The sequence below is a fragment of the Eumetopias jubatus genome, unplaced genomic scaffold, assembly GCF_037043125.1.
Source record: "Eumetopias jubatus isolate StellerSeaLion01/CBP00866 unplaced genomic scaffold, mEumJub1_p1.0 scaffold_1, whole genome shotgun sequence".
Classification (NCBI taxonomy): Eukaryota; Metazoa; Chordata; class Mammalia; order Carnivora; family Otariidae; genus Eumetopias; species Eumetopias jubatus.
Window position 1 is genome coordinate 79,246,209 of NW_028274807.1, and position 133,104 is coordinate 79,379,312.

The window sequence follows — 133,104 nt, forward strand, 5'->3', positions numbered from 1 at the left end:
AACTGTGTCGCGGCAGAAAAGTCTGTGAGACGCCCCAGGGCCACCAATGATGTCCACAGTACGGTACAGGGTCTGCACATTCGTGCCTAAAAAGAGAGCCGGCTTCCTGAAGCCCTCCGGGGACAGCGGGTACAGAAGAAGCGCACGCCGCCCTGCCCCCCCACGTATGGGAGCAGCCGCAGACCCCTCCCCGCCCACGTTCGCTGAGCATGCCGGGTCCGCCGCCCCAGCCGCTCCTCCGCGTCTGTCGCGCTCAATCTCCCTTGTCCCGCGGCCTCCGGTCGGAGGAATGCACGACAACAGGTGGAACTCTATTTACACTTCCGTAGTCATTCTCGCTCCAGTCGAGGTGTCCCTAAAGCCCGTCTCACCTGTGCAAATAAAACGGCGTACGAGTTAGCGGCTCAGTGGACCAGGAGCGCGCGCGACGGGCCGGAAGTGACGCGCGCCGTGCTCGCGTATTCCCGCCCTGCCCTTCGCCCGCCGCTCGGTGGCGGGAACTGGGGCAACCGTGCCGACGGCGGCGAGTGTAAGTGTCACCGGGTGTGGCGGCTCGGGGCTTCCTAGGCCTGGTAGTCTCACACCTGGGAACGGAGCTAGGACTTTGCGACCACCCCGCCCTTTCCCTATCCCGGAAGCCCCAGGGACGAGCCGGCGGCGTCCACCCTCCGGAGACGAGAGGGTGAAAGGCCCAAGCAGTGCCCGGGAGTACGGGGAGCTTGGGATAACAGGTGACCAGCCCGAGAAATTGTGAGGGTAGCCTTCGTTTTCCTCAGCTCCTGCGCCCTTAACGCCCCTGCTATGTCTTCCCCTTCCGTGCTGGTTCGCGCAGTGGTAGCTCCGTACAGCATCTTTCAGAGCCCTGCTTTGGGCTGTAGTACTGTTTAGTAATTACTGCATCTGGCAGGGATGGAGTAATCCAGTAACGTTCAAAAGCTTGGCTGTTTACAGTTATTAGCCCTTCATTTACTGAGTATCCAAATGCCAAGCACAGAAGTACTTGTACACAGAAGTATGCTTTTTCTGTGTGTGTTTTTTTTATTAAAGTGAGGTCTAATTAACATACAGTATTAGTTTCAGGTGTACAACAGTGATTAGACGTTTGTGAAATTATGAGTATATACCCTATGCTGTACATTACATTCCATGACTTATTTATTTTATAACTGGAAGTTTGTACTTCTTAACCCCTTTCCTCCTTTTTGCCCTCTCCCTTCTGACAAGCACTAGTCTGTTCTCTGTATCTACGAGTCTGGGTTTTTGTTTGTTTTGTTTTTTAGATTCCACATGTAAGTGAAATCATGCCGTGTTTGTCTTTCTGACTTCCTCTTTTAGTATAATACTTGCAGGGTCCATCCATTTTGCCACAAAGGCAAGATTTTATTCTTTTTTACGGCTGAGTATTACATGTGTGTATCACATCTTTATCCATTCATCCATTGATGAACACTTAGATTGTTTCCATAATTTGGCTGTTGTAAATAGTGCTGCATTGAACATAGGGGTGCATATATCTTTTTGAATTAGTGATTTTAGGTTTGTTTGGTTTTTTTTTTTCTGGATAGATACCCAATACTGGAATTGCTGGATCATACAGTAGCTCCAATGTTAACATTTTGAGGAAACTCCATTTTGAGGAAACTGTTCATCATACTGTCTGCACCAGTTTACATTCCCACCAACAGAGCATGTGGGCTTTCACAATTCTTTTATTTAACTTTTATTTATTCTTTTATTAACTGCCTTACTGAATAGGCCTTAACTCCTTTTATAGCAGGGGAAGCTGAGTCTTATAAATGGTAATTCAGTCACCAAATATTATGGAGCATCTGTCGTGCACCAGTTACTGCTTTAGGCACTGGGGAAAAGCAGTGAAAAAAGTAGAATTGCCACTGATGCTGGGGATTTTCAGGCAAGCTAATGTTGCTTTTCTGTCCTTAAAACAGCTTTCTGCTGCCTAGAAGAAAGTTTACCTGAATGTTAATAGTAGTTATCTTCTGGGTAAGATTTTGTATGACTTTTTAAAACAACTCATACTTTTCTGCTTCGTTTTGATTTCTTCAGATGAGCATGTTATTAGCAAAAGAGTGGTTTCCATTTTAACAGCACAGTCCCCGGCCCAACCCTCCCCACAAAACAGGCTCTGAAGGCAGCCATTGTCTCTACCAGTAAAACAGGCCCTCAAGTGGAGCTCTAGGCCCAGGAAAAGAAATGAAAGTTCTCATTTGTGGTCCCAGCACTCCTCATTGCTAAGTCCATTCCAGGGTCTGAACTAGAGCTAGGTCCATGACTGGAATGGAAGAGACTAGATGCCCATGCACAGTTTGGCCACTAATGACATCATATTTGTCAAAAAGTGAGGAACTCTTCAAATTTTTTCAGTCATAAGATTTATCTTTGATCTGTAACTCTCACTATAAATAGATTCTAAGTTCCTTAAGCACTTTGGCCTCTTTGATTGTCCCTGTAGCTCTCAGCATGACACATTTAGGGGATGCTAGGTCATGAGGTGGTGTCCTTTATTTAGTAAGTAATTATTGGAGTGTTTTGCACAAGGTTAAGTGTGCTAGGTGTGCTTTCCCACTTTCTTGTAATGATTTCAAAAGAACTTTTCTGTTTTGCTTCTGGTCAGGGTGAAGTAACCATGCAGGCTTTTCTAAAAGGCACATCTGTCAGTACTAAACCGTCACTGAAGGATCGAGGAGTAGCTGCCACAGCTGGAAGCAGTGGAGAGAACAAGAAAACCAAACCTGTTCCATGGGTGGAAAAATAGTAAGAATGCTTATATTTTTCTTGACGTGGTTAGTAAATTACTTCTCTAACCATTTTAGTCACTTTGTTGTTGTTGTTGTTGTTACTCAGGAGGGGGATGATTTGCTTTGTTTAGATGTCCTTGAAAAGCACCCAAATATGTAAGTCCTAGAACCTTGCAACTGAAGGTACCTTCAAATGATCTAGTTTAATTGTTTTATAGATGAACTAAGGTCTTTCCTATAACTCAGGTCTATGGTTTTAGGGATTGAGATACAGCAAGAGAAAACAGAATTTCTAGAATGTGGCCATAAGCTCTTGGTCAGGAGTTCTACATAAATCCAAATAATCTGTTCCCGAGCCTTTCATTGCGGATAGGTGGAAATCATTGAGTTTTTGCTTATACATTTTTGGCAAAAACAACACTTGAAGTGGCACTTAAATTTCAATCAGCTAAGTGATATTATGACAAGTAGTTGTAACCCCTGGTGTAGGCTCAATTATTATCAAAAGTTTGCAGATTACTTACAGGTCAAATAAGACCCTCATATGTTTTGTTTGGCACTAACAGTGATTTTTAAAATGGGAAATTTCACATAAAAATCTGGATTTTTAATTAAAAAAATAAAGTATACAAAGGGAAAAAATCTAGCTTTTCAGCTTCTCAAGAGATTAGGCAGAACTAGATGTAGGTTCTCATTTGACAATAGTTAGTTGGACCTGAGTACTGCTTCTCATTCTGGAAAGGTCATATCATATGTTCCTCAGTTCACCATAGTTCCTTCTGTTTTCTCTTGCCTTATACTCTGCCTTCTTTTACTCTTGTTTTCTCCCTGGCCCCTGCAGGTATTTGAATATGAAACTCTAGCTTATAACTTATGCTGGTTTCCCTAGAAAACATTATCTGACCTAAAATTCCTACCTGGCATTGACCTGATTAATTAGAAGTGTATAAATCAGGGGCGCCTGAGTGGCTCAGTTGGTTAAGCGACTGCCTTCGGCTCAGGTCATGATCCTGGAGTCCCGGGATTGAGTCCCACATCGGGCTCCCTGCTCGGTGGGGCGTCTGCTTCTCCCTCTGACCGTCTTCCCTCTCGTGCTCTCTGTCTCTCATTCTCTTTCTCTCTCTCAAATAAATAAAATCTTTAAAAAAAATTATAAATCAAAGAAGGGCTAGCTAATTAAGCACAATGCCTAATCTTAGGGTTAGGAGTATAACTTTGTTCCAGCTTCTCTTAAAATCACCAGTTAATGATGTAAGATGAAAATTATATGTTATTATACTTCATCTTGGTTAAACTTGTTATTTAGTTAGCTCTCAATCAAGTGACTGGTTAGGTGTTTTTTGTGCAGTTAGGTGATGGATGAAATTGGTAATTGGTAATATAGTTAATTGGTCAATTAACTATATTAACCAAAATAGTTGCCTATCCTGAGGTTATTAAATAGTCCTTCATTTTCAGCGTAAGTGCATGATCTTGTCAAAATATATTACTTTCTGGGTAAGTGTTCACTTTAAATTTTTAACCAGTTGACATTTGTGGTGTAATAAGATCTTTTTGCTTAATTTTTGTAAGCATTATAGATGTAAACTGCATCTATAAAGGGAAAAATGACTTCACTCCTTCAGTATGTATGAGCTTAAAGTAAATACAAGTGGGGTTTCCACCTACTTCTAATTATGAAAGTTTCCCATTTTATTACCAATATATGAGTATTATCATTGATATTTTAGCAAAAGGAACACTTAAGACATTTCTGTGCCTACTATAATATACTAAATAATCTCTTTGGGTTTTTTTCCAGTCGTCCAAAATGTGTGGATGAAGTTGCTTTCCAGGAAGAAGTAGTTGCAGTGCTGAAAAAGTCTTTAGAAGGAGCTGATGTGAGTAGCAGATGATATTTCATGTCATTGGGAGATTTAAGATTTAAATTTTTTTAAAATTAAGATTTAATTGTTTTCATTCTTTTCCTTCCTTTTATAACCTCCTGCCCCCCCTTAAATACTAGCTGTATATTAGTTCAAATATTTATTGAGCATCTCCTATCTTATGGCATTGTTATGTAGTACTTAAGTAGAGACCACTGAACTAGACACACTGGGTCCCTTTTCTTGTGAGCTTTGATTTTGGTGGGGAGACAACAGAGAATAAACGTGGAAGCCAAATAAATAAGAGAATAATAGATAATAATATGCATTATAAAGAAGAGTCAGAGATTCTTTGAAAGTAATTGCTCACCTAATGTTAGGATTTGGTTTGAACTACAATACAAAAAATGAGTATTTAATTCTGCTTATAGCATTGTGGCTTCTGCTGTCCATATGTGGGATAAAAAAAATTCTTCAATGACTTGCATTTTAGATGATTCAGAGACAAGATAAGCCCATAGGAAGAATTAGCAGTTTAAAATTGTGTATGATGAAGTGCTTTAAGAGCTTAGTGAAAGAAGGGGAAAAGTTGCAGATGAAAGTGGGGTGTGGTTTTTGCTTTATTCCCCAGGAAGATTTGCTTCCTTTCTTTCAACCTGGCTACTTTTAGAATTAGAGTTTCTTTTGGCTTTTGCTGCCATTATTCACTTCCTGGAATTACACTATAATAGTATATATTTTGAAAGAAGTTATATTTATCAAACTATTTAAAATCTTTTTCTTTGCCAATTTTTGTTTTGATTTGATCCAAATACCTTTACCTTTTAATTTTATAATATACAGTTTTAATTGTATAGTAATAATTACACAGATTGCAGGACAAGATATATTTTAATTGGCCGTATTCTCAACCCTTGAGGCAAATGTAGTGGGATTATGACCCAGTTCTTGACTTTATACCATCTATCTTACAAGGCTGAATTAAGAACTTTCTCTTTTAAAACACTTATTTAATATCTTATGTTTTTTTTCAGACTAAGTTTTGTAAAACTTAAAGATGAAGTAATTTTTAAAATTCTACAGAGTAAAGAAAAATAATTCATTTTTTCATTTACTCTACTATATGTGCTGCCAAAGCAACACTCTCTCATGTACATTGAAAGATTTTAAAGTAGAATTATAGGTTTTAAAGTAGAATTACAGTAGATGATTTTCAGAAATCAATTTTAAGAAATATTCGGCATACAGTTCTTGAGTATACCATATATATCACTGTTATATAATGTAAGGTTTAATAATTTTACCATGTTTTAAGGAACTTAAGTTATTGTATGTGATAGTTACGTGGATGAATTATTACAAATATTGAGGTATGCATGAATCAAAATAATAAAGATGAAAAAACCTAGGAATTTTTTAAAATATAATTCACATACCCAAATTGACTAGCCCAAAGCTACCAGAAGGAAGGAAATAATAAAGATTAGAGTGGAAATAAGTGAAATAGAGACTAAGAAGAAACAATAGAAAAGATCATTGAAACCAAGAGCTGCTTCTTTGAGGGGCGCCGGGGTGGCTCAGTTGGTTAAGCTCAGTCGGTTAAGCATCTGCCTTCAGCTCAGGTCATGATACCTGGGCCCTGGGATCGAGCTTCACATCGGCCTCTGCATCGGGCTCCTGGTTCAGCGAGGAGCTTGCTTCTCCTCCTCCCCACCTCCCCACTCATGCTGTCTCTCGCTCACTCAAATAAATAAAATATTAAAAAAAAAAAAGAGCTGGTTCTTTGAAAAGATAAACAAAATTGACAGACCTTTAGCCAGACTCCTCAAGAAAAAGAGAGGACTCAAAATCAGAAATGAAGGAAGAGAAATAGCAAATGACACCACAGAAATACAGAGAATTATAAGAATATTATGGAAAAGCATATACCAACAAATTGGACAACCTAGAAGAAATGGATAAATATTCCTAGAAACTTACAATCTTTCAAAACTGAATCAGGAAGAAACAGAAAATTTGAATAGACCGATTACTAGTAATGAAATTGAATTGGTAATCAAAAAATTCCCAGCAGACAAAAGCTCAGGACCAGATGGCTTCACAAGTGAATTCAACTAAACATTTAAAGAAGAGTTAATACCTATTCTTCTCAAGCTATTCCAAAAAATAGAAGAGGAAGGAAAACTTCCAAATTCATTTCATGAGGCCAACATTACCTTGATACCAAAACCAGTCAAAAAGCTTAGGAGGTTCTTTGGTGTTTGTTTTTAAGTAGCACAACTCATATCTTAAGCTGTATGCTACCAATGTAATAGTCTTCAGTTAATATATTTATCTGTACATTGGCTTATTGTACACATGTTGAGTACTATACAAGATGCTGAGAATACAGATATGAATAAATAAGGTTCTTGACCTTAAGCTTACCATCTAGTGAGGTAGACATATTTTAAAATTAAACCAAAACACTAAATAAAGAACAGTAATTGTAAACTATTGTATATAAATAATTGCAAGTTGAATTAAGTGCAACAAAGACTTGATGAGAGAGTAACAGAGGAGTTCCACTTTAGATTGGGTGGTCAGGGAAGGCTTCTGACTTGTAATGTAGTAGAAGTTGGCAAAGCAGGAAAAAAGCAGTCAGACCCTAGCTAGGGGACGGGATAGGCCATAAGTGCTTAGTTGTTGGAATTCATTGTAAATTGGAGCCTGGAAAGGTGAGCAGGTCATGGACGTTCATAAATACAGGTTGGTTTTTGTTCGTCTGGTTTTGTTTTTCTAGGTGGAGTATGAAGCCAGTGAACAGTTTTAAGTAGCAAGCAGAGGGGCATCTGATTTGGGTGAAGAATGGATGGGAAGGTAGAGGGTTAGGCAAGAATGGAAGCAAATAAACTGCTGTCTAGTTTCCTATGTGCAGTGATTTCTGTACGTGAAAGGACATACTGAAGAGTGCAGTTTTATGACAGAGCTCATTAGAATTTAGTACATTTATCAGTCTGTACCACAGATTAGTTGCCTGCTTGATAGGAGCCAAGCCGGTGAGATTTAAGGTATAAAAGAAGATAATTAGTGATTTAGTCTTACCCTTTCTTCCTCTAATTAATTCTCCCTGGCATATGTGGGCATCCCTACAGGGTATATAATCATGGAGTAGAGTACTGCCAGGCACTTAGTAAACTTTTTTTCCCCACCCCTACTCTTGGAACATCAGCTCATCCAGAGCCCTGATAAGTCTTTTTCATTCCTTTTTCCTTTGTATTAGCCAAATTGAAGGTCTCCTTTGGTCTGTTTCCCCCTTGAAGCAATGGACATCTTTATAAAATATAAAATCTTTCTTATATAAAATCTGCCCAATCCTGAGCAGAGGGGTGGGATAGGGAACTGACAGGAGCCTGAGATTCCCTTCAGAAAAAAGAGGTTTCGAGGCGCCTGGCTGGCTTAATCGGTGGAGCTTTGCACTCCTGATCTCAGGGTTATGAGTTCAAGTCCCACATTGGATATAGAGATTACTTAAAAATAAAATCTTTTTTAAAAAGAAAGGTATCTAATTCCTGCTCTGAAAACTCACGTAGGTATATTGGGTATAAAACAGTAATAAATATTGATTCAGCCTAACATATTAGACATTTGGGGGGAAAGTATAGTATTATGTGAAAAAGCAGGATTCACAACTACTAATAGTGTGATACTGGTTATATTAAGAAATATTTGTATTCAGATATGTGCCTTATTAGGGAAGTTGTTGCACTGTTCCATAGACATTTTTAGTCATCATTTTCATCTATTTGTACCAGAATACAATTTTTAAAAAATAAAATTTAACTTCTACAGCTCCCTAATCTCTTGTTTTATGGGCCACCTGGAACTGGAAAAACATCCACCATTTTGGCAGCAGCTAGGGAGCTTTTTGGGTAAGTTGAAATCTCTCTTTTTTTAAAGACTTGACACCAGAAATCTCTGCTTTTCTTTAACTAAAAATTTGTATTTTGTTTCTTTGTAAGGTTATTATTTCTGTATTTTTTATTAATTCAGTGGGCCCGTTTCCAGTTCCTCCCCTCCAATAAATAAGCTTGCCTGCATCTTTTGTAATCTTCATTCTGAACCTTATTCAAATGTTTGATGTACTACAACATAGGAAGCCTCATGATTTTTGTCGTCACTAACTTTTTCATTTTGATTTTGGAGCCCAAAGGACCCATCCTGTCTTTATTCATGCCAATACTTTCATCACTATCTTAACGGTGGTTGTGTTCACACATCTGTGTCTCGTGCTAATGACCTCACACCACTCCTTCTAGAGTTCTTTCTTGCTCTGGCCTTGGAGTGGCTAGGCCAGCTCCTTGACCTGAAGTATCTTGAGTGTGAGCAGAATATGTAGTAGTTGATGCAGAATTCCAGGTATACCAGAAGACCTCTGTTAGCCACTTTCTTAGGTTCTTCTTCCAGGATTGACTGTCTTGGCTTACCAACCATTGTAGATGAGCTTTTTACCTAGAGTTAAAAGATATATATCGGCCCAGGTATGATATCCCTAAAACATGCACCAATAGCAAAGTCTGTTTTAATCACTTCTCAGCCTTTTGGCTAAGATCTAGTGTACCAAAGGCTATCTTGAATTTATCCAGAACTTTTATATCAGGCATATGGTCAAAGGATACATCTGAAATCCTACATGTGAAAATAATCAGATGCCTCTGAAACCACCAAATATGTACAGATAATTAGTTATGTTGAAATGTGAAGAAAAAAGGGGAAGGTGCTGTGAACCTAATATTTTATTTGATAGCAATTTTTGTTTCTCAAGGAAATTATAAAAGGGCTTTTTTGATTATTCCACAACTTAGATCCAACCTGATGAACCAGCCTTAGCAATGTAGTCATAATGAAACCCAAGTAGTTTATTAATACTTTTTGAGAGTAGGTCAGTCCAGATTATATAATTTTAAAATATCCTGTTAAAAATAATGTTTGTCCTTTAAAATTAACTTTAATTATGAATTCCACATTTCATAGTATATGTAGTTTTAAAATGGAAAATATATGCACAGAACTTTATGAATGTGCCCATAGAAAAATGCTTAGGTTATCATGCTGTTTAGGAAAACTAAAGACAAAACTAAGTCCCAATTCTTGTTTTTTTAATTAAAAAATAAATACATGTATAATAAAGTAGAGGAAAGTTTTCAAAAACAAAGACTTGGCAGGGTGTGCCAGTTATTTTAATTTTCTTTTGATTTCTCAGACGACCCTATGGTGAGCTATTTTTAATAATTTTTTTTTAAACTCAAAAAACCTGTTCATATTTTAATCCAGTAATAGTCCTTATAGCAAGCTACCCTATGGAAATAATTGAAAATATGCTCTGTTGGAGCATTATTTAAAATTGTACTATATTTAAAGCTAAATATCTAACAATAGAAGAATAAGTAAATGATGGTACAATCATAGGATAGAATGTCATATAGTTATTAAAATGGTATTTACGGTGGTTCTGATGACATGGCAAGATGTTTATGATATAATCTTAAGTGGAAAATTGATTTAAAATTTTATTATGCGATACCATCTACATGTTTTTTTAAACTGCATGTCTCTACAAAATAAATAGAAAAGTGATTGCATGCCTTCTATCTAGTACTTACTAGGTGGATTTTAAACTACTACAGAATGTGCAATTGTTAAAATGTGGCTTAAACCTCAGTTACTTATATGCTCTGTTATTTTTCATATTTGTTTCATTTTGACATAGGCCTGAACTTTTTCGATTAAGAGTTCTTGAGTTAAATGCATCCGATGAACGTGGAATACAAGTAGTTAGAGAAAAAGTGAAGAATTTTGCTCAATTAACTGTGTCAGGAAGTCGTTCAGAGTAAGTAAAGCTCACTTTTCCTTCTTTATACCATGTCATTGCATTTGTTTAAAATACGTTTCTGCCAAATGTCCAACTCCTTTTTCATGTTAGATCGTATATTTATTTTATTTTATTTTTTTAAGTAATCTCTACAAGCAACATGGGGCTCAAACTTACAACCCCAAGATTAAGAGCTGCTTGTTCTACTGACTGAGCCAGCCAGATGTCCTTTTATCTAAATTATTTAAACCCAGAAATGACCTTTCCATTATAATACCTAATTTTAAATTGTTTAGCTGTCAAGGGTTTTGAACTTATGTTTTGTCTAAGGAGTATTTATTAATCAAATTTGGTAGTTTGGTGGTACACTGCTAGTAAAATATCCTGATTTTTGTTATTGTGTTATAAAAAAAAGTTCTGTCAGGTATCTTAAGCTTCAGTGTATATTTCCTAATTAGGGTGACCATATAAGTTATTGTCCAAACTGAGACACTTTTAGAGTAAAAGAGGAAGTATTATTAATAATTTAAATAGGACTGCTCTGAGTTAAACAAGGATGTTTAGTCAGCTACTTATAGTCTTATGTGGCACAGTTCTAAGATTAAATTTTTTGGAACCTGGTATATATTTAAATTCATATCAGAGCACACTTAAGAATTTGTAGAAAGTGAATGACTGATTTTTGATATCTACCTTGGATTGACAATGCATATAAATCCTATATTTGATAAGGGACTTGGATCAAGAATATATAAAGAACTCGTACATTTTAGTAATCAAGAGAAAACCCAATTTAAAAGGCGAGCTGATACACCTTACACCAAAGAAGATACAGTAGTCCCCCTTTAACTGTGGTTTCAGTCAGTTTCCATGGTTTCACTTGCCTACACTCAGCTGAAGTCCAGAGCAAATGATTCACCTTCTGACATAATCATCAGAAGGTCATTAGTAAGTAACCTAACATACATCACAGTGCCTATGTCATACTTCACTTTGTCTCATCACATAGGCATTTTACCATCTCACATCACAAGAAGGGGGAGTACAGTTCAATAAGATATTCTGAGAGAGACCACAGTTGCATAACTTCTGTTACACTATATTGTTAAAATTGTTTTCTTTCATTGTTATATTGTAATGATGTTATTGTTGTTAATCTCTTACTGTGCCTGATTTATAAATCGAACTTTTTCATAGGTATGTGTGTATAGGAAAAACACAGCATATATATATTTATATACTGTTTGATACTGTCCAGGGCTTCAGGCATCTGCTGGGGTCTTAGAACACATTCCCTGTGGATAAGGGGGGACTACTATACAAAAGGCCCCTAAAGACATGAAAACATGCTCATCAACATCATTAGCCATAGGGAAATGCAAATCGAAACCATGATAAGATACCACTTTTTGCATACTAGGATAGCTCTTAGCAAAAAGACAACATATTGGCAAGAATGTGGAGAAATTGGAATCCTTATACTTCACTGGTTGGAATGTAAAATGGTTACAGACATTTTGAAAATAGTTTGGCAGGTCCTCTAAAAATTAAACATAGAGTTACCAGATAACCCACTAATTCCAGTCCTAGGTGTATACCCATAAGAAACGAAAAAATAGGTCTATTCAAAACATGTTAAAAAATGTTCGTTAGCAGTATTAGTCATAGTAGTCAAAACGTGGGAACAACCCAACTATCCATCAACCTATGAATGAACGAATAAAATGTGGTATATCCCTTTGCCATATTATTTAGCGATGAAAAGGAAAGAAGTAATGACATACTACAACATGGATGAACCTTGAAAGCATGCTAAGTGAAAGAAACCAATCACAAAAGACAATGTATTAATCCATTTATATGAAATGTGCAGAATAGATCGGTAGAGACAAAGTAGAGATCCAAGATTGCCTACAGCTGGGAGAACTGGAAGGCGTGATGGGCATGGGGTTTCTTTTTGGGATGATGAGAGTTTTCTAAAATTAGATTTTGGTGACAGTATATGAATTATAACTCCCTGTTTCTCTGAATCAGTGGGAAGCCATGTCCTCCTTTTAAGATTGTGATTCTGGATGAGGCAGATTCTATGACCTCAGCTGCTCAGGCAGCTTTACGACGTACCATGGAGAAGGAGTCTAAAACCACGCGATTCTGTCTCATCTGTAACTATGTCAGTCGGTATGTATATTGTCCTGAAGATAGATGGTAGGCAGCCTTGTTTTGATAACTCCAGTTAGGGAGAGAAAAAAATGTAAATGTTTCAAGGCTACAATAATTTCTCCTCCATCAAGTCTTGATTTGTTCTTGATAAAAATGAGTTCTTTGGGGGAAAATCTTTAGATACTGACTTTTTTTTTCCCCCCGATATTTTACAGAATAATTGAACCTCTGACGTCTAGATGTTCTAAATTCCGATTCAAACCACTGTCAGATAAAATTCAACAGCAGCGATTACTAGACATTGCTGATAAAGAACATGTGAGAATTAGCAATGAGGTAATTACTAATTATTACAAATACTGTTATTACAAATTCCTTTGACGAATTCCTAAGAGGTCCCAAAAGCATCAAATGTGGTGCTTTAATTTCTGATGCCTTCAGGCAAAGTTAAGCTAAAAGAGCAACACTTGGAATGTCTAGGTTCAGCCTTCTTGTTACTATTATAAGTCTATTACCAATATTTCAGAGAGCCAGAACTGGGGCAGATTTCAAACACATAGTGCAAATTCGCCGATAACAAATCTCTGCATAATAAGATTTTAGTGTCCTAATATTTCACTTGAGGAGTGAATTTTGTGATGAAATTTTGGTGAAAGAGGATATGTAGGCCTTATCATTTTAACAGAATTTAACCGTACTTGAATCGTCTTTATGTATTCAAGAAAATAGGATTAGAAATACGGAACATTTCTTTGTCTCTGCAGATTTCTTTCAAAGACAAGAGATCTCTAGCCTTCCACTGGACTGATGCTATCTCCATGAATTTTGTCATTACAGGACTGATAACATTCCCTTAAAACCAAAAATGTTTTTCTCCAACCAGCTCTAGGCTAAAACAGCATTTTTTCACTTTTCTTTATTAAAGTCAAAGTCTTCATTGGCCATCACAGGTTAAAAATTTTTTTTTCTCTTTTCAGGGAATAGCTTATCTTGTTAAAGTGTCAGAAGGAGATTTAAGAAAAGCCATTACATTTCTTCAAAGTGCTACCCGATTAACAGGTGGAAAGGAGATCACAGAGAAGGTGATCACAGACATTGCTGGGGTAAGAACATGAGATAATTTTTAAAATTTTGGTTGGGCTTGGGGCTCATAGAAAATTTTCATCTAACAAATGTATTCAGAATGTTTATTATGTGCTGGTTTAATCCATTTAGGCAGCTTTAACAAAATACTGTAAGCTGAGTGGCTTATAAACAAATTTCACAGTTCAGGAGGCTGGGCAGTCCAAGGTCAAGATACCTGTATTGAGTATCTGGTGAGGACCAACTTCTTAGTACATAGACTCCTAAGGGTTCATGGACTCAGCTGTATCCTTTCTGGCAGAAAGAGCTTTTATAAGGGTACTAATCCCTTTCATGGGGATTCTGCTCTCATACCTAATCAACTTCCCAAAGTTCTCACCTTAATTTCACAGTAGGGATTTTTAACATGAAACCTGAGGAACACATTTAGTCTATAGCATGTGCTACGTAACTATGCTAGAAACTGTTATATGGAAATAACCTGGAAGCATCACAACACTTCAGTGATATGGCAGTTAAGAGAGATTTAACAGATATCCCTGTTCTTACAAATCTGACAAAGGGTCATATATAAAAGGGCAATATCCCACTTGGAGAAATCATTTGTCAGGGTTCATCTCTACTAGTATGTTAAGTACTACTTTTAAGACTTCGCTCCTAAGATATTTTTCATACCGTTATGAAATTGGTAGCATTAGTCCCCTTTAATTTTCTGGGTATTATAAGCTTTGTAAAAGCAATCTCACTAGTGACATCTTTACTAGGAAAGGGGGCATCTCCCTTTAAATTCCCTTTTTAAACTAGTTGATAATGTTAGCCACTGATGAGGAAGTTAGAACCACTTGGGTCTGAGCCACTGGGGAGAATTTTTAGCTGCTCACCCACTGACCAGTTCAGTTGTTCTTGTCCCATCGTGGCCCAAGCCTGAAACTATCAGAAGCAAAGAAAAATCTGTATACTTCAGGGGCATTAAAAATTTTTTTAAAAGCAAAATGCATCACTATTACCTAATCAGGGTTAGGTTATGGTTACCTGAAAAAGCTTATTTCAGTAGCTTTCTGAAGCTCCATGATAGGAGCATGAGGCTCTTCCCAAGTTCTCTTCCTTTGCATTCTCTCAAACTTTAGGTAATGCCAGCTGAGACTATTGATGGAATATTTGCTGCGTGTCAGAGTGGCTCTTTTGATAAACTAGAAGCTGTGGTAAAAGTAAGTCACTTTACAGGTAACTTTGGGGAAGGAAAAAATAATGGTCCTACCAAATTCAACTGTTTCTGTTGCAGGACTTAATTGATGAGGGCCATGCAGCAACTCAGCTTGTTAATCAATTTCATGATGTGGTTGTAGAAAATGATAACCTTTCTGATAAACAGAAATCCATTATCACAGAAAAACTTGCTGTAAGTAGGCCCTTCACGTTTCAGCAAAATGTGTTAAATACAACTCAATGGCAAATTTTCCTAACTTTTAGTTTTTTTATAGGAAGTAGATAAATGCTTAGCAGATGGTGCTGATGAACATCTACAACTCATCAGCCTCTGTGCGACGGTGATGCAGCAGTTAACTCAGAATTGCTGAAAGGATCATTTTTGTAAGATACAATTTTGTAAGCTACAAGTTTAAGTATGATCTGATAAAAATAAAATGACCAAAGCACCTTTAAAGTGAATATACAATTTATTTAACATTCAAACTTCATTAAGACATGTGCAATATGGCAATTTTACTGGGATTTAACCCTACCTAGGATATGATTGCTTGCTGGGGCTTAGCAACAGGGTCCAGTTCACACTTAGCACTAATTAAATACTTTATTGAATAAATACAATACCAAACAAAATGCATTCAAATGCTAAAAAAAAAATCAATTTTAAAGGCCTTTCTATTCAGGCTAATGACAAACACAATAAAGGCAGATATGCTAGTTTAACATAATTGGCTGATTTTATACAGCACTTATATCTTTTAGTCCACAAGTATATTATTAAATGATAGAGAACATCTAATACAACCATTTCTACAGAACTAGGAAATAAATTTCTAAGAAAGAAAGATTTTACAGACCCCATCTTTTATACCCAACCCCAACAGTCTAACTCTAAAGAGGATAAAGCCAATGCCTTTCCTCACAAGAGCTCACGACTAAAGTCGCTTTGCTATCAAAATCTGTATTTCTGATCCGTTATGAGCATTGAGACAAGATTCAAATATTCCCAAAGAAAGAAGCACAATGCACGTTGTGATCGCCTATTCAGCAACAGCGAGCACTGCATTCAAAACTATCTCATCCCAGGAATTAAATAAGGTCAGCCACATTCATTGGCATTTCCTCCACTGTAGTATTGTAGAAAGTCTCAATGTCACGAAGAATCCTCTTGTCTTCTTCAGTAACAAAGTTTATAGCCACACCTTTCCTCCCAAATCGACCCCCTCTGCCAATTCTGTGTAAGAAAAAGAAATCAGAGCAATTAGAATGTTACTTCTCCAGTATGAATGAACTACTGAACATGATGATCCACTTGTTAACCATCAGCTGCTGTTTACTTAATAGGGTTATAGTTCGTGCTTCTAATTGGAGCGCACTAGCTGCTAATCAATATCTAGAGAAAAAAATCTTCCTTTGCAGTTAGTGCCAAAAGGATTCAAGGCTTGTCTGGCTGCAAAATGAGATTTTATCAGGTGTCTTGAGCATTACTTTTAAAGCAGATGACAGTATTGTGTTTGGGGTAATGAAATTAAAGCCCATACCAAAGTGGGCCAGCCAAGAGCAGATGTCAGCCTGGGACAGATGTAAACACCAGGGATAAAACAAAAAGAACAGTTATGTAAATCCATTTCGACGCACCTCTGGAACTGTAAACTGTAAATACAAATGCTGCAAGGTTAACTATTGTCTAAAACTTACAACTTTTTCCAGTGGGAAAACAAGTATTTGGTATGGTGACCCAAACTTATCACTGCTTTTTTTGCTCAGTTTCACACGTTGTAACTCAAAATTAACTCAAACGTGTTTACCTCCAGAACAGCTTTCTACCTTCCTGATAGAAACCAGACAACACAAACCGCCTAAGAGACTAACGTACAAAAATGCCTTGGCTGGAACAACTTAAAAATATCAAATAATCATGACAAAAGAAAAACAAATATAAATACCGACTCGCTCTTTATTCAAACAGTGTGCGGTTTCGCTTATGATTCCACGTCCTAAATTACGTCAACGCCGTTTCTGAGCGCCATCTCGTCATCAACTGCTGCTATCGACTCCTGTATTTTTTAAAAAGTCTTTTTTTACATCATATAACAAAGTACAGTTCAATTTACTTAGGGATAAAGCCACTATAACTAAACCAGGGTCTGCTCAAATTGCTACCAGACAACACCAAGAAAATCCCAACTACAGAGGAATCACCAAAAAAGCAAGCACATGGACACAAGAACTTCACTAAAAACTCAAAAATAAGCTAAGACCAACAGATCTAAACCACCTGATCTGTATGTAGTAAGTCCACAATTTGGGCAACATTTACAACTGTTTTCCCACTGTAGTTGACCAATCTTCCCAAGTACAATTTTAGTTACATCTTACCAAGTTACTAAGTCTTTCTGCTTTCCTGATACGAAGTTACCTTTCAAACAAATCAATCCGTAGAAAAGCCACACATGAATTCATTTTGCCAATACAGTAACGGCCAAAATGCCACCTACTCACCTGTGAATATAGTTTTCACGATTGGTAGGTAGATCATAGTTTATAACCAATGACACTTGTTGCACATCAATCCCACGAGCCTGAAACACAATGGTACAGTGTTCAAATTCTAATTTAAAGAGCTAGACAGCTATGTAATGTAGGCCACAAAATAGTAGTGAACTATGGTAAGTGGTATAGCCCACTGTGGAGTGTGGTCTTTTCTTTACTCTCCCAAAGAGCCCAAACTGGTAAAGGTTATCAAAAAACCTTCCCCCCAAAACAAACTTTTGGTAGATTAAAAAGAACAGTGAGAGACTTACCAACAAGTCAGTAGTGATCAAAACACGGCTTGACCCTGATCGGAATTCCCTCATGATAACATCTCTTTCCTTCTGGTCCATGTCACCATGCTGCAAATTAACAAACCTTAATTCAAGAATCACCAGTCAAATCAACTATTTAATTTTACTGACATGTATGAGACCAAGCGTCCCTGGCTGCTGCAGGGGTATAGCAGACAGGTATAGTTAAGAAACAACTTTATTTTGAGCAGGGGGAACGACAACACAGCACTTAACAGCTATATTGTAGTCTAAATCCTGCTTTAATGAAAATACACTTATCACTACTAGAACACCTCTTACCAGAGCAGAAACTGTGAAGTCCCTGGCATGCATTTTCTCAGTGAGCCAGTCCACCTTGCGCCTTGTATTGAGAAAAATAACAGCCTGAGTAATCGTCAGTGTCTCGTACAAGTCACAAAGTGTATCCAACTTCCATTCCTACAATTTTTCAAAGTTAACAGTTATTAAAATCTAGTTTCCAATTCAGGTTCGTTAGAAATTCATTCTGTTAAGCCTATCCAAGACATATTGCACCAAATCTTAAGACAAAGGACACTGGACATTAAGAAAGAGGTCCACCCCAGTCTTTACAATCTAGTGCAGTTACTTTTCTTCTTGTGTGTACTCTGCTAGCATTATTACAAAAACTAAGGCAATCCTAGTTTCTGCAATTTTAGCACAGTGCTTATACAAGAAGGCTAAAAAATGAATTACATCTTAATTGTTAAGTAATTAAATTACCTCTCTTTCAACATTAATATAAAACTGTTTGATTCCTTCAAGGGTCAATTCTTCCTTTTTCACCAGAATTCGAATTGGATCTCTCATGAATTTTTTGGTCACTTCCAACACATCAGTTGGCATTGTGGCAGAAAGCAACACAACCTTAAAAAGACAACGATTATATGGTCACACAAATAGCACAACTTTCACAATACTCAAACTGAGACCTAGTGTCTTTGTCTCACTATAATTGCTTTAAGCAGGGGGAAGGACAAATCCATCAGTACACCTGCATTAAACCTAAGCCCCAACCTACTATAGGACAGGGAGTAAAATTAAACTCACCTGAATACTCGTATTTAATTTTTGGAAAATCTCATAGATTTGATCCTTAAACCCTCGGCTCAACATTTCATCTGCTTCATCCAAAACAAACATCTTGATCCATTTTGGAGCTGACAAAGAAAGTCGTACACACTATCAGCTCTAGATGCGCAGAGATACTATTTAAGTAACAAATTATACTCTCATTGGACAGCAATACTTACAAAGATATCTTCTGTTTAACATATCAAATACTCTCCCTGGTGTACCAACAACAATGTGTGGTGCTTCAGCCTGCAGTTTTTGCATTTCATTCCGAACATTGGTTCCACCAATGCAGGCATGACAAGTTGCTCCCATATAGTCTCCAAGTGCCAGAATTACCTTTTGGATCTAAAAGCCAAAACCTTAATTATTATCCAGTAGAATTATAGGCTCTGTGCCTAAACTTCCAAAGCATATGGCAAATATCTGGTCTGCAAATAGCTTCTATGCATGCACAATACTTAACTATTTCCAAGCTTAAAATGCAGACTGATCTAACTGCTTCATGATAAAATGCCTGTAACATGTCTTCCTTGTGCCTTGTCAAACTTGGGATCCTGTTGCCCCAGATACCAGCTAGGTTAATTAAATGGTTTTAGTTAAATCATTTCCTACATTGCTTTTCATTGTGTAGGAAGGTGTAAATAGTGGAACTCTGCAATTATATCTAGGACAACTTGTTGATACTTCAGTTTTTCCCAAAGTACTGAACCTTATGTCCTCTTGACCTTAATAAAACCTAGTTTTATTAGCAAGGTTTTACTTCAAAGCCAATATAGCAGTGAGCTTTGAAAACATAGCATGCAACAGATGCATCACAAACTACTGAGACAGTCAAATGATAACATGTCACTGCAGTTTTCATGTTGCACAACTGCATTCAAACTTAAAAATGGGACAGATCTAGTCCACCCTGAAAAGCTTTGGTTTCTCAAATCTGTTAGACAACCCTGCAAACCGTACCTGCACACCCAATTCCTATTTTTAACTTTCAACAAAAACTCCCTGCATGCATGGACAATTAAAAAGGAAGGCTCTTACTGATAGGACCAATTTATACTAAGTTTTAAATTCTTCACAGTTGTGAAACCTGAAACCTATGCAACACGCAAGCAGTTTTTTTGAACTACACTATCAATACCTGTTGAGCCAGTTCTCTGGTGGGGGCCAATACTAGTGCTTGGGTCTCCTTGAACTCAATCTCCAACTGTTGCAGGATGGAAATAGCAAATGTGGCTGTCTTGCCAGTACCTGACTGAGCTTGAGCAATCACATCATACCCTAAAAAAAGTAGGATACATATTTACCGATCCCACATCAAACCGCCACTTCTAGTTCACACCATGTATTCCGTTTGGAACATTAATTATGCCCAAATAATCAAGTGATCAGCAATGAGTATTCTCTTCATTTCAGGTCAGTCCCGAAAGATGATTGCCATCATTTCACTTTAAGGAATACAAACAGGTGCTAGTCCCCCAGAAGTTATTTTCCCTTTTATGGTCCAGGTCTTTCTAGAACAGTTAATCCATTTTTAAAAAGTACTAACTAGTTCTTTTACCTTTAATACAAGGAATAATAGCTCTCTGTTGAATAGCTGAAGGCTTCTCAAAACCGTAAGCATAGATGCCCCGAAGAAGAGACTCCTTTAAATTCATATCGTCAAAGTTATCAACAATCTCATTCCAGTTGCTCTGTAAATTACATGTAAAAGAGACAATAAATGGGATGAACAAGCTCACCTTTCCAACGTTTCAAAATCAACCACCATTTCTTACCTCGATGACACCATCAGGGTCCATTCCCTCTGGGCCTCCATGTTCTCTGCTGACAAAAATACTGCAGTTAGAGAACATCCCTTTCCCCTGCCATCCTTAACTACACATTAAGGGAGAGCCCTATTATACAGCCGGTTTCATCTGGCCACCCTCCCCTGCACGTGTACACCCCCAAGGCAGTAAAAGAAGCTGGCGGTGCAGGGTACGGAATGTTTTGTGCGCGCCTGCCCAAAAGCCGGCAACAGGGGACGCCCAGGAAAGGCCCCACGGACGCCGGCCCTTCCCCCAGGCCGGAGCGCCAGGCGCTCCCGTCTCGGCGGCAGACCGTCTCGCGAGAGCTCCACGCGCTGAGCTCCGCCCCTTACACTGCGCAAGCCGGGGTGATTGACGCGGGCTGAGGCCTGGCGAGAGCGATGCCAACGGTTCGCAGGAACCCCGTTGCCGGCGCGGTCCCATCCGCCTTGTGGCCTTGGCGAGCGGGCGCCGCTGTCACCCTACCCCCACCCCACCTAAAGTCGAGCACTGCAACTCGCGCCTTCCGCCGTAAATAAAGCTTCGGGCCCCGTTGCACTGTCTCGACTGCTGCCTGCGCCACCGCTTTAACTGTACCTCCTCCGTACGGGCAGGAGAAGCGGCCGGGATTTCAAAGCGTCTTCAGGAGAAAAAAAAAAAAAAAAAAACCCTCCAACCACTCTGTTTTTGTACCCTTGCCTCCCCGCAATCCAGGCCTTACCCATCATGGAAGCTTCTCGAAGGGCAGAGGCGTGCTAAACCCCAAGGAAACGCCTATGAACCCAGAGCTCCCTGCCTCCACGCCGTCCATTACCATCTCCGCCGGTGTCATATGACCTTCACCACACAACACCACCGCCGAGAAAGCGCCATACCTGTTATAATCCGCGGAGCCACCAGACATGATCCGAAGACCCACTCAGCGCCCGACTGGAAAGACAGCGGTACCGCGCCACCCGTTTTTTATAGGCTCGCGGCCGGAACCCGTTTTCTGCGGAGGAATTTTCTCGTCGCTCTTCGGTCATCCACCAAATTGTAATCCTGGGGTCCTTAGCTCGGAAAATATCCTAAGCGAGTGGGTGGGAAAATCCAAATTTGGTTATTTCTCGATCTTACAGGGCCGCTGGAAATCCCAGGGCCTTGGGGGAAGGTTGGGACTCTTTGCCTTGCGGCGGAAGAATATTGCAGCAAGCGGTGGCCAAACCGCGCTCCCCCCCCCCCCCCGCCCCGCTCCTACGGGGTTTCCGCGTCCCTGAAACAGAGGCAGCCGGGGGAGCCGAGCGGGACCGGGAGGCGGAAGCCTGGGGCGGCTGCATCCTGGGCAGCCGCCGCTTCCCCGCGGGCCGTTGGGGCCCAGCTCGCCGTCCGCCGCCGGCGCTCGGAGCCCGCGGCGGAGGCACGGCCGCGCTCTGCACTGGGTGGAAAATGGGGCTATTCCGCCGGCTCCCACCGCTGTTTAATTCGACGGTAAAGAGCTGCGTGGCCTTTAGCTGAGCGTTTAACATCTATTCAGATCTTAAAAGTGTGAAACTTCCTGCTAGGGAAAATGTCGGCCACCCAGCATGTCCCAGGAAATCCGGTGCGCCGTAGTACATTGTGCCAAGCGAGGAAAAAATGTGTAGTGTCCTTTGCAAATGTCTCTGGCGTAGCCAACTCTGTTCTCATGTTGCCTCTGGTCTGCTCTCGCTCTCTTTTTAAAATAATACTAATAATTTTTACGTGTGGGGAATGCCCGAAATCGTTGTGAACTTTTGCAAACGGTTAACAGCTACGGAGTTATTTTCCTTGTAATGCTGGAATTTAAATGGACGCTTCCGGCAGATACAGCTCCATGCCCCTTTGGGACTAGATAGATTGTGATTCTGGTCTATACTGCTCATTTTTTTCCCAAAAGGCTTTGAACTTTAATTGCTTAATACCTAATGCATGTTGATTTAATGGAAATTGAGAGCAATATAACCCTTGCTGCTTAAATAAACGGCACGATTCTTTAAGCCCCAGAGGTTTTCAACTGTAGCTCTGACCCAGGCCTGGGTTAGGCCCAATGCATTTAGTCATTTAACTTTAAAATACTACCCACACTGCAAGATATTATCAGGGAAACATTTTCTCATTAATTCAGACGGCCACCTAAAACTTGACATAATTTTTTAATCTGTATATGATAGTTGATTCTAAATACATTTTCTTCAAAAAATGTATTTGAAAATTATTATTGTGCCAGGAAGTCTGACAAAAACTAATACCAAGATGACAAAGTAGACGTGGGTCTCATTTTAGTGATGCTGCTCCTTATCCCTCCCCCTGTAATAATGTTCAAATTCAGATTTGAGATAATGCCAGATATTTTCTGAGAATGGAGGTCAAAGATCCTTATTGTCTCATCTAAAACCTATAACAACTCTCCTGGGATCTGAGAAACGGAAGGAAATACTAAATCAGAAAAATGACTAACCATTTAGTCTCACTGGAGTCTTTAGGGTGAAACCAATCAATCACAGGGTGAAATCAATCAACAATTAACACCTAATTGTTGACTTTTTTTTTTTAGGTTTAGCACTACTGTTACATGCTGTGGAGGATTTCCAGAATCTCTTAAAAGGAAGTAAACAAGGGCTAAATTCTTGTTTAGATCACAGTTGCTGAAGGGGTTTCAAGGTAAAAAAGCTTCCTAATAAAAAATCCAGAGTCAAAATCCAAACCCACAGTGCCTGCAACCCTACAATGTAATTTTTTTTTTTTTTTTTTGAGAGAGAGAGGTGGAGAGAGAGCACAAGCAGGGGGAGGGGCAGAGGGAGAGGCAGGCTCCCCGCTGAACAGGGAGCCCAATGTGGGGCTCGAACCCAGGACTCTGGGATCATGACCTGAGCCGCAGGCAGACGCTTAATCGACTGAGCCACCCAGGTGCCCCTCTACAATGTATTTCTAATGAATGCTATGTTTACCACATTTGCATGTGCTTACTAAACACTATTAGGTAATAAATGAGTTAAAGATCTACACACATTAACAAAGTTTGCTATCAACAGAGAGCGTATTCTTTTATGGTTAAGATAAACTTTCTACTTTCCTGAGATCTAAAATTAGAGCCTTCTCAAAGACAACTGCTTCTTTGCTAACCTGGATCACTGAGGCCATTTATACTCTTCAATAGCCTCAGCTGACAATTCTAAACCTAGCTAGCATTGTAAGCCATTGTTCACCAGAGGAATCAAGGAATTAGTACAGATTTATCAGTACAACAACAAAATTTTAAAAACAGTAGGCTTTATGTTGATAGTGATGGCTTCTTATAGTAAGTACCATGTATTCTTTTGAGATTCTTACATTATTTCAAGTCCATCAGTTGATCTTAAGTGATAGTTATGCGTTTAAAGCAGTGTCTAAAAAGCTACTGACATAGGCGCCTGGGTGGCTCACATGGTTAAGCGTCTGCCTTCGGCTCAGGTCACGATCCCAGAGTCCTGGAATCGAGTCCCGCATCGGGCTCCCTGCTACTTGGGAGCCTGCTTCTCCCTCTGCCTCTCTCTCTCTCTCTCTCTCTCTCTCTCTCATGAATAAATAAAATCTTTAAGAAAATAAAAATAAAAAGCTATTGACATGCAAATGTTTGTTCAGGTATGTATTTTGGATCTTTAACTCATGTATTACTTATTAATGTCATTTATTATTTAGTAAACACAATATAATACATGCTTGTCCCTACATCTGTCATAAGTGTTTAAGAAGAATTGCCTTGAGCTGGACAGGGACAGTAGTGCCACTCACCTCTTTATTCAGTTGCTGGAGGAAATTCGAGGCTAGCTTCTGCCTGAATGTAGGCGGTATCCACTGAAGCAATGTGAAGGGCAGCACTCACCGACACATTCTTCACAATAACTTTGAAAACCATTTGCATAAAGATAAGTAAAGTTTAAGAGAGTTAAAGGAAATGGAGAAAACTGAGGAGGACCACAGAAGGGACTGTGGAAGCTACATAAGGACTGGGTTTAAATCTGTAAACCCAATGTTCTTAAATTCTATTATGTAACCAAGATATGGAGGGTTTTTTTTTTTTTTTAGCTCTACCTTCATGAAGACTAAAATAAAAATACATTATTGTACTTCAAATCAGTACATCTAACACTGTAGTATGCATACAAATCAATGGGAAGTTCTACTTGAAATGTAGATACAAGTGGACTCTGCCCTCCCACCAAGATTCAGGAGATTGGATCTGAGGTGGGCCCGCTTTTTATTTCGAAAAATTCAAAACCTAAGGAAGAGTTGCAAGAAGAAAGTGATGAACACCAAATCTTTGTCACAGTTATCAGTTGTTAACAGTTTAGTACATTTGTTCTTTCTCAGTTTTATGACTTTTTTCTGAGCTTTCTGCAAATCACAGACATAGGAGTGATACTTGACTCCTAATACTTGGCACAACATCCTAAAAATATCATTATATCTCAAGTGTACTATTAAAATAATATCTTCAAAACTATCCATATTCAACATTTCTCAAATGTCCCAATAATGTACTTTATAGCCTTAAAAATAAAGTCTAGGACCCAATCAAGGGTTGCACATTATATTTAGTGAGCCTGCTGTGTCTTTAGTCTCTTTTAATCTAGAACAATACCCCCTGTTGGAGAAGGGATTTTCTCATTAGAAAGTCTATTACATATATATGTATAAGGTGTATATGTGTATGAGGTGTGTGCTTGCATTTCTTGTGATCCCGTTAATCTGGTTTGGTTGTTTTTCCTTTCTTCTAGGACATTCACATTTTTGAAGATTCTAGACCAGTTTGGTTTCATTTCTTTGTTTTAGAATGTCCCACATTTTGAATTTGTCTGATTGTTCCCTCAGCACTAGGTTCAATGTCAACTTTTTTTAAAGATTTTATTTATTTATTTGACAGAGAGAGACACAGCGAGAGAGGGAACACACGCAGGGGGAGTGGGAGAGGGAGAAGCAGGCTTCCCGCGGAGCAGGGAGCCCGATGCGGGGCTCGATCCCAGGACTCCGGGACCATGACCTGAGCCGAAGGCAGACGCTTAACGACTGAGCCACCCAGGCGCCCCCACTGTCAACATTTTTGACAAGAATATTACATTTAGGTGGCGAAGCATCCTCTTTAAGCCATCATATCAGGAGGCACATGGTGTTAGATTTTCCATTACCCCCACGTGATTGTGATTCAGGTTAATCTACAGACAACATTTTGAAGAACACCTGCTTGTAAAACCTTGTGAAATTGTGTGTTTTATTTGAAGTCATGAAACTTTGCCAGAATTCTATGTGACCAGCTCTAATCCTTTATTGGGAGTGCTAAAACTATCAACAATAAACAGATAACTACTATGGTATGTAGCATGGTGCTGGGTCCTTGCAGACATCAAGAAAATGAAAAAGGCACAATTCCCACTTTGGATCTGATAGAGAAAGGAAAAGAAGCACATAAAAATGAGAACATTTCTCAATCAGGTGATCAAAGATCAGAAAATTTGACAATACTCAATGGAAAAACACCTATTCTTCTGATGGTGGGCGGTTTAAATTAGTGTAACATTTTTGAGTATATTTTGACAATATGATGACTTAAAATGCACATGTTCTTTGACCCAACAATTCCAGTTAGGAAATTTATCCTATGCATATAATAGCACAAGAACCCGGAACTCTGCCCTTCCCTGTCTTTTGCCTCTTTCCCCATTGTCCACCCCCACCCCCTCAAAGAATGAGAACATCGATTCCTGGGCACCTGGGTGGCTCAATCGGTTAAGCATCTGCCTTCAGCTCAGGTCATGATCCTGGGTTCCTGGGAATGGGCCCCATGTCCACTCCCTGCTCAGTGGGGAGCCTGCTTCTCCCTCTGCCTCGGAAGTTCCCCCTGCTTGTGCTCTCTGACTCTCTCAAATAAATAAATAAAATCTTAAAAAGAAAAGAACATCTATTCCTTTTGTCATTATTTTAATAGCAAAAAAAACACACACACAAAAAAAAAACCAAAACCCTAGAAACAACCTACATGTCTATCAAAAAGAGACTGATTAATAAAGTATATGCCATGCATGTTACTTAACCATTAAAAACAATGATTTTCACTTCTAGGAAGATGGCATAGACACACTTTGCCCTATTTCTCCTGCAGAGTACAACTAAAACCCCTGGACATTATGTATAAAGCAGACACGAGAAGACTGAGAGGTAGAGGAGAAGGCAGGCTGGCTAGAAACCTTGAGATGGACATATGAGTTCTTTGGGTTTTGCTCTTCCCTCATATGTCCCGGAACGGAACTGAAGAAGGCAGCAACCCAGGAAAGCTAATAGACACAGACCAAAAAAAGCTCTGACAGCCTTGTCTGGGTGGTCTGAATGTGGCCGAGCGTGGCCTCAGGCTGTGGCTGAGTCTGTGGCTGAGACCCGGACCGCACCGCACGAAATGCTGCACACGTGCTGGGCTACCCATGGGACCCTAGGCGGGTTACGGGGCCCTGAGTCCAGTGGGGGCTGAGCAATCCCCGAGGCACTGCCTGGGCCCTGGAATTGCCCGAGCTCTGGGGTCCCTACAAAAGCAGCCGCCGGGCCCACGTGGTTCTGGGTGGCAAACAGGTACTTGGGGTCCTAACACCTGTTTGGCTGTCGGCTACCTTGAGGGCGCCGGGGTCATTGTGTCTTCCCGGGCTGAGGAGGTGAGTGGTTGTGTGCCAGGCAAGCTCTGCTGGTACAAAACTGACATCAGGGCGCTCTGCTCCTCTGGCCTTCATTTTTCTTCCTCATGGAAAAATTCCTTTTTGTTGAGCTGCAGTAAAAGCTGGTGCTTCTCTTCCTGGCAGGCCAAATGCTTCTCTGGCAACGTTCAAATTCGTTCCTTGGTTTTCTCTGGTAACATTCTCTCCTGCAGCTCCTTTTTCTTCCTCTCCTCCTGCTCTTCCCTCGTCTTCTGTCCTAGCATCCTGTCCATCTCCTGCCATGTGTGCTCCCCCACTACAGGATGGGATAGGGCAGCCCCTTGCCCGTGGCGGTGGAGAGCTGGGGGCACTCCGGGACGTGGCTGTGGTGCTGGGCGCCCAGCTTTCTCACTGAGCGCCAGACTTGGGATGGGGCTGCAGCGGGGCAGGCGTTCCAGGAGGATGGTCCCCCGCCCGGGTGGAAGCCCAGCCCCCTGACTACTGTCCCCCGGGGCATTGTGGACAGCCCTCTATCTAGCAGCCAAGGCTCAACCTCATGCAAGGAAAAACCTTGGCTCTCTGAAATACTCTGTTAAAGGGATGAAAAGACAAGCTACAGCATGGGAGAAAATATTTGCAAACCACCTATCTGACAAAGTACAGTAGTCCCTTGAACAACACGGGTTTGAATTGTATGAGTCCACTTATACGCAGATTTTTTTCAATATAGTACAGTACTGTAAAATGTATTTTCGCTTCCCTATGACTTTCTTTTTTTTAAGATTTTATTTATTTGAGTGGGGGAGAGAGAGAGAGGGAGGGAGAGAGAGAGCATGAGTGGGGGGAGGAACAGAGGGAGAAGAAGAGGGAGATGCTGAGTGCAGAGCCCACCATGGGGCTCGATCCCAGGACCCTAAGATCATGACCTGAGCCGAAGTCAGATGTTTAACCGACTGAGCCCCCCAGTCGCCCCTCCTTATGACTTTCTGAATAACATTTTCTTTTTCCTAGCTTACCTTATAAGAACACAGTATATAATATATATAACATACAAATTGACTATTTTTGTCAATGTGTGTCTAGTGACTATATTTTTTAAAGTTTATTATTTTTTTAAGTTTTTAAAGTTGACTGTTTTTTAAAGTTTATTATTATTTCTTTTTTAGTAATCTCTACACCCAATGTGGGCCTCACACTCATGACCCCGAGATCAAGAATCACATGCTCTTCTCACTGAGCCAGCCAGACACCCTGTTAATGGACTATTCATGTCATTGGTAAGGCTTCTGGTCCACAGTAGGCTATTAGTAGTTACGGTTTGGGGGCAGTCGAAATTTATGTATGGATTTTTGACTGCATGGGGGATCAGTGCCCCTAACTCCTGCGTTATTCAAAGGTCAACTGTACTAGGGAAGCTTGGGTGGCTCAGTTGGTTAAGCATTCAACTCTTGGTTTTGGCTCAGGTCATGATCTCAGGGTCAGAGATGGAGCCCCATGTTGGGCTCCATGCTGGGCGTGGACCCTGCTTAGGATTCTGTCTCTTCCTCTCCCATGCCCCTGCCCCCTCTAAAAAAAAGAAAGAAACCAAACTACAATGAGGTATCACACACATCTAATAGAATTGGCTAAAATAAAAAACAGTGACAATACCAAATTCTGGCAAGGATGCAGAGAAACTGCACCTCTCCTACATTGCTGGTGGGAATGTAAAATGGTACAGCTCCTCTGGAAAACAGTTTGGCAGTTTCTTACAAAACTAAATGTGTAACTATCATATGATGCAGCAACTGTTACTCCTAGACACGTACCAGAGAGAAATGAAGACTTATGTTCACACAAAGTCTTGTGCATGAATGATCATAGCAGCTTTATTTACAATAGTCAAAAGCTGGAAACAATTCACATGTCTTTCAGCTGGGGAACAGTTAAGTTGCACCACATCTAGCCATGGAATACTACTCAGTTGTAAAAAAGAAGGATCTATTCATCGATACACACACAACCTGTATGAATCTCTAGACTATTGGACTGAGTGAAAAAACCCAATGTCAAAATGTTACATACTCTGTGATTCCATTTAGATCACATTCTTGAACAGAGAAAATTACAGAAATGGAGAGTAGGTTAGTAGTTGCAGAGGGGTAAAGAGTGGGCAGGAGAGAAGTGGGTGTGGCTATGAAAGGGCCACGGGAGAGATCCTTGTGGTGACAGAAGTAGTCATATCTTGACTGCATCATTGTCAGCATCCTGGTTGCGATACTGTTCCGTAGTTTTCCAAGATGTTCCTTACCGTCGGGGGAAACTGGGGCAAGAGTACATGTGTTATTTCTTACAACTGCATGTGAATCTACAATGATCTCAAAATAAAATTAAAAGTTTAATTAAAAAATAAAGAGAATAATTGCTAAATGTATCCTGGTATTCTGGGTTAGATACTGGTATGATAAAATGACAGTGGAAAAGAACAAAATGAGGTCACTAGATCTGTGTGCACCAGTTTGGAAAGATGTTCAAAATGTACTGTAAATGGAAAAGGCTCGTTGAAGAACATTATATTTAGCAAGATCCTATTTGTGTTAAAAATGGATAGATATATGCAGAGTTTTATGCAGAGAACCATGCTATCTTAGTCTGTTTGGGCTGCCATAACAAAGTACCATAGCCTGGGGGGCTTAGACAACAGAAATTTATTTCTCACAGTTCTGGAGACTAGAAGTCCAAGATCAAGGTGCCAGCAGGGTCCATGTCTAATGAGAGCTCTCTCCTTGGGTGGCAGATGGCAGCCTTCTCACTGGGTCCTCACTTGGCGTTCCCTAGGTGCATTTGGGCAGAGAAAGAGAGAGGAAACAAGCTCTCTGGCATCTTATCTATAATTATTTCAATAAAACTTTCTCAGAAGGAAACTGATTCCCTCTAGAGGAAGTACATAAATGAGAGAAGAAAATTTTTATTTTTTACTTGACATGCTGTTGTTCACTTTATTTTTTGCACCATTGGCATATATTACATCTATAATTTTTAAAACAGTAATTACAATATGATATGGACTGACCTGTGCTTCTCCAAGTTCATATGTTGAAGCCCTAACCCCTAGTGTGACTAGATTAGGAGATAGGGCCTTTAAAGAGGTAATTACGTTAAATGAGGTCATAAAGGGGGGCTCTTCTCTGAAAGAACTGGTGTCTTTGTGAGAAGAGGAAGACACTGAGGGTGTGCATGCACAGATGGAAGGCCATGTGCACACACAGAGAAGGCATCTGTCTGCAAGACAAGGAGAGAGGCCTCTGAGAAACCAGACCTGTAGACCCCTTGATCTTGTACATCCAGCCTCTTGAACGGTGGGAAAATAAATTTGTGTTTGTTTAAGCTGCCCGGTCTGTAGCATCTGACCATGGGAGCACTAGCGGACTGATGCATGTCATTCTTCAGGTTCAAGAAGACCCAGCCGTGTCTTGCTTAATATAAAAGATGTGTAGGGCATGATTTTTTTAAAAAAATATAGAAGCGCATTTCCTTTACCAATGAACTAATAATAGGCCTGCTTAGAAATAATTTGTTATGTGATTTAATTTGTCAGAGTTGGGCCACTTTCTCTATTCCTTTTATCTCTTAAAATTTACTTACCCTCTTAGGGTCAGCTCAAAAGCCTCCTCTTCCTGATTACCCTTAAAATGAAGTGATTTCCTTCCTTGGACTCCCATAGTCAGTAGGCGGTACCCCCCCTTAGGACAGTCATCATGTTCCAGCTTATAGGTAGTGTATGTGTCTCATCTCTTCTAACCAGTCAGTAACCGCCCTGAGAGGAGGGACTGTGTCTTACTCATCTTTGCATCTCCCACAACAGGAAGGCCAATGTTTTGATGCTTGCATGAGTTTCTACTGCTCTTGTAACTCATTACTATGAACTTAATGGCTTAAACCAACAAGAAATTTATTATGTTTTAGTTCCAGAACTCAGGAAATTGAAATAAGTCTCACAAGGCTAAAATCAAGGGGTCAGCAGAGCTGTGCTCCTTTGGGAGGCCCTGGGAAGAATCTGTTCCTTGTGTTTTCCAGCCTTCAGAGGCTGCCCACCTTCCTTGGCTCCTGGCCACATCAGTCTGGTTTGGGGATTAAGATGTGGACATCTTTGAGGGGAGGGGGCATTAATTTGCCTGCTACAACAGCCAATCAACTTGTGGAATAGTGTATAAAATAAGTACTGAGGGGAGACAGTAAACAAATCATTAGAACAGAAAAGAGTTGATCCAAAAAAGCTTCTAAGAAGTTGTGAATTTTGATTCAAAAATGGCAAAATGATTTTTTTGCTTCTTTGATTCGTAGACCAAACCGATTAGAAGAAGAATTTTTCATTGCTAGCAGTAATTCCTACACATATAGTAAGCACTCAACTATTTTTTTAATGAATGAATGAATAACTAGAGGAATGAATAGTAGGACTCATAGATGGAGGACTGTTCTCTGTTTCCTACAGTGATTTTTAATGTTGATACTCTGATTTCTTTTAGAGGGTATATTACTCCTTGTAATGTTACAAGGAGTAATATGAGTACTATCCACATTCAAAAGGACACACCCTGATGTTCCCTCCAGCTTCTATGCCAATTTTTATCCCCTGGACTTGTAAGGTCTTCATTTATTTGTTGAAATGGTGATAATTTACATACAAGTAAATTTATGTAAATAAATTAACATACAGGCTTTCAACAAGGAGCTGTTTTAAACTGTCTAGACTGTAAAACAAATTGCAGTTCTACTTGCAATTTCATAATCTTACTTTTTAATGGTACAACTAACACTTTAAAAACAATAAAGGACATTTAAAAAGTAAAATTTCTCCTCACGGTACTACATTAGGGGACAAAGCTTAGTGCAGCCGAACATTTCCTTCTGTTTGGTGCCCCGTTTGTTGCTCTGGTCCGGTCACTTCTGTCAATGTTATTTGTATGGGGAATCTGCCCAAAGTGGAGGCTGGGTCTGGAGCGCACAGGCTGGGGGGTGGTGGTCCTCAGATCCAGTCCTTACCTCTACATCTGGGGTGCACTAGATGTAGAAGTGAAGCAGGAAGGCATTTACAGATCTTGTTGCCTTGGTATAAATCCAGCCATTCAATTATTCAGGTTTCATGATTTTTGCCATACTTGAGTACCATCTGAGTACCATTATCTACCTGATATTTTTACAAGTTCACTGGCATTTACTTCACTGGAGTAAAATCGTAGGTTTAATTTGTTGCATTTTTCTAATACTGATTAAAATAATTACATAACTATCAAAATAAATGCATGTCAATACACTCCATCTGAGGATTTCTGACTCTTTGGGGATACACTGCTACAGACAGACTTCAGGCCTACTAAAATCTGTAGTCCTTGGCCAGACTATGGCAGAGGCCAATTAGATCTTTGTTTCCAGAGTTGAATTCTGAATGAGAAGCCTGCTCAAGTCTGTGACTAGCCAGATAAATATTAATTGTCAGTTGTTTTTGGTGAAAATTATTTTTGATTATATCAATAAAACTTGGGCAAAAAAAGCAAAACAAAACAAAAACCTTCTAGAACTGCCATTCTGCTATCTTCCTGACTCCCATTTAAAGGCTGAGGCAAAACATAACTAGCTGGCACTCTCTGAGACTATCTCTGTTTGGGAAGGTCTTCCTTTTTTTAAAGTAATCTCTACACCCTACGTGGGGCTCAAACCCACAACCCCGAGATCAAGAGTTGCACACTCCACCAACTGAGCCAGCCAGGTGCCCCTTGGGAAGGTCTTCTAGTCCTCCCTGAAGAGAGAAGATAGTCAAAGGGTAGTGCCCCCTTGCTGAAGGCTTTAATTTTTATTTTCCTTTAACATTTTTTGGAAAAGTAACTTTAAAATTTTACACTTACACTTGATCTCAATTTTAAAAATCGCATAGGTTATAATGTCATTTAATAAGCTTTGGAGTGGGGCACTTGGCTGGCTCAGTTGGAAGAGCATGTGACTTTTTTTTTAAATTTTATTTATTTATTTGAGAGAGAGAGACAGAGATAGCAAGAGAGAGCACAGTGGAGGGGGGGAAGGGAGAAGCAGGCCCCCCACTGAGCAGGGAGCCCGATGAGGGACTCCATTCCAGGACTCTGGGATAATGACCTGACCTGAAGGCAGAAACTTATTAGACTGAGACACCCCGGCGCCCCATGCATGTGACTCTTGATCTTGGGGTTATGAGTTCCAGCCCAACGTGGGGTATAGAGATTACTCAAATAAATAAAAAAACTTTAATAATAATAATAATAAGCAGCTCTGGGGCAAGCAACCTATTATGACCTGTTATGACACTGATCTATTATGTCAAATACTTGAAATTTTCAGAGTACCAGGCTGGTCTTTATCCTCCACAATAAGTTAAGAAATCAGGGATCAAGAATATGTATAATCCAGGGGCACCTGGGTGGTTCAGTCGGTTAAGTGTCCGACTCTTGATTTTTGGCTCAGGTCATGATCTCAGTGTGTGAAACTGAGCCCCACGTTGGATTCCGTGCTGGATATGGAGCTTGCTTAAGATTCTCTCTCTCCCTCTGCCTCTGCACCTCCCCTCCTTCAAAAAAAATTTATTTATATATATATATATAGTCTCCAATATATATATGTATATATATATATATATATATTGCCAGATTGTACATATGTGTATATATGTACAATCCAGCAATCCGGTAATCTCAGGAATAAGGGGACCAGATGGGTGGAGAAAAGGACTTATTTAATTGTAATGTATAAGGCTCTATCTCTAAAGGTCAACAAGAAATACCAAAAATTTTCCTGGATGTCCAATGCTGCTCACATATGTTTCCTTCACTCATTCATAGTTTGATATCCTGTCTATTGCAAAGCAAATACAGCTTTGCAGTGTTTCTTTAATATACAGAATATGTTTGCAGTAGAAAATGGAATTGATTCACTTAAATTGGAGTTGAACTTTGATATCTTTGATTTAACATAATCAATTTTTCTACATAACCTGATGTCTCTTCTGTTAGTCAATTAGGAAACCTCAGATCCTGTGTCTAGCTGTCTTCTTGTTGGCTGTGCAAGTGAAAGAAAATAGTGATTCTAATAAATGTACATCTAAACATACCCTAAAACCCGGACCCTGGACCAGGTGAGGCTGTGGTAACCTCAGCTGGCAAAACTGCCTCCAGAGGCAAAGGAGATGCTCTGGATGGACCCCCTGACAAACCAAAAGAAGTGAAAGGCAACCTGCTGATCCTTTGGGTACCTTCGGCGGGAATCTTCACGTCTTCCCTGCCTGTCTCTAGTTTGGGGTTAGTTGCTGAATTTGTTGGACTCACTGAAGTAGAAAATGAATGGAGCATCTTTCAAATGAACTAAATGTGGTTCCCAGGTTAAAAAGTAGAGGCACGGAGTGCATTCGTATATGAGTTTAGATTAATCAGATCAGAGGCTTTCTGATAAGACAGAGGTATGCCCGTGGGACAGTGAGAATCACTCTCAGTGGGGTACGGATTGAAGCATAATGACTAAATTCTCTTTTGGGGAGCCTATTTTCCAACTTCGGTGGCCTTCCTTCTTTGCAGGACCCTGATTCCTGGAGGTAAAAACTGTGGAGGGGGTTGGATGGTACAGAGAGATTAAATGATTTATCTTGAAATGATTGCATAGGAATGCTCTGCTCAGTGGAGGGAGATGACCAATTCCTTAGGTCAACAAGTATGAACTGAGTTCTCAAAGTTTCCCAGGGAACTCTGAATAATTCAGTTCATGGATCTAGGTAGATGTTTTAGGCCCCTAGAGGCATCAACAGCCCCACCTTTGCTCCATCCTGACCTCTGCCTCTGAGAGGGGCTTTTTGTCTCTATATATTACAGTCTTGATTTTGGGTTCAAGTTGGAAGATGCCAAGAGCTAACTAACATAAGGGTAAAAAGTCTGGTTAAAAAGACTTAAACACTCAAGAAAATTGGAAACGAGACAACAGCCCACAAAGCTTCTTAAATTGGAAAGCAAAAGGGGAAATGATGACAAAATTAACAGATGGGAGAAAGCTTAGTCCTAAATGGGGAGTGGGGGAAGCCAAGACCAACCCAGTTATGCTGCAGAACAGCTGAAAGCCTCAGGAATTGGAAGCATCAGGTTCCTTTGGACATGGGATGTGAGACTAAAACACAAACACGGGTTGAAAAATCCTTTGCAAAAGCGGTTAGAAACCACCAGCGTAGAGAGGAGCAAGCACATTTTTGTGCTGGGGTGCCTCCAGACAGTTGAACTGCAGTGGGGTCCAGCAAGGACCAGCTCTCTGCCTGCCCTGGATTAGAACCCTGGGGCTGCAGAGAAAACTCAGGAGTAGAAATGGACAAAGTGACCCATCAGGATGAAATTACTAGAAACCTCCAGGAAGTAAAGGAGGAAAAAGAAACCTAGGGATCAGGAAGGGCCATGGGCCCATTACTGAAACCTTAGAGGGATTAGGAAATCCAGAGTTTCCTACAAGAACGGGAACTCCTGGAACGTGAAGAAGGGAGGAAGGAGAATCATGTCTGGTCAACAGCAATTGGCCAGGGTCTCAAGCACAGGGCCTGAAGAAAAATGGCAACAATGTCTCCAGATGCTCATCAATTTGCAGGATTTACTTTCTGCTCTTCCCGAGGCCAACCAGAGACCAAAGAGCAAACCTGGTCCCGTCCTTATGAAGAGACCCTTCGCAGGATCCTGGGGTACAAACTAGAGGACAACAGCTTCTCAGGTCCTTCTTATGCACATACGGCTGACCTCTCACCTCCTGAGCCCAACCCCAGGCCTGCACCATTCGTATTCCACATGTGATCTACCTGGAGGGTCCTCAGGTACCCGAATGCAAGCCCTGGGACATGCAAACTCCAAAGTCAAGTACGTTCCTCTTTCCTGCCTGTCTCCTAGCAGGCCCAGCGCCCAACAGGTGTCAGCCTCTTCTGACTGATTTAGATCCTGAACTTAAAGAAAATTAGAACCTGAATCCCATCTCTTTCCTTTCCTAGCCCAATGCAATGAGAATAAATGTGACATTAAATGAAGACAAAAGAAAAGGACTTCAGGAATTCCTCCCCTGCCCCATATAGTTAGGCAACTTTCCCTCCTTCGCGCTGACTAGTCTAGACGTTTATTCTCCAAATATACTGAAGTAGTGTTTCCAGATTGAGGGTCCTCATGAAGGTACACTAGAAATTTGGTGTTTAATGCAGAGAACTGTGGTGTTACTGTCTTGTACTGTTAGACTTGGGGAAGGGCCAAGTTCATACTGAAAAGTCTACCTGTTACCCCACAGAGAGGGTTTTCCTATGCCATCGGGATTCATTTCTCTGTTCTCTTTGCAGCCACATCACCAGACATGGCCCAGGCCTACCACAGGCATATGGGGGACAACCTATTCTGTTACTGTTGGAACCAAATCCAGAGTTCAGTTTGGGTCATATGAAGTTTGATATTCAAGTAGGGATGTTGACTAGGCGGTTATATAGTATACATGAGTCTGGGGACCCAGGGGTGGGTGCAGAAGAAATCAGGTCATAAGATCTCAAGTTGACAGTCATTAGCATGTATATGACATTTAAAATCCCTGGACTGAATAGAATCAGTGAGGGAGTGATGTCAAATTATAAGAGACTAGGTGGCAGACTGAGTCCAGAGGCACTCAACATTGAAAGGTCAGCAAAAGAGCCAGAGTCCACAAAGAAGTCTGAGGAAAGGCCAGTGAAGTAAGTGACAAGCCAAGGGAATACAGGGTTTCAAGGAAGTCATGTGCAATTGTTCAAACGCTAATGAAAGATGAGTCTGTGATTCAGAACTGACCACTGGTTAGCAAGATGAGTGCTACTGGTAAGGTTGACCAGGGCAGTTTCAGTGGTGGGGATAGGAGTTTGATTTGTGTAGATTAAAGAGATGATGGGGAGTTAAGATTCCACAGGTAGTGAGCTGACAAGATCTCAAAATCTCCCTACAATAACTCCCAGAAATGCTAGATAAATTATAACAAAGACTTGTAAATTCGTAGATGAACTTGCAAGGAAGAAGGGATGTTATAGATACCCACAATGAAGAAGGAGGTGAAAATGGGACCAGTAAGCATACAAGCTGACTCCACAGCTACCTAAGGGTTTAACTGGTTTAGGAACTGGGGGGCTTCATTTTTAAAACATTACTTTTTTATTTTGGAATAATGTGGGGTTTGCAGAGAAGTTGCAAAGATAGTACACAGAGTTCCTGTACATGCCCCTCACCCCGTTTCCCTCATTGTTAACATCTTGGAGTCCAGCTCCTCAGAGGGGTTTGGAGTTTGAATTTCTTCTACCAATGAACTCTGCCAAACCCCAAAGTGAGAACTTAACATAAGAATGTGTCCCAGTGTGGTGACATCTCAAGACTCCTGGCAGAATCAGCAGAGAATGGATCTGCCAGGACTCTTTTTTCACCCAGGGCACAATGGGTTCTCTGGGCAAGAAGCAAGCATGGTTACAGAGGGGCTCCTAGACAAAACAGGGACACATATGGAAACAAGGCACCACGCATGAGAGTCAGTCCTTACACCAAGCGGTGGGATTCAGTGGCCATGAATGCCAGATGACAGAAAGGCTATTTGAATGAGAACCTGAAATAAGAACATTTAAAATGACTAAGATCTACAAGACTTGAATCCCTAAGAAAAGAATGAGACACGGGGAGGGGGAGGTGTGGGGAGGGAGAGCAATTCAGAAGGGGCTGGTGGGTGGAGACCAGAGCTCCTCCTTTCTCTAGGTCTTTGCTCTTTGTCTCCCCTTCGTGCCCCTCCCTTCCTTCTTTCTTTTAATCACCATCAAAACGGGAGAAGAGCCCCAAATCCTTTTCTAGCTTAATAAAGAAAATTCACAGGTATTTATAGCTTTCATTAAAAAAGAGACAATCATTTAGATATTATTATCAGACCGGTAACTTGCTAAGAATGACAGCCAGCAAGAAATCAAACTTTAGAGGCTAAAAGTAGCTTATACAAGACATGGCAATAGTCTCTCTCTGAACTACTGTAGTTCCAACTCACTATACAGTTGTTCAGCCCCTAATTCCCGGGGAGTCAATGTTGGGCATCTGTACAGGTCCCAGGTCTCAGGGGACTATATAATTTGACAACTTCCGTCTGCTTACAAATTCGATCCTTCGCGCATTCAGTGTTCTGAAACACCTCTGAAGATGCTCTGATGTGAAGGGCTTGCAAGTGTCACTTCCACTGGGACATCTCCATCCTTTGTGTCCCACTGAGGCCTGGGTTTATGTCAGTGAGGTCGCCGTCACAAATTCCTCTAGCTGCGTACCTGGATTCTAGAGTCTGGCAGCTTTATCGACATTCCCCGTCAAATAACTTCTTTTTTTTTTTTTTTTTTTTAGATTTTATTTATTTATTTGAGAGAGAGAGAGAGAATGAGAGAGAAAGCACATGAGATGGGGGGAGGGTCAGAGGGAGAAGCAGACTCCCTGCTGAGCAGGGAGCCCGATGCGGGACTCGATCCAGGCACTCCAGGATCATGACCTGAGCCGAAGGGAGTTGCTTAACCAACTGAGCCACCCAGGCGCCCCCCCCCCCCGTCAAATAACTTCTAATCACATCCAATTTATCTTCTAGCAGTATCACTTCTCCTTTCGTTGCTGCACTTTCATTTTTGTTGGACAGTTCTCTTTCCATTACCCATTTTTGTAAAATGTCCTGTGGGTTTATTACTGGGAGACACAGTGTCTACTGTGTTGTTGTGTCCAGATTGGATGGGGGCCACGAAATATGGGGCGACCCGATCGGGTGGAAGTCAGCAGTGGAGCAGTGAAAGGATTCACCCAGGGCAGAACAAAGGAGAGAGAAATTTCTTGAATACACTGCAACGGAGGGGAGTTGGGGAGCAAAGGAGAGACTGTGAATAGGCGAGGGTGGGGTGGGGGTGATGTAGTTAAGTGGGGAGGGTGAGGAGGTATCGGAATGTGTGGAATTTTCCTTTTTTGGTCTGGGTGTAAGTAACCCATTGGTCAGCTAGGGTTTATGGATATTTTGCGGTGGGTCACCTAGCCAGCCTGTTTGTATTCTGCCAGGGGGCTGGGGGTCACTGTGGGCCCTTCTACCTTAGTCAGGTTTCCATTGTTCAAGTTAGTTGGCTAAAAACATCCTCTACAGCATCTACATGCCTGGCAGACTGTGTGAACTGAATAACAGACGCACACTGACGACTCATCAACACACTTTGAAAGAAGAGATGTGATTGGCCACTAATCAGGATGCACATCTGTTGTTTCCCTAGTGTTTCCAGGACTGTGAAATTTGTACTATGTAACTACTCACAGGTAATATACTGTGGTAACTGAAATTTACACTGCATTGTTGGGGGACTGGTCTTCATTTAACTACCAAAATTTGTGGCTATCAGAACCAGGCCACGTAAGGATTGCCAGTGTTCATTTCCTGTCCAAAAAATGATCAAAGTGGTTTCCGGCAGAAAAGGTTATCAAGATAGAAGTTCTACATTAATTACTTTGTAGTCTTTGGAATCAATTCACTCAGGTCAAAAGGTGGCTAAGGTCCAACCTTGGTGCACAGGAAGGTGAGTCAGTACTTACAAGAGAGAAAGTACAAGGGCACCTGGCTGGCTCAGTCTATACAGCATGGGACTCTTGATCTCGGGGTCATGAGCTTGAACCCCCACTGGGGATGGAGATTACTTAAAAAAAATACAATAAAGTTTGACTTAAAAAAAGAGAGAGAGAGAAACAAAGTACATACAATCGAATTCCTGAGAAACACGTTTGAGGCAAGACCCTTCTGTTAACGGTCAGGCCGAATGTCCCATTGGGATTTTCTTTATTAGTTCCTTCTTTCCTTCCCTCCTCTCCCTTCTCTCCCTTTAATCATCAAAACAATTCTTTTAATCAGATTCTTAAAGTTTCACCTTCAGCATCACCCATGGCTTGCTCCAACACAGATTGCTGGATATTTCCATTTCTAACACGTGCCCAGGTGATCTGACTTGCTGGTCTGAGGACCACACTGGGAGAACTACTGCTTTTGATGGTAGACTCAGGAATGGAATTGAAATTTTTTCAATTAACTGGATAATTAACAAAATATTTGACTAGTAAATCATTGTGGTCAAGTGATGAAACAGATAAACAGCTCCCTCAGGCCATAGTTTAGGCAATCCGTTAAGACAAATCCTCAATTCTCTAGCATCCTGCTTTTTCCATTACAGATACAAATGTGCCTTCTCATACATATGAAAATTTAAAAATCTTCAGGATACAATCTAGCTATTTTGAACATTTGCAAAAATATATGTGACAAAAAGTTAAGAACTGAAGACAAAAACAAAACCAAAAAACACAAACTTTTGCTGTAAACAGAAAGAAACAATATGTTCATGTTCCTACTAATGGCTTGCTTTTTGAATCAAGTGGATTTTGAAACATCATTTAAAAGCCCACAGGAAATCGGAATAATGTGATAGTGTAGTTAATAGTATTATATTATGTATTATAGTATCTTATGTCTACTATTGTATTATACTATACAATGTTAATTTCTTAGTTTCGATAATTGTACTGTGATTAGATAAGATGTTAACCTTAGGGGAAGCTGGGTGAAAGGTGGTATGCAAGAACCATTTTATTTTTGTAACTCTTCTGTCAGTCTAAAATCAGGTCACAATTTTAAAAGTTTGGAAAAGCTCATTGGAAGAAGAGAACTCTGATGTATGAATACTTACACATTAAAAAAAGTTTGTATCTATGAAAAACTACCTGGGTTTCTTCATTTGTCTCTACAGAATAGTTCAGTTGCCACGTTCTTTCTACTTCACACAATCTTAGGCTACTTTCTGAGAGTCTGAATGGACTTTACTGGGACGCCAACTGAACTTTGGGGGAGGTGTAGGAAACGCATACTGCAGAAGTTTTTTGAAATCAGTAACATCTCACGATTATCTTCCTCTTCTAAAAATTTTTATTTTTATTTTGTAAATAGGTAACATATCTATAAGATTTAAAGTTTAGAGGTGCCTGGGTGGTTCAGTTGCTTAAGCGTCTGACTCTTGATTTTGGCTCAGGTCATGGTCTCAGGGTCATGAGATCAAGCCCTGTGTGGGGTTCCACACTGAGCGTGGAATCTACTTGAAATTCTCTCTCTCCCTCTGCCCCTCCTCCTGCTCACATGTGCACTGTCTCTAAATAAATAAATAAAATCTTTAAAAAAAGATTTAAAGTTTAAAAGATACAAGAGTATATACAGTGAAGAGTCACCTCATTCTTGTCTCACTGTCACCTAATTATTCTCTTCAGATTCAGCCAATGATATTAATTCCTTCTGTATCCTTTAGATATATATGTTAATGCATAAGTAAGGAAATCATGTCTAATTTACAGAAAATGAGAGATACTTTACTTTTCTGAATCTCTCTCTCTCTCTCTCTTTTTGCTTAATGTATTTGGAGATATCATTTCCATATGAGTACATGATCTCGATCCATCCTTAGGTCTGCATTGCATTATTCTACAGTATGGTTACACAGTTCATTTCACCGATCCCCTTCAATGGACATTTAGACATTTCCCATCTTTTGCTATTACACACAACATTGCCGTAAACAGCTTTGTACCATCATCATTTGCACATGAGCAGATAGATCCTTAAGAAGAGCAGTTCAAGGGTGAGGTATGTGAAATTTAGAAGAGGGTTATTTTATTATATGCACTTTTGGATAAGCAAAAATACACACTGTACAAAATGTAAAGGAAAAGGGTAAGTGGTTAAAAAGAAGTCTTTCTCATACCCCTTTCCTCTCCAGCTGCTCTCCCCAGAGGTAACCACTGCTACTTGCTTCTTTGCTATGAAGAGTATTTCTGGCCATTTGAATCCAGTTTTTCCAAGATCCTTGGCCAGTGAGTGGGATGTCCTATAAGTGCCCAAAGCTTCTGAATTTGGTGTCAAATTGTAGAAATGGATAATATAGGAAAAAGTAGCCTGAAGAGACTGCACAGTTGATAAAAATAATAGAAAAGGTGACCAAAAATTTTAAATGGATATTTTATAACAGCCAGACAGAGGTTAACAGTGGGAAAAAAAATTCCTTCAGCAGTGAAGAACCTCTGCTGTTTTTATACTTGTGTATAATCATGAAGTACTCAAAAACATCACAGGGATCAGGATAAATATTGGCACACTTGTGAAAAGTGCGAGTATACATCCAGAGCTGTGACAATTTTTGCCACCATGTCGGAACATAATTTAGGCAAAGAATTTTACCTGCTTCACGTTGACAACAGATGACATATCCAGAGACCAATTTTCTTTTCCCAAACTGCAAGCCATCTCTCCTCCATTATAAATAATTTAAAAAATTTCATTAAGCTTGATATAGCTCTGATATGTACACATGCATCCATATATACTTATATAGTCATATAAATTTAAATGACAATACTTAAAGCTTTAAAACTCTAGGTTTTAAAACAGCTTTATCAAGTCTATCATAATTTGATGTTTATATTTATTTTGTCTCAACTGAGTATTCTGAAGGAAAAAAGTATTCATGCATAAATAAGAATACATATATGAGAACATGCTTCGGTGTTGTGTAGGAACTATACATTTTATTTTTTATTTCTCTTTGTATTGGGAGACAAGCTTCCATGGGTTTCTCATAGTTCTGCACATCTTAAGAGCAGAGGCAATGGCTAACATTTTTCTGGACTATCTTTCAAGGATGTTTGTACGATGAACAGCCCTCGCAGTAGAGGTTGTGTCTCCTTCCTGAGTAAAGGGCAATTTTATTTACTGTCCATTATAAAAAAGATAATGTCTCCTTCCAGCCCAAAGGTCATCAAGCAGGCTTACTGCTCATTATAAAATATTTGTTTTCTTAAAACTTGGGGTTCCTCTCCTGCTATGCAATCCACTGTGTGTGCAGCGCAGGTCTCAGCTGACCCCCTTTGTGTCACCCTGTGAAACGCTGGGATTGCTATGTGTAATGTTGTCTTGGACTCAGGTGTCTTGTATCTTCTGCCAGGATCATGAAACTGGGGGGGGGGACTAACTTGTAGCTTGAAACTAGAGTAAAATGTTAGATTATTCACAGTTCTAACAGTTTTAAAAGTCCCTAGGTAAATGTTGAGTATTAACTAAGTATCTCAATCATCTCTTAGTTCAAGGTTCCAAAGACAATTATGGATTAAAAAATATTAAGTTGGCATTAAAATTCAATATAATACCAGGTTTCAACTTTTATCACAGAGATATCACCTCTTCTAAGTTTACACATCAGGGTAAATGGACGAACTCTGCAGGTTCTCCTAAGTTGCAATGTTGTCTGAGGTTTATGAGACTGGTTTCCAATGACACCTGTTATTCAAGTAAAAACTAAATCCAGTTGCATGCCCATATTTATATACTTTAAAATATTAGTGTAAAGCAATAATACTTTATAAGTCAAGTGTTTAGAATCTTGCAACTTGCATTTAGTTTAGCATTTTGTAAAATGCTAAACTTCTCACATGAAATTACATATTATGTGTTTGAATTTTCATTTCTCAAGTGGCAAAACCAGGACAAAATATATAGCTATCTTTCACAGCCAGAATATATAAAATGATTTATCAAAGTATTTGAGCAGTATCACATAAACTTGACTTATATGTACTTTTTATTTGTATATTTTAAAAGTAGCATGAAAACCCTATAAATCGTGGTTAAAGTATTTCTTTTTTTTTAAAGATCTATTTATTTATTTTAGAGGGTGAGGGAGAGAGAATCTTAAGCAGACTCCCCGCTGAGTGCCTGAGAACAGAGCCCAACAGGGGCTCAATCTCAGGACCCCAAGACCACAATCTGAGCTGAAACCAAGAGTCTGAGGCTTAAACTACTGTGCGACAGGTGCCCCTAAATGGATTTCTTAGAGTCTTTTCAATAGGAAGCTGTGTCTTTATAATTAAACATTTTACAAATGAAAGGACTCTCCGCCATTTGTCTTTTCATCCCCTTTTTATAACTACAAATTGTTGGTGAAATGTCAATTTGCCTATCTCTATTTTTTACTTTATAATTGAAAGGGATGCCAGGTCATTCAATGAAAGCTAAAATTTCCTTTTTCTCATCTAAAAATGTTGTTGAGAATGTTTATAAGAGAAAACACTAGCTATACTGTTTAAATTTTTATTAATACTTTAGTTATCTTAATATCATAATTTATATATTTTAACTTTATTTTAATCAGATATAGTATTAATTCTCATATAAACCTAAACTTTTCCTCTTGGAAGTCCCCAGGGGAAAAAAAAAATCCCTTTTAAGTTGCTATCTTCTTCCTCTTTTTTTAAAGATTTTATTTATCTATTTGACAGAGACAGCAAGAGGGAACACAAGCAGAGGAAGCTGGAGAGGGAGAAGCAGGCTCCCTGCTGAGCAGGGAGCCCGACATGGGGCTCGATCCCAGGACCCTGGGATCATGACCTGAGCTGAAGGCAGTCACTTAACCGACTGAGCCACCCAGGCGCCCTCTTAGTGGTCTTTTGAAACCAACTCATTAAACTTGAGATATTTTACTGGACTTTATCTTTTAATTTCCTCCACGGCTAAGTTATCCTGTATAATTCAAAAGCTTCTGTCAAGGGAGGCTCTTGTTCTCTGGTGTTTGTGGCAGATCCACACTAGGCCTCCAGGAACAGACAGCTTTCCCTGCCGAAGGCTTCAGAAAGGCTGGCATCCCTTTGTGAATCCCACATCCTCCTGGGTACATAAGAACTTTCATATGGGAAAAAAACCCACAACCAGATAACAAAGGGAATTAGTAAATTCTCAAGTAAAGGGAAATTGTACAGCAACTCCATAAGAGCAAGGAAAAGAAAAGACAGAAATGTATTCATTAAAAAAGAAAGTGGGATGCCTGGGTGGCTCAGCTGGCTGGACAACAGGCTCTTGGTTTCGGCTCACATTGTGATCTCATAGGTGGTAATTTCATGGGTGGTGATCTCATGGGTCCTGAGATCAAGCCCCACCTCGGGGCTCTATGCTCAGCGGGGAGTCAGTTTGAAGATTCTCTACCTCTGCCCCTCCTCCACTCATGCACGCTCTCTCTCTCTCAAATAGATAACTAAATCTTGAAGAAGAAGAAAAAGAAGAGGAGGAGGAGGAGGAGGAGGAGGAGGAGGAGAGCATTTTCTCCCAGCGGCCTTGAGTTTCCTAGAAAGACCTCCACCTAATGCATTTATCCTCTGGGGGGCAGCAGTTCCCTATAAAAGAGGAAAGATAACCTTGGAAAAGGAGCTTGGCCTCCTGACCTCGTTCATTCCACTTCTCATTTTACTAGTGAGGGGAAACTTGCTTCCTACCAAGGTTGGAATCTCACAAATAATCCTCACTCACTGGAATAAGATTTAAGCTGAATCACCTCTCAAGTGTAGAAACACGTATTCAAGAAGTAAAGGCTGTTGGTCCTCCTTCTGAGTCAGCTACTAACAGATGGGTCTCCACCTATTTTATGGGCCCACCTTTTGTACTATTAGCCACAGGGCAGTACTGTAAAAGCAACAACAAATACCATGCTTACTGAATTTTCTTACCCACTGCAATTTTTTGGCAGTATATCACAATTAAAAGTATCCACAGAGGTGCCTGGGTGTCTCAGTTGGTTGAGTGTCTGACTCTTGATTTCGGTTCAGGTCATGATCTCAGGGTTGTGGGATCGAGCCCCAAGTCAGGCTTTGTGCTAGGTGCAGAGCCTGCATGAGATTCTTTCTCTCCCTCTCCTTTCGCTCTCTCTCTGTCTCTATAAAAATAAAATAAAATAAAATAAAATAAAATAAAATAAAATAAAATAAAATAAAATAAAATAATCATTAAAAAAGTGGTTCTTTATACAAAAAAGAACACACATACTAAGAACCTGAGAGAAACATTAATAGGGAATTTCACCATTTAAATGAATATTTAAATTTAAATAGCCTCAATCTTTGTTCTACATTTTCCTCTCGTATGTTCTGGCTTTTACTTATTCATATTTATCTTGCACATATATGGAACATAAAGTCATTTTGGGGTGGGTAAGTTTTCCGAACTGAGCAGTAGCAGATGTTCAAGATAGACCAAATGCAGGAAAGCGGCATCTGCTAAATATAATTTTAGGGCAACTCTGAGTCAATTATTGCCCATATCTTTCTCCTTTTTCTCTTGGTCCATCAGGTCCTAGATTGCTTCACCACATAATTCTAGGCTCTTGGAGGAGGATGCGCCACAGCTGTCCTTTTGTCACGCCCTTCTACCGAGCTAGAAATCCTTCCCAGAATACCTCTGACTTCCGGCCTCGACATTAGTGCTTCTGCCTGAAATGCTCTTCCCCCTTTGTCTGCCCCAGAACTTCTACTCATCACTCAATACTCAAGTCAAGTGCCCTGTTTCTGTGTGGCACAGTCATTGGTGGCTAGGAGCATGGACTCTGTGGTCAGAGAGACCTGGTTCAATCCTGCCTCTCCTCCTGACACTTGCTTTGTGATCTCGGCCAGCTTATCTCACCTCTCTGAGCCTCAGTTTTCTTACCTGTCAAATGGGTTCATAGATGTGAGAATGGTATGGGACCTTCAGATGTTAGCACATACCAGGCAGGTAATAAATGGTAACTACTACTATTTGTCACATCAGTGGTTTCAACCCTGACCTACACGTTAAAATCACCTGCAGAGCTCTTGAAACATGATTTAATAGGTCTGAATGATGTTCTTAGGAAGATATTTTCTAAAACTCGTCCAAGTGATTCTAATGTGTAGCCAGGCTGAGAACAGCAGTTCTGAAAGTATGGTCCCTGGACCAGCAGCGCCAATATCTCCCGGGAACCTGTTAGAAACTCAGCTCCAGGTCCCCACCACAGATCTATGGAATGAGAAACTCTGGAAAAGGGTCCCAGCAATCTGGGTTTTAATGAGCTTTCCAGGAGATTCAGATGCATGAGAACATTTGTGGATCGCTGTGTTAGACTGTAGGCTAAAGGCACGAGCTGTGTTTGTGTGTTCAGTGCCATATTCCTGGGGCTTAATGCTTTGCCATATACAAATTCAGTTCAGTTTAGCTCAACTCAGGAAACGTTCACTGAGCACTAATTTTCTGTTAAGGCCCTGAGCCTTGGCCCTGGGAATACGATGCCGTATGAGACAGGTCCTTGCCCTACAGTTCACTTACAGCCCTAGACTCAACTCTTCTCTCTGATTCTCACTGTCCCTTAAGCACACCTCTACCTACCACTGTAATTTTCATGCTGATTGATATATATTTTTCTAGGTCTGTGTCCCCCACTAAACTGATCTCCTTAGGGCAGGAACAGCCTTTACTCATTGTCTTGGGAGATGCTCAAAAGCAGTTGCATTGCTGGGCCTGGGTCTGCTTTCGAAAGCAACGGAATGTGTTCCCCTAATGCAAAATGAGAGGAGAAAAAAGGTTGGTTTGTCTGTCAAGGTTTGGTCAGGGAAGCAGAACCACCATGAGTATTATGGTATAAGAGTTTTATATCAGGGATTAGACTTTACACTGTTGTCAGAGGGGGTAGGGAAGTAAGATCCAGGGAAAAGAAGTTGGAGGATCAGAGAAAAGGTACTAATCAGGCTTCCTCGGGTATTGTGCTGTTGGACAAATCAGAGCTCTCAGGGAAATCTGGACCAGCACATCCAGCCTCAGAGGGCCTGGGATGGGGAGTTAGTGAGGAAATCTGCAGAAGGCTATTGTGGCCTCGTGTGGCTATAGGTCAACCTGTCCAGCGGCAGGAAGAGAGCTCCATGCACAGCAGGGGAGGAGGCGGGGGGGGGGGGAGGGGGGGACAGGCTGGAGCCCTTCAGTCCCCCTGTGCCCTCACTCAAGCATCTTAGCCCACGGTGCCCAAGAGCAGTGGCTCTGCCTCACTCCACCTTCTTCATCACAGACAAATTTCTCTTTGGAGCAACTTTAACCTAGAACCATATAAGACGGGGCTTCTGGAAACATAATCCCTGCTTAGGCAAGTTGACACAGTACTAAATCACCCAGCCGGTAAATAGTACTTACCCCAAAAGCTGGCACTTACATTTTTCCCCCCAAGAACTACTATTTCATCCATTTTCCCCCCAACATTCAACTTTAACGATAATATCATTCATCTCCATCTCTCCACCACCTTAGCTATATTAATTATAGCTATAAAATTATAATAATAATTTTAAAAACTGTCCTTCTATGTGCCTTCCAAAGTGGCCCATGTTAAATGCCTGGCAAGTTTCTGAAGGAAAAACCATGTGATTGGCATAAAGCTGAGCACAATCAGAGGTTGGAGTGTCTCATACATGTAAGAATGAAGGCAAGAAGATGTGACTCATTTTTGAAGGAAAGCAAAGCCCATAAATACTAAAATAAAAATTCCTTGATCTCTATCCGTGGCAGTTTTGGCAATGAACCGTGGGGTTCCATTTAGTAAGAACCCTAAGAGTCAGAGACTTGAAGTCAAAACACAAAGGAAGTTACTGATTAATACAAAATGTGTTTGCCAATTGCTCTGTAACCTCCAGCAACAAACAAACAAAAACCCTTATCCATGTCTCTCCCTGAAAAGCCTACCTGGTCCTAGAACGTTATCTTGGGCAAGTTATACTCAGTTTCAGGGGCCACGCTGCTTCTGTACTCGACTCCTTACCTCTCCTCCACATCTCCTAGTAGGCATCACATGTATACCCAACACCTACTAATTGTTCCACTTGGTGTCTGTAGGCATATGACACATCCAGGACCCAAACTCTCAGTCTCTGGGTTCTTTTCCTTCATAGGTTCCAAACGCTTTCTTTATGTCATTCAAGCCTAAGCTTAAGTACCTTTTCTTCAGAAAATCCCATCCCACTCGCCCAGTCAAACCTTCTCCCCAGCTTACATTCTCTGGTGCTGCTGTATTTCCCACCTCTCCCAACAGAAAATAAAACTCACAAGGACATGCATTGCCATCCCCTTAGAACCTAGAACAAAACAACGTGGTAGGCATTCAAAATTTTTGAAAAAAATGAGTGAAATCAATCAATCAAATACTAACAGCTATATGAAATAATTTTTTAATTACACACAGCTATATATGCTCTGAAGGAAAAAATAGTGCGGGGTGTTGTGTTTGAAAACAAAGCAACTATGGGGGTGGTGAATAGGATTGTCAGAGAAAAATCTCTTGAAATTATAATTAAGACTTCAAGAATGGGGGGGGAAGCTGCCTTGCTTAAAGCCAGGGGACACACATCCAGTGAGGAAGGACAGGAAGTATAAAGGACGCACGGTGTGAAAGAGCTTGTCGTATTTGACAATTGTTGGAAGACCTTTGTGACTAGAGCACTGTGAACAAAGAAGGGAGTGGCTGGGGGCAAGGATGGAGGGATGAGTAAGAGGTTGTTACGGGGGTTCTTGTAGATGACCATATGGGGTTTTAGTAGTATTCTCAGTGAACTAGAACTGCTGCAAAGCTGTAAGTGTGGGAGTGGCAGGATATTGGCTTTTCATTTTATTTTTTCTATTAAGTTTTAAAATTTTAACTCCAGTACAGTTAACGTAAGTGTTATATTAGTTTCGGGTATACAATGGAGTGATTCAACAATTCTCTATATTACTCACTGCTCATCATGATAAATGTCCTTATTTCAACTATTTAAAAAAAATATTTATTTTAGAGGGACAAAGAGAGAGCAGGGGGAGGGGCAGAGGCAGAGAGAGAATCCTCAAGCAGACTCCCCGCGGAGCACAGAGCCCAGTGCGGGGCTCGATCCCAGGACCCTGACATCAGACCTGAGCCAAAACCAAGAGTCAGATGTTTAACCAACTGAGCCACCCAACTGCCCCTATTTCATTACTATTAATAGCCATGATAAAATAGTGTGATTTCCACCCACTCAATATGATACCATCTCCACATGCCAGATAAAGAAGACAAAAGATAGGAAAGCTGTCGTAACAAAGGTCTTTTGCTAGATTCGGGCTTCTGGCTCACTAGTAGAAATGGAAGTTAAGATTACTTTCAGAGAATAATTTCTTCCCTTTCTGTTCTTCCTGTCCTTTCTAATCACTTCCTGTGATTACAGTTTCCACAAGCTTAGTCCACGAGTAACTAACGATGCTCCCCTGTGTATATGGCAGGGGTCACAGAAAGCAGAGTAAATGAAATTATGAGGTGAGACAGAGGAGGGGTCTATACTCCACTTGTACATTGATTTCATATGTTCATCCAGCTACTGAAATATCTGAAATGATGTGCCTTTTGGGTCAGTCTGTTTCTTTGTGAGTCACTGGAAAGCACAGACCAGCTCCCTATTTCCTTGCTTGTGTCAGTCCATCCCCTTAGGCACACTAGACTGGAAAACTTTCTGTCATTTTTGATTTATTCCTGTCCTTCATTCTTCAAATGTAGTAATTTGTTTGTAAGTCTTTGAAATGCCATTCTCCGTTCTTATTGGGACAGTGCTAGAGCATGTAACACTTACAGTCACCCATCTGACCATCTATCCATCCCTTGTGAGTTTCATGACCCTCCTGTTTCCAAAAAGACTTAAAAGAGTTAATAAAGTGGACCAATGTAAACCTGGATAATTAAGATTAAAAAGAGAACAGAGGGCGCCTGGGTGGCTCAGTTGGTTAAGCGACTGCCTTTGGCTCAGGTCATGATCCCGGAGTCCTGGGATCGAGTCCCACATCGGGCTCCCTGCTCAGTGGGGAGTCTGCTTCTCCCTCGGACCCTCTTCCCTCTCGTGCTCTCTGTCTCTCATTCTCTCTTTCTGAAATAAATAAAAAATATTTAAAAAATTTAAAAAAAAATGAAAAGAGAACAGAGAGGGCCTAAATCAATTGTTCTCACTGTTTGATGCATTGCAAACAATGGAGAACTTATGAAAAATAGTGATACTCGGGAGATTCAGATTCAGATTGTCTAGAGCTTCCTCGGTGATTCTAATGTGCAGCCAAGGTTCAGAACCTGTGGGATTGGACATGAAGGAGTAGATATTACCAGCCACTTGCTATGAGCTGATTACAACCTTTGAATCCAGAGTATGGCTGCAAAGACAAAAAGGGACATATGCTGTGTTCAACACCTCTTATTATCTGACAAAACTTTTCCCCCCAGAATTAGACTCTAAAAGTAATACATTGTGTATTTCCTAATAATGCAATAATAGCTACCCTTTATTTTTTATTGCAATCTCTACGCCCAATATGGGGCTCGAACTCATGACCCTGAGATCAAGAGTCGCAGGTTCCACGGACTGAGCCAGCCCCTGATAGCCCCTGAGAGCTACCCATTGTTGACTGTTTGCCAAGTGCTAAGCATTATGCCAGTTGAAGGAATCAGCTGTTTTAAGTCTCACAACACATCTATGATGTGAATATATTATCAACCTAGTATTTCAGATGAGGAAACTGGGGTCTTGAGGAATTAAATAAATTGCAGCTTTTGGACTAACTGTAGAATCCGATTCTTGACCACTTCCTGCACTGTCTCTGATGTGAATGCACTGGGCAATATCTCCAGTTAAAGTTGTCCAAAAGACAGAACGGTGTTCAAATGGAGGTTCTTGTAAAATAAAGGCTGAAGGAAAACAGTTTAACAAAAGCATTTATGCAAGGTATTGAGAGGATATTTTGCTTTCTGATGGACTTCTTAGAGGGAAAGACACCGGGACGCCTCAAAGAGTGGGCTGGTATCATGTCTGCATTTGGTCACAGGGGACTTGGTGAGGTCTGGCCTCTCCCACAAGGCCGGTGAACAGAGCAGCTGCAGAAGAGCCAGAGCTTGGGTGCAGGACCTCCTGGGATGAGACCAGCAAGCCTCAAGTCTCTTGGAACCAGGCTTAGAGGCAGGAAATGGAAGATGGGGTAAAAAGCCAAGAAGGGCATCTTGCTTGAGCTGCCAGGCGTAGACAACATGAGGAATGTTGGTTAGACTGGGCAAGAGGAAACTCCCACACTGTAGAGAAGCATGAAGGGATGAAGTGTATGGTTCTAGAGCCAAAGTCAAAAATATGGGTGTGCCTTTGGCTCAGGGGGGAGGTGGGGAGGGTGCAGATATTTTAAAAAGAGTAAAAGGTGGGTGCTGGGTCACAGGAAACTCATGATTATTTTATCTTAAAAAGGTCCGAAGTGAAATACTTCATGTTGTTGAGTAAAATGAGAACTGTAGGCTTTGCATGCCAGCCCCGAGTGGTCATTCTTCCATTAGGGTGTGACAGACCAGAGATACCAGGGATACTGCCTTGAGTCCACTCGGTCTCACTCTGACGAGTGCTCCCCAGAATCTTCTGAATAATGGGTCTTAAACACTCTTTCAGCACATCTTAGCTCAAGAAATGTAAGAGGCACTCCATGGCTTACTCTGATCTGAATTCCCAAGTGGTCTTCATTTTTCTCTCTCCACGTTGGTCCCTCCACCTCTTCACACCTTCCTATCATATTAGTCAGGCTCACTCACTGCTCCCCAAGTGACTGTGGCTTGGATTAAAATGTCTGTTCTATGTGCTTTAGTCTTGACTGCTCAAAGTGATTGCCAGTTCTTTGAAGGAAAGGATTTATGGCTTTTAAAATCTCTCTTCTTCTCAGGACTTTGTGCTAAGCAAACGGAAGAGCCAATCCTGCACCTGACTCTATTACCCTGAGTAGTACCAGGGTAGTAGTACCAGCGCCAGCCTCAGTGAGCTATTTAATAAGGGTTTTTGGCTTGAGATAATGATCATCTTGGAATCAGAAATTATCTTGATGTGTTTTTTGTAATGACAACATTGATAACAAAGCCTCATTATAAAATGGCATAGTGCAGTTCAAAAGGTTTGAATGCCAGTTCTGTCACATATTAACTGTGTGACCCTGGGCAGGGTGCCGAGAGCTACAGTTTCCTCATTGTAAAAGAAAGGTGATCACGGGGACCTCTGAGGGGTTGTGAGGATTAAGTTATACACCAAAAGGAAATTGTCTAGCACAGTAAATGGCTATCATAGGCATTTAATTCATGTGTTTTACTACAGAAGATTTAAAATCCCTATCACTTTCTCTTCTACTGGATTTTTTTTAAATTTTATTTTATTACGTTATGTTAGTCGCCATACAATACATCACCAGTTTTCGATGCAGTGATCCACGATTCATTGTTTTCATACAACACCCAGTGCTCCATGGATTTCTATTATCTCCTTTACCCAGATCAGAAAGTTAATTTAAAATTTTTTTTAAAAACTTTTTTTGTGGTTAGGTATTTTCTAATAATGAGAAGTTGGTAGCCATCCCATTAACACAAGTTTTTTTTTTTCTTTTTGGTAATTATCTGGATCTTAAAAAACAAGAATAAGACAAATTAGTCTTCAGTTTAGGCTGGGAATCAGGAGAAGGGAGAAGGGAAGGTGGAGAGTCCTTAGATTGCTGGTAGAAACATGACCCACTAACTGTTAATTTAACATCCATGATTAAGTTTTGGTGGTAAGGAACCTAACTCCTGCCTTGGTTAGTAAGAATACTCTAGAGCTGGGCTATGAGTTTCCATGACAAAGAGTCATAACACTGGCTCTCTGATCTACTGGACTTTGCTGTAGGATAGGTGTGGCCAAAAGAAGACCACCATGAATTCACCAGGAATGAGAGCATCAAGACTGAACTTTATTTCACTCAGCAACAGAATAGTAGAATGGCATTCTTCTCTTTAACTTTTATCCCTTCTTCTTCTCCTTCCATGCAGGGCTGGTGATAGAGGTTGTTGGGGCTGTTGTGGCAGGCATGAAGATTCTGCCCACTGGTCAAGAGACCTTGCTCTCAGATGCTGGCTCTGCCCCGGCCTCCTGAGGTCGGCCCTTGTACTCGCAGGGCATTAGGTGCCTCTGTAAGTATAGTAAAACTCTGTTAATCTGTTGTTATCATTCAATAAAAGAAGAGTGAAGCAACCATTTGACAAGATGAGACTTTTTCCTGACATCATTGGTTCTTTATTTAAAAGTACAGATAATATTTGAAATGAAATAAAAACTCAGAGGTTCAAATGCATCCCATAAACTGAAGTAGCAGTGAAACATTCATCCACAGGTAAGTGTAGCTGTTTAAAGCCCTAGCTTGTTTCCCTAGGCAAAAGCGCAGCAAGGGTTATAAAATACACGCCTCCCTCATGTTATAAGGCAATTAAAGACAATCATATTATTCTCTTTTGCAAAAACCAGTGCTCTTCAATGTCATAGCAAAAAGATGATATGATCATAAAGTGAGGTTAGAGAGGAATTTCCTCATAAAATTTCTGAACGAAACTTGCATCACACCCCATGATATTCACTTGTCAATTATTTAAAAAACGTTTTCCCTGGCAAGACTGCCTCTATATTACTTTCTCTGCTTTCCATCCTTATCACTAAACTCAGAGTTGCTGAAAGCTCAGGATTACTCAATATAGCATGGGCAACAAATGAACAAACAGAAAACTCCCATTTGAAAGCCTTGTTGTAAAAGGTACTTAATGAGTAAATGGAAATGACTGACTTACAAGAAACCCTCTCACCTAGAAAGAGAATTATCAGGACAGCTTTGTCAAGTGGGAGTAACTATTTGATACACTAGTCATTGTGGAAACTGAAAGTCAGTTAATTTACTTCCCCTGTCCTCTCTTTGGCCAATCTGTCTTTCTTTCCTGCTGTCCCTCTTTAACCTCTAGAGGTTTTATTATTATTTCTTTTCCCATTAAGAAATTCAGCATTCAATCTCTTGACTTCCCTTATTTTCACATGTGTTCAGGGACCACATGCCGCAGTTTATTCAGAATGTCAATAATCTTTGTATGAAAGTCCATGACATACATTTTAAGGTACACATTTGTTGTCAGAAAAGCAAATTGCCATAGGTCATAAGGCACATGAGTTTGTCCATTTTCTGTGTTAGATAAGAAAACTTGTGAGGAAGACCCAGAGGGAATTTAGGATTCTGCACACGGTTATACGTCGTCCATAGAGATTGACGATGTCCCCATTGCGAGTCTCACCCCTTCTCTCTAAGCTGTTCTGAAGCTTCAGGGCTTTTGTTGTGTTATATCAGGATATTTAGACAATGGGGAGAGGAATGATGAAGTGTTAAAGACTCACGGCGGCATAAATTAAAACAAAGCATCAATGAGATCGAAATCATGAAATTCTTTCACTTCCACAGCTGGCTTCATTCCATTAACTGGCTTCCAGGGGCGTCCGGGACATTTGGGGGAGGTTTTTTCTGGAAAGTCAGATATCAGGTTAAATGAAAGGCTATTTGGCTCTATCTGGATGTTAGGGATCCAATCATCATCACTCTCTGTGGGAGCTGGTGGCTTAGGCATCATGGCTGCAATGAGATCTGAGTCCTGAAAGTCAGGCACAGTAGCCGCTATACCTGGCTGGGCTAGGGAAGGGAGGGGTGTTGGCCCTTCTGTCTTCTCTTGCGTCTGTGCAGAAGAGGTAGTACTATCTTCAGAAGAACTTGCCGAATGCTCTGTTTTCCAACCATTGTGCTTTCCATTGTTTTTTCTTTTATTTTTATATTTTCCATGGCCGTGGCCATGTTCATGTATATGTCCTTGGGCTAGGCCATGTTCCCTTTGATGTCCATGGCCAAGGCCACGTCCCCTGTGGTACCCATGGCCTTGGTCATGCTCATGTTTATGGCCATGGCCAAAGCCATGTTTTATTTGCTTGTAATGGCCCCAGCTATGCCCACGAGTGTGTCCTTGTTCTTTTCCTGAATCCCGCTCTTCACCTTGTACAGGTGCCATGGAAGTGTGGGGTGGACTTACAGTTGTTCCTTCTTCTGTTTTCTCCAAGGGTACTGATCGGAAAGGTGAAAAACCTGGAGGCCTTTTCATCAATATGATCTAAACAGGACATATTAAGATGAATGTGTTACTGTGAAAACCATACTATCAATGAAGAAAGAAGGGACTGAGTCCTGGCAATGCTATCTTTCTTTACAATGGGGCAAATCTATCAGACTTCAAATACTATATTAATATTCCAGAGAGGATGAGAATGAATATTTTTTCCTCTTTGGTTGCTTTTATAATTTGTGGTTATTGATTATTGTTCTTAATACTCTAAGCTGGAGAGTTTTTCCTTCACTGGGAAAAATTGGGTGGTGGTACTACATAATCCCTAGGGTACCTTCTAAGCCCATGGTTATATAAAGCCATGACACATTATTTATTCATTGATACTGTTTCTATTAGCACAATTACTCTTTTTATCCTAAAAGGCGCTAAGTGGCTTTACGAGCTGAATATCTAGGGAGCATATATTCACAACTACTTTGTTTCATTGAAACACATTAGGAATTGTCACCAGCTTGAAACGCAGTCTTTGTATAATGTTTCTATTAGACTCTGTACATACTGACACATGGCAAAAATGTAAATCAGGAAAAAGTAAGAAGAGGCAAACTGCACTGAAGATACGGTCTTGTGGATTTTTTCCACCTACACTTTCACTACCTGTGAGAATGTGATGGTCAGGGGCAGTGTTTGGTGGTACAAAGAACATGGTTTGGAGAGTCAAACAAGTCAGACCCTACTAGGAATCAGCATCACAGCGAATAGGGTGGGCTCTGATTTGATCTAGACTTGAATCTGAGCATCACCGGCTTCATTTTTCTCATCTGTAAATAGGATAATAACAGCACCTGCCTCATAGAGGTGTCAGGAGGGAAATATGTATGAAGCTCTCAGTACAGTGCCTGGGACAGAGAGTACACTTGGTAATGTTATTATTCACCCTATGACCTCAGCATCTTTGTAATTTTTAGGATGTCATCCTTGGCAATGGGGAAAGTCTTACTTACTTCCCAGGGATCTTTTAAAAATTAAAAAAAAATGATGCAAACTAATGCTTCCTGAACTTGAACATGGGTATGACCTCCTCCCCCCTCCCCACCGCCTCAGGGATCATGTTAAAAATGCAGATTTTGAGTCAACTGATGTGGAGTGGGGGCTGAGATCTGTATTCCTCCCGATCTCCTTGGCTGTAAGCAGTGAGCATGGGAGAGCAGGGCCTCGTCTCAGGCACACCTTGCGGGTGCACGGGCTAGCATGGGCCCTCCACAGCAGGGCCTGCACTTCACCAAGCGAGGGCCCCCTGCCAATGGGATGCTGACAAGGCATGGTATGTAATTACGAGGACTGCTGCTCTCATGTCTAGCCATAAAGAGGTCAGCACAGAAATGTGAGCATTCTTCCCCATTTTAAGAAGATAGTCTCCCAATTCATTTAAATAACAGTTCACTTTCAACCCTCAAATATGACTTTTCGGAATGAGCAAAGTTGACCCGAGCTGACTGTAATTAGAATCATACCTTTTTCAGTGGCTGACAGGTGACAGTAGGGTAAATTTTTTTCTCCCAAGGTATCACAAAAACATCGGCTTTACATTCTAGGATTTGCTATCCATGAAGACAGAAGCCAAAAGAAAGAACAGTGTTGTTCGTGTGATGCTTAAACAAGTATAAAATACCAAAAAGGTTTCCAGGGAGCAAATACACAGTTGCGTTACTACTCACTCCGTATTTATTGATCTGGCAACTTTCTGCCAACTCTTCATTACTTTCCTTGGAACACATGGTTTCCCTGGCTCTGAACGCAATAGAAAATTTCTGTCCAGCCACCACCTGGATAATTAATTAGCACAAAGTAGGAGCTTAATTAATATTGTATAATAAATCATATGTTTTCACTCTAAGAAGTTTTTGGGGAGAATATTGACATTTTAATTATATACTAAACAAATGAGAGTTACACAGAAAAGTACAAATGTTTGACAACAAAACTTTCAATTTGTGTGCATGTGAAAAATATTTGGCTAATGACTGGCCTCATTTCCTTTTCAAAATGGGGGGAAGCAAGCTATAATTTCTATATTTATATTTTCCTGAGTTTTATTGTTTAACAGCTGCAAAAGTCACGAATAATTCAAGGGCTCAAGTTGTAATAGAATCTAAGAAAAGTAGGAAGAAAAAGTTAACTATTTTTTTTTGAAATGCCTTATCATCCTGCCAAATCTTAGATCGAGAAATACTGAGTTGGTACCACTATAGAAATTATGTGATTAGAAAAATTATTTGGATTTTCGAGCTCGCTTCTATTTCTTTTTTATATTAAGAATATGCTTTAATCTTTAGCAACAACCTTAATCATTATACAATGCTGTCTTCCATTAAGCAATTTGTGGCCCAATTTTTTTTTTTTTTTTGGTCTAGAAGAAGCACACCTCATTTATTTATTTAAGAAATTAAGCTCATGTTTTTAAACTACTCTGACTTCAACAAAATCCCAGGGATGGCTTTTTAAGTCATTTAAAAATGCCATATCTTATAATTCTTATACCCTGAAAAACACACTTGATAAAAATGTTTTTAAATTATGTATTAAAAAGTTGACGTGGTTTCTAGACCAAGTTATTTGGTATTTAATTCTAGGATTTAAGTGTGTGTGTGTGTGTGTGTGTGTGTGTGTGTGTGTGTGTGTGTGTCATGGACTGACTATGTCCCCCACCAAACTCATATTGAAGCCCTAACCTCCAATGTGATGGTATTAGAAGGTGGAGCCTTTGGGAGGCAGTTAGATTTAGATGAGGTCATATGGGTGGGGCCCTCATAATGGGCTTAGCATCCTTATAAGAAGTGTCTTTAGAAGGGTCTTATAAGACCAGAGCTCTCTCTCTCTCTCTGAAGTTGAAGACACAGCAAGAAGGTTGCCATCTGCAAGCCAGGAAGAGAGCCCTCACCAGGGAACTGAATTGGTTGGCTTTTAGACTTCTAAGCCTCAGGCACTGTGAGAAACAAACTCCTGTTGTTTAAATCACTCAATCGTTGATATTTTGCTATGGTAGTCTAAGCCGACTGTGTGTGTATATGTGTGTGTGTGTGTGTGTGTGTGTGTGTGAGAGAGAGAGAGAGAGAGAGGGAGAGAGGGAGAGAGGGAGAGAGGGAGAGAGGGAGAGAGAGTGGGACAGATTATGTAGCTGTCAAGAGAATACATCATACATATCTGTTGACCTAGAAGGATGACCATTATTGAAAAAATGAAGTTATAGGGTGATAGTACAACCCCATTTTTATAAAAGCAAACCTTAACAGTCTTCCCTATCTCTTTATACTTTGTAAAAACACGGGGAAAGCCTGACGGGAGGCAGATGAGGAAGGCAGAGTTGTAGGAAGAACTAAGCTCCTCTTCCTCCTTTCTTGGCATTGTCTTGCTGGGTAAGCATGGTTAAAATCTTAAGAGAAATATAATAATTAACTTTTAAAACTCCAAGTGTATGTGTAAGTAGAGAGGAAGTTTCTAAGAGGGTTTTAGCATCTATACTTCAGTGATCAAAAATTTTCTTGCTTATTTCAGGGTATACTTTAATCTAATTTTTTGGCCTTAGAGTTGATCAATGTGATGTTGCCTAAGAAAGTTGACAACATAAAATGCAACCGACAGCTCTCTTCAGGGTCCAGAGGACAGAAATGAAGGAGACCTAATACCATCTTCTGTTTGAGGGCCTCAAGGTCATATCCATATATCACCATCATCATCAAGTGTCATTCTTATCAGAAGTCTTCCCTGCTGAAATCCACCCTGTCCAAGTTTTGTTTTTAAAATGGAGAACACTATATAGCAATATCAGATCTAATGGCATTTAAAAATTAAAATTAATGAGCTAGACAGATGTAAATATTCATCAGATCTCAGGATGAGGAAGGCCTTTCTTAGGGGAAGAGCAGAGGAAGGAAACCTAAAGGAAGGGGAAAATGTCTAAATTTGACTAGACGAAAATGAAAACTTATTCTCAAAATTACAGTAAATAAAGTAGCAAGGCAATTTGGGAAAAATATGACATAGGATCAATAAAAAGTCTAATGCCAAAACAAATGTGCAAAGGACATGAACAGGTATTTCAGGAAAGAAGTTAAAATGACCATTTATCCTGGGGGAAAAAAGTCTACTTCATTAATAACCAAGGATATGCACATTAAAAAAGCAATGCAACATCATTTTTAATCTTTCATGTTGACCAAGACGGAAGCCAGTGATGAGGCCTGCTGTTGGCCAGGTGTGGGGAACATGCAGCCTCGATCACTGCTGGTAGGAATATAATACGAGATCATCAATCAGTGTCTTATACCCAGTTGGTGTGAATGTAAATTGGCATAATTGCAAATAATTTTGTAATTTGGCCATTTGCATTAAGTCTTAGACATATACATATTCCTTGACATCTCCAAGATTTTGTCAAAGGAGAAGCACCTTGATGTGCACACACAGATCCTTGAAGTATATTCATCTGAGCAGAGGCGGGGAGGAGCGCTGACAGAAGGGGGGGCAGCAGCAGCAGGGGTGGGGTGAAATAAGGGACATGTGGCGCAAACAGCAACCACTCACATGCGAAAAATGGAGGATTTAAGAAGTTCGCGGTTTCTGAAATAGGAATAGATATGCATCCACACAGGACTAAACACGCAAAGCCAAGGCAAGACTAAAACTGTAAAAGAAATCTTTAGCAATTTGGCAGATTGGTCATTTGGAGCTTGGCTCTTAGCAAATTCATCTCATGATAAATTGAATTTTGGTAAAGGGGCCGCTTCCACCAAGGCTGCCTTGAATATCTCTGTCGGAGCAGTCAAACGGCTCTCTCTTTAAACACAAGCATCAGTAATGATCTATCTCTTAAAAGTAAGTTTGAAATCTTCACAATATTCCAGATTGATTTGGCCATGGAAATTGCCTTCCATTCACAGCGTTACCTCCTGTGGTTCCCTGGCCTCCTTAGCATAAACAAACACGCATATACTCTAGAGAGTTGATTCACTAATTTACAGAGAGAACTGGAACTACCAAGAAGACTAAATATTCATGCATGGGAATGCCTGGTTCTCCTCCTGACAGCAAATCTTGGACCTGTAATAAATGGCAGGGCACTGCACAACTCCTCCATCGTTAAGAACAAGGGACAGTGGGAAGAAAGCAGAGAGGTGGGGGCCAAGAAGAGTTGACGAACAGGAGCAGCATGGATTAGCGTCTTCGGGGAGGGAGCCCCATGCTGGTCCCCTGCCTGTGAGACCAGGGAGAGGGGGCTGGCCTCGGGGACAGGAACAAGCACCTGAGTAGAAGACAGAGGGTCAGGTTTGATTTACTTTAATACTGTTTGTTTAGAGGTTTTCTTCCAGTCATAAAACTGGAACAGGAAATTGGAAAGATGAGCATAAATAGCCTATAGTGCCGTCACCTAAAAACCACCACTGTGAATAGTCTGAGGCATTTCTTTCTTTTTAGTATTGTCTTCTGTACTTTTTAATAACATAAGCGAGGACAGAATGTATGTTCGGTTTTACGGCCTCTTGTTTTTCCCTGCATATTTTAGCAGGAGTCATTGCCCACACCAAGAATGCCTCACAAAGATGCTTTCAAATTACTGCTTAATACTCCATTGTACGGATATACCAGATATATCAAATCATTGCTAGATTATTGATCATTTTGACAGTTTACCTTTTTTGGGGGGGTTTATAGTTAAAGCTACAGTGAATATCACTGTATATAAAGACTCCTTCTAGTTTATATTTCTAGAAATTAGAAATCTGGCTCACTCCTGAGCCAAAAGTATGAATTTTTTTAGTGCTATTTCTTTCACCAGATTATAAGGATCATGTTGGTGTGGTGTACCAGTTTGGTTCTATTTTGATTACTTTTCTTTAGCTTGTATTTAGGGAAGCCAGTTTTGAGGTCTATCATAGGACTCTGTCCATGAATACACTGGTTATAGGCTGCTGGAGTGGAAGGACTCTGGGCTCTGTTAATCCAGCCACTCATTTTTTTCAGATGGGGCCACAGGCCTGAGTGAGTCTGAATGACTCCAGGGTCATCCAGCACAGTGGTGGTGCTGTGGTAGAGCTGGGTCTCCTGACCCCCAGAATAGAACACTCCTTAGCTTTGATTGACAGGGCATGGCAAGAGAGATGAATCCCCAGAGGGTACATCTATAGGAGCGAAGGGCACCCAAGGCAGAGGAGAAACGACATGCGGGTGAGAGTGAAGAATCTGGACAATGACAGACCAAAGGGGCTGAGCCCAAGGCACTAAGTGATGCTACAATGAAAATGACTCTAGAAACCCAGAGAGTAAGTTTTGCTTTTCCTAGCACTGAATTTTGTTAATTATATAATAGTTGCTAATATTTACAGAGCACTTTGGAGTTTGAAAAGCGATTGACATCTACGTTCTTATTTGATCCTCACCCCTATCCTTTACAGATAGAAAATGGAGAACATGTTCTAAATGACTTTTCCAAGATCACACACAAAGAATGCAGTGAGGCTGGCACTTGAAATTCAAATCTCCCAGATCCTATTCCCTGGGTATGCTGGTTCCCAATGCAGAGCCAAGGATGATGGCAAAATTAGTCAGCAAATTCACACCTAGGTTCTAATATCATTATTTTTGTAGCGTAATTTACAGACCTGTACTGTTGCCCTTTTCACACTGTCAATCTTGAAATAGAAAGTTCCATTATTCTCTGCATTAAGCTTTGCGATGGAGTGATTCAGAGCCACCTCCAACTCTGGGCTGTTGACAGGTATATCTTTGGGGCAGCCAAGGCAAATTCTGGAAGGCGGTTGTACAAAATCCTCCCCTGAAAGAAACAGGTTTTAAGTTAGCAAGTGCAGGGGAAGGAAAAGTCTAGCCTAGTAGCTCTCCTGCACGTGATCTGGCATCCATTTACAGAGGGCCACATGACAGCCCGAGGCTCAGTAGTGTGTAGAGGTTGTCTATCTGACCTTCACCTTAAGGCCTCTCTCTTTTTCTCTTCTCAGAACCAAGTGTGTTAAGGAAAACATTCAATCAGTAGGTATTAGTGGATCAATCAATATGCTGTACTTTTCCTAAGTTTTTGCATTTCTGATGGAACCACCTGTAAAGAGCAGTGCTTAACTTAAAGGAATGACTCTCTAGAGGGAAAATTTTAAGTCCTATGATTCTGGTGAGCAGGCAGCTTCAGTAATGCTTCTCATCATGGAGTGCATACAACTATCTTCCAAGAATGAGAAAAGCCAATTCTTGGTATAAGAAATAAGGACTTGATAATGTCAAATTTTGCAGTATTTCCCTTTCCCTCCATTGTAACATGTGGGTAAAAAAAAAAAAAAACCCAATCTTTAATTGAAAGGATTTTACTTGGGGCGCCTGGGTGGCTCATTCTTTAAGTGTCTGCCTTCGGCTTAGGTCATGATCTCAGGGTCCTGGGATCGAGCCCTGCATCAGGCTCCCTGCTCGGCGGGAAGCCTGCTTCTCCCTCCCCCACTCCCCCCGCTTGTGCTCCCTCTCTCACTGTGTCTCTCTGTCAAATAAATAAATAAAATCTTAAAAAAAAAGAAAGGATTTTACTCTAAGTGGTTAAAAATGAGATGCAGCTTTCCCAATTTACAGCATCTGACATAGGGACATCTTGCACACAGGGAAGACCAGCTGGTGTTGTACCCAGAGGCCAGCCACTTCCCCTTGTAGTCACCATATTCCCTTCTGGCTACTTCCAGAGCAGTCTCAGCCACACCTGCTGCCACACAGCTGGGCAGAGACGGGGTCAGTTGATCTCGGGAAGGTCTGCTGATCACACAGACTTTGTGGCCGATCATGGAAACCAAAGCACAATTCCTGTGAAAAGACCTAGTCCGTTGTCAGGGACCAACATGGGTCATGTCATACCTGGATAGAGTTCACACTTCTGCGAGAAAGAAGCAATTCTTAGCTGAAGATCCATGTGTGCGTGATCTGTACATTCACCAATATCCTGGTTTTTAAAAAGTATATAGGTACATAAAGTAAGAACATTTTTAAGAACCTTTAAAGTAAACAACTAGTATAACTAAAAATAGGATGCTGACTTTACAAATCATCACATAGAAAATGACAACAAAACATAGTCGGATTGCAAAGAGAGAATAAAAGACAATTAGTTAACAGCATCTCCAGCAAACACATAGGCACAAACCCACAGAAACATGAAACAGGATGATGAGAGTACCTAGTATAGAAATAATAACCGTATAGGTGAGCAGATAAAATTTTCTTTTAGCAAGGCAAAGACTTGTAGATTAAGCTAAAAACAAAATTAATGTATTACATCGTCAAGGATAATATATTATAATAAAAAGTTTAAATATAATGGATAAACAAAGCTATATGAGGCAACTATGACAAAAAGGAGCTAAGGTATTATTAATATTGGAAAAAGTAAAATTCAAGATAACAAAAAACTCACAAAGGTAGTAATAAAGATTATTTAATTTATATAAAAGATATAGTCTAGAAGCCCAGAATCAAGATACATAAAGCAGAAAACATACAGGAATAGAAATGGATAGAAATCATTGTGGTGGGAAATTTAACATACAACTATAAATCTAAGACCGACCAGGTGGATTAAAAAAAAATAAGGTCATAGGAGACTTGAATAACATAATATTTATTTAAATCATATTTTCATATGACACACATGATTTAAAATGACACTTTCATAAGTATGATGCAAAATTTTTAATCACTTCCACACTAGGTCATAAAAAAGTCTCAATAAATTTATCAAATCAGAAATAATACAGGCCATGTTCTTTGGCCTCAGCACCAAAAAGAGAAAAAAAAACCTCCCTGAAAATTAATATTACATTACTTACATGTTTAAACAAATAAACAAACAAAAACTAACTACTTGGAAATATAAACACACTTGCTTAAATAGTTAGGGTTCCTTAGAAAAGGAAAAAAATAAAACACAAAATAAAAATGAGAATTCCACATCATATTGCCAGAGCACCATTTAGAGTTAACTCGTGGCTTTAAATGTTTTTGTAATTTAAGGAGAGAGTCAAGAAACAAAACAAAACATCCCTAAGACTAGGTGTTTATCTCAAGAAGTTAAAGAAAATAATAATGAACAGGCTTCAGGAAAATAAGAAGGAGAAAACAATGAAGGTAAAAGCAAAACTGAGAAGTCTGAAAACAGTACTAGCGTTAAAAATAAATTCAAAAGATCATTCTTGGGGTGAGGAAAAAATCAAGTGCATAAAAAAGGCAACATAACAAAGTATACAAAGAAGTAGAAAAATATAAGAGAATGTTATGAACAAGTTTACGATAATTTAAATTCCAAAGAAATAGATAATTTTCTGGAAAAGTATAAATAACCAACTGACTTAAAAACAAGAAGAAAACTTGAATGGATCAATGACTGGAGAAGGAGAAAATGCTATTCCTACTCTAAACTTCATTCCACTTCTCACCTCCAAATAACATAGATATTTTATGGAAGAATAATTTTAAAAATTAAAGAAGTATATATATTTCCATGTTGTATAAGATATTTCTGAATATAGAAAATATTGGCAGAGGTGCCCAGTTGGCTCACTCAGTAGAGCATGCAATTCTTGATCTCGGGGTTGTGGGTTCGAGTCCACATTGAGTGTAGAGATTACTAAAAAAATAAACTTAAAAAAATAAAATAGTGGGTAGGGGGTGGGTTAGCCCGGTGATGGGTATTAAAGAGGGCACGTATTGAATGGAGCACTGGGTGTTATACGCAAACAATGAATCATGGAACATTACATCAAAAACTAATGATGTAATGTATGGTGATTAACATAACATAATAAAACAAAAAATCTATTAGCTAAAAAGATAAATAAATAAAATAAAATAGTGGCAAACTATTTTCATTCTATAAAATTATAATCCTGATATCAAAACCTGAAAAAATAGAATACACATACAAACACACACCCAGAAAACGGTTAAACACCTTTCACTTATAAATATAGATGTCGAATTCCTAAACTAGAAATAGAATCCAAATGTATATCTAAAGAATAATTAAACTAAACAAATAGAGTTTAGTTTAGGAATCTAAAGATTACTTTAGGAAAGCTGTCAAAACAACATAACAGATTAAATTAGGAAAACATAATAGATACTTTAATATCTGTTCTAAATCATTTCCTGAATTCAATACCAATTCCTTATTTAAGAACAAAATGAAAAGAATAAAACTCTTTAAAGAACAGGAATGTAAGGATGCTTCCTTAACATGACAAAGAATGTCTACCTAGAACCCACAGCACATATTATACATAATGACAGAATCTTAGAGGCTTTGCCAACATAATCAGGAATAAAACATGATGGTATGTGATGATCACGGTTATTTCAAAAATTATGTCTGTTTGTTTGGGTCAATTCATTAACACATAGAACAAAAAAAATGAGCATCAGAAAAGAAAATAAAAGTATTTTTTGCATAAGATATTATTGTATATCTAGAACAATCAAAAGAAACAATGAAAAGCTGTTAGAGCTAATAAGCATTCAGTGAAGTTGCTGAATGTAAGAAAAATGCACAAAAAAGTATACATTTGTACCTAATAACTTATTAAAAAGAAAATAAAAACAAAAGGATTTAATTCCTGATAGCAATAACCAAACACAACAACAACAACAAAACCCCAAATTTTAGAAATATAAATTGAAACTTGTCTAAATAGAGATGTATACCAAATTCTTGACTAAAAAGACTAAAGAGTATGTATGCCAGTTATCCTCAAATTAATTTAGACATGTAATGGAATCCCAGTCTATGTGACAATATAAGTTTTTCTCACAAACTTTTTCTAAGGTTGGTTTTGAAGATAGAAACACTGGATAATAAATCACATATTTCAACTTTCTATGAATCTGTGGCTGCTAAAACATGGTGTTGTTGGTACAAAAACAGAGAACAGATTTTTTGGAGGAGACTACTATGGAATGAAGGTTGTCATGAATTTATGTAGAAGGAAAGACTGTTGAGATATCTGGTTATTCTCTTTAAAAAATTGAAAAAAAAATCGCAAGATACAACAAAAGTAATTCCAGATAAGATCAAAAGTTACATTATAAAATATTGACCACAGACAAACTAGAAGGAAAAAAATAAAGTGATTGCTGAGCAAATGGTAGAAAAATTCAAATGAAAATATTGGTAGATTTGGCAACCTGTAAACCAAAACTATTCATAAGTCAGAAATACCATAATGAAAACTAGAAAGTAAACCCCTGAGAAAATATGACAAAGCACTGATACCTTTACTATAAAAATATGATTTTCCAAATCTTTTAAGATTTATTCCAAAGAGAAATGGGCAAAGAATATAGAAGACAATTTATAAATTCAACCCATAAATTTCTAACAAGTATATGAAAACATAGTGGTTAAATAAATGCATATTAACTACATTGTTGACTGATAAAATGAAAACTAAAAAGGTTTTTGTCTACGAAATTAGCTAAGTTTTTTTTAATCTCATGACTTTTTAATTTACTTTTTTTTTAAAGTAAATGCTACCCCTAAGGTGGGGCTTGAACTCATGACCCTAGAATCAAGGGACACATAACTCTGCCAACTGAGCCAGCCAGGCACCCCTAAGGTTTTTTTTTTTTTAATACTGAATTCTATCAGGGGTATACATTGCTGATGGAATATAAATTGATGTATTCAGCAAACAACCTACATATATCAAGAGTTTTAAGAGCTTTTTGAAAAAACTGAAGTGTGGGGCACCTGAGTGGCTCAGTCAGTTAAGTGTCTGTCTTCAGCTCAGGTCATGATCCCAGGGTCCTGGAATCGAGACCCACGTCTGGCTCCCTGCTCAGTGGGGAATCTGCTTCTCCCTCTCCCTCTGTCTGCCGCTCTGCCTACTTGTGCTCTCTCTTTCAAATAAATAAATAAAATCTTTAAAAAAAGAAAAAAACAAGTATAATTAATATCCTATGAGTTTCAGGTGTACATCATAGATCAGAACGTCTGGGGGATGGCTTGGGAACAGGCCTTTTTTAAGGCTAGCTGAATGATTCTAATATGCAACGTGGCCAGAGAACTATTTATGAAACCTCTCAAATCAGTGCTTTTCAGACTTTAGTATGCAAATAAATCACTGGAGAATCATGTTAATATGCAGATTCTGATTCAGTAGGTAGAGGTGGAGTTGAGCTCCTGCTTTTCTTTTTTTTTTTTAAGATTTTATTTATTTATTTGAGAGAAAGAGAGAATGAGAGATAGAGAGCACGAGAGGGAAGAGGGTCAGAGGGAGAAGCAGACTCCCTGCCGAGCAGGGAGCCGGATGCGGGACTCGATCCCGGGACTCCAGGATCATGACCTGAGTCGAAGACAGTCGCTTAACAAACTGAGCCACCCAGGCACCCAGCTCCTGCTTTTCTAACAGCCCCCCTGGTGATGCTGACACCGCTGCTTGTTGCAATACACTTTGGACAGTGTGCCTTACACTATAGCGGTTGTGGGCAAAACATTTCATTTCTATTTCATGCCCTTGAACGACGCTAACCCCTCTGTGAGACAGGTGTTGCTATTTTTTTTTTTTTAAGATTTAATTATTTATTTGACAGAGAGACAGCGAGAGAGGGAACACAAGCAGGGGTAGTGGGAGAGGGAGAAGCAGGCTTCCCGCTGAGCACGGAGCCCGATGTGGGGCTGGATCCCAGGACCCTGGGATCATGACCCGAGGCGAAGGCAGACGCTTAACGACTGAGCCACCCAGGCGCCCCTCCTTTGCCCATTTTTAAATTGGGTTGTCTTTTTGTTGTTGCAATGTAGGGGTTTTAATAATATATTCTTCGTACTAAACCCTTACCAAATAAGGGATTCTTGTGTCCCACTCCGTGGGTTGTCTTTTTACTCTCTTAATGCCATCCTTTTAATTTTTTCCCCAGTTATGAAATAAACACATGCTTCATCAGAGACCTTGAGAAGTACTGGAGAGTTCCAAAAGTATGAAGAATTAGAAAAAGCACCTAAATTTCCAACTGAAAGTTAACTGTATTTTATGTTTTGGCATATTGGTTTCTCATCACTTTTTATACTTACATTTACTTTATATTTTTGAATGACTCTGTATGTATAGTTTTCTTTCCTTTTTTTACTTAACATATTATAGTCATTTTACTAGTCACTAAAACCTAGAAATGTAATTTTAATGGCTGCACATATTCTACTACAGATATACTGTGATTTACTTAACCATTCCCTACTGTTGAAGATATGTCATTTCCAATGTTTTTCTATTAATAATAATGCTGAAATTATTCCTGTCTGGATTTCTCATTTTCTTCCCATGTAACAGAATTCTAGAAGTTGAATTCCTAGGTTAAAGGGCTTGCTTACAGCATAGTCCTCTGCTATATGCCAATATCCCTGGGGAAGTCATCATGCCTTGGCCATCTTAACATGCACTAATGACTGTCACCTCGAGATACTCTCTTTTAACATAATTTTGGTTCAGACAATGGGGTATCATCCCAGAAAGGGTCACTGAGGGATAGAGACTCGGGATGTGTATATTGGAGATAAAGGCAAGGGAGGAAAAGTGAGAAAACAAGCAGAGAGGGACTGTTCTGGGTAGAGCTTGGGAGTAAGGATATAGAGCACATGGGGAAGAAAAGGAGACAGGAGAGTGAAGGCATGAAAAGACAGACTTAATCATGGCATCATTTGGTCTCAGGCTCTCTTAGTCCCTGCTTACATCTGTAAGTGCTCTGCCGGGTGTGCAGATTCCTGGACTAGGTGGGAAGGGCAGCTTGACCAGTGTGTGAGCTTTGGAATTCCCAAGGGAATGTGAATCAGTGAATGTCATCTGACATCTTAGTGACTGAGACGTCCTCCACAGCTGAGCGTTCCTTCACCCAGAAAGACTGGACACAAAGTGCTAGGAATTTCATAATTAGATTTTTGCCTACTTACACCATTCAAAAGGGACTTGCAGTCTGGAGTCAAGAACAGAAAATTCTCCTTGGAACAATTCGTTTGCAAAACTGAGTAAGAAATTTCATAGTTCCATCCAGCCACCACCTGAAACAGGTTGGGAGCGAATATTTAAAAGGCAGCTTCAACATCATTGACAGCATTATGAGGCGCAGAGAATGTTGCCTGGCATTTCATGCTCAAAAACATGAACGATGATTATTACTGGGCAGAAATCATTTCTTAATAAATAACAAACACTTTATGACTCTCACTCTGTCCTCACAACCCCCACACCCTGCACCCCCACCCATCTAACGACAGAAAGCAATCTACTGTGGAGTTACTCTAGTTCCCTAAGACCTAGCAGGATTTCCTCACTAGGCAGCAGGAAGAAAAGCTTCCATTGAATTTGTGAAATATTAGTAATGCTATTCGAAAGAAAACTTTCGAGCTTGCGTGGCCTTTACTGGTAGAGCATCAGGTTCCCAGACTGCCGGGCAGGAAGATTTCTCCTGCTTCATCCTGGACTAGTTGCACCCTGATACAGCTGGATACGGACATAATTGAGCAGAACACAGGTCTCGCATGAAAGCAAATCAGAAGGTCTATTAAAAGCCGGGCATGTTACTGACCAAAGTGAGTCCTTCATAATTAGAGGCCAAAATACAAAGGACCTAGTCAACTGTCAGTAGAGGCTTAGTGAACTGAGGCAACGAAAAAGACCAGATTTACAAGTATTTACTTTTTTCTCCCCCCTGATGATATGGAACCTAGAATTTAGAGGATATCCAGAATTTTTAAGTATAATTTAATTTTTGGAGCCATGTTTGACTCATGATAGGTGGGTAATGATACAGTTTTCTTAAAGCCTTAAGGACAGAATAACTTTTCCATTTCACGGTCTCTGCAAAGAATATGTAATACCGACTACAGGTGCGAAATGAACAATTAAAGAACAAACCTGTCTGTGGGCCCTTTTCACTTCTCTAAGAGCAAAGAGGTGGGAATGATCCGTGTTGTTGTTAAAATGTTCAATGGCATGTCTTAGAACGGGTTCCAGGTCAGGGCTCGCAGTCGAGATGGGGTGCACACAGCCAAGGCAATCATACTGAGCTCTCACCACAGGGCCCTCGGCTTGACAAAGAGCAGGCAAAGGGGCGGCATTAATGAGTGAGACCCGCGTTTAGATAAACTGCCCTAAATAAGTAAGATAATTTGGAAAGCCCTCATGAACTTTCCAGTAAATCCTACTATGCATTAAAAAAAGAGGATGCAAGACTGCTCTCTAGCCAGAACAATAAACCTCTCGTTCGCTTACATACACACTAGTGTGCATAGTTATTTTAAATTTATTTAAAAGTAATTTTAAATTATAGAAGCAACATGGATTTATCCTCTTATGAAAAGTAAAACATTGGGGTGCCTGGGTGGCTCCGTCAGTTAAGCGTCTGACTCTTGATTCAGCTCAGGTCATGATCTCAGGGTCATGAGATCGAGCCCTTGTCTGGCTCCACGCTCAGCGGGGAGTCTGCTTGAGATCCTCTCTCTCCCTCTGTGCCCCGCCCCCTGTGTCCTCCACCCCCCCCACTCTCTCACACTCCCTAAATAAATCTCTTTTGAAAAAGTAAAACATAATAGATAAGTTGTTTATTTTTTTAGCTCGAATTAAAGCTCCTCCAAGCCTGGTTCAGAGCATAATACATTTTGTATCAATTCAATACAACCAACATGTTTTGCACCCTCTGTCGCTGTTGCTGTCATGAGCCAGGTGCTGAGCTAGGCTCCGTGGGTACACTAATTTGTTAGTAATTGTGGCGGGTGTGAAGCCATTGGGCAAAAGTCAAGTGAGAGAGAACTGCAGATGGATCATTTCAATATGATTTGGCCCCTCTGCCATTTTCGGAAAGGAGCCAATAAGGAGCTACTGCTCCATCCTCAGATCCCAAAGGAATTGTGTTTATTCAGCGTCTACAATACCAACTCTGCTAATTAGTAGCTGTGGGATCTTGGGCAAGATACCTAACTGCGGTGGGCCTCAGTTTCTTACCTGTAAAGCGGGGATATTAACGCCTACCTTCTAGAGTTGGGAGGATTAAGTAAGTTAATATACGCGAAGCACTTAGAACTGTGGCGGGCAGTAAATGCCCAGTAAATGTTAGCTCTTATCACTTGTATCCTGGTTACCCTTACTAGATGATGCTGATGGGACCTTCAGAAAAACACCTTCCAGTTGCAGTCTACAACAACCCTCTGATGCAGAAATCGTTGTTATCCCTTATCCCCTTTTAGAGATAAGAGGAAAGCTGAGAAGGTGAGGACTTTGGAAAGATTCCAGGCCAAGTCCGACCTCAAAGCCTGTGCTTTTCTCCCTCCCTCATGGCCTACAATTGAAGGCAGTTATCGTGTCTTCTGGTCCCCTCGCAGAGTGTTTGCGCATGCCCCATACAATGCCGCAGTCAGGAGGAGAGTCGGGAGAGCGCAGAGGGGATGATCGGCCTGAGCTTGGCCCTGACCCAGGACTCTGCCCCTCCCTCACCCCACCCCCAAGGCATTGCTGGTGCCACCTCGGGACGGGGCCTTCCTCCAGGCTGTGCTCCTGACACCACAGAGAACAGGTTCCTTGTCCCCCAGGGCTACCTGGAGTGATCTGGCAGGTCTGCGTAGCCACGGAGAATTTCATATTCCTTCTCTTCCCCACCGTGGCAGAGCATTCTCCTGTGGCCTAAAAAGAAAAAAAGAGAGAGAGAGAGAGAGAGACCATTCATCTTCACCTTTCAGATGGAGAAGTCCACCTAGTACTATGGCTCAATATAGCTTCTCCTTTTTTTTTTTTTTTTTGAACTTGCCAAGACTTTTTAAAACAGAGTTTTGAGATGCAAGAATGAAAGTTTTTGTAGCCTCATGATTATTTTGGCAAGGCACCGATTTCACGAGACGTTGGAGGAGAGGCAGTATAAAAGGCAAGGTTTTAAAACAAGTTTCCTTTTCACCAAAATGGATGCAGTGCCTTATTGCCAGGCTGCTAAACTGTCCTCTTGATTTTCCATTCAATTTTGGTGTTGAAAGCGCAGGCAGGAGGCCAGTGTTGTGACATGCAGGCGTGGATCCCCGGAATGGGGAAAGAGCGGCTTCCATCGGGGCAGACGCTGTCCACACTCCCCCCTCATTAAGGCAAACAACCAGCTGTGCTGGGCCAGGCACTTGTTAGGCATTTGGTTAAGGTAGGCATTGCCAGCAAAAGAAGGTTGTTTGCATACGTGTCTCATTTCATCCTCCAACAACCTGATGAGGTCAGTGTTATCTCTGCTTTAGGAGGCAACATGGAGGTTCTGGGGGGTCAGCTAGTGGGAAGCAGAGCCTATGCAATGAAAGCACCCATGCTGTCCCCTCAGCAGCCCTCGATCTTGGCCCAAATGTTGATCTGTTGTCTCTTTGGGACCCGGTCCCCTGCCCTAATTGGTCATTAGAGTCCCTGTCTCTTGGGAGGGCTTTCTCTATGTTTCACTGCTGGCCTCTTCGTGTTCTGACACACAGAACGAGAACACGGACACCGAGCCTTGGCTTTTCTACGAGTTGAGGGTTTATCTGCATCCCTTACAAAGAGGCCTAACAATACTAACCATCTCCAGCTCTAGCGAAAATATCTGACAGTCTCGACAGGGAACACCAGGGGCTCAGGAACCATCCACCCACTTACAGCTTGTGCAGATTCTTTGTAGTCACAATCCTGCCAGGTTTTGCCACTTTGAACAGAACAATTTCCTTCCCTGATTTGGTACTTGAAGGAATAAAATGTGTCAGGGTCATCCTGAAAAAAACAACCAGAGACATATAACTGACCCCATAGCAAATAATTTGAATGAGATCTAATGCAGATATGAGTATTTGATCTTGATTTAATTCAGTGAGACCAAAACATTTCTTAAAAATACTTAAAGTTGGGGCACCTGGGTGGCTCAGTTGGTTAAGCATCTGCCTTCGGCTTAGCTCATGATCCCAGGGTCCTGGGATCGACCTCCGTGTTGGGCTCCCTGCTCAGTGGGGAGTCTGCTTCTCCCTCTCCCTCTGCTCCTCCCCCTGCTTGTGCTCTCGCTCTCTCTCAAATAAATAAATAAAATCTTCTAAAAAAATTAAAATACTGAAAGTTATAAATATTTACTTGGAAGAGTGTTCATAATATATTTATAAATACATATTTGTATACAAGTTACAAAGTGCTATCCATAGTATTAGCCCATTTCTGTAAAAACCAATTTATAGGTACATATATGATTCTTAAAAGTCTGGAAAGTTATGAAGCAAAGCTATTAAAATGTTTGTCTTTCGGTGGTGGGAGTACAGCTGTTTCACTTCTTTAAACAAATGTTTGTGAGTTGTCTTTTTAAAAAATAAACATGTATTTCTTTTACAGTGAGGAAACAAATAAGAGGTGACTTCTCATTTTCAAAAAAACGTTATCTCTGGATGGTGGATTAATTTTTGGTAATTTCAGTATTTTTATTTGCCTTATTTTTTCTGGCATGACATGAGATAATAAATAAAACTTTTAAAGTGCCTTGCACTTTAAATACCTAACTGTGAGACCTGAAAACATAAAACTCCTGGAAGAAAGCATAGGCAGTTATTTCTCTGACATTGGCCTTGGCAACATCTTTCTAGATACGTCTTCCCAGGCAAGGGGAACAAAAGCAAAAATAAATGATTAAGACTACACCAAAATAAAAAGCTCTTGCACAGCAAAGAAAACCATCAACAAAATGAAAAGGCAACCTACTGAATTGGAGAAGGTATTTGCAAATGATATATCTGATAAAGGGTTAACATCCAAAATATATGAAGAACTTATACAACTCAACACCAAATAAAACAAATAATCCAATTAAAAAATGGGCAGAGGACCTGAATAGACACTTTTCTAAAGAAGACCTACAGATGGCCAACAGACACATGAAAAGATGCTCAACATCACTAATCATCAGGGAACTGCAATTCAAAACCACAAGGAGATATCACCTTACATCTGTCAGAATGACTAGAATCAAAAAGACAAGAAATAGCAAGTGTCGGTGAGGACATGGAGAAAAAGGGACCCTCTTGCACTGTCAGTGGGAATGTAAATTGGTGCCGCCATCATGGAAAACAGTATGAAGCTTCTTTAAAAAATTAAAAATAGAAATACCATATGATCCAGCAATCCACTACTGTGTATTTACTCAAAGAAAACAAAAACACTAATGTGAAAAGATATATGCATCCATATGTTTACTGCAGCATTATTTACAGTAGCCAAGATATGGAAGCAACTCCAATGTCCATCAATAGATGAATGGATAAAGAATATGTGTGTGTGTATATACACCTTGGTGTATATATATATATATGTATCATGGAGTATTACACAGCCATACAAAAGAATGAGATCTTGCCATTTATGACAACGTGGGTGGACCTAGAGGGTATTATGCTAAGTAAAATAAATCAGACAAGGAAAGACAAATACCATATCATTTCACTTATATGTGGAATCTAAAAAGTGAGACAAATGAACAAACCAAAAGCAGAAACAGACCCCTAAATACGGAGAACAAACTGACGGTTGCCAGGGCAGAGGACGGTGGGGATGGGTAAAATGTGTGAAGGGGAGAGGGAGTTATAGGCTTCCAGGTATGGAATGAGTAAGTCACGGGGATGAAAGACACAGCCTAGGGAATATAGGCAATGATACCGTCATAACGTTGTATGGTGACAGATGGGAGCTACACTTGTAGTGAGCATCGTATAGCATACAGAGTTGTCAAACCATTATGTTGTACACCTGAAACTAGTGTAACTTTGTGTGTCAACTACACTTCAATTAAAAAAAAAGAAAGTGCAAAGGTGTTGAGTTAGGTGAGCTTTCCAAATGGAAAATCCTGGCATTCAAACAGCAAGGGACCGGAGAGGTGATGTTGACCAGCCCATCACTTTGCAGGTGAAAGAAAGGAAGCCCCAAGTAGACGGGCAGGGCTGAGGCAGCCCCCACACCTTGAAAAGGCAGAACTGGCCCCAGATCCCAAGTCTCCTGACTCTCAGAGCCTGCTTGCCTCACTTTATTTGCACCTGGGATGATTGAGTCAAACAACATGGTCTCCCAAGTTCCTTCCAGGTCTCAGATTTTGATAAAGAAGTAGGCAGTAGTGGTATAGATGGTGCCCATATGGCAAAGTAAAGCATGATTCCATGGACATTTTAGAACAAAAAAGCACATTTGTCATGGATGTCACCCAATGAAGAGAACACCAATCAACTGTTGCTTGAGAGGACCAGGACCAAATGTCTGCATCATTACACTAGTTTGTGAGACAGAATGGCTCAATTTTACTTTCAGGAAAAAAAAAATCATGTCCTGTGGGCTTTTTTCTTTATCCTGATCTTGTCAAATGACTGTACTTTTCTCCTCTGCCAAAGTAAACAGTTACTTAACTATGATAGGCATAGAGTTTTATAGCGAAATTCATTTAAACAAACTATCAAAAGATTAGTATTTTTTTGAAATCACACATACTGTCAGGATTTGTCTCCAACCTGTGTGCATCAATTAGTTATAAAAAATATTAAAAACCATCTAGAACGTCACTGTTACCCTTGATGCATTCGGCCATACAGACTGATCGACATTTTGTCTAATGCATGTTAATCTCATTTCTGCCTCCTCTTAGATGTAACTCTCCCTTCCCCCTAGCTTTCTTGAGGTATAATTGACAAATGAAAATTGCATATGTCAAAAGTGTGCAATGTGATGAGATATATATACATATATACACATACATTGTGAAGTGATTGTCACAAACAAGCTGATTAACACATCCATCGCCCAATATAGTTACCTTTTGTGGGTGTGTATGTGTGGTGAGATCACTTAAAATCTAGTCTCATAGCAAATTGCAAGTATACACTACAGTATTATTAACTATAGTCATGATGCCGCATCTTAGATCCCCAGGACCTGCTCGTCTTATAACTGGAAGTTTGTACCCTGTGACCAGCACCCTCTGTTTCCTCCAGCCTGAGTCCCTGGCAACCACCATTCTACTTTCTGCTTCAGTGAGTTAGACATTTTCTTAGATTCCACATATAAGTGAGATCACACAGTATTTGTTAGACATAAGCATCCCCTCCCCACCTGTGGTCTGGAGGTCTTCATATTTTCGTCTAAGGGCTGGTCACCCAGTAAGTCCTTTTTTGCGGTCCCATTGAGTTCCTGGATTCTCCCACTCCGAACAGTTTCTTTCAAATGATTCCATTTAACTTTATCTCATTACACCCTGCTTTCCTGATCACCCAGGAAGCTAAGCTTGGCCGCCTGAGGACTAGTCATACCCTGCCCTGCACCCCCGGGGCCAAAGAGTGGTGTTGATCTTTTCTAAGAGCTGTAAGCTTCTACCTTTGCTTTGGTGATTTTTGTTGTTGATGGTGTTGTTGTTGTTGTTGTTGGTGGTGGTGGTGGTGGTGGTGGTGGTGTGTGTGTGTGTGTGTGTGTGTGTGTGTGTGGTGGGGGAGGGGCTGGGCTCCGAGTGACAGCACACATCTCAAATGACCTCAAGGTAAGACACAGCTCACTCACCGTCCTGACGACCTCAGTTACACGGTACAACACAAACTGGTTGCCGCTTTGGTTTCTGCTATTATGTTTCTTCAGCGCAGCATCTACCGCCTTAAATAAGTCCTCATCATCACAGTCGATTTCTTGTGAGGACTCCTGGGTTAAACTTGGTAGCAGCCTGGAGCAGACAAAAAGCAAGGCAAGTAATTTCATGATTTAGCAGTCTCCCTCCAGGAGCCGAGGGATGGTTTCACCAAGAATCGGGCGCCAGTGCCAACTTGGATGTCAATTTTAGCTATTCCCAGCCTTTTATTTCTGTACGTGTGTCTCTCTGCCTCAGCGCTCCCAAACCTGGTGGATTCCTGCCGCCATACGCAATTCACCCTATTTCCAAAGGACAAATGGCTCTGTTGGGTTATCCAAGCAGATTTCAGGCTGAAACATTACAACACTGGGGTTGTTAACCTGCTTGTTTGCATTCAGGAAGCACGTGGGAGCACAGAGCACATTTCCAGGTGATTGCACAATGTTGCATAACAAATTAGAACAGAAACTATTAAAGAAGGAGGAAAAAAAACACCAATCACCTGTTATTCCCTTTCCCAAATGACTTTCCCAAAGCTCTTTATGAAGGTCACTATATGGGACAACAATGTGACAATGAGTACAATGTACAGATACTTTTAATCATTTCTTTGCAAGATATCTAGCTGCAGAAAAGCAGGCTGCTACCAATCACGTTGCATGCCTGGGGAGCCCATGCACAGGGACATAGTGCATGCCGGAAGTCCCGCACCAGGACGCCAGTGCAACTAAAAATAAAATATGGGCATCCTCTTTGGTCTCTGGTCAAGTCAGCCTCTCTCCATTCAATTGTATTGGTTCTAGAAAGGAAACTGCTCCCCAGGGTGGAGGAGACAGGAGACAAGCATAAGAAGAGATGTGTTGAGTGAAGCCCTGTCTCCCCCATCCTTGCATTTGTTTCTGGTGTGGTGGATTTGGGTGTCTACTCACCAAACCTAAGGAACCTTTCTGATAAACCCCAAGTTCCGATTCCAACTCCTCCTGCACTGTGCGCTGTTAGACATCTCCTCTCTCTTCCAGTTTCAGCTTCTGCCTCTTTGTGGGCCCCTCCTTTTTCCCAGCCTAACAACCAACTTACCCACATCTCTTTTAGCCTTAGTTTTTTTTTTTTCTTTCCCCTATAACCCACCGCCCCCACCCCCCGGCCCAGACACACACACACACACACACACACACACACACACACACACACACACACACGAATATACCTTCTGCCATCACTATGTACCTGCAACTGCTTCCAGTAAGTCAGGTAGCAAGCCCAAAGCTTTATTAGCCTATGTCTAAATGCTTGAGCCCTGACTTGGGAAGAAGGGAAAAGAAAGAGTATTTGATTGTGGAGAAAGAGTTCTCTTAGAGTAAAACTGAATAAAGAGAAGTTACCTGAGACTAGAGCAACCCTGGGCTGGGGGGCAAGATATGAGAAGAACGATGTCTCTGGGTGTCTTGAAGCAGAGAACACCTCTGCCCTGCTTTCTGGGCATGTAGCTTGGAAGGCAGCAAGATCTCAGGGAGAAGAGCCCAGGGCAGATATGTTCACTAGCAGTCTTGCAGAGACTCTTATGCCTTCAGTTTGATGCAGCGGTAGCTGATAAACTAAACCCAAAGAGGGATGTGTACAGGGTAGTAAGTATCCCTCAGCAGGAGGGAACCTAGTGGACCAGAGATGAAGACTCAGACCTCCTTCTCATGCCCACCACCCAAACACCTTGGCACTACATGAGATTCTATAACTGTGGCACAACTTTGTGTGGGGAGTAGCAGGGTGAAGGAACTCAAAGAAGGACTGAGGTTAAGTCTTCTATTAACCGACTAGGATGGCAGCCTGAAATGGAAATTAATTTGTTCTGAAAATAAAGTGATATTTCTTGTGCACCTGAATTTATGGTCATGATTTGTACCTGCAACATTCTTTGCAATTCATCGCCCAAGCCTCGATTGCATCGTAATTGAATTTAGAACTTATTTTTTTCCGAAGGGAAATTTAGAGGACTAGAAATAACAATTAGGAGGGAATTTGAATTTTAGATGAGAAGAATAATCCCTTGACTGATAAAACATACCTTCTTGGTATGCCCAACTACAGCGTAAGTACTCAGTGAGGAAAGACCCTAGAATTAAAGGAGTTAAATCCAGGAAAGAAAGAGGCTCAGAGATTTGCCGCAAGGATTTAGTGTCAGTGACTGACTTGTAGCACTGACATCTTTCCTGTCCTTTCCATTTGTCTCTCTCTTCTCATGCCATCTCCTCCCCCACCCACATTTGCCCTATCCTGAATATGAAAGTAAGGTAAAAATACATGAATTTTGTATTCAGTATTGATCATATTTTATTTATGATTTAAGTCAGAATATTAAGTTTATCCCATCGAGGAAATCAGATTTTATTTTGGAAGCAAGTATGCAAAAAACTTCGAGACATGTGAAAACTCACTCTTAAATGTCCCTGGGCATGATTCAGAAACTGATTGAGGGAAGGGCTGAATTTCTGGCTTTAGAGGATTGTTGTCACCTGGCAATGAGAAACTGGGAAAATTGGCTTCGGGAAGAGGAAGAATCTCACCTTCCTTTAGTGGAGGGAGCTGGTAAACATATCCCATTTGTCTCCAGTGGAAGGGAAAGGGTCTTTTACCTGGACCTCTTTCTTCTGAGTGCCTAGATGGTGGGCCATGTCCCTGGCGATGGTGATCTTCGGGACCCTGGTGATCTTCGGGACCCACCCCCACCCACCATGGGGTGGTGGGTCACAAGGCCCATGGTCAAGGAAATCGTGTCCATGGGGATGGTGTCCATGGGGATGATGCCTATGGGGATGGTGATCATGGGGATGGTGTCCATGGGGATGGTGGCCATGGGGATGATGCCCGTGAGGAGGGGGTCTGTGAGGAGGGGGCCCGTGAGGCATGGGCCCATGAGGAGGGGGTCCTTGATGAGGGGGTCCATGACAAGGGGATCCATGACGAGGGGGTCCATGGGGATGGTGCTCCCTGGAACTACGATTATGAGGGTGTCCATGGGTCCCACTGGTGCCAAAGTGGGGGTGATGACATCTTGACCCTAGAGGGGGCAACAGTGGAGAAGCTTCTGCCTGAAATGGTGGTCTGTCTTCTAGAAGAGGTGGGCATTCAAATGTATGTGGCTTGTGGGGATGATGGTGATCTCTAAATTCATCAGGCTTAAATGGAGGCCTGCCAGCAAGAGAATGCTCATGCCCACCAGAGTGGTGGGGATGGCCAAAATGGTGTGGTATACCACTGATGTTTCTACATTCCTGGTAAAGCATACAGAAAAGTGAATATTATCATATAACACAAAAGAAGTTAGATGTGCAACTCAATTTAGACCAATGGCTTCTGGATTCTACAAATCAATTTTAAAAATAGGATAGCAACAAAGGGCTCTCAAACTTTTACCCAGCCAAACTGACATTTAAAGTGCAAACAATGGGGTGCCTGGGTGGCTCAGTCAGTTAAGCGTCTGGTCGTGGTTTCGACTCATGTCGTGATCTCAGGGTTGTGAGATTAAGCCCTGCATCAGTCCCCACACTCAGCAGGGCATCTGTTTAGTATTCTCTCTCTTCCTCTCCTTCTGCACTTTCCCTGCTTGCGTGCGCGCTCTCTCTCTTTAAATAAATAAATCTTAAAAAAATAAAATTAAATACAAAAACTATCATCTGCCACCATCATTATTTCACAATCAGAATAATATTTTGATGATACAAGAGTCAGAAAGATATCTCAGAGTAAAGGGTGGTTCTTTAGATGCAATAAATGTTGTATTATGAAAAACTTTACTTATCCCTACTTTTCTCATTTCAACATAAAATGGTGAAATTATATTGTAGAATGGTACTTATCTGTAGACCAACACTTGGAAAACTAATGCCTTATAATTTATATCTTCAACAGAGTTCTGAGGCTTTATGTTATAATCATCTCTTACTCCTAAAGGATGAGTACTTCATCTCTTCACGCTCCTTCTTGTTCAGATTTTAATTAAAAAAAAAAAATCTGTGGAGCCATGTTCGTGGTGATAAACCTGCCTTGCCCCTCCCCCTCTTTATTCTATGGTTTGGCTCATAGACATTTGGATTATTTTCAGTTTTTGCTGACATGAGAAATACTGTGATGAATATCTTGGTACAGGACAAAGCTTTCTGGGACAGATGTGAAATATTGTTTTGTGCCTTATTTTATGTACCTTTATCTAATGTGTTTGAGGTTAATTCATTCCCCTTAGGTTCTATGCTTAATACTAAAAGCTAGGAATTGAGTCTCAGGACTAGAGCCTTGGCTACAAGGACCATTTTCAAATTCATTAAAGGTTGATTGGATCGGTTGGTTTTACTTTACAAATCTTACCTCTCCCCAGTTGGAAATTTTTTATACTTTTTGTGTCATATCAGCAATGGACCCCATTCGTTCCCCAGGGGCCTCTTCTCTCTGTATTTCTTTTCAGCCTCCTCTCATCTCTCTGCCTATCTCCCCACCACCCCCAGAGCTATAAGAACAAAATACACTATGTGTATGAAAATATCTCTTAGTCTGGCACTGCTCATAACAAAGACTATTTAAGCAACCCACCTCAAAATTGAAGACTTCACAGTTTATGGCAATGTCTTCCGGGGTTTCCAAGTCAGAGACTCCTACATCATAGGACAAATCTGCTCTGCAGAATCCAAAGACCTTATAAAGAAGAGAGAAGCCTGTTAGTGTGTGTATGTATGGGTGTGTGTGTGTGTGTGTGTGTGCGTGTGCAGGTGGTATGAATGTGCACAGCTAGTGTTGTAAACTTTTATACATTTGGGAAAGAAGATGAGCTTTAGAAAAATCAGGGTAATATTGTCAAATATCTCTGCTAGTTATTTAACCATCTTTCCCAGCCAATACTTGGAGAAAGTGCAGTTTCCAAAGTGGTTCACTTCAAGTTGCTGTGGTTCTCTTCCATGAGGGGCCACCACCAGGGGTCACCCCATGGAGGGGTCATTAGAAATACCACATCACTGACACCTTGCCTTTCGTCCAACCGTTCTGCACTGAAGACCCAAGTTTCCTGTGCCTAGAGAGAATGAAGAGTGGTGCAGAAGAGGGATTTGTACAACTTTACCCAGACCCTTGAAGGAAAGTGCTGGAAAGGAGGGAACTGGTATGAAAATGGGTTTGCTGGACCCTGTCAAAGTGACTTAGGGCCCTATCTCAAGTACAGAGGATATGACTGGCTGGCATCCCTATGCCGCAGAGGCTCCTACACCCAGCTGTCAAAGTTAGACTCGGACAAGAAGACAATGCTTTTCCAGAAGCGACAGTTAAGCACTGAGATTCTGAGAACAGTTTGGAGTCAGACAGAGCTCTGTGAATTCTGCCTTCACCATTTACTAGTTGTGTGAGTTTAGGCAAGTTACAGGAAATTTCTAATTACCTTCAGGTTGTGGGAGGGCTTAGTTAAATGAGATAATGCGGCAAAAACATTCAGCACTGAGACGCCTTCTCCAGCTGCCATGTGTCTGCACTGGGTTGTTAAGGATTTGTTGAAGAAGGGAGGGGGAGAGGGAGGTAGCTTTTCTGGTGGCCACTAAGCAGGGTTCTAGAACTGCTTCAGGTGGGAACACTGACCGGCCAGAAAAGGAACTAATGAGTGCTTCCTCTCTTCTGGCCCTGGAGAACGTGTTGTTATCCTGAACTTGAAATCAGAAGGCCACTGTTAAAATCCTATGTCGTAACACTTTCTAGTTAAGTGCCCTTAGGCAAGTGGTTAAACTTCTGGGCCCTTCTGTCCCATGGAAATGGGGGTAGACATTTGCTTCTCCTCAGCACGGTTGTCACAGGGATCCAACAAGGCAATAATATACGTGGAGGTGTTTTGTAACTCTAAGTCACCCTACAAATGCTGAGTTTTATTAATAAAATCTTTCTACAGATACATGAGTATCAATTTATAAGTGATTAGGGGGAAAATCCTACTGGACTGAGCATTAGGAGAACCAGATTCTAATCTCAGCTTGGTTATGAACATTGGGCAAGACGCTCTGCTGATCCTCAGTTACTCCATATTTGTCACATGGGGTCACTGTGAAGAGTAAATGAAATGAAGTGAACAAAGGCACCCATGGTGTAGGCTCTTAATGCAAGCCAGTTGTTAGTTTTAGCTAAGTCTTTAACCCTAGTGGGTTCAAAAAAATCTCAGTGTTAAGTTTAGGTATTTATTGTGCCTATTATAAAATCGTACTCTTATGATTCATTTAACTTCCCTGTGCCTCAGTTTCCCCATCTCTAAGAGAGAGAAAAATAATATCTTCCTCACAGGGTGGTGGTAGGGTTAATAATGTATGTGTACAGCACTTGGAAGGGTGCCTGACACATGGGGGGTGGTCTCTAAACATTACCTAGTATTTCAGAGACGTTTATTATACTCACATAAGGGTGCCTGGGAAAATGGGGTCTCCTGGAGCAGTTCCTCACAGAGAAGTCCACATAGTAGTTGGTTCGTTCCTCTCCTCTCTAGGACAAATTGGGTCAAAGCAGTTTCAGGCACATAAAAAGTTAAAAAAAGAAAAAGGCAGTAGATATCTACTACCCAAGAGACTGTAAAGCACCACAGGGATTCAAAAGCACCAATATGTGCCTTATGGCCGCTGCCTTTCAAAAATTTATCACATAAGTGATAAGGTAAATGCTATTTCGTTGAAAAGGGCAAATAATATAGACATAACCAAGCACAGTGTGAAAACTCAGCCTTTCTACACCCGATCTCTTCTTCCCAGAGGTACCTCTACCACAGATCTGATGTGTTTCTCCTAGCCTTTTCCTCAATATGTTGCCCATATACACACATATCTAATTTACATAAATGGGCTCAGAGTCTAAGTATCATTCCCTAACCTGCTTTTCCCCTTAGGAACTCTTCCCCGTGCATATTCTCTCTAGTAATTGTGCCGTATTCATTCCATGACTTATACACACCATAATTTAACTTGGCATTTTCAAAATGCAAGATAGACATCAAAGAGCTGCTTTATAAGACCCCTCTGGGTGGGAGGCACTTGGGCCCCTGGACTGGAAGGCAGGGGAGCTGTCTCACCCCAGCCACATCACTGGGTGTGCCGAGACGGTTTCTCTGTGCCTCAGTTTCCCATCATCATACAAAGAGGTCAGGATGGGATGATTTTTAAAGATTTTTTATTTATTCATTTGTCAGAGAGAGAGAGAGAGAGAGAGCACAAGCAGAGGGAGAAGCAGGCTCCCTGCTGAGCAAGGAGCCCAATGCGGGACTCGATCCCAGGACCCCGGGATCATGACCTGAGCCGAAGGCAGACGCTTAACCGACTGAGCCACCTAGGCGTCCCTGGGATGATTTTTAATGACTCACATAACCCTAATAATGCTCTTCTGTCTTTCCCTCTTTCCTCTCTGAGTTTTCCCTCCTCTTCAGTAGATATTTCTACTCCCCACAACTCCAAAAAATAAAAAACTTCTTTGGTATCTCTTGCCTTTCTATTGAGGCTGCAAGAGGGCCCTCAGTTAGAAAGGAGCTGGACATGTGAGGCCGGGGGAGAGGGCCCGTGCCACTGAGTCTGGACCAGCCAGGTTGGAGCTGGGCCCTCAGATGCTAGCTCACGTGAGAAGAGACTCACCCCTCTGACAACTCTCTCCACGCGGTCCACTCTGAAAGAGGCAAAATCTCCATTTTCCTGTTGGTACTTCTCAAGGGCTTTGTCGGTTAGTTTTCTGTAAAGCTCAGGCTCTTCTAAGAAGTCGAAGAGTACAGGGATGTCTTTGGTATTGGCCAGTGCCGAAGAGACTGGAGAAAGAAGATGAAAATTTTGCAGTACCAGCTTGGAAACAGCAATGTCAATGCTGGGACTTAATATACATAAGCATGGTGGCAAAAGTAACCAGAGCTTCCATTTTACAGATGGGCAAATTGAGGGTTGGAGAAGCTAAGTGATTTGTTTGAGATCAAAACAGCCAGTCAACAGCAGAGCTAAACTTAAACTCAGATCCTTCTGATGCTTAAGTCTCTGTTGTGACTCCATTGAGACACCCTTCCCATCACTCACAAAGTGTTAATACTTCACTAAACTCCTCCTGTCTCTCCAAGGAGGGAGGGGCATCATTAACAGAGTTTTGCCCAGAGAGAGAAGATACAGGTCAACCTTTCTTCAAGGTGACTTCTTGAAGGAGTTGCTTGGCTATTAAGTTGTTGTATATTGAATCATGTTGAAATGGACAATTTTTAAAGGAATTCTGTGATAATTCTTTTGGAAAAAATAAAAAGAGCATGGCATTTAGAGTCAACACTGGTGAAATAAGATCATGTCTTTCACATTTTTGGCTGTGTTCTCAAGGCCAAGGCATTGAACCTCTTGGAGCCTCAGTTATTTTATCTCTAAAATAGAAAGTATCATAATCTTTACCTTGTATGGTCTTCTTGTAAGATGAAATGGGATAATCTGTGTAACCGCTTTGTGAACTCTACCATAATACATAACTTTTAGATATTGAAATCAATAATTCAGTGCTAAGTATTCTGCAAAGTGCACTATATAGAGCATCTTACTTAATTCTAAGAAGGATCCAGAAGGCTAATACTATTATTATCCTTATTTTATAAAGGAGGAAAGCTTAAAGTGGTTAAGTAACTTGCCCTCAAGATGATACAACTAATAAGTGAGGAAGCGGGGATTCAAACTCAAATCTGACCTCAGAGCCTACGTTCTCTACAATGTCACTGTCCTGCCTCCCATAGATTTCTATTCTTATATATTGAATTTCTTTAAGAGAAGGCATACCAGTAACAGAAGAAAACCCTTTCCCATTTCCTCTGAAGAGAGCAAGTAATAATTGAGTCCATGAGGGCAGGGGCCATTTCTGATATGTCTATCTTAGCATTATATGATGAATACCGCAGTATGATTGAATTCTATATTAATCTAGAATTAGCATTTTCACAGATGATCATACCAGACCTTGTGGTGCAGTTATAGTCATTCACTCTGAAATGCTGAGAGTCATTCAAACATTGTGTCGCTATTACCTTACACTGTCCAATCACCGGTAAGAGAAAAGGGTTCATGTCAATGAAAACTGCTTTCCTCGGGTTGAATGTGAGGGGACAAAAAGTGATGTCACTTACTCCTACTATCCATTGAGAATTCATCTTTGTTTTCTCTCACCAAATCCTCTTTCACCACCTCTATTTTCTTAGTCTGCTTCTGTGAGCTGATCGCTGTAGGCATCCAAAACCCTCATGAGAACCAGGGAGAAATGGTTTAAACAGATCATGATCATATCCCAAACATTTTCAACGGGAAAAAGTGCTGAAAGTCCTAGGTATGTCAACGTCTTATTTTCTAGAAATGAAATCTTATGTATATGCTTAGTCATCTCTGCGTTCTCTTCCCGTGCTGGAGAATCTGGTGTCTGAGTGCCCACGAGCAACATGTAGAACAAGACCCTATTCCTCAAGATCACTGCAGTAAATCCCTTTGGCTATTCCTGCCTATGGGGCCGGTCTTTATAGGACACACTCACAAGTTCAGAGGTTCCTAGATCCCTAGAGTGGACCTTAGAGTCCAGCTACTCTAAACCCCTCCTCTTATAGTGGACGAGGCCAAAGTCTAGCAACTTCAGGTGATTGGCCCAAGGGCTCACAGCTGGGCATGTTATGCCATGGGAGCACAATCCCCACTGACTCGTCTTGAACCGGGATCCCAAGTATGGCTCTCAAGAGACTATTCCTCAAGGTCAACATAGTCTTCATGGGTCAAGAGGTAGAATCTGCTCTTCCTTTCTCATTGTGTTAGCACAGGCATTCGGCCACCCTGAGTAAGCAGAGTAGACAGAGGTCAGGAACGATAGAAGAAGGAGAATGGTACCTTGCTTACTTACTATATCAGATACACATTTAGAAAGAGTGGGCTCACAGTCATCCCAGTGTCTCCCTGATAGGACTGAACAGTCAGATTCTTTCACATCCCAGACTAAGTAATAGACAGCCACAGATTCCTGAGGAATGCCAAAAGAGCAACAGGTGAATAGCATGTGGGAGCCCAGGGCTTTTTCATTAAAGCAGTCTCTTTATTTCTGAAACAGAATTCCTGCTCCTCTCCAAATCATCACAGATGTCCTACCTTTGTGTCATTTGATCTACTTATTCTGAATAAATAGCTTCAAAAAGTTACTTCCAAATGTTCTTTTTAACTGGTCATGATGTTGCTTCTGCCCACAAGCTTTAAAAAGCAACCACTAAATAGCAGTGTGGGTTTGGGTGGAGGTGTTGAAGGTGCAAGCCCAGAATTGTAAGTGATGACAGCCTCCAATCTGTATGTGCAGTTTTGTCCTCTCACCCAGCTCTATTCCTGAACTTGGATTGCTTGCCTTGATTTCAACTTACCCTCATTTCCTCCCTCCCGAACCCATGAAATAGCTTCCTAGTTCATGTCACCTGCCTCCATCTCCCCAGGCACACTGTGCCCCTGCCTTACCCACCCACTTACCCTCTCAGCACCACTCAGAGGTAGCACTGTGCCAAGCCATCCTGTGCCCTACACATGTGGCAGGGAACCTGAAATGGGACTAATGGTCACTAAGTTGCTGGTTGAATCCTAAATTCCTGCAATTCGTCTTCCTCTCTGCAACCTGTAGTGCCTCAATCTCTAATACTTGTAACAAGTAGAAATTTCTCTGCTTGTCTTCTGTGGTGCTCCATGGTCTGTCCTCCTTGATTTTGGTGGTTCCACCAAAGGGTAGATTATTTTGGGGGTGGGGTGGGGAGGGAAGCCTTCTTCCATAATCTCTATCAAGCCTTCAGATCTACTCTAAATGAGCATATAATCTTATTATTAAGTGAAAGCAGCAGGCTCTCTTTGCTTCAAGATAAGCCTATTTCTCTTCCAACCTGATAGGTGCTCCAAAGCCCACATAAAACTTCTGGAACCACCTCCCCCCCACCCCTCTGCTTATGTGCAATTACTCCCTGGTACCCTCCTTCCTGATTCCCCACCCACATCTTTCTCCCATCCAATTTTAATAGATCTCCTTTCCTTAGATTGCTTCAGCATCTATACCACTCACTTGGCTACGGGAATGTGTTCTATTTTACCCAGTTTGCCTGTGTGTGTCTGTGAGCCAATGATTCTTTCCTTGAGGCCCTACCCACAGCTTACTCTAAGTCTTCTCTTACGGTACTTACCATTTGGCTTGGCTCGGCATAACTGCTTCTAAGTACTTAGAGATTGACTCATAATGAAGGACACACAAATAGCAAATGTCAGTTTGAAGGAAAAAAGAACACTGTAGATCAGCAGCAGAAACTGAACGGGAAACCATAGCCAAGGCCACTCCATCCTGCATAGCAGTAAGCTTTGGGGTCAGAACCACTCCCCCCCGCCCCCCTTCCCCGGCTCCTGGTCTCCCAGCTCAGCTCTAGCCCTGCCAATTCCTCACCTCTTTGTCCACATGGGCATCAGCGACCTGCAGCAACTGGAAAAGGTAGCCCTGCCTCTGTCCCTTTATTGAGCTGGCCTAGCACTTTCCCAGCAAAGGGCTCAGTAGCGTCGCAGTCTGCAGGACTCATGGCAGAGTTCTGCAGCGCGATTAAAGGGATGAGGAGCAGTGCTAACCTGAAGGCACTCATCTTTAAAATGTGAACACCAACCCTTGCTATAGTTCTATCACAGCAGAGAATTTTATAGACTTTCTAAAACACATAAACACACACACACACAATTGATTAAACAAAGTCTTTATACATTTCTGTTGTGTAATCGGGGAGAGTCACCTTGACCCCTGGTTAAAACATCTGTCAACATGCTGTAAATGATTAGTGGATCCCTGGGGACAGAAAGTTGAGACAGGCCGCTGGTGAGTGGGTAGACCCGTGATCTGCACACAATCTGGATTTTTCTAGTAGTAGCAAATTCAGAGAGTGTTTCTGACCGTAAGCACTGCCTTCATTGGTGTGTGAGGTGGGGTTAAAAGTAAAGCAGTTCTCCTCCCTCTGCGGGCCTGTCTCCACCAGAAATCTCCACCATCACTCCCAGCTTTGATTATGGTGCCCAACGTCCTCAGTAGGCTGTAGCTGCATTGTTTAAGGAGGAGGTAACATGTTAAATGGTTAACACCAGAAAAGGAACTGAGATCTGAATAAAATAGAAGGATTAAAAGGCTGTTACTTTGGAGTCAGATCTGAATTTCAAACTTGCCCTTCTCTTACTGTGTGATGCTGGGTAAGCTGTAAAAGTTCTCTGATTCTTAATTTTCTCATTTATAAAATGGAGATTCACAACTCTAGGCAGGATTGTGTGATACTTAAATAAGAAAACACATACAAAGTAACTAGTACAATTCTTGGCACAGATTCAGGTGTTGAATAAATGGTGCTATGTATTCTTATAATCATTATTATCACTAGTGTATCTGAGAAGAAGTTGGGGGCACCCCATGTCATTCCGGTTCTCGGTGGCCCCTAAAGTGTGCTAAAGAGAATTGGTTTATGTGGAAGAGAACGGTGGCGAGGGTAGGAGTCAAGTAATTTGATGCCCATCCCAGAAAAGGGGTTCGGAGGACTATACCTAGGAGGGGCTCAGCATGGGGGTCAGACCTGGGAGTAAGCTGATACCCCACCCCCACACTTCTCGAGAAACAATATTCCTGTATGCACTCTTCCCACCAGCAGTGGCCATCAGAAAGGACCAGAGGGAATCGGCCCAGGTTCCCTCCCATGACCAGTCCCTTGACTAACAGCTCCCCACTTCCTGCTCTCTTGGCAGTGAGTATTTCTAAAGACCATAGCAGTGGTTCTCATACTACTGAGAATCACCTGACAGGCTTTTAAAGATCTTTATGTCTAGGCTTCTCCCCAGAGCAATTAAATCAGGATCTCTGGGGGTGGACCCAGGTATTTGTACTTTGAAAACTTCCAGGTGATTCCAATATACATTCACAGTTGAGAACCACTGGGCTCTAAACAGACCCCCGAAGGGAGGGAAAGAATTGGAAGACAAGGGAAGGGGAGGGGAAATGAAAAACAGGCCTCACTTCCCAGAGTCACAGGTTGGCTTAGCAAGTGCTAAACACGGAAGACACGTTTCAAATTTTGCTTGATATTGAACTTTCAGTATTAGTGACACTAGCTTTTGAACACTGAAATAGGACCTCTTCATTGAAATTTAGAATGACAAGAATAGTGTGGAATCTGGCCAAGGTGTTACTATGGGGCTTGAACCTGGGGTGGGGCAGGGAGAAAACTATAGATGAACATAGAAACTTCCATGTTTTGATGAGCTGAGCTCCTTAATGAAGTCTTCTATTCTTGCTGTACTGGCCACACCCACTACAGAGTGCCTGTGGGGGGAACTAAATGCTGGTGGAGGGAACTAAATGCTGGTGGAGGGAAAGGCAGGGGATGGGAAGGCTCCCGGGGATGAAGATAAGCTTTTCCTCTGGTTTTGCTGATATTTAGGTGTGCTCACACAAGCCGTGCATTCCCTTCCCCTTCCTTCATTGAACCTTCAAGGTCATACAGTGCTAGTAATGCATTGTGTTTCTTGTTGGACTCTGAGTGAGACAGGGTCTAAGGCTCGGCATAATGCCCCTACTTAATTGTTTTCCTTCCTATAGGAAGCAGCTAAGAGTAACAGTGCGTGAATATTGTCTGATGCTCTTAAACAAACGCTGTCAAGGCCTATGTACCTCTTCTAAGAAACAGCTGCTGGGTTGGAGCACAATAGTTACACCTGCAAATTCCCTGTTTTACTAGCTTGCCAGGACTGCCATAAGTACCATAAACTGAGTGGCTGAAATGACAGAAGTTAATTTCCTCACAGTCCTGGAGGCTGGAAGTCCAAGATCAAGGTGTCAGCAGGTTACTTTCTTCTGAGGACTCTCTCCTTGGCCACCTTCTCTCTGTGCCCCACATGGTCTTACTTCTGTGCTCATCCATGTCCATGGGCTCATCTGGGCCCATGTTGTATTAGGGCCCACACTAATGATTTCATTTTAACTAAATCACCTTTTTAAAGACTTATATCCAAATACAACCACATTCTGAGATACTGGGGGTTACAACTTCAGTATATGAATTGTGGGGAAACAATTCAACCCATAACACCTGTCAAATTTCAAAAGATGTGTGTATATGTATATGCAGGTATTACATATATTTGTGTAAATATATGTACCCAAACATAATATACATGTGTATACATGCACATTATATACATATCTTATAAACCTTATATACATATACATTATATACATTATAATATATATTATATACATATCTATTATTTTTTAAGTGAAAAAAATTGGGAATGAATGTTATCAGGCTCTTAATTTCTACTCTGAGTAAAACTATTATAGGAGTCAGAAAGCTCCCCAACTTGGAGCAATGTTTGGTTCTCCCCAGGCTCAACCACAGGCCACAGGCAACTGTCTCTTCCAACTACTCCTTATTGATAGGTGAGTTTATCAAGTTCCGGGACTCAGAGACTATTCAGACAGGTCAGAAAACAACACAAAATTCCACCCTCAGATTGAAGGCTGTGCAAACAATATCTGACCAATACATTGTGTTGAAAAAATTATGGAATAAAAGGAGAATGACATTCTGATGGATCTCAGTCTCTTGATATCCTTCAATTTTCATCTCATTTTGATCAGAAGAATCACAGTGTGCTCTTGCCCAGAAAGAAGAGAGCATTCCTAAGTATGGCAGGCCCTATATCAGAGACTTAGCTAAAAGTCAGTAAGAGTACAGCAGGAGAGACTGAAGACAGGGGAGGCAGAGAGCATCTGTCCATGGTATGAGGCCTTGGATGGTTCAGAAGAGACACAGCCCCATGTACAAGTAGACAGTGTAGTCTTAGTATTTATACTTCCAGATAACATGATGAGACCAAGAAGAATCAAAAGATATACTTTATTTGTCACTCTTCTATATTTGAGCTGTCTCTCTGCCCCCCTTCCCCAGTACCTCTCTTCTCCTGCAGAGCACTACACCCCCATGGAATCCTCTACGTGGTTCTCATGGTGGGAGAATAAGAGGGTTGTCCTGCTGGGCTGGTCCTGGGCACTCAGCAGAGCATTGTCCTTCCTTGGGAAAAGGCAGGACAACCAGCTTCTTCTCCACAGGCCCCAGGAAAAGGAAGGACACATCCAGGCTTTCTCCCTGAGGATTTGTGGTGAGATCCAGCTTCACAGGAAAGGCCTCAACAGGGCTGTTTTCCTCAGCATCCTCGGGCTTCTTCTCATCATCCAACTCGGGTAGGTATTGGACAGATCCTTTAGGCACAGCCTTGGGGGGCAAGTTGGAAGTAGGGGTTACGATTTTCTGCTGGGACTCTTCCAGCCCAGGGAGGTGCGCAGGTCCCTGGTTAACAGCAGGGTCTTCCCCTCCGGGGGCAGGAACCTGAAATAAGAACATTTTCAAATAGGGGAACATTCCCGGGAAAGACTCCTGCCATGACTAGTACCAAGCTAAGCTGTTCTGGGACTTTTTAATGGAATGTCTCAAAGGGAGACCAGCTAGAGGGATGGACCTCTAGTTAAAGGGTTAAAAAGCAAAAGCAGACAACAGAAGCTTGACTGCAAGTCTCACAAATTCAGAGCTGAACAATGGTTTGGAAAGGTTAAATGGCTTTTTCCAAGTTCCCAGGGCGCTGTCACCCTACTCCCAGTAGTGCAGTCATAGCTACCTTTATTCAGGGCTTATTCATTGCCAGGCCCCACACAGCGCCCTTCATCCAGTTCCTCTCATTGTTTCCCACAGGGATCTGAACAAGGTCGGTGTTGCAACCCCATTCTACAGACAAGGCAACCAAGACTCAGAGAGGTAAGAACTTGCCCAGAGTCACACCTCACGGGTGGCAGAGCTGGACTGGGACAAGGTGACCTGTCTCAATCACACTCTCAACTAGAGCTGGCTGCCTCATAGTTAACACTCAATAAATACTTTTGGAAAGGGTAAGGGTCTTTGGAACACTGGATTTAATGTTTCAGAGGCCTGAGCCATCCGAGCTACGATATCTGTTTCTGAAGGAGTCCTACTTATTCTGTAGGACAACATTGTAACTGGGGGGGAAAAAAGGATGACTAGTCTTTAACCAGCCACCCCCGTGGGTGTGACCTTGGGGCAACCTGAATAAAGTGGTGATCACAGATTTTAGGAAATTAAAAGGAGAGGGCAGTTAGGATTTAGATTATCTGCTCTCTTCTTCATGAGAAGACAAACAATTAGATTGAAAAATACCTGTCGTTCAAAGAAGTCACAAGTCACGGAGACAAACTTTTCTATTTCTCCTTGAGTCACAGAACCTTTGCAAAGACCAACAGGCTAAAGACAGAGAAAATACAACATCCTGTGAGTATTATGATTATCAGTGATTATAAATGGAAATCAACTTGCTTTCTGCTTGTGTGCACACACAGCCAATCAACATTTTTATGTTCTTACCATGTTATGGGTAGGCTCTGAGCCAACTCTCTCTAGATCATTTTTACCAAATAATCACCCAAACTAGGCTAAATTTCCTCCAAAGATGTGAAACTCAGGATTTACTTTTTAAACTTATTTTTATTTTTTTAAGTAGGCTCCATGTCCAGTGCAGAGCCCAATGCCAGGGTTGAACTCATGACCATGAGATCAAAACCTGAGCTGAGATCAAGAGTTGGACACTTAACCAACTGAGCCACCCAGGGGCCCCTAAACTCAGGATTTCTTGAGGAACAAACCATTAGAAAATTCTTTGTATTGAGCAGAAATCTGTGTCTATAGAACATCTACCTCTTGGTCTTACTTCTACCCTTGGGTCATTTTGAAAACCTGTTCTCATCTCTCACATAGTAGTGGCTTTTTGTGTATGTTCCACCTGAGTTTTCCTTTCTCAGACAAAATTCCTTTCAGCTCCTTCAACTTATCTTTATTTAGAAATAAAATAATTTTGTTTTCTTAATACAAATATAATAAGTATTTAGAATATGGATAAACAAAAATAAAATAAAAAGACCTGTACTTGCATGAAAGGTGTGTGTGTGTGTCCCACAATGATTTGATTTCTTTTCCTCTAACCTTTTTCCTATGCATATATATCTTTCTTCTAGATAAATAGGATTATATTGCATATATTATTTTATAACCCTCTCTTGTTACTTAATAATCTATTGTGAAAATCCTTTAATGGCATTAAATAGTCTTCTGTGATCTTCTTTATAATCACTAACTAATATTCCTCTGCATTATTAACAAGTTCTTAGTTACTTTCTTAGGGTAAATTCCTAAAAGAGGAATTTTAGAGTCATAGAGTGTACATATATTCAAGTGCAAATAGAATATTGTAATAAAATGCTGCCTCAATTTCTAAAGAAGAACTCTTAAGAATATTCACATGGAATTTACTAAAATGTGGCTAAACAGATTGCCTGAATATTACTCTATCACCTATGTCCGGACTATATAAAGAGAAGATTTGAAATTCCTTAAGATGGGAAAATCCATTAATGTAGAAAGTCCTTGGAGAATAGGGCTTCAGCCTTTCCCTTCTCCAATTCTTCACCAAATCATATAGGGGACACTCTCTAAAAGAACCTTCTAGAGAGACTGCAGTTACCTGTACCAAGTAGAGCCTGGCTACTCCCACTCTGAGTAGGATTTGCTGAGCTACTCTAATTCATGCTGAAACTAGGGTGAACCACAAAGAGGGAGCTTGTGAGCAAGCTTAACATGTGAACCCTAGAGTTTGGGGATGTATGGGCTATGAAGATTGGTATCTGCTTCTCTCTCAGAGCATTCTGAAGGCAGTATCTTGGCTAAAAGAGCCTACTGTGGTAGGGTAAGGAGAAAGGGCAGGAAAGGGAACACTGTTTCCACTGTTTGGAATAGTAAAAAATGTGTGAATTCCTTGGGACAAGCAAATGCCATAGGTGAGGCTTTTTTGAAAGTACCTACCCAATGGACAATCTTCCAGAGAAGGGGCATGTGATAGTGAAAATCTGGGGGCTGAATTTGAGAAGGGGTAGTTCCAAGGACTCAGCTAGAGAATACATTATCCTTCCAGGAAAGGACCCCTGGATGAACCCACACCTGTACCACTTGAGAGAACCAGCACTGGAACCTGTCTTATGGAGGGTCAGGGTAGACCAAGAGAAAACTACAACTGCAGTTATATAAAAAAGACTTTGTACTCTTCTTTCTTCTCCTCTTTCATTCTGCTTGGAACTTGGAAGAGCAAGAATTAAGCAAAAGATTACAGAAGGGAGAGAAAGAAAGAATAGACCTTGACCCCCTTTCTCACAGCAGGTCCTAAAACTCTGAGTTATGTTGAAGCTATGGAGAGAGAGAGAAAAGCTTTGCATTGGATATAAGATAGAAGTTTTGATTCAGAATTGATTGAACAGATTTTTTTCAGACCTGCTAGTGAATCTTAATTACCTAAGTGAAATTGTTCTTATTATTGAAAATGACCAGAAAGCTATGGGATCTGCCCAAGATGTTATTGATAAGCAAGAAGAAGAGATCCTACAGAATAGGGTGAAAATGCTTTCCCAATTATTCCTTGAGAAAATTCACTTGAATAATTATACAAGGCTTTTGAGACACACACTTTAGATTCAAAGACGCACATAGTTTGAAAGTAAAAAGATGGAAAAAAATATATAATGCAAACAGTAACCAAAAGAAATCTGGGTTGGCTATACAAATATCAGACAAAGTTGACTCTAAGACAAAAATTGTTGACAGAGACAAGGAAAAACACTTCATAATGATAAAAAGGCCAATTATTAGGAAGACAAAACTGTAAATATATATGTACCTAACAACAGAGCCCCAAAGAACATAAGCAAAACTGACAGAATTCGAAGGAGATAAAGACAAGTCAACAATAATAGTTGGAAACCTCACTTTCAATAGTGTATAGAACAACTATGCATAACATCAACAAGGAAACAGAAGACCCTATAAACCAATAATTACAGAATGCTCCACCTAATGACAGTAGAATATACACGCTTCTCAAGTGTACATGGAATATTTTCCAGGATATACCTTATGTTAAATTTTAAAACAAACTTCAATAAATTTAAAAGACTTGAGATCATATGGACCATATTCTCCAACCACAGTGGAATGAATTTGGAAATGGATTAAAAAAACTGGGGAATTTTGCAAATATTAGATGACATACTCCTATATAGCCAATTGGTCAAAGAAGTAGTCACAGAGAAAATTAGAAAATACTTTGAGATGAATGAAACCAAAACAAAACATGCACAACTTATGAGATTAGCTAAAGCACTGCTTAGAAGGAAATTTGTAGATGTAAATGCTATTGTTAAAAAAGAAAAAAAAATAGCATATCATTTACATAACCTTCTACCTTAACAGGAAAAAAAAAAAAAAAAAACTCATCCCAAAGCAAGCAAAAAGAAGGCCATAATAAAGAGCAGAGAGGAAATAAATGAACTAGATGATTATAAAAATGGAAAATAAAACTGCAAGTTGATTATTTGAAAAGATCAACAAAAATGACAAAACTCTAGACTGACCAAGAACAAAATGACTCATATTACTAAAATTGGAATTAAAGAGGGGACATCACCTCCAATCTCTCAGAAATAAGAAGGGAATACTATGAACATCTTCCTGTATGCTGAGAAATTAGGTAACTTGGATAAAATGGACAGATTCCTAGGAAGACACAAACTACCAAAACTTAAAAGAAACAGAAAATCTGAATAGAACTAAACAAGTAAAAAGATTGAATTGTTAATAATAGTTTTTAAAAACCCCAAACTTCTCACAAAGACAAGCTCAGGCCCACTGGTGAATTCTACCAAACATTTAAAGGAAAATGAACACCAATCCTTAGCAAACTCTCCAAAATAAAATAGAAGAGGAGGGAAATTTTCCCAACTCATTCTGTGAGGCCAGTATTAAATTCATATGAAAATCAAGCAGAGACAATACAAGAAAACTATAGATTAACATCTCATGAATATAAATGAAAAATCTTATAAAAAAATACTGGCAAATTGAAATCAGCAACTAAGAAAAAGGATTACATACCGTGACCAGTTGAGATTCATCTCCAAAGTGTAAGATTATTTTATTTTTATTTATTTTTAAAAAAGATTCTATTTATTCATTTGACACAGAGAGAGAGAGTACAAGCAGCGGGGGAGTGGCAGGCAAAGGGAGAAGCAGTTTCCTGCTGAGCATAGAGCCTGACATGGGGCTTGATCCCAGGACCCTAGGATCATGACCTGAGCCAAAGGCAGATGCTTAACTGACTGAGCCACCCAGGTGCCTCCAAGATTATTTTAACATACAAGAGTCAATCATTGTTATATACAATAATAATAGATTAAAGGAGAAAAAAGGCCATGGTTATCTCATTAACTCAGAAAAAGCATTTGATAAACTCTAACACTGTTTCTTGATTAAAAATCATTCAGAAATTAGGAATAGAACTTTTTCAATTTAATAGAAGGCATCCATGAAAAACCTACAGTTAACATCATATTCAATGATGAAATACTCAATGTTTTCCCCAGGAATAAGATAAGGATGTCTACTCTTCCCACCTCTGTTCAATATTGTACTGGAAGTTCTAGCCAGGGAAATTCGGCAAGAAAAAGAATTAAAAGGCATGCAGATTGGAAAGGAAGAAGTAAAGCTATCTCTAATTGCAGATGATGTGATCTTGTATGTAGAAAATCCTAAGGAATCTACTAGAAAACTATTAGAAAGAGTAAATGAGTCCAGCAAGGTTACAGGATACAAGATCAATATGCAAAAATCAATTGTATTTCTATACATTTGCAGGAAACTATTGAAAAATAAAATTAAGGAAACAAATACGTTATTTTAGCATCAAAGATAATAAGATATTTAGATATACAAATAACTGAGTATTGAACATTGAAAACTACAAAACATTGTTGAAGGAAATTGAGTGAGTCCTAAACAAAAGGAAAGACAGTCCATATTCATGGACTGAAAGACTTAATATTGTTAACATGACAATATGTCCCACATTGGTCTATAGATTCAGTGCAATTCTTATCACATTTTTAACTACCTTTTTAAAATAGAAATAGAAAATGACAAGCTGATCCTAAGATTATTATGAAAATGCAAGGGATCCAGAATACCCAAATAATTTTGAATAAAAAGATCAAAATAGGACTCACACATCCCAATTTCAAAATTTACTACAAAGCTATAGTATTCAAGATAGTGAAGCTGTGGTATAAGGATAGCTATATAGATTCATGGAATAAAATGGAGAGTACAGAAATAAACCTTGACATTTATGGTCAAGTGATCTTCAAGAAGTATGCCAAGACACTCAAATGGGGGAAAATGATTGTTTTTTCAACAAAAAATTCTAGGACAAATGGATATCCACATGCAAAGAATGAAGCTGAACCTCCTACCTCACACAATATACAAAAATTGACTCAGTATGGGTCACAAACCTAAACATAAGAGCTAAAACTACAAAACTCTTCGAAGAATACATAGGAGTAAATCTTAGTGATCTTGGATTAGGCAATGATTTCTTAGAGATGACTCCAAATGCACAATGATAACAAAAATAAATAAGAGGGACTTCATGGAAATTAAAAACTTTTTTTTTACTAAAAATGTTAATTTATTTGTTGCAGGGTGGTATTAGATCTTTAATTACAGTATGTAATTAAGTATTTAATTATTTTTAAAGTGTGTAATTATTAAGAAAACTAGAAAAACATGCATTTCAATTTTTAAAAATATATACAGTAGAATATACAGTGTACATTTGAATGTACAACTTTTATACTTCAAAGAACATCATTAAGAAAATGAATAGATGGGGCGTCCGAGTGGCTCAGTCATTAAGCGTCTGCCTTCGGCTCAGGTCATGATCCCAGGGTCCTGGGATCGAGCCCCACATCGGGCTCCCTGCTCGGCAGGAAGCCTGTTTCTCCCTCTCCCACTCCCCCTGCTTGTGTTTCCTCTCTCGCTGTGTCTTTCTCTGGCAAATAAATAAAAATCTTTAAAAAAAAAAGAAAGAAAAGAAAATGAATAGACAATCCAGAGAATGAGAGAAAATATTTGCAATCACATATGTGATTAAGGGATTTTCTCTAGAATATGTAAAGAACTCCTACAATTCAACAATAAGAAAATAAATAGTCCAATTTTAAAATAGTCAAAGGATCTGAAGAGACATTTCTCCAAAGAATATATACACGATAATAACCAACAAGTACATTAAAAGATGCTTAACATCATTAGCCATGAGGAAAATGCAAGTGACAACCAAAATGAGATACCACTTCATACTCAATAAGAGAGCTATAATAAAAGACAGCTAACGATAATTTGCAAGTAACATATTATGGAGAAATTGAAACCCTCATATGTTGCAGATGGGATTATAAAACTGGTGCAGTCACTTTGGAAAACAGCTTGGCAGTCAGTCAAAAGGTTAAACATAAAGTGCGACCCAGCAATCCCACTTCAAACTATATATCCAGAAGAAATGAAAACACAGTATACATAAAAACTTGTATACAAACGCTCTCAGCACCATCATTTATAAGAGCGCAAAGGGGGAAGCAACCCAAATATCCATTGACTAATGGATGAATAAACAGTACATGGTGCATCCATGCAATGAAATATTATTTGGCCATAAAAAGGAATGAAGCACTGATCCATGCTACAACACAAATAGACCTTGAAAACATTATGTTAAGTGAAAAAAGCAGACACAAAAGGCCATACACAGCATGATTCCATTATATGGGAAGTCCAGAAGAAGACAAAGTCATAGACAATAAATAGATTAGCAGTCTCCAGGGGCTTGGGTGAGGGGTTTCTTTTTGGGCTGATGAAAATATTCTAAAATTACATAGTGGTGATGGTGGCACAACTCTGTGAATCTACTAAAAAAAAAAGAAAAAGAAAAAAACCCCTGGATTGTATACCTTAAAGGGTGAATTTTATGATGTGTGAGTTATACTTAATGAAGCTGTTAGTATAAGTAAGTAAATAAGGAGAAAAAAGTGTTTTGACTCATTTTGCCCAATTGGGCTACAAGACATTGTGTCAATTGACATTTTCCACCAGGTGTGTTTCAAATGGTTTCAAGGTGCCCTGCCCATCTTGAATGCATTCTTTGAAAGAAGGCCTCTTTGACTTCTTTGTCCTTCTTACAGAGTGGTCCAAGGAATGGAATACCATGCTGTATTCCAAATGTAACTGGATTTGTTCAGATAGAAGCAGGACCATCACAAACCACTGAGAAGATTCGTCTATGTTTTACAGTGTCCTATGATTAATTTTTTTTGCAAAGCCATCATATTGCTGATGAAAATTGCAGTTATGATAAAATAAAATCCTTTATAATTGCATCTGAGCCTGCACAATATCTATTTAGTCAGTTGTTACTTAAGGGGAAGAAAAGCATCTCATGCATTACAACACCTCATGTAATAATTTGTTGCTCAATAAGTATTGATAGATGACTTGTGAATACAAATCTTAAATTACGAAGACATTCAGGAATACTTACCTCGGAGTCATGGGGCTGAAGTGCACAGCTGCTGGCTTGGGATTTGGTACATGGTGACTCTTTGATTAAGTATTCCACAAAGTAGGAAGGGCCAACCACCCACTGGTATGAGATGAGAGTTGAGAAATAAAAAATCAAATCTTACTATATGGAGAAATCATTCAGGTTTGGCAGCATTTTATTTAGGAGAACCAAATGTCCTCAGTCAAAGTCAATGTCAACACAGGTCTCCTACTGTCCCTATACTCCCCACCAAGATCAAAGCATGCACTGTGATTTTGTCATTTAAAAAACATAATCACCATACTTTCTTCCCTTCTTAAGGATTTGAAAGGGCTCTAAAAACCTTCCCTTGGGTGAGCTGATTTTTCTTCCCACAGATTAGTTTTTAGATTAACTTTCCTCTATATAACAGATTCAACATCATCCAAATACAAATGAGCCTTCATTTTCTCTAACCTGTAAAACTCACAATCCATTCCAGGCCTTAAGAAGAAGCAGAAATTGACTTACTAAATGGTCCACGGTCAATTAAATATGAGAATGTAGCAGCAAATAGTGAATAACCAAGGAGACTATGAGTCTATTTCCCTTCTCACCTTAAGGCCAATGAAGTAAAATGGAGTCCCGCAACTCTGGTGGAAATCCCATGGCATAACTCAGACACTGAAACATGGCTGAATGTATATCAGGTCTACCCAAGTAGGGAATAAAGAAAAGGCTTTTCTGTTCAAATTAAAAGGAATGCCTTCATATTCACCTCTCAGCTTAGGAACTGACAGTAACAGTTATGAGACACATTGTTGGTGTAATGACACTTCAACCTCACCTGGCTAGAAGCCTGGATTACTTGGACGAGAGAATACTGCTTTGAGGTGCTCTTACTGTTGTATTTTGCAAGAGACTCAAGGGCAGCTTCCAGAACCTTGGGATCTGACAGGTCAGTGGTCCTGGGGCAGTCAGGGCACATTCTGTGAATCTTTCTTTGAGAAACTGTTGACGCCAAAGAGAGAAGTTTAAAAAGGAAACTCCTTAATGATTTTTAATCCCAGAAATCATACGTCCACAACAGAAGCAGAGATCAAAAAAAATCATTTTGGCAAGGATGGAATGAATGGAAAAGACATTATCTAGAAAGAAAGCTGTTAGCAGAGTATTCTGCAATGAGTGTGTATTACTTTCATAATTCAAAAAAAATTAAAGCAAGATTTTTTCACCTCACACAAAGGTATTTACCCCAGAAATTGTGTCCAAAAATATATGTGTGTTATATTGATATAAAAACTTTTCCCCAGTTAGCTCAGTATCTGCCACCATCATTGCCTCTGTCAGGCAGACTGAGCGTCTTAAAATGTTGGGATTTCATTAGTGTCATGTCTTATTCGCCTTTTAGTCTCCAACACATAACATAACGTCTAATGCATTGTAAGTGCTTAGCAAATGCTTATTGAATGACATACAGCAGGTAAGCACACCCTTCCCGGTTAGAAAATACAAGCAGGCCAGAAAACAAATATTGGTCAAATCACTGTATGACTGGATAGAATAATCATGCTAAACGCGTAGTGAGCATTTCTGATTGGGAGGAGCTGGGGGTGGCAAAAGTCATATGAAAGTCAGGCCAGGGAACTTTTCTGGAAGTTATCTCTGTAGAGCAAATACATTGTTTTGATCAATTGTATGTTTATTTGCATGTATTTGGGCATAATGTGAGGCAATTTCCATAGCTTATTACTCCGGCACCATCGTCCCCACGGGTCACTTCCTGACCTCCCATACCTCTGTCACCTATGACTTCCATTTAAATCCCAATCTGTCTTGTTGGTTGTTCTCTGATTCATTTTTGAAGACTCATCTTCACAACCAGGAAGCTTAAACAGTGGCTAATAAAACATTTGCTTTGTTGCTTTAGCTCCCAAAGGATCCAGCAACATTGTTTTCTCCTGGATCTTATTAGAAATGCAGACTTTCTAGAATCAGAAATCTGCACTTGAACAAGATCCACCAGGGGAGTCACATTCACGTATAGTTTGACAAGCAGCCACATCCTATTTTCCCATGCCTTGGATGTTTGCTTTCCAAAGAAGGATCCAGAACGAATTCACGTGCCTATTTGAAATGCCATTAGTTTCAGCCTCATTCTTAGTTCATTTATCCAACAGTACTATGGGACTCCTTACACTTAATAGGAATAGAGGGAGGGCTTTGGCAGGCAGGAAGAAGGAATACATGTTCTGCTCGAAAAAAGATAGGAGACCCAAATCAAGGCAGCGCGTTGTCTCTGTTCTATGGTTAGGCTAAATCTGTATAGGAATGAGAACAGGTGAGCACCTTTCCTTTCTGGAATAGAGAACATGATGGAAGAAGCAACATTGGCAGGGTCCTCAAAGAATGTAAGTTCTAAGGGCAGAGGGTGTTGGGTGAGGACATCCTTAGCAGAGGAGGAGGCAAATAGTAGACGTGGACATCGGAAAGTACAATGTGTGCTCGGAAAATAGCGAAGCATCCATCCAGTTGCAGAAAGTGCAGAGTTGGTATAGTCAGGGAAATAATGTCAGAGAGAACTAGAAAGGGAGCCTGGGGACCAGAGTAGAGATGAAGCCATTTCCAACAGACTAAACATTTAGGATTTAATGCAGCCCTCTATAATAAAGGATTTAAGCAGGTTATTTAAGAAGATTGCTTGTGGGAAGAAGAGTGGTACAAGTTGAACTTCATAGGAGAGGCAAATACTGGATAGAAGAACATGGCCTTGGCATGAATAGGAAGTAAGAATGGGAGAACCCTGTATACTCTAGGCATAGCCCCTTTTTAATGTTCTTTTTCCATATTTTATTAAAATGAACAAAATCAGAGTGCTCTCTTACCTGGGCGAAGAGTACAGTTATAAGCGGGTAAGTAGAGAACCCTTGCTGGCATGTTTACATAAAATATTGCTTTGCATTGACCATAAACCTGGAACAAACACACACATTTTATGAAATGGTGGAACAAAAACTCTGACTTTTAAAAATGTCCCCAAAATTAGATTGAACATTTTATTTTTTAAGATTTATTTATTTGAGAGAGAGAGAGGAGGGGCAGAGGGAGAGGGAGAGAGAGAATCTCCAGCAGACTCCACGCTGAGTGCAGAGTCTGACATGGGGTTCGATCTCACGACCCTGAGATCACCAACCTGAGCCGAAACCAAGAGCCGGACACTTAACTGACTATGTCACTCAGGTGCCCATGGACACTTTCTTTTGAAATAATGAAAGACTAAGATCAGTTTTGGTGGTTTGGGGTATGAGAAACTGCCAGCAAATCAACAAATAGTCAACCTTCTTCTGAAACACAGTGAGTCTACATTTCCCAGCCTCCTTCCAGATTAGGTATGACTGTGTATAATCGAGTTGCAACCACAGGAAGGTGAGAAGTGATTGTAACCATTTCCAGGTGGCCCATGAAGTTTTCTCCATGTGACCTGTCCACTATGCTCTTTCTCTTTCCATGGCCTGATGCAGAAAAGCATGGCAGTCATAGAAACCACGAGTTGAAGGTGGCTGTCGAGAACCACAATGTGGAAGGAGCGTGGGGCTCCAAGTCACTTCTGGAGGAAAGCCCCCTCTTGATCAGGAATTTCTATTTTGAACTTTCCATGAGTGAGAAATAAACTTCTATCATGTTGGAATCAGCATACACTTTTTAGGGTATATATTATAGCAGCTAGTGTCACTATAACAAATATAAAAGCATACTCTTTGCTCTTCAAAACCAGATAGGTGCAATTTGACAAATTTGGTTAAATGACTAGAAAAGATATCTTGATCAAATAGTTTATTTCTAAACACAGTTCTGCACTCAAAATATAAAGTTTCATACTGATTAACGGACATAACCTCAGGATAATTGAGAATCAAAAGACAGGTGACTATGTTATTTTCAAGCTTCTTCAATAGTCGCCTTTAAAAGGTTGAATTCTGAGGCCTTTTAGGTTCTATGATTCCAGGAAATCCTTCTATGGCACCTCTGGGAGCCCCCATACTGTAAGCCTTCCCTCTCCCCAGCCTCACATTCCATATCAGTGTTCACTGAAACAAAGCAAAATAAAACCAAGAAAGAAGCCCCTTCTCCATTGCTTCTGTAGTCTTCCTTAGACACACATCCAGAGCACTACATCTCAAATATTTTTTCTCACAATTCAAACACTAGCTCAGAGCCTATAGGAGGGTCTTGAGGGTAGAAAACAATTTGGGGGCAACTTTTCAATTCTGGGGTCATGACTCCCAGTGGGACACTCAGAAGCTCCTTTGATTAAACTTTTAAAACTAAACTCTACAGTATTGGAATAACCACATGGGAACCATGCCTGAGAGATTATAATGAAGAGATGGCACACACTGAGCAATCCTCACCCAGGTCAGAGAACACCTAGCTTCTCCAGAGTGCCTGGACACAAGCACTTACCGATCTATGAAGGTGCTTCATCTCACAGTCCTTCCATTCCTTCCTGGTGAGTACATGGCAGTCAGTCTCTAACACGTCCAGCGTGAGATAGAACAGAGATCCCAGGTCAACCTGTGAGAGGGGGTTGAGAAAAGCACTGCATCCCACATGAAGCAGAAACCCCTAAAGACTGGCCAAAAAGTCTCTGTTTTATGGCAGAGCCAAAGTCTCTGATGTTTGTGGAGATTTTGGATAACCTGTTGGACACTAGACAAAGTGTCAGAGTAGGAGAACTATTAGCACAATAACAAGAGCACATAGCACACCCTGGCAGGGAAGAGAGGAACGTTCTTAGCAGGGTTTCCAATTTGGAAAGCATCTGCCAACTCATGTCTCTGGGGTCCCATCCCCTGGGTGGCCTCCTCAGCTTGTGTAAGCACCCGCCCAAGATAAGGGACTGTCACTTGCCTGTCTGTGTTCGCGGACATCGCTCACTCGGTTGAGTCTCAGCACATAGCCATCCTTTCGGTCCCTGTTGATGTCCTGAAGGGCAAAGCCTGTGACTGTCAGAACATCTGAGTCATTGCAGCCACGGGGGAGGACAAATAAGGGGGGCGGTGGCATGGGTACAGATCTAGCCCTGCAGCATGCAGCCAGTGTGCAGAGCACCAGGGGTAGGAGCAGACCCATTCTGTGAGGAACAAGTTCCAGGATGAGTCAGGATATAGAGGTATAGGGATCAGGCTGCTCACAGCGCTCGCTCTGTAAAGTTAATGTGCACAGTTTTGTAATCACAATCTGAACCGGTAACCAGCTTTTGAAACACGATGTCCCATTGTCTCTTTGAATTCTCAATGTGGATTTCCCTGAGTCAGTACTTTGGATGGGATTTGCCAATGTTTCTAACCTTGGACCCTGAAGCAATCTCATATTTACATGTCATGTAAACAAATTTGTTTCCTAACCTTTTCTTTTTTTTTCTTTTTAAAGATTTTATTTATTTATTTGACAGAGAGAGATAGCAAGAGCAGGAACACAAGCAGGGGGGAGGGAGAGAGTGAGAAGCAGGGCCCCCGCTGAGCAGAGAGCCCCATGCGGGGCTTGATCCCAGGATCCTGGGATCACGACCTGAGCCAAAGGCAGACGCTTAACAACTGAGCCATCCAGGTGCCCCTCCTAAACTTTTCCTAAGAAACCATAATAAACACATGGGTCAAGGCTCCTAGGAGGTCAGGAATGGATTCTGGTTTGTGTCCAGGGCTCTACATGATCAGAATATGTGGGCTGTCACCTTTTTCCTTCTCCCCTGGCACCTGCCCTCCAGCTGATGTCCTGGGCCACACTAATAGTTCGGAACACAGTGTTCGGTCCCAATCGTGTTCAGTGAGTTCAGATTTCCTGCCTGACTTCCTGTGTTCACCGTTCTTATTAGATCAGGAAAAGGGCTCTAACCTCACATCACCTGCATAAAGCATCAGTGACATTCCTAATGCACTGTGGGACATGGCTAGAAAGTGTTCTAGTTAGCCTTATTTAATTTTTTTTAAAACAAAGCTTTGTTCAAAGAAAAAGTGAATGATACATCAATAGTTCTTGTATCATACTCCAAGTCTACTTCTCTTTCTGTGGATCTGTACGGAAGCAAACTCATTAAACACTATGGTTAAGAAGAGATAGCTAATCATTCAGAAAAGAAGGAGAAATAGAGTTTTTCAGACTAAACACTAAAGGAGTTCATGACCATTAAACCAGCCCTGCAAGAAATACTAAAGGTGACTCTTTGAGTGGAAAGGAGACCAAAAATGACAGTATAAAGTTAGGAAACACAAAAGCAGTAAAAACAAGTATTTCTGTAAAAAAATCAGTCAAGGAACTCACACGAGAAAAGGGATATAAAATATAGGGGTATCTGGGTGGCTCAGTAGGTTAAGTGTCTACCTTTGGCTCAGGTCATGATCCTGGGGTCCTGGAATCGAGCCCCACGTCAGGCTCCCTGCTCAGTAGGGAGTCTGCTTCTCCCTCTCCCTCTAACCCTCCCCTCTGCTTATGCTATCTCTCTCAAATAAATAAAATCTTGGGAAAAAAAGGATATAAAATATAATAACATATACCTAAAATGTGGGGAGGAGAGGAGAAATGAATGGGTTGAAACTTGAACAACCATCAACTTAATATAGACTGCTACTTGAAGAAGAGGTTATATACAAACCTAATGGTAACTGTATATCTGAAACCACTAATAAACATGCAAATAAAGCGAACGAAATCCAAATATACCACTAAAGAAAATCAGCAAGACATGAGAGAAAGACAAGAAAGGATCAGAGAAAATCTTCAGAAACAACCAGAAAACAAGTAATAAAATGGCAATAAATACATACCTATCAATAATAATTTTTTTAAAAGACTTTATTTGTCAGAGAGACAGAGAGAGCACAAGCAGGGGGAGCAGCAGGCAGAGGGAGAAGCAGACTCCCCGCTGAGCAAGGAGCCCAATGCAGTACTTGATCCCAGGACCCTGGGATCATGACCTGAGCTGAAGGCAGGCGCTTAACTGACTGAGACACCCAGGCATCCCTATCAATAATAATTTCGAATGTAAATGTACTAATGCTCCAATCAAAAGAAATGGGGTGACAGAGTGGGTCAAAAAACAAGACCCATAAGCTGCCTACAAGAGACTCATTTTAGACCTAAAGACATGTGCAGGTTGAAAGTAAGGGGATGGAGAAACATTTATTATGCAAATAGATGTCTGTGAAAAGAAAATTCTTACATCAGACAAAATAGACTTTAAAACAAAGGCTGTAACAAGAGACAAAGAAGGACACTATATAATAATAAAGGGGACAACCCAACAAGACACAATAATTGTAAATATTTATGCTTCCAACATAGGAGCACACAAAATCATAAAACAGTTAATAACAAACAGAAAGGAACTAACCAATAATAGTGCAGTAATAGTAGAGAACTCTAACACCCTACTTACATCAATGGACAGATCATCTAAACGAAATCAACAAAGAAACAATGGCTTTGAATGACACACTGGACCAGATGGATTTAACAGATATATTCAGAATATTCTAGCCTAAACCAGCACAATACACATTCTTTTCAAGTGCACATGGAACATTCTCCAGAATAGATCACATAGTTGCCCACAAAACAAACCTCAACGAATTCAAGAAGATTGAAATCATACCATGCACATTTTCTGACCAAAATGCTATGAAACTAGAAATCAACCACAAGAAAAAATCTGGAAAGACCACAAATGGAGGTTAAACAGCATGCTACTAAACAATGAATGGGCCAACCAGGAAATAAAGGATGACATAAAAAAGTACATGGAAACAAATGAAAATGAAAACACAGTAGTCCAAAACCTCTGGGATGCAGCAAAAGTGGTCCTAAGAGAAAAGTTCATAGCAATACAGGCCTACCTCAAGAAGCAGGAAAAATCTCAAATAAACAACCTAAACAACCTTACACCTAAAAGAGAAAAAGAAGAACAAATGAAGCCTAAACCCAGCAAAAGGAAGGAAATAATAGAGATTAGAGCAGAAATATGTGATACAGAAGTTAAAAAAAACAATAGAACTGATCAATGAAACCAGAAGCTGGTTCTTTGAAAAAATTAATCAAATTGATAAAACCCCTAAACAGGCTTATCAAAAAGAAGAGAAAGGACCTCCAAAATAAAGTCACAAATGACAGTAAGAAATAACCAACACCATAGAAATACAAACAATTATAAGAGAATATTATGAAAAACTATATGCCAACATATTGGACAACCTGGAAGAAATGGATAAATTCCTAGAAACACATAAACTACTAAAACTGAAATCAGAAGAAATAGAAAATGTGAACAGACCAATTGCTAGCAAAGAAATTCAATCAGTAAACAAAAGACTCTCAACAAACAGAAGTCTAGGACCAGATGGGTTCACAGGCAAATTCTAACAAACATTTAAGAAGAGTTAATGGGGCCCCTAGGTGGCTCAGTCCTTAAGTGTCTGCCTTCGGCTCAGGTCATGATCCTGGGGTCCTGGGATCGAGTCCCGCATCGGGCTCCCTGCTCAGCAGGAAGCCTGCTTCTCCCTCTCCCACTCCCCCTGCTTGTGTTCCCTCTCTCGCTGTGTCTCTCTCTGTCAAATAAATAAATAAAATCTTTAAAAAAATAAAGAAGAGTTAATATCTATTCTTCTCAAACTATTCCAAAAAATAGAAAAGGAAGGAAAACTTCCAAATTTATTCTATGAGGTCAACATTACCCTCATACTGGAACTAGATAAAGACACCAAAAAAAAAAAAAAAGAAGAAGAAGAAGGACCACAGGCCAATATCCCTGGTGAACACAGATGCAAAAAAAAAAAAAAAAAAAAAAAATACTCAACAAAATGCTAGCAAACTGAATTCAACAATACATTTTAAAAAATCATTCACCAGGATCAAGTGGGGTTTATTCCCGGGATGCAAGCGTAGTTCAACATTCCCAAATCAATCAATGTGATTCATCACATCAATAAGAGAAAGGATAAGAACCATATGATCATTTTGATAGATGCAGAAAAAGCATTTGGCCAAGTACAACATCCATTCGTGATAAAAACCCTCAACAAAGCAGGTTTAGAGGGAACATACCTCAACATAACAAAAGCCATATATGAAAAACCCACAGCTAGCATTATCCTTAATGCGGAAACACAGAGCTTTTCCCCTAAGGTCATGAACAAGACAAGGATGTCCACTCTCACCACTGTACTTCACATAGTACTGGAAGTCCTAGCCACAGCAATCAGACAACGAAAAGAAATAAAAGGAACCAAATCAGTAAGGAAGAAGTAAAACTTTTCACTATTTGCAGATGACATGATACTCTATATAGAAAACCCTGAAAGACTCCACCAAAAAACTGCTAGAACTGATAAATGAATTCAGTAAAATTGTAGGATACAAAATCAATGTATAGAAATCTGTTGCATTTCTATACACCAATAATGAAGCAGTATAAAGAGAAATTAAGAAAACAATTCCATTTACAATTGCACCAAAAATAATAAGATACCTAGGAATGAACTTAAACAAAGAGGTGAAAGACCTGTACTCTGAAACGTGCAAACATTGATGAAAGAAATTGAAGATGACACAACAAAATGGAAAAACATCCCATGCTCATGGATTGGAAAAACATATATTGTTAAAATGTCCATACTACCCACAGCAATCTACACATTTAATGCAATCTCTATCAAAATACCAACAGCATTTTTCACAGAGTTAGAACAATCCCAAAATTTGTATGGAACCACAAAGGACCCTGAATAGACAAGGCAATCTTGATAAAGAAAAGCAAAGCTGGAGGCATCACAATTCTAGACTTCAAGTTATATTACAAAGCTGTAGTAATCAAAACAGTATGGTACTGGCAGAAAAATAGACACAGGTCAATGGAACAGAATAGGAAACCCAGAAATAAACCCACAATTATATGGTCAATCAATCTTCAACAAAAGCAGGAAAGACTATCCAATGGGAAAAGGACAGTCTCTTCAACAAATGGTGTTGGGAAAACTCACAGCTACATGCAAAAGAATGAAACTGGACAACTTTCTTTTTTTTAATGTTTTATTTATTTATTCATGAGAGAGAGAGAGGCAGAGGCAGAGGCAGAGGGAGAAGCAGGCTCCCCACTGAGCAGGGAGCCCGATGCAGGGCTCGATCCCAGGACCCTGGGATCATGACCTGAGCCAAAGGCAGAAGCTTAACCATCTGAGCCACTCAGGTGCCCCAGAAACTGGACGACTTTCTTACACCACACACAAAAATAAATTTTAAATGGATTAAAGACCTAAATGTGAGACCTGAAACCATAAATCCTAGAAGAGAGCACAGGCAGTAACTTCATTGACATTGGCCATAGCAACTTCTTTCTAGCCATGTCTCCTGAGGCTAAGGAAACAAAAGCAAAAATAAGCCGTTGAAATTTCATTAAAATAAAAAAGCTTCTGCACACAGCAAAGGAAATAATCAACAAAACTAAAAGGCAACCTACAGAATGGGGGAAGATATTTGGAATGATATATACAATAAAGGCTTTAGTATCCAAAATACACAAAGAACTTAAAAAAAAAAAACAACCTCAACACCCAAAAAATAATCCAATTAAAAAGTGGACAGAAGACATGAACAGATATTTTTCCAGAGAAGACATTCAGATGGCCAACAGACACATGACAAGTGCTCAACATCACTCATCATCAGGGAAGTACAAATCTACAATGACGTATAACCTCACATCTGTCAGAATGGCTAAAATCAGTAACACAAGAAACAACAGGTGTTGGCGAGGCTATGGAGAAAAAGGAACACTCATGCACTGTTGGTGGGAATGCAAATTGGTGCAGCCACTGTGGAAAACAGTATGGAGGTTTCTCAAAAAGTTAATAGTAGAACTACGTTGTGATCCAGCAATCGCACTACTGGATGTTTACCCACAGAATACAAGAACATTAATTCAAAGGAATACATGCAACCCTGTGTTTATAGCAACATTATTTACAATAGCCAAGATATGGAGGCAGCCCAAGTGTCCATGGACTGATGATGAATGGATAAAGAAGACATGGTGTGTGTGTATGTACCTATATACATACACACAATGGAATATTAGCCATGAAAAAATAAAATCTTGCCATTTGCAACAACATGGATAGAGCTAGAGTGTATCACGCTAAGTGAAAAAAGCCAATCAGAGAAAGACAAATACCATATGATTTCACTCATATGTGGAACTTAAGAAACAAAATAAACGAGGAAAAGGAAAAAAAATAAGACAGACACCAACCAAGAAACAGACTCTTAATTACAGAGAACAAGCTGATGGTTACCAGAGGGGGTGGGCAGGGGGATGGGTTAAACAGGTGATGGGGATTAAGGAGTGCACGAGCACCGGGTGTTATATGGAAGTGTTGAATCACTATATTGCACACCTGAAACTGATATTACACTGTATGTTAACTAACTGGAATTAAAATAGAAACTTAAAATAATTTTTAAAAAATAAACTTACGTGTACAAGCATAAAACAATAAAGAAGAGACAGCTAATGATGAGTAGGTGGGCTGGAAAGCCAGTAATACACTGTTTCTTGCTTTGTTTCTTGCAGCTTCTGCTTGGGGTTCAGGAAGTTTCTACGGATTGAAACTGTACAAAACACAAATATCATTTTAAACTTTCTGTTAAAAAACCTCCCACACACATTAGAGGTAGCTTGTTACAAGAGAAAAGAACCAAGACTGGAAGGAAGCTTCTACATTAGGATTTCACAAGAAGGTATTCCATAGAAAGCTAGTGCCTGAAATGTGTCCCCACCCCTGCCCCTGTCCTCAATATTCTGTGCTCAGATACCTTTAGGAACTGCTGCACCCACACCAGCTTGGTCTCATAGAGTCTCAAACACACACTAGCCTGTGAAAAGCTCTCCAGAGCTTTGAGGTAAAGAAACCTATTTTTCCAGTTTCCTATACTTACTTAAGAGAGGTTTTTGTAATCCTTAGTGATAATTCACAAAATACACGTTTGGAATTGCTGTATGTGTGGATGGGAGAGCTATCTCTGAGTTTTTCTGATAAGAAACTGGTGAGAGGTGTGAAGATTTTGACTAGAAGGGGAGATATTTCAAATGGATTGAAAGAATGTCCCCTCCGGCCCGAACCAAAATTCAGGATATGGTCAGCCATGTCTGATAACAGCAAACTAAATGTGAGCAAGGCATTTAATTTCACATGAAACTTAAATATAATGATTTGCATTGCCGGTTAGGATTATTGTAATTAGTTGTTGTGATCAAATTTAAACTTTTATTTAAAAGTTGAATGGAAAATATTTTCTTTCTTATTTGATAACCATGCTCTTAGTTAAATCATGGCACTATAGGTCACCTGGTGGTAGTATCCAGCCTCACTGAAAAGTGCCCAGAATGGAAATTGAGTGAATCTAACCAGCATGCTTCTTAGGTGAGACGATTGAGGCTTAGGGACGTGGCGTGCTTAACAAAAATCATAGACGAATTGGTGGTAGAACCAGTACAGAAACGTAGTTTAGAATTCTCTCGGGCAGGGGCGCCTGGGTGGCTCAGTTGTTAAATGTCTGCCTTTGGCTCGGGTCATGATCCCAGGACCCTGGGATCAAGCCCCGCATCAGGCTCCCTGCTCCGCGGGAAGCCTGCTTCTCCCTCTCCCACTCCGCTGCTTGTGTTCCCTCTCTCGCTGTCTCTCTGTCAAATAAATAAATAAAATAAAATAGAATTCTTTTCATCAGACCAAACATAGCAATAGCCTAACTGTAACTCTTAATTACCAACTAAATGAACTTGAAAAGGCACTTAACCCCTGTTAGCCTCAGTAGCCAAATCTATAAAATGGGCTAATCGTACCTCTCCCTCATAGGGGATTACAAACACACCGAAGGCTAGACCCACACTTGGCACACAGTGCGGAGCTATTGCTGTCAGTATGATCATGATAGTTCCTTGAAATTCCACAGGCACTTACTGAGCACCACTACAACACCAGGGACTGTGGGAGGCTTTCTGGGACCAAGAGTTAATCAGACTAATTAGATTAATAAAATACAGCCCCTCGCTGATTTCTGCAGGCAAGTAAACAGTTTTTGAGGCTTGATTTACAAACCCAAATCTAAAAATCCCTGCTCCTTAGAGTTGGGCATTAGGCATTGTTTTCAAATACGAGCAACACTAGGAAAATAGGAGATGGCATGGCAACTAGATACTCAGGTTCCGGGGTCCAACAAAGATTTCCAGCCAGCGAGTGCACGTTCACAGGGCTTGAGCCATGTGTGGATAGAGGTCGGGAAGGACGGAGGACGCAAGACAGGAGGAGACAGTCCGTGGCCTGAGGAAATGCATCAGATGGGCACGGCTGAAGGCCGTCACTGCAACCCGAATGAAAAGCAGGGCTCCAAGAACCAGATTAAAATCCGAGGACGCACTGACCAGAGAGTAAAGCAGTCTCTGACCCAGATGTCCTGGTGCAGCCCTTAACTGTGTGACCAAGAGGGAGGGGCACAGCTTTCCGAGACCCGGATTCCTCATCTGTGGGGATGGGTTTGGGGGCCATGCGATCACCTGGAGCCCTTCCAGCTGCAGGAAGGCCTTCCTGCCTTTCTCTGTACCCGACGTCATTCCATTTCCATGGCATCTGGGTTTCGACTCCGTGTCAAACAACCTGGGTCCAGCCCCCTTCTAGGCTGTGGAGTCCGGAAGCCCTGGCAGAGGCCGTGGGGAAGAGGCCAGTCTTTGGAGGCAAGCAGACCTGGATTTAAGTTCCACTTCTGCCCTTGGCATGGCGGAGGGCCTCACGTGCTGTGGGCGTGCCCTAACATTTAGTTTCTTTCTCCATAAAAGAGCAGCACTCCCACGCACACACGCACCCACTTGGAGAGAGAGGGGAACATATTCCATCTCCCCAGGAACTGCACCCCAGGTGACACTTCTCTTTGGTCCCCATCCCGTGTGGGGATGATCTGAGCATCAGCGTAGGAGTTTGGTTTCAGCATCAGAGCGAAGAGTGAGGCCGTGGACACATTCGACCTGGGTCTGCGTCTTGGCTCTGGCTTAGGGTCATCACCTAACCCGCCACTCCCATGTTTAAGTTTACATTTTCTAGCAGCCACATTTAAAAAGTAAGAAGAAATAGATACAATTCATTTTAGTATTGTGCTCAACCCAGTATATTCAAAACACTATCATTTCAATCTGCAACTAATATAAAAACTGGGAATGAGCTGGTGGCCACAGTTTCACACTGCAGCAGACCTCAGTTAAGGGGCTCAATGGTCAGTTGTGGCCCCTTGATTAGGCCATGCAAGCTGCTCCCTGTCAAGGGCAGGTGGCAGGAGCACCCACCTCCTGAGGCTGTGGTCAGGAGCAGACGCAGGGCCGGTGCGTGCAGGGTGCTTGGTGCAGCCCGGGGCCCTACAATGCACAGAGACCGTGTCTGCTATCAGTGCTGGGGTGTTCCCCGGGGTCCTCAGCTCGTCTCACACACTGCGGATCCCGTGCCACTCTGCTGGTCGCCTTGTTCCGGGCCGCCTGAATGGAGTCACCCCCAAGCAGGCCAGGTTAGGAGAAACAGGGCTGGTTTTCCTTGAGCTAGGAGGGGCCGGTACCAGGCCTCCCGGCCCACCCGCCCCCAACACAGGTGTGATTCGTGACTGTTCTAGAGTAGGAAGAGTTCAGACAGGTGAGGCATTGTCTGCTCAGAGGTGAGAGAGGCGCAGTTCGTGGGATTAGGTCTCTGGGGGAGTTAGAAATACAGGTACCAAGACTTGCCCTGAGAGGGCAGGGTGTGCACGGAGGGTAACTGGGAGGCGCCCACGGTTCCAAATGCCAGGCCGGCACTGCCCTGGTTGAAGATGGGTCTCTGTGGCCACTTGGGCTCTTCTCTCTCCTCTCTTTCCCTCCCTGCATCTTTTCTTCCTTCCACAAATAATGAATGTTTGTTCCGTATGCTGCCTATGCCCAGCATTATAAATAATAAACAACATTAATGAGTTCTCAGTATGTGTCCAGCCGTGTGCTAAACACTGTGGGCTCCTTCTCTCATTTTAAGGCCACAACCAACCCAGGTCTGTAAGTGCTGCTATTATTCTCATTGTTCAGACAGGGAAAACTGAGGAACAGAGAGGTGAAGTAAGTTGCCCAAAGTCTTACAGCTAGGGTTTGCATCTAGCCTGTATGGCTTCGGAAAGGAAGGCGCTCTTGAGTGGGTATTAGGAAAGCAACTGGAGGAGAAACTAGCTCTGCTGAGCCAGTTCCTCTGCTGAGGAAGTCAAGAAAGGCTTCTCGAAGGAGGTGACATTCAGTCTGGGGCTTGAAGGATGAGTAAAAGTATTCCCAATAGGAAGGGAAACCAAGGGAGTAAGATCAGGAATCAGCAAAAATTTAAAAATATGGATTACGTAGTTTATCGTCCATGTCCTTCCAGTTGTCTCCTCTATAAAACTGAATGGTATTCGTCCTCTCAACCTACCCAGTGGCCTCTGTTAACTTTTGGCCATCTCCTAAAGCTCCTTATATCTGGAGCTTCTTTCTCTCCCTTACTTTTATCAATCATATTTAGGCCATGTTTGAGAAAATTCAGAATGTCTAGGGCACATTTTTCAGCATCAAAAATATTCCTAGGGCAAACCTGCCTTATAGTATCACGAGTGGGATTTCTTCTAAGAACCCATATGGTGTTGTAGCCAAGAGGACAGACTCCGGGCTGGAACAAGCCTGCATTGGAATCCCAGCTCTACCACTCATCAGCCGTGTGATGAAATGTGGGTTCCTCACTGTCTCTGAATCCCAGCTTCCTCATTGATAAATTGAGGCCACAGTTAATCCACAGGACAGATGTGAGGGTTAGGTGGATTCCCACACACAAATAAAGTGCCTGGCACACAGTTTTCCTCAATACCTCACCAAAGAGAGGCGCGTGGGTGGCTCAGTCAGTTAAGCGTCTGCCTTCGGCTCAGGGCATGATCCCAGGGTCCTGGGATGGAGCACCAAGTCGTGCTCCCTGCTCCGCGGGGAGCCTGCTTCTCCCTCTGCCTGCCACACCTTCTGCTCGTATGCTCTCTCGCTTTCTCTCTCTCTCTGTCAAATAAATAAATAAAATCTTAAAAAAAAAAAACAACTCACCAAAGAGTTTCTAAAAGGTAAGAAAGCACCCTAAGGAAAAGCATGTATGATCTCCAAATGCACATCTCCTGCTCACCATCGTGAATGAGGTTGGAGGGAGCAGTGCTGGTTTTTGAAGAGATGTCAAGCATGTGTCAGCTGTGCAGGTCACACATTCAGGCTTTCCTAAGGACACAGGGTCACTGAGACCTGGGGGCTGACTCACACTGACCCTACGCACAAGCGACTGATATATAAACCAGAAGCCTGCTGGTTAATTTACACGGGAGAAAGATGCCTCTCCAGCATCTCTCCAGCAGGCTGGGCAAACACTGACAAGTTCTTCCCCTCTGATTCCCCCTTTCATATCCTGCAAACAGACTGCATTGTCACTGCAGAATGCCAGGCAGCAATGCACTTCACTGAGCTGCAGCCTTCATTAGCTGGCTTCCACTGGTTCTCCAATTAGAGCTGGGCCGGGGGTGGGGGTATGGGGGGTGGGCAGAAGGCTAATCTTTAATTAGGTGCAGTTTCTTTCTGAGGAGCAACCCAGCACCTTGCTCAGACCTGGGACTTCCCAAATTACCTCACTAACACCTGTACAAGCCAACTTGGAGGGTGTGGCAGCTCTGCAAATGGTTCCCTTCACCTGGAAGTGCCGGTTCTCATGGGTCTCACTCCCAGAGTGGCCTTATTGCAGTATCCCATCCTAACCGGTACTGTGCATACCCTGACCGAAGAAAGGAAGGGAATGAGCACTGCTGAGAGGGGGGGTCTTACACCCAAGCCTCAGACTTTGTTGGAAGGTATTTTTATCCCCATCTGCTGACTGTGTCACCCCAAAGCATGTGCCCTTTCCAATACCCACTGTGTGGTAACATCTATCAGAGTCACAGAACCAGAACTCGGGGGCCAGACACATTCTCATGGAGGCGTGGCAGCTCTAGCACATTCGCTTTCAGTGGAAGCTCAGCTATGATTCCGTTGTCTTCTGGATTTGGCTTGAATGTCAGAGGTTAAGGAGATTCTGATGAAGAAATAAAAGAATATGGGCTTGAGGGTGGGCCGAATGGGTGAAGGTGGTCACAGGGTACAAATTTGCAGCTATAAGATGAGTAAAGTCTGAGGATCTAATGTACAGCAGGGTGGCTACAGTCAACAATACTGTATTGTAGGGCGCCTGGGTGGCTTAGTTGGTTAAGCGACTGCCTTCGGCTCAGGTCATGATCCTGGAGTGCCTGGATCGAGTCCCGCATCGGGCTCCCCACTCAGCAGGGAGTCTGCTTCTCCCTCTGACCCTCTCCCCTCTCATGCTCTATCTCATTCTCTCTCTCAAATAAGTAAATAAAATCTTTAAAAAAAAAAAAACAACAATACTGTATTGTATACTTGCAAGTTAAGAGAGGAGATCTTGAATGCTCTCACCAACACAATGCCCTTCCCCCCCCACAAGGAAACAAATGGTAAGTATGTGAGGTGATGGATGTGTTAACTAACTTTATTGTGGTAATCATTTCTAAATATATATGTATAGCAAGTCACCATGTTGTACACTTAAACTTACATCATGTTACATGTCAATTATATCTCCATAAAGTTGGAAAGAAAAGGGATATGGGATGGCCAAGGTTGAGTGGAGCAAGGAGGAGGCATGTTCCAGGGGGAATCTCACCAAATCCTATTGAGGGAGGCATAACTGGTAATAATTAAAAAGGGAATTTTAAGTATAAATAAGAGAGAAAAAAATAAATTACTCAAAATTGCCAGTACTAATTTCTAAATATTCCTTTTTGTAGAGTTTTGACTTTTGGAATCACATTAATGGTTTGATTATTCAAAACAATAAAATTAATTCAACAAAGCTGGGGGGAGAAAGTGAAACTTGATTACGAACAGGAACAAGTGAGCCTGTGTTTCAGATAAATATCAGACACAGTGAAGGGGGAAAAGGTGGACTAATCCACGTAAATTTTGTACATAATTCTTTGATTGTATACCATCAGTCTAAAGAAAAAAGAAACACAAACAAATGTTGAACTCTATTTAGTAGGTTTGTTTTTTGCAGTGGAATGGATGTAGCAGTTCCTGAAACTATTTTGTGTGTTGCAAGATTGGGCAAATGATACTACTGTTTTGTCGTTTGGGAACTAGGGTTCTCACCAAGGAGGAGAATGGGAACAGGGTAAGACAAGGCAAATTCTGAGTTTGGATTGGTGCTAGAGGGAGCAGTACGAATTCATAATCTTACATGGATGGCATGAATGAGAGCTGGACCGTATGAAATGACTCTTCTTTCCAATTTGGTCCACTGTGGAGGCCTTAGAAGCAAGAGCACTCAGCCCATCTAGTGCCCAGGTCTTGCTTTCTTGGTAGTGTTCCCCACTAGGAGCAGCCAAAGCTCCTGGAAGAAATGGTTGATCCCCAGGAGTACAAGATGAGCTTGTGCCGGAAAGTAAGGAAGCACTCAAAGAATGATGAGGGGCTGCAAAAAGGAGCCACTTGGAAATCTGGCACAACCTGGGCATTACAACAAATAATGAGAGTAGCAAATTACAATCTGTAGAATAAAATAGAGATCCCATACTAGTACTAGCTAAAGAAGGAAAAAGGCAAAACTTTGTTCACAATAAAATGCCAATAACTAAAAATATCGATGAAACGATAGAGTCAGAAAATCAACATTGTAACCATTGTTGTAATAATGAACGGAGGCAAGAATCACCAATGTATATTAACTAGTAGAGGGAAAATTTTATATGGAATAGGTTATCTACACACTCTTAAAGTACCTCCCTACAGACTACTTAATAACTAATTAATTGTAATTAATTAATCATTACTTATTCATTATCGGGGGGAAATTATAATTAAAAACCAGAGAAACCTGGAAGACATCACCTTAACCAAGGGATCAGAATTAACATCCTCAGTAATGGGACAAAGAGATACCATGTGTTTCCTGATGTGATACACTGAGGACACAACATTCCTTCTATGGTATTCCTGGGGGAATGGGGAAAGAATAGACTAACTCCATTATGAGCAAAGATTAGACAAACCCAAATTTGAAGAGCATCCTACGGAACAACTAACTTATACTCTTCCAAAATGGCAATTCATGAAAGACAAAGAAAGCCTCAAGAACTGTTCTAGGATAAAGGACGTTAAAAAGAATTTATAACCGGGGCACCTAGCTGGCTCGGTTGGTGGAGCGTGGAACTCTTGATCTTGGTGTCATGAGTTTGAGCCCCATGTTAGGCGTAGAGATTACTTAATAAAAAATAAAAAATAATGATAATAAAAGGAATTTATAATTAAATGCAATGTGTGATTCCAACGTGACCCTGGACTGAATCTTGGGATAAGGAGGAAAGATTGTTTTAAAGAACTCCATTAAGACAGCAAATTTTGCATATGGAATGTAAATTATATAATAGTATGTATGTGTTAAGTTTTCTGAATTTGAGAACTATAATGTGATTATGTAAGAAAATGTGCTTGTTCTTATGAAACAGACATGAAGTTTTTAGATTGTGTGTACGTAGGGAAGGGGGGGATAAAAAAATACCAAAGTAACAAAACATCAATAGTTGGGGAATCTGGACAAAGGGCATATGGTACTTTGTAATTCTTCTGCACTTTTGAAGATAATCAAAGTAAAAAGTTAGAAATACTATAAAAATTAAAATTTGCTAGTTATATAAATACCAAGTAATGATTAGGAAGCAGGAGATTATCAATGTCATTGTTTACCATAAATGCCCAAATGCTAAGGACGGATGGTGTGTGTCCCTTCAAAATCCATACACTGAGATGGTATCCCCTGTGTGACGGTGTCCGGAGGGGGGACCTGTGGAGATGATTGGGTTTGGATGACCTCATGGGGTGGAGCCCTCAAGATGGGATTAGTGCCCTTCTAAAAGGATTAAGAGAACAGCATTATGGGAGGATGCAACAACGAGGTGACAAGCCAGGGAGAGCCCCCATCAAGAATCCAACCATGCTGGCATCCTGATCCTGGACGTCTAGCATGCAGAACTGTGAGAAATAAATCCCTGCTGTTTAAGCCACTCAGTCTGTGAGATTTGTTCCAGCAACCCTAGCTGATTGAGCACCAAATAACAGGAAACCCAGGTGCTCTCCCAATGGGAAGATAAGGTGTTATCCCTTGCTTATACCTCAAAACAACATTTCCAACAGCATTACGCATAGATTCCCAAAGTGCCCAATCCCCACTCCCACCAGCACTGCATGTGTGCACGCATCCATTTTTCTACAATGGGACTCACCACCCAGGGGATCCCACACCACCTCTGGAGCCCGGGGTCAAAAAGCCAGATGCTGCTTGTGCTGAGCCTTCCTCCTTACCATTACATCCGATCACCTCTGCCTCACACTCTTTAGATCCTGATACCACCAAGGAGGAAAGGTTTCAACGGTTTGAATCCAGGACCGAGTCACTGATCTCATTAGTTTGTTCATTCATTCCACATACGGGCTCTGTGAGGGGCCTTGGCAGGCAGCTGATGGGGGACAGGGGAGCAGAAGGGCCAGAAATGGCTGCGCAGCTGCAGAGTTGTGATCTGGGGAGAACGTGGGGAAGGAGTACCATGGAAAAGACCTACCAGAGGGGAGAACAGCTTTGAGGGAAAGATAGGAAAGCCACAGGGAGCTGAATTTTGGACAAAGTAAAGGGTTAAATGTTGCAGCAAGATATCCGGGTGATGTTTACCAGACAGCAGCTGCTCAGTGTTTGCCGACCAAGTGGGAGGGCTGTAAGATAACCCCTTGGAGGTGATAGTGGAAGTCCCAAGGACTGATAAGGCCACCAGGGCTGAGTTTAGGGCAAGAGTCAAGGACAGAATTCTTGTACTACCTCCGTGAGGATTTTATAGACTGGGTGTCAGAGTTCTACACATTTCTCTAATTTTCTAAAGAAAAAGACCCATTCTTTTGTAAGATGGACCCATCCTTTACAAGATGCCATCCCATCATATCTCTATCGATCTATCTATCTATCCATCCACCTATATAGGCAGCATTTACTCTCCCAGGGCCAGTAAACCCAAAAGAAGCAAGGCTTTCTCATATTATAATTAATATGTGTTATGGCAGTGCATGGGGAATAAAATTAAAGTGATAAAGCCGGTGTTGGTTTTATTCAGTCGGTGTTATTACAGATGACTTTATCTTGACTCCTCCCATACTAATCACCTTGAGAAAACAAAGGAACAACCCACATAAGGATTCAGACCTGTGGGAAGTGTCAGATGAACTGGGGATTTTCCAGTGTGGTTCCAACAACTTAGAAGATGGTCATTCGTACTTCATTCATCAGACTCCTCCCGAGGACCTCCATGTACCGGGTACTAAGTAGCCGGGGAGGTTGAGATGTGAATAAGACAGAGTCCAGACTCATAAAGCCCACAGAGCCTGGAGGAGAGGAGCTATTTGTAAAAAGAAAATATAATACACTGTCCTGTGTGTGTGTGTGACCAATAAGCCTCTGATCACAACATTTTCATCAACTGATCAATAATACATAACCTCGTTTTATGTGTTTCTGTTTAAAGACATCTTATTTAATACACACTGTTAGTTCTTTAACACTATACTCACCGACACTAACTCATGCCTGAATGGCCTTTCCCTAACACACGCATTTTCAGCCTTCTTGTTCTTAGAAACACTACACAGCACTTTGGCACGATGCTCGGGGGCCATGTCAAGCAGCAAAATCAACAAAAAGCACAAAACTGTGAAACACGTGGCACTAAATAGACAGTGAAAAGTACACTTGTGTACAGCATGAGAGCTGAAACAAGCAGCGGTTCACTTTGTTTGACTTCAGCCAGGAGCTCAGGCTGCCCCGGGAGACTTGACTTGTTCACCACTGTGCGCATGTCTAGGAATGACTGTGAAAAGAGTAGGGGTATGAATTTGGGGGCTACAAATGAGATTTAGCGAGTAGGTAAACTTGCAAATACAGAATCCCCACCTAATGAAGACTCTCTCCCTCTCTCACTCTGTCTCTCTCTGTCTCCATCTCTCTCTCTCTGTCACACACACACACACACACACACACACACACACACACACACACTAACACGATGCTGTGGGAGCACAGAGGAGAGAAGACAGCAAACCCTGTCTGCACTGCATTGGAGGCAGGAGGAGGGTTATGTCCTCCAGGTTGTAGCACCTCAATTATGCCTGTTGCTGGTAATGACCATGTACCTGCTGAACCGAGCAGTTCCTGTTGATGCCGTAAGGGCTAAGGGTGGGTGGGAGAGTGGAGAAGACAGCAGGAAGAGGGATGAGAATACAAGGGTGGGTTAGCCAAGAAGGAGGGAAGACTGAAAACTCCCTCAATCTGCAGGGAGTGGGTGACCTTTTTACATTTCCTGCCCCTTTCCCACTGCATCAGTATCTTCCAGTTAGGACGTGAACGGAGAACAAAACTTCTGAAGTCATTAGGACATGAACAGAGAACAAAATTTCTGAAGTCATTTTCTTTCTTTCTAAATTATGAGCATTACCTTGCCGCTTTTCAATGTTCGAAAACTTCATTAAAGATCCTTCACTTTCAAAACGCAGTTGAGAAGTCATGGGAGATTCTGAGCAGTACCATTGGCAGGACTGGATGTAAGCTCTCAGGATCCAGGTCCTCAAAGCATCCAGAGAAAATGAGGCTGTTAGAGATTTCTGGGTGGAGACAATAGTCTGCAGCACTCAGAGTTTATTTCTGGGAAATAAATAATAAATCAGCTTTGAGGAATGTCTCTTTAAAGATTTGGTCTTGCATGCCCTGAGCCAGGCGAAAGGGGATGTGCAGCTGAGCTGGACAGAGACTTCCATGGGACCATCAGAGGAAAAAGATGTGTCAGCCCTTTGCTACTCCATTGGCAAAAGTGTTAACTTGTCCTTCACTAATTTTCTAGAAAACTTGGAAGTTATCATAATCACAGATTCTTAAAAAGAAGAAGGAAGGGGGGGGAGAAAGAATATGAAGGGTTTTTTTTTAAGATTTTATTTATTTATTTATTTGACAGAGAGAGAGAGCACAAGCAGGGGGAGTGGCAGGTGGAGGGAAAGGGAGAAGCAGACTCCCTGCTGAGCAGGGAGCCCAATGTGGGGCTCAATCCCAGGACCCCGGGATCATGACCTGAGCCGAAGGCAGACGCTTAACCGACTGAGCCACCCAGGAGCCCCAAGAGTGTGAAGTTCTATGCAGGAAGATGCTCAAAAGCTTAAGAAATTGTCCCTGGTTTTCTCATCTTGAAAATATGACTAGGAGGGGCACCTGGGTGGCTCCGTCTGTTAAGTGTCCCACTTTTGGTTTTGGCTCAGGTCATGACCTCAAGGCCATGAGATGGAGCCCCTCATCAGGCTCTGCACTCGGAGGGGAGTCTGCTTATCTCTCTCTCCCCCTCTCTCCCTCTCCCAAGCCCCTCCCCCACTTGTGCACATACTCGCTCACTCTCCCTAATAAATAAATAAACCCCCCCAAAACAAAGAAACTAAGAATAGGAAAATCTCTCCCTGAGGTTTGGTGAAACTGGGGACTTTGAGACACTGGAAATGTTCCTGTCCTCCTACCTGTAAAAAGATGCCCCTCCTACATGTTGTGTGATATACTTTTTATCACAGTATTGAAGTATCCTTAGAGATTGAACAGGCCACCCTCCACTTTCTTGAAAGGATCTATCACAATCCTCAGAAATTCGATGACATGCCCAAGACCATGCATCCAGCCAGGGATTGAACCCAAACCCTCCACAGCAGTGCTTTCCTCAGTGAGTGGGTGGTGTTTGTTGTTCTCCTTCGTCATGGATCTGGTTGGGCAAATACTCAGATAGATAGACCAATAATCCATTAACTCTAGGGAAAAACCAATATACACCCCCATAGCTTTGGTCAAACTTCTATTAATGCAAGGTCCCTGGCTTCCGATGGGCTTACATCAGAGGACAATGACCTCAGGGACTAACTTGTTTTCACCCTTCCCGGTGCGGGCATTGGCCCCATGGGTGGGTGCTTCCAAGTGAGGCCTCCGCTGTGCTGGGTAGTAGGAAGGCCCAGGACTTCTAGCTGGGTAGGCCTGTTGAATGCAACCTGTCAGTAACTGTGTGACTTCGGGCACCGGTACAATTTATTTTCTCCAATACTCAGTTCGCTCTTCAATAAAAACGGGGACATGTATATTTTCTAGGACTCAATGAGATCATGCGTGTGATGCATGCTCTGTCAATTTTAAGTCTTAATAGTTGGTAATCGTTTCCTCCTCTGCCTCCTCCTTCTCCTTCTACTTCTTTTTGGTTAAAAAGTATTTGTGCCTATTAATGGTATTGGGTGAAGGGCTTAGAGAACTCACTACAAGTTATTTAAGCTTTTCTTCTCATGAAAAGGATATGATCAAAGCAATTCATGTGCATTACAGAAAAATCAAGACGACAGAAAGTGAAAAAGATGACAATATTCCATTGCATGTTAATAGTTGATGGATACCTTTCTAGACTTTCTTCTATGCACATATAATATACATGTTACATACAGATAACATCATAGTGAGTTACTATATTGTAACTTGCTTTTAAAGTCCAATAATAGATCAGGAACATCTTAACATATAAATGAACCCGCTTGCACAACTTCATTTTTAATTACTACACAGTAGTCCATTGACAGTGGATTCAGTTATCCAAACCAATTCTCTTTGATGGATACGCAGAGTGCTTCCAATTTTCTGCTGTTAGGAACATGCTACAATGAAAATTTTTGTGGGTAAGCCTTTGTTCGCACCCGTAATTATTTTCTTAGTACAAATGCCTAGAAATGGAATTACTGGATGAAGGCATTTCCTAATGTGAAAGGGTTTTAAGGACTTGGTTCTCATCAAGATCATTCAAGGTAGCACTGATGAAAGGCCCCAGCTTCTTCAGGATACCCATGTCACCAAGGTCAGAGGCAGAAGAATGGACTTGCATGTTCATCCATCCTAATGGGGTTCCAGCTCATGTCTGTGTGCTCTAGCCTGCTTCTCATCCACCACCCTCTCCACTTCAAAATTGATCTTCTGTTCTTGAACACCTGCCCCATGGACTTCAGGCTCCAGTAGCAGATATGAACACAGTCTTACAGGGACTATTTATTCAGTCCCCTCAAGAAGGGGGGGGGACATAATTGCATAAGCCCGTTCCCTGCAATACCTCCCACTGATTCCGTTCCTCTGGTTGAACCCTGACAGATACAATCATGAACAAAGAAGACCTATTGGAGGCGATTCTGCTGCAGAGACAGAAGTGACCATGCATACATACAGAGAGGAAGGGATGGATCTGAAATCTATTAAAGATGTAGGAAGGCAAGACTCGGTGACCTATCAGATATGGCAGTGAGGAGGAGAGAGGGGTCAGGAATGTGCCCAGAGGTTTCAGGTGAGGTGACTGGGTGGAGGGATTTTGGATAGAGCTGGAGACCCACGTTTAAGACTGTTAAATCGGAGAGGCTTGACAAATCTCTAAGTGGAGATTTGTAAGAGGTGTTGGATACATGGAACCGCAGCTTGTAGGGGATGAACTGGACCAACATCAGTACCACACGGAGGCTAACACCATGGGAGTGGGTGAGCTCCCTCTGGGAAGGCAGGTAAGGTAAGAAGAATCAAGGTGGAACTCTGGTAAAACTAATATTTAAGGGATAAGCAGAGGAAGGTGAGCTATAAAAATAAATAAAGTCTGAGATGGAGAGGCTGTAGAGGAGAAAGCCAGATTCTCTGGATGAGGGAGGATTGAATTCAGAAAAGAAAGAGGGGTGGTCAGAGGGTCAGATGCCATTAAGAGCTTGAACCAAAAAAAAGGGCTAAATATGGGTCCACTGGATTCAGTACCCAGGAGGTCCCTGGTGACCACTGTTGATAGAAGTTTCAGCGGGGTGGTGGGGGTGGAAGCCAAATTGCAGGGAAAAAAAAAAAGATGGGACTTCAAGAAGTTGAGACAGGACCACTATCTTTAAAGTCTTGGCTGTAAATAGAAAAAAGTAATACATGAGCAAGAGGAATACAGGATTGAGGAAGGACTTTTTCAGAAATGGAAAAGAGTAGGTTTGCTGAGGGCATGGGCCCATTTGAGAGGGAGGATTAGAAAGAGAGCAGAAGGGGGAAACTATGGAAGAAGACCACTGTGTCGGTTGACTTTGTGGATTAATTTGTCAGGAGGAGCACTCAAAGTGAGGAGAGTGCAGGGGAAGCTCCCTGGGATGCTTTGGAGACGGCTGGAGGAGGTGGAGACAGAACAAACTCCGCATGGGACGTACACCCGGCATACCAAATGAGAGGGCTACCACAGCCTCCCGGAGAGAAGAAATCATATAAGAAGGAGACACAAAACAGGGTATCCGTGGTTTTGGCAAATGAGGAGGTTACTGACGAACTTTGTCCAGAGTAATTTCACTATGCTGGTGTGAACCCCAGCCAAAGTATAGTGGATTGAGAGGTGATAGAAATGCGATCAATTATCTTTTATTTACCAAGGCAGATACAAGTTAGCACTTTGTGGGAGATCATGGCGACTGATGGCAGAAGGTCCGTGAGCGGGCACTCTGGTGTCTTGGCAGTGCAACTTGGTAAACTCTGTTTGGAAAGCAATTTGACAGTAAATGCCAATAACCTTTAAACATGCATATTTTGGAGTATTCTATTTCTAAGACGCTACCCTTAGAAGGTATTCATAAATACTGGAAAATTTTATGCCTGATAATATTTATCGTCAGGCCACTTATAACTGCGAAAAGGTGGGAACCACCTAAATTTCCGCCAAGAGAGAAGAGTTTAAGTAAACTACGGTATGTTCGTTTGCTGAAATCCTGACTAGTTATCACAAATGACGTTTGTGAGTCCTATAACATAGAAAGATGTTTAGGCTATAATGTTAAATTACAAAGCTGGATAGACCACTGAAACTACAGGGTAATTATATGGTGTTTATAAAGCATCTCTATGGCGGAGGCAGGCGGGTCGCATGAATACAATACAGAAAAATGTTACTAGTGCCTGTATCAGAGATACAGGACTATGTATAGAAGATCCCTATTTTTATTCTTTCAGTTTTCAGTATGTCCCGAATTTTCTTTAGTGAACATGTAACATTTAAAAAAAATTTAAGTAAGCATTTTTTAAAAAGAGGTTTGGTGGTAGGGGCGCCTGGGTGGCTCCCTTTGGCGGTTAAGTGGCTGCCTTTGGCTCAGGTCACGATCCCGGGGTCCTGGGATCAAGCCCCGTGTCAGGGTCCCTGCTCAGTGGAGAGCCTCCTTCTCCCTCCCCCTCTGCCTGCCGCTCTGCCTACTTGTGCTCTCTTTCTCTCTGTCAAATAAATAAATAAAATCTTTAAAAAAAAAAGAGGTTTGGTGGTAAAGGGAAGGGGAGGGATAGGGGAGTGGCTTGAGAGAGGGGAGTGGGTTTTTAGGATGGGGATTATCTGAAAGGATTTATGGTCAGGGGAAAGGGTGAGGCTGACTCAGGAGAAAAAAGACTCCAGGAAGGACACAGTAATCAGGGATGGGGTGGGGTGGGGAGTGGGCTTGAGAGAGTAGCTTGAGAGAAGGGTTGTTTTGAGCAGGAGAGGAGATAAGAACGGGCAACTCTGGAGATGTACTGAGGGAAGTGGAGCGACTTTTCATCAGGGAACATTTATTTTATTTGGAAACTAGGAATCTCAGTCTGTTGAGGGCCAAGATGTGGGAGGGAAGTGGTGTCGTTTACCATGTGTCATCTTAACAAAGATTTTTATTTAAGCCTTTCTAAGGACAAGACACCGTTCTATGCAGGCTGAAGAATAAGAGGGTGAATTAAAATGAACCAGACAATCTGAGACATGCAAACAAATAGCCACAAAATAGAATAGAAAGGGCTCTGTTGCCATAAAATAGGTCCAGAAAAGGGTGGGGCTTTTAAGCTGGGGCTTAGGGAAGGCTTTTTGAAGAAGAGGGTATTGGAGATGGGTCTTGGAATAGCACTTACACATATGGTTTGGGGGAGTTGGGGAGAAGACAGGGAGTAGAATGAGGTGGTACAGGAATAAGAAATCCCAGGGTCTGTTCAGATGAGATCTAGTAGCTGAATTTGGTTAGAACATAGTATATACAGGAAATAGGATATAGAAGGTGAGGGAGCCGATTTTGTAAGGACTTGAATGCCCAGGTAAGGAATCTAGACTTTATTCCATGCATTAGGGGTTTCTAAATTTTTTTAATCATGCACCCTATTAGTAATAAAATGTTAGAATATGCATCCCTGACATATATATGACTATTTATTATATGTGTTTATATCAATAGTTAATATACTAAATATTAGCAAAGCTTAATTTCTTTCTTTGTAAGTAAAAACAAATAAAAACAGATTCCTTTAAGAAAATGAGAAAGCAAGTCACAGACTGGGAGAAAACATTTGCAAAAGATAAATCTAATAAAGGACTTTATCCAAAACGTTCAAAGAGCTCTTAAAACTCAACAGTAAAATAAACAACCTGATTTAAAAATGGCAGGGGCACCTGGGGGGCTCAGTCAGATGAACGTCGGACTCTTGATCTGGGCTCAGGTCATGATCTCAGGGTTGTGAGATGGAGCCCTGCATCGCATGGGCTCCATGCTCAGCGGGAAGTCTGCTTCTCTCCCTCTCTCCCTACCCCTCTCCCTCCTGCTCGGTGTGTGCACGCGTGCTCTCTCTCTCTCTAAAATGAATAAAAAAAATCATTAAAAAAATAAAAATAAGTAAATAAAAATAAAAAAGGGCAAAAACCTGAGCCTCAACAAAGAAGATGTACAGATGGCAAATAAGCATATAAAAAGGTGCTTCACATCATATGTCAATAGGGAATGCAAACTAAAACAACAATGAGATATCACCACACACCTTTTAGAATGCCAAAATCCAAAATACCAGTGAGGGTGTGCAGCAACAGGAATGCTCATTGTTGCTGGTGGGAATGCACAATGGTACAGTCACTTTGGAAGACAGTTTGGTGGTTTCTTACAAAACTAAACATACTCTTGCCATACAAACAATCCAGGAGCCCTGTTCCTTGGTATTTACCCAAATGAAGCAAAAACAACATACACACAAAAACCTGTACATGGATGTTTACAGCAGCTTTATTCATAATTTCCAACACTTGGAAGCAACCAAGATGTCCTTCCACAGGTGAATGGACAGATAAACTGTGGCCCATCCAGACAGTGGAATATCACTCAGAGCTAAAAGGAAATGAGCTATCGTGCCATGAAAACACATGGAGAAATTGTACATGCATATGGTTAAGTGAAAAAAAGCTAATGTGAAAAGGCTATATACTGTATGATTTCAACTATATGACATTGCAGAAAAAGCGAAACTGTGGACACAGTAAAAAGATCAGTGGTTGCTGGACGGTGGAGGGGAGAGAGGACTTTCAGGGCGGTGAAATGTATGTGTGATACCATAATGGTAGATACATGTCATTATGCACACGTCCAAGCCTATGGAATGTGCGACACCAAGAGTAAACCCTAATGTGAACTGTGGACTTGAGGTGAAAATAATGTGTTGACGTAGGTTCATAGATTACAACAAATGTAACACTCTAGTCAAGGATGTTGATAGTGGGGAAGGCTATGCCCATGTGGGGACAGAGGCAGATGGGTATGCTCTGTACTTTTTGCTCAGTTTTGCCGTGACCCTAAAACTGCTCCAAAAAGTAAAGTCTGTTTAAAAGGAAAAGTCACTGTCATATGACCAAATGTACACAGCCAATAAATAGAGTAAAATATTAAAAACCAGAGAAATCGATTTCTGATCCTTTCCCCCCACAAGCCAATGATTTATCTTGTGCATTCCTGGGGGTTTGCACCCCCTACTTTGGAGACCTGTGGTCATACGAATCCTCCTTTGGCAGGGGAGTGCCGCAACCTGGTCTTCGTGCCTAAGCCCCTGGAGCCCAGTATGAGACTGCTGGAAGGAGGCAAGATTGGTTCGGAGGTCAGTCTTTTTTTACTTACTCATCGAGTTCTTCCTCTAGGCAATGCCCCCAGAGGAGGTGAAGTAAATAAAAAGGAATACAATGGAGGAGGCTGTAGAGATGATGAACACATTACTGCCCAGTCCAGTTACATTGGGGCTTGTCTCAGTGGGGACCAAAGGCTACAGAGCCATGGATGGACTTAGGGTAAGGTGAGACTGGGGGAGGAGGGCATGGCAGTGGCCTCGTGAGGGAAAGGCCTCGCATCCTCCAGAGACAGCTGCTGTTTCTTGTATTGAAGGCCTGGAAGTGAACTCATCCCACGGCCTGCCCCTGCATCACCAAACTACTGCCTACACATTCCCCACACTGATCCTCACAGGACCCACATGCCCCCAACAGAACCCCTTTTGCTGTCTGTCCCCTCTTGGCACTGTCATCTTCCTTGTGCTGTGGCCTCTCCTGCCAACTGATGATACCATCAAGCATCGCTCGAGCCCACATCTTTCTTTCCACTGTGCCTTCTGAAATTCCCTTTCCTTAGTAAATAAAGCTACCTATGTTATTAACCTCGTCAGTTCCTGGGCTCAACCGAAAGCACAGCTGCTCCATAAAAGTTGTGGAAGAGATGCTTCCATCTGGTAACACTGGCACCCTCCCCATTTCCAGTGCTATTTCCAGGATGGTTAGGCCTCTCTGCTTGCATAAACCCTGTTCCTTTGAGAGTCATGCCACATGATTGCCTCAGCCTCCTGCTTCCGGTGACTGTCATCTTCTGACCTTCTGGTCACTCTCTCTCTGCTGGAAAGCCTTTAGCTCTTGCTTACACTCCTGCCCTCCACCCTCACTCTGCTATTGTTCAGACAAATTCATCATCCCCATGGCAACAGTCTAGCTTCTTTCTTATTGACCACTCTGACTCTAGAGACCAGCACCCAACTCCACATGGAATCACCCTGGCTCTAGGAACACCATTTTCCTCCCAATTCCATTTCTCTTTATGTCTACTGTTCTAGGACACTACCACCTGAGGGCCAGATGCAGCTCACTGTTAGTTTTGTAAATAAAGTTTTATTGGGACACAGCCATGCCCCTGTGTTTAGGTATTGTCTATGGCTATTTCTTGCTACAACAGCAGAGTCAAGTAGCTGAGACAGACACCATATGACCCACAAAGCCTAAAATATTTATGACCTGGCCCTTGATAGAAGAAGTTTGCTAACCCCAATTCTAAGCAAACAAAATAAAATGAAAATCTTTTTCTATAAAATTAATACACAAGCATTACAGAAAGTTTAGAAAATACAGAAAAGAATACAATAAAGAAAAACAACTCTTTATTCTATAACTTAGATACAATCACTATTAATATTTTAGTGTTTTTCTTTCTGTTATCTTGTAGTTCTCATGCCTGAGTGTGTGTAAATATAAATATGCCTATATACAAAATTAGGATCATAATTTTAAAACCTGCTTTGTGATTTCAAAATATATTATGAATATTTTCCTATATGAATTATTATGTTTTTGTAACATGATTTAAAATCTCTGTGTAGTAGTCCATGGAATGGATGTAACAAAATTTAGTCAGTCATCATTACAGAGAATTTATGATGTTTACAATTTCTGCTCTTTTAAATAATGCTGTGATGAACATTGTAAACATTCTTAGCTCTGGAAGGTC

At 41.0% G+C, this 133,104-nt stretch overlaps 5 protein-coding genes and 4 non-coding genes across 18 annotated transcripts; 1 reads left to right on the top strand and 8 right to left on the bottom strand.

Moving 5' to 3' along the window:
- The first annotated feature begins 217 nt into the window (after positions 1-217).
- Positions 218-15,376, top strand: RFC4 (replication factor C subunit 4). 2 transcript variants are annotated; one of them, XM_028100913.2, is made up of 11 exons: positions 218-731; positions 2,633-2,772; positions 4,558-4,636; positions 8,453-8,532; positions 10,371-10,490; positions 12,507-12,650; positions 12,848-12,968; positions 13,610-13,735; positions 14,843-14,923; positions 14,998-15,114; positions 15,197-15,376. In XM_028100913.2, the coding sequence occupies exons 2-11, from the start codon at positions 2,645-2,647 to the stop codon at positions 15,290-15,292; spliced, it is 1,092 nt and encodes a 363-aa protein (XP_027956714.1). In that variant the 5' UTR covers positions 218-731; positions 2,633-2,644; the 3' UTR covers positions 15,293-15,376. The 2 variants fall into 2 exon arrangements, with proteins under 2 accessions (XP_027956714.1, XP_027956713.1); XM_028100912.2 differs by having other exon boundaries at positions 218-529.
- Positions 15,377-15,384: 8 nt separating this feature from the next.
- On the bottom strand, positions 15,385-21,610 carry EIF4A2 (eukaryotic translation initiation factor 4A2). Of its 4 annotated transcripts, none has more exons than XR_003608770.2 (12): positions 21,507-21,607; positions 20,620-20,668; positions 20,403-20,535; positions 19,983-20,122; positions 19,021-19,189; positions 18,818-18,927; positions 18,491-18,634; positions 18,050-18,187; positions 17,726-17,815; positions 17,424-17,503; positions 16,872-16,978; positions 16,066-16,155 (listed from the first exon to the last, which is right to left on the bottom strand). XR_003608770.2 is itself a non-coding variant. In XM_028100911.2 (11 exons), exons 1-11 carry the CDS (start codon positions 21,533-21,535, stop codon positions 16,011-16,013), a joined length of 1,224 nt encoding a protein of 407 aa, XP_027956712.1. In that variant the 5' UTR covers positions 21,536-21,610; the 3' UTR covers positions 15,385-16,010. The 4 variants fall into 4 exon arrangements, 2 of the variants coding, with proteins under 2 accessions (XP_027956712.1, XP_027956711.1); XR_003608769.2 differs by having other exon boundaries at positions 16,868-16,978; XM_028100911.2 differs by lacking the exon at positions 16,872-16,978 and having other exon boundaries at positions 15,385-16,155; positions 20,620-20,665; positions 21,507-21,610.
- LOC114207205 (small nucleolar RNA SNORA4) lies at positions 17,560-17,699 on the bottom strand. Its single transcript, XR_003608804.1, has one exon. It is a non-coding gene; the product is annotated as a small nucleolar RNA SNORA4 (small nucleolar RNA).
- On the bottom strand, positions 17,879-18,010 carry LOC114207201 (small nucleolar RNA SNORA63). Its single transcript, XR_003608801.1, has one exon. It is a non-coding gene; the product is annotated as a small nucleolar RNA SNORA63 (small nucleolar RNA).
- LOC114207211 (small nucleolar RNA SNORA81) lies at positions 18,273-18,448 on the bottom strand. Its single transcript, XR_003608810.1, has one exon. It is a non-coding gene; the product is annotated as a small nucleolar RNA SNORA81 (small nucleolar RNA).
- Positions 20,224-20,292, bottom strand: LOC114207214 (small nucleolar RNA SNORD2). Its single transcript, XR_003608813.1, has one exon. It is a non-coding gene; the product is annotated as a small nucleolar RNA SNORD2 (small nucleolar RNA).
- Positions 21,611-54,067: 32,457 nt separating the features above from the next.
- Positions 54,068-77,879, bottom strand: KNG1 (kininogen 1). 3 transcript variants are annotated; one of them, XM_028101009.2, is made up of 11 exons: positions 77,688-77,879; positions 73,782-73,892; positions 72,722-72,806; positions 71,046-71,218; positions 70,082-70,189; positions 64,006-64,090; positions 62,763-62,935; positions 57,822-57,929; positions 57,618-57,704; positions 56,071-56,148; positions 54,068-54,148 (listed from the first exon to the last, which is right to left on the bottom strand). In XM_028101009.2, the coding sequence occupies exons 1-11, from the start codon at positions 77,877-77,879 to the stop codon at positions 54,068-54,070; spliced, it is 1,281 nt and encodes a 426-aa protein (XP_027956810.1). The 3 variants fall into 3 exon arrangements, with proteins under 3 accessions (XP_027956810.1, XP_027956811.1, XP_027956809.2); XM_028101010.2 differs by lacking the exon at positions 70,082-70,189; XM_028101008.2 differs by lacking the exon at positions 54,068-54,148 and having other exon boundaries at positions 55,402-56,148.
- A 2,254-nt stretch (positions 77,880-80,133) lies between these two features.
- On the bottom strand, positions 80,134-89,383 carry HRG (histidine rich glycoprotein). Its single transcript, XM_028100812.2, is given in 9 exon segments — positions 80,134-80,451; positions 80,454-81,020; positions 82,333-82,434; positions 84,163-84,246; positions 85,380-85,546; positions 86,710-86,800; positions 87,637-87,753; positions 89,194-89,259; positions 89,261-89,383. Coding segments are annotated over 9 exon segments (1,635 nt in total).
- A 3,390-nt stretch (positions 89,384-92,773) lies between these two features.
- FETUB (fetuin B) lies at positions 92,774-117,679 on the bottom strand. Of its 4 annotated transcripts, XM_028101012.2 has the most exons (8): positions 117,527-117,679; positions 106,203-106,425; positions 105,756-105,866; positions 104,177-104,264; positions 102,139-102,302; positions 101,310-101,411; positions 93,998-94,081; positions 92,774-93,157 (listed from the first exon to the last, which is right to left on the bottom strand). In XM_028101012.2, the coding sequence occupies exons 2-8, from the start codon at positions 106,422-106,424 to the stop codon at positions 92,774-92,776; spliced, it is 1,155 nt and encodes a 384-aa protein (XP_027956813.2). In that variant the 5' UTR covers position 106,425; positions 117,527-117,679. The 4 variants fall into 4 exon arrangements, with proteins under 4 accessions (XP_027956813.2, XP_087873985.1, XP_027956814.2 ...); XM_088017859.1 differs by lacking the exon at positions 117,527-117,679 and having other exon boundaries at positions 105,756-105,868; positions 106,202-106,277; XM_028101013.2 differs by lacking the exons at positions 105,756-105,866; positions 117,527-117,679 and having other exon boundaries at positions 106,203-106,424.
- Positions 117,680-133,104: the final 15,425 nt, after the last annotated feature.

Coding starts and splice junctions, on each gene's coding strand:
- RFC4 (XM_028100913.2), top strand. CDS start 2,645: ATGCAGGCTTTTCTAAAAGGCACATCTGTCAGTACTAAACCGTCACTG. Junction 4,637..8,452: donor AGTCTTTAGAAGGAGCTGAT/GTGAGTAGCAGA, acceptor TAACTTCTACAG/CTCCCTAATCTCTTGTTTTA. Junction 12,969..13,609: donor ATGTGAGAATTAGCAATGAG/GTAATTACTAAT, acceptor TTCTCTTTTCAG/GGAATAGCTTATCTTGTTAA.
- FETUB (XM_028101012.2), bottom strand. CDS start 106,424: ATGGGTCTGCTCCTACCCCTGGTGCTCTGCACACTGGCTGCATGCTGC. Junction 105,867..106,202: donor ATGTCCGCGAACACAGACAG/GCAAGTGACAGT, acceptor CCCCTCTCACAG/GTTGACCTGGGATCTCTGTT. Junction 94,082..101,309: donor TTCAGCCCCATGACTCCGAG/GTAAGTATTCCT, acceptor CTCTGTCTTTAG/CCTGTTGGTCTTTGCAAAGG.
- KNG1 (XM_028101008.2), bottom strand. CDS start 77,879: ATGAAATTACTTGCCTTGCTTTTTGTCTGCTCCAGGCTGCTACCAAGT. Junction 71,219..72,721: donor GACCTGCCAGATCACTCCAG/GTAGCCCTGGGG, acceptor CTCTTTGTCAAG/CCGAGGGCCCTGTGGTGAGA. Junction 70,190..71,045: donor TGAAAAGGGCCCACAGACAG/GTTTGTTCTTTA, acceptor AACCTGTTTCAG/GTGGTGGCTGGATGGAACTA.
- EIF4A2 (XM_028100910.2), bottom strand. CDS start 21,535: ATGTCTGGTGGCTCCGCGGATTATAACAG. Junction 20,536..20,619: donor ACCCTGATGGTGTCATCGAG/GTAAGAAATGGT, acceptor TGTAATTTACAG/AGCAACTGGAATGAGATTGT. Junction 17,504..17,725: donor TGATCACTACTGACTTGTTG/GTAAGTCTCTCA, acceptor ATTGTGTTTCAG/GCTCGTGGGATTGATGTGCA.